This window comes from Loxodonta africana, chromosome 13 (genome assembly GCF_030014295.1).
Source record: "Loxodonta africana isolate mLoxAfr1 chromosome 13, mLoxAfr1.hap2, whole genome shotgun sequence".
Classification (NCBI taxonomy): domain Eukaryota; kingdom Metazoa; phylum Chordata; class Mammalia; order Proboscidea; family Elephantidae; genus Loxodonta; species Loxodonta africana.
Window position 1 is genome coordinate 31156617 of NC_087354.1, and position 144179 is coordinate 31300795.

General features: G+C 39.8%; 1 protein-coding gene across 1 annotated transcript; it reads right to left on the bottom strand.

Annotated features, from left to right (window-relative positions):
• Positions 1-17615: 17615 nt before the first annotated feature.
• On the bottom strand, positions 17616-119534 carry IQGAP1 (IQ motif containing GTPase activating protein 1). The gene is made up of 38 exons (XM_064267169.1): positions 119400-119534; positions 117523-117622; positions 90978-91134; positions 87343-87420; positions 81154-81230; positions 76038-76105; positions 74529-74642; positions 73801-73979; positions 72168-72252; positions 66235-66398; positions 65356-65440; positions 64144-64307; positions 63756-63916; positions 62408-62532; positions 61339-61502; positions 52975-53065; positions 52451-52618; positions 51598-51740; positions 47033-47203; positions 46265-46348; positions 46096-46167; positions 45928-45997; positions 45354-45562; positions 44490-44645; positions 44118-44281; positions 43376-43600; positions 40077-40217; positions 39899-39983; positions 38615-38847; positions 37871-38003; positions 36702-36804; positions 36015-36150; positions 35528-35615; positions 33465-33677; positions 32383-32549; positions 29973-30095; positions 22841-22949; positions 17616-19977 (listed from the first exon to the last, which is right to left on the bottom strand). The coding sequence occupies exons 1-38, from the start codon at positions 119452-119454 to the stop codon at positions 19864-19866; spliced, it is 4974 nt and encodes a 1657-aa protein (XP_064123239.1). The 5' UTR covers positions 119455-119534; the 3' UTR covers positions 17616-19863.
• Positions 119535-144179: the final 24645 nt, after the last annotated feature.

Here is a 144179-nt window from a genome sequence, read left to right on the forward strand (position 1 = left end):
CCCCTGCATACCAGGTTGTCTCCCATCTTCCTGTACATCTTTATTTTGGTAGAGTACATTCTCCAATAGTTTCTTCAGGAGAAGGGCACGTAAAAGGTAAAATCTTTGAGAGAGTGTGTGTGTGAAGATGTCTTTATTTTATTTTACCCTTATACTTGATTGATAGTTTGGCCAAGAATAGTAAGCTTCATTGGCAATCCTTTCACTTAGAACTTTGAAGGCATTGCTTCCTTATTTCTCCCTTCTAGTGTTGCTCTTGGGAAGGCTACTCACATTCTTTCACATTCATTCCTTTCCTTTGTAGGTGACTTGTTCTTTTTTTTTTTTGAGGGTGATTGTTTATTTTTGTTTTTCCCTCCTATGAAGGCTTGGAGCCCTGGTGGTGCAGTGGTTAAGCCTTGGGCTGCTAACCAAAAAGGTTGGCAGTTCGAGTCCACCAGCTGCTTCTGGGAAATCAGTGGGGCAATTCTACTCTGTCCTATAGGGTTGCTAGGAGTCGGAATCAATTCGACGGCAATGGGTTTTCAGGTTTTTCATGAAGGCTTAGTGTTCTGATATTTTATGATGATGTGCCTTGGTGTGGGTCTTTCCTCCCCGTCCCCCCTTTGTTGTGCTGGGCAGTGGGTATGTGTATGGCAACTGGAAACTCATGTTTTTCATTTTTGGGAAATTGTCTTTTATCTTTTTGACAATTTTCTTCTCTTTCTTACTGAAACTTCTGTTAGTAAGTTAATGGGCCTCCTAGATTACTCTTCCAATTTTCTTATCTTTCTTTTTTTCTGTTTCTTTGTCTTTTTAAATATTGTTCCATTTCCTGATACATTTTTTCAACTTTATCTTCCAATCCTTCTTTTGAACTTTTATTTCCGCTATGATATTTTTTATTTCTAAGAGCACTTTCCTGTTCTCTGTTTCTTCTTAAAATAGTATCCTGTGTTCATTTCACAGGTGTACTTTATCTCTCTGAGGATATTAATTATAGATTGTTTCTGTTTTTGTATATTCTTCTACTCCTTGCATCGTATCTGTATTGTCTAAATTCTTTTTTTTGTTGTTTATATGGGCCTCTATCTAGAGGCTTTCAAACCTCTGGTGATCCTTGACTCGCCATACATAATTAAGACAGAGACACTAAATCTTTATAGATTTCTTGTTTCTGGGGGAAAAAACGTATTTAAAAATCTATCTGTATGTATTTTGTAGCAAAGAGTGCTATTGTCTACCAATATTCATTCTCCTGTTTTTCCTTTATTAAAAGAAACCCTGAGCCCAACTGAAGCTGACTACAGACTACATTTCCCATTCTCTCTTGCAAATAGGTATGGCCATATGACTATGTTCCACCTAACAGGATATGAACAGAGGTGATATAGGCAATTTTGGGATCCTACCCTTAGCCAAAAAGTAGAATGACCTTCTCTTCCTTCTTGTCTCCTTTTCACTAGCTGGAATGTGGATGCAGTGACGAAATCTGGAGCAGCCATCTTAGATCATTAGATGAAAACCACGCATTAAGGACGGCAGAACAATGCTAGCAAAGGGGCCTGGGTCCTAAGCCCTGTGAAACCACAATATTAGCTCAGCACTGCTACCTGAGAGAGAGATAACCATCAATTTTGTTATTACTGCTGTCATGGATTGAATTGTGTCTCCACAAAATGTGTGTCAACTTGACTAGGCCATGATTCCCAGTATTGTATGGTTGTCTACCATTTTGTGATCTGATGTGATTATCCTATGTGTTGTAAATCCTCATCTCTACGATGTTAATGAGAGAGGATTAGATGCAGTTATGTTAATGAGGCAGGACACAATCTACAGGATTAGGTTGTATCTTGAGTCAGTCTCTTTTGAGATGTAAAAGAGAGAATCCAGCAAAGAAGAGAGGGACTTTATACCATCAAGAAAGAAGAGCTAGGACAAGAATGTGTCCTTTGGACCCAGGGTTCCTGTGCTGAGAAACTCCTAGACCCAAGGGAAAAATGATGATAAGGACCTTCCCCCAGAACCAACAGAGAAAGAAAGCCTTCTCTACGAGCTAGCACCCTGAATTGGGACTTCTAGTCTCCTAGACTCTGAAAGAATGAATTTCTGTTTGTTAAAGCCATCCACTTGTGGTATTTCTTTTATAGCAGCTCTGGGTAAGTAAGACAATGGCTTTTATTACAGGAACTGAATCAGGAGCTGTTATATTTACACAGCTAAAATGTTATCAGAATATTAACATAGGTTAACAATAGTTGCCTTTGGGGGTGTGGGGATTACTGTGAAACTTTTATCTTTTACTTGTATATTTGTAATTTAATTGCATTTTTTAAATAATTATGTATCAGTGCTTAAAATCAGCGTACAGTCAGAAAAAAAGAATACTGTTTAGTTTTAAACAACTGACTGGAAGCTCTGTGTGCGGGGCTTGACAACTGGTGGGCCTCACTTTAGGGTGATTGAATGAAGACTCAGCTTTTTCAGTGCACGTCCTCCAAATGTCAGTATCTCTAGGGTTTTGTTTGTTTGTTTTACTCTTGGGCAGATGAACTTTTCCTGCCTGAAGATTCCGTCTACTGTCCAGGACTGTAAGTCCGGCCACTGGCATTCTGGGAGTCAAGTGTAGACTTTCTCTTAATCCTTGTTTTCAGATAGTGCCTCACTCCTCATCCTAAGTCCAGAACACCTCTGATGCAATTTCTCCAGAATTAACATCCTGTCCACAGTCAGGGAGGAAAGGGGTAGCCACCTAGCTACTCCTCATACAGACTTTCTACCAATCTTTGTGTTTTCAACCCTGTCCCTTCCCTTCTCTCTTCTGGTGCCTCTGGTCCTCTGTCTACAGTTCTTTGGTATAAATCAGCTTGGTTATTATAGTTTCTTCCTTCCCCCTTCCCCACCCCCACCCCCACCCCCCCACCCCACCCCACCCCACCCCCGCTTCTCAGGCACTTTGATATCAGCTTTCCATTTTGTCTTAGTCATCTAGTGCTGCTCTAACAGAAATACCACAAGTGGATGGCTTTAACAAAGATAAATTTATTTTCTCACAGTCTAGTAGGCTATAAGTCCAAATTCAAGGCATCAGCTTCAGGGGAAGGCTTTCTCTCTCTGTCGGTTCTGGAGGAAGGTTTTGTCATCAATCTTCCAGTGGTCTTGGAGGCTTTCCTCGCAGGAACCTTGGGTCCAAAGGACATGCTCTACTCCTGGCACTGCTTTCTTGGTGGTATAAGGTCCCCCATCCCTCTGCTTGTTTCTTTCTTATGTATCTCAAAAGAGATTGGCTTAAGACATTATCTAATCTTGTAGATTTCATCAATATAACTGCTACTAATCCATTTTTTTAATCCATCTCATTACATCATAGTGATAGGATTTACAACAGATAGGGAAATCACATCACATGACAAAATGGTAGGCAATTATACGATATTGGGAATCATGACCTAGCCAAGTTGGCAGGTATTCTGGGGGGACACAGTTCAATCCATGACATATTTTCTGCTATGTTGATTACCATTGGTCCATGTGTACTGGGCCATGGCTAGGCCTGACACTGGAAAGCCTTTACCTGGACAAAAGTTGAAAGCTGAGACAGGAGAAGGGAGGTTGTATAACTTAGATGCACCAAGAATTTCAAGACCCAGATACCAAGACCCAGGTGATCTGGCTTGCACAGTAGTGAACTTATTTTCCTACATGCTACCATAATATACCATCACGTGTCTGTCAGTTTGTTGTATTGTGGTGGCTTGCATGTTGCTGTGATACTGGAAGCTTTGCCACCGATATTTCAAATACTAGGAGGGTCACCCCTGGTAGACAGGTTTCAGCTGAGCTTCCAGACTAAGATAGACTAGGAGGAATGACCTAGAAGTCTACTTTTGAAAAAACTGGTTAGTGAAAACCTTATGAATAGCAGCAGAACATTGTCTAATACAGTGCCAGAAGATGAGCCTCTCAGGTTGGAAGGCACTCAAAATATGACTGGGAAGAACTGCCTCCTCAAAGTAGAGTTGACCTTCGTGATGTGAATGGAGTCAACTCTTGGGACCTTCATCTGCTTATGTGGCATGACTCAAAATGAGAAAAAACAGCTGCAAACATCCATTAATAATTGGATGTGGAATGTAGGAAGTATGAATCTAGGAAAATTAAAAGTCTTTAGAAATGAGATGGAACACATAAACATCGATATCCTAGGCATCAGTGAGCTGAAATGGGTTGGTATTGGCAATTTTGAATCAATCATATGGTCTACTATGCCAGGAATAACAAATTGAAGAGGAATAGTATCACGTTCATCATCAAAAAGAACATTTCAGGATGTATCCTGAAGTACAACGCTGTCAGTGATAGGATAATATCCATATGTCTACGAGGAAGACCAGTTAATACCAGTTATGCACTAACCGCTAAGGTGAAAGATGAAGAAATTGAAGATTTTTACCAATTTCTGCAGTCTGAAATTGATCCAGCATGCAGTCAAGGTGCATTGATAATTACTGGTTATTGGAAAGCAAAAGTTGGAAACAAAGAAGGATTGGTAGTTGGAAAATATGGCCTTGGTGATAGAAATGACGCTGGAGATTGCATGATAGAATTTTGCAATACCAGTGACTTCTTCTTTACAAATACCTTTTTTCAACAATGTCAATGGCAACTATACACGTGAACCTCACCAGATGGAATACACAGGAGTCAAATCGATTATATCTGTGGAAACGGATGATGGAAAAGCTCAATATCATCAGTCAGAACAAGGCCAGGGGCCAACTGTGAAACAGACCATCAGTTGTTCATATGCAAGTTTGAGTTGAAGTTGAAGAAAATTAGAACAAGCCCACAAGAACCAAAACCCAACCTTGACTATATCCCACCTGAATTTAGAGACCATCTCAAGAATAGATTGGATGCACTGAGCACTAATGACTGAAGACCAGATGAGTTGTGGAATGACATCAAGGACATCATACATGAAAAAAGAAAGAAGTCATTAAAAAGACAGGGAAGAAAGAAAAGACCAAAATGGTTGTCAGAAGAGACTGAAAGTTGCTCTTGAACATAGAGTAGTTAAAGCGAAAGTAAAAAAAACTAAGTAAAAGGGCGGCTCGAGAAGATAAAGTAAAGTATTACGATGACATATACAAAGACCTGGAGATACAAAGCCAAAAAGGAAAGAATACACTCAGCATTTCTCAAGCTCAAAGAACTGAAGAAAAAACTCAGGCCTGGAGTTGCAATACTGAAGGGAAAATATTAAATGACGCAGAAAGCATCAGAAAAAGATGGAAGGAAAACACAGAGTCACTGTACTGAAAAGAACTGGTCGATGTTCAACCATTTCAGGAGGTAGCATATGATCAAGAACCGATGGTACTGAAGGAAGAGGCCCAAGCTGCACTGAAGACATTGGCAAAAAACAAGGCTCTGGGAATTGGTGGAATACCAATGAGATGTTTCAACAAACGGATGCACTCATCTATGCCAAGAAATTTGGAAGACAGCTACCTAGCCAGCCAAATGAAAAAGATCCATATTATACCCATTCCAAAGAAAGGAATGTAGAATTTATCGAACAATACCATTAATATCACACACAAGTAAAATTTTGTTAAAGTTCATTCAAAACCATTTACAGCAGTACGTTGGTCAACAGGAAGGTACGAGAAATTCAAGCCAGATTCAGAAGATGATATGGAACCAGGGATATCACAGCTGATGTTAGACAGGTCCTGGCTGAACGCAGAGAAAACCAGAAAGGTGTTTACTTGTGTTTTATTGACTATGCAAAGGCATTATGGATAATATTGTGAAGAATGGGAATTCTAGAACACTTAATTATGCTCATAAGGAACCTGTGCTTAGACCAAGAGGCAGTCGTTCGAGCGGAACAAGGGGATACTGTGTGGTTTAAAGTCAGGAAATGTGTGAGTCAGGGTTGTATCCTTTTACCATACCTACTCAATCTGTATGCTGAGCAAATAATCTGAGAAGCTGGACTATATGAAGAAGAACAGGGCATCAGGATCGAAGGAAGACCCATTAACAACCTGCCATATGCAGATGACACAACTTTGCTTGCTGAAAGTGAAGAGGACTCGAAGCACTTACTGATGAAGATCAAAGACCACAGCCTTCGGTAGTATGGATTACACCTCAACATAAAGAAAACAAAAATTCTCACAACTGGACTGGTAAGCAACATCATAATAAATGAAGAAAAGATTGAAGTTGTTAAGGATTTCATTTTACTTGGATCCACAGTCAGCGCCCAAGGAAACAGCAGTGGAGAAATCAAAAGATGCATTGCGTTGGGCAAATCTTCTGCAAAAGATCTCTTAGTGTTATAAAGCAAAGATGTCACTTTAAGAATTAAGGTGCCCTGACCCAAGCCATGGCATTTTCAGTCACCTCATATGCATGCGAAAGCTGGACAATGAATAAGGAAGACCAAAGAATTGATGCTTTTGAATTAAGGTTTTGGTGAAGAATAGTGAATATACCATGGACTGCCAGAAGAACAAACAAATCTGTCATGGAAGAAATACAGCCAGAATGAGTATTAGAAGCAAGGATGGCAAGACTTCATCTCACATACCTTGGACATGTTATCAGGAGGGACCAGACCCTGGAGAAGGACATCATGCTCGGTAAAATAGAGGGTCAATGAAAAAGAGGAAGACCCTCAATGAGATGGATTGACACAGTGGCTGCTTCAGCAGGCTCAAGCACAGCGATTGTGAGGATGGCGCAGGACTGGGCAGTGTTTCGTTGTGTTATTACATAGGGTCGCTGTGAGTTGGAATCGACTGTATGGCCCCTAACAACAACGACATCTATAACCTAAGTTGTTTCCAGATGTTGATGTGGCCCTTCTGGCAGAGGGTAGAATTAAAGACCTGGGAGCATTTTTTTGGATCACCTCAGGCCTGCTGACCGTAGCCACCTCTGTCTTGGGCATATGAGGAATAGAACGGAAGCACTGTGAACTCAGTCAGATGTATCCTTTGTCTAAATCAGAATTTGGCAAACTTTTTCTGGAACGGGCCAGATAATAAACATTTTAGATTTTGTGGGCCATATGGTCTCATCTCCTTGTAACTGCTCATCTCTGCCATTGTAACAAGAAAGCATCCATATATAACATGTAAACAAATGGGTGTGGCTGTGTTTCAATAAAATTTTATTTGCTAAAGGAGACAGTATTCTGTCAGTTCCTGGAGCCGTGTTTTTTGCCAATGTCTTCAGTGCAGCTTGGACTTCTTCCTTCTGTACCATTGGCTTTTGATCATATGCTACCTCCTGAAATGGTTGAATGTCGACCAATTTTTTTGGTACAGTGACTTCCATCTTCTCTTTATGCTTCCTGCATTGTTCAGTTTTTCCCATAGAAACCTTCAGTATTGCACCTTGAGGCTTGAATTTTTTCTTCAATTCTTTCAGCTTGAGAAATGCAGAGTTTGTACTTCCCTTTTGGTTTTCTATCTCCAGGTCTTTGCACATTTCATTATAATACTTTGCCTTCTCGAGGTGCCCTTTGAAATCTTCTGTTCAGCTCTTTTACGTATTGCGTTGGGCAAATCTGCTGCTGCAAAGGACTCTTTAAAGTGTTAAAAAGCAAAAATGTCACCTTGAGGACGAAGGTGAGCCTGACAGAAGCCATGATATTTTCAGTTGCCTCATATCCGTGCAAAAGCTGGACAATGAATAAGGAAGACCAAAGAAGAATTGATGCCTTTGAATTATAATGTTGGGAAAGAATATTGAATATACCATATTTGTCTTAGAAGAAGTACAGCCAGAATGCTCCTTAGAAGTGAGGATAGTGAGACTTTGTCTTGCTTAATTGGACATACGATCAGGAGGGACCAGTCCCTGGAGAAGGACATCAGGCTTGGGAAAGTAGAGGGTCAGTAAAAAAGAGGAAGACCCTCGACAAGATAGATTGACACAGTGGCTGCAACAGTGGGCTTAAACAGCAATGATTGTGAGGTTGTGCGTGGGGTCGCTATGAGTCAGAATCGACTTGACAGCACCAAACAACAACAACAAATGAGACAGCGAACTGGATTTGGCCCATGGAACATATAGTTTGCTGACTCTTAGCCTAAGTTTTTCTCATATCGTTTTCATGATTGATAAAGCTTGTAAGAGAACTGCTTAGTATCTATGAGTGTCAGTTATTTTCAAATTGAACTCATGACTTTGAAGATATTTTTTCTCATCTGGCTTCTTTTGTTGCTGTTAGTTTAATTGTTGCTCCTTTATAGATAATCTGTCTCTTCTCTTTGGTTACTTTGCAGTTTCATTACGATGTGCCCTCAACTTTATGGTATCAAATGGTGGCATCTACATTCAAGGCGGCAAGATAAAGGAAGGTGTGAAGAAGAAAGGGAAAAAGACACAAGCACACTGTCTTTTAAGGAAGGCTCTCTGAAGTTGCCACACAGATTTCCCTTACGTCCCAATCACCAAATTGGTCACATGGCTAACTCCATCTGTGAGGGAGGCCTCCAACTTTCCGGTTTCTTCAGTGGAAGACTGGAGGGAGTGTTTGCCATACTAAGAAGTTGATTGCTTTCTATTTGGAAACTACGGACCATATTCATTCTTTGACAAATTCTATGACTCCATTTTTAGGAAAACTTCTGGTTTTCAGACAACATGTCCAGCTGCAGGTAGCCACTTTCTCCTTTATATTTTGAATACAGATGTGATGCCTGGAGCTGCAAGAGCCATCTCATAACCATGAAAAGAGGAAGCATAAAAACCAATTCAGTATTCAGGAAGGTAGGAAACAACTGTGATCAGTGTGATCATTGTTGAGTAGCTAAACCAACACTTGCAACTGTTTTCCTCTGGACTTATTATGTGAACTAAAGATAATCCTATTCGTTTAAAATGCCAGAAGTCAGTTTTCTGTTTCTTACAGCCACAGTTATTCCTGATGCACTTAGGTAAAGATCTTTCTCATTTCTTTTAACTTTTTCTTTTTACACAAGTTCCGACTTACAGAAAAGTTGCAATGGTATAAAGAATTCCCCAAATGTCAACATTTTACCACATTTACTTTTTGTTTCTTTCTCTATATCTATGTTCATTTCTTCTAAACCATTTAAGTTGATGTGATGCCACTTTACCCCTAAATATTTCAGGTTTATTTCATAAAAACAAGGATATTTTCTTTCATAATTACACTATAATTATTAAAATCAGGAAATTAACATTGTTATAATATTATTATCTAATCTACTATTGTTGTTAGTTGCTTTCAGGTCGGTTCTGACCCAGGTCCACCTCACGTGTTACAGAGTAGAACCGCTCCGTAGGGTTTTCCTAGCTACAATCTTAACAAAAGCAGATCCCTAGGCCTTTTCTCCTACGATGCCGTTGAATGAGTTTGAACCACCAACATTTAGGTTAGCAGTCAGACGCGAACTGTTTGCAGCACCGAGGGGCCTTATCTAAAGGTATTCTTCAGAAGTTTTCCAGCTCTCTCAATAGTATTTTCCGTGTTAAAAGAAAATCCAAGATCAGTCATTATATTCAGTTGTCGTGTCTCTTTTGCTGATGTTGTTGTTAGTTGCCGTCCAGTCTGTTCCAACTTATGGTGACCCCATGTGTGCAGAGTAGAACTTTGCTCCATAGGGTTTTCAATGCTGTGAACTTTTAGAAGTAGATCACCTTTTTAATCTGAATAGTGGCTCAGTCTTTGTCTTTCATGACTTTGAAAATGTTTGAAGTGACAGGACAGTTATTTTGTAGAATGTTCCTTGATTGGGGTTTGTCTCATGTTTCCTCATGAGTAGTTTCAGATTATGCATTTTTGGTAGGAATAGCCAAAAGTGATATTGTGTTCTTCTCAGTTTTTCTTACCAGAAGGTTCAGGATGTTAGTCTTTTCTATTATTTGGTTAAGATGATGTCTGCCAGGTTTCTCCAATATAAAGTTTCAATTTTTTTCCCTTTGTAATCACTAAGAATCTTGAAGGGAGATACTTCAAGACTATATAAATATCCTGTTACTCAATAAACTTGCAACCACTAGTGTTAGCATCCATTGATGCTTCTTGCCCTTTACACATTTATTTTATATCATAATGAGTTCATGGGGATTCTTGTTTCATCCAGTGGGCTACAATCCATTACTGTCATTATTTGGGTGCTTAAATTATCCTAGATTTGACCTTAAAATGGCTCCCATGTCCTTTTGACATGCCCTATCCATTTATTAGTATTTCTTCCTTTCTGGGCACAAGATATTCCCGGCTTATCTTTTACTTTTTCTGCCCAGCCTGGAATCAGCCATTTCTCCACGGAGCCCTGGTTCCTTTGAGTGGAGAAAGGGATCTGGGTATTAGTTCTCTTTATTTCTGGGTACTAGTTCCTTATTTTGTAGTTGACTTTTTATGAGAGGAGTTATGTTTTCATTTCTATCATATCGTTCTTTCTATCAGGTGCATATTCAACCCTTACCTCCAGATTTTACATTCACCACCCAGATCTCTGTGCCACTATACCTATAGAAATTGGGAATGTGTTTCTCCAGAGAGAAAGGCCAGTGGCTATGAGCATGTACAATAAGTTTATCAGGTATATATTCTTACGTATTTATATAAAAATAATTGTCTAGATAAGTAGAGGGGGAATTTAGACAGAACAACTATCTGCAATGTAAGACCAAAAGTTTTTAACAGATAATTTTACCATACTAGAATTGTAGAATGAAGTCCAATTTTTTTGGCAAATATAAGATACAAATGCACATTGTTTTGCTTTTTGTTTCCTAAGTAATATTTAAGGATCCCTGGTGGTGCAGTGGTTAAGTGCTTGGCTGCTAGCCGAAAGGTTGGCAGTTCAAACCTACCAGATCCTCCGAGGAAGAAAGATATGGCAGTCTGTTTCCATGAAGATTATAGCCTTGGAAACCCTAGCGGGCAGTTCTACTCAGTCCTATAGGAACTTTAAGTGAAAGCTTATAAATCAAGTCAGTCTCTCACACAAAAATTTAAATATACCTTGCTACATACTCCCAATTGCTCTCCCCCTAATGAGACAGCCCACTCCCTCCCTCCACTCTCTTTTTGTGTCCATTTCGCCAGCTTCTAACCCCCTCTACCCTCTCATCTCCCCTCCAGGCAGGAGATGCCAACATTGTCTCAAGTGTCCACCTGATCCAAGAAGCACACTCCTCACCAGCATCCCTCTCTAACCCATTGTCCAGTCCAATCCTTGTCTGAAGAGTTGGCTTTGGGAATGGTTTCTGTCCTGGGCCAACAGAAGATCTGGGGGGTCATGACCACCAGGGTCCTTCTAGTCTTAGCCAGACCATTAAGTCTGGTCTTTTTACGAGAATTTGGGGCCTGCATCCCACTGCTCTCTTGCTCCCTCAGGGGTTCTCTGTTGTGTTCCCTGTCAGGGCAGTCATGGGTTGTAGCCAGGCACCATCTAACTCCTCTGGTCTCAGGCTGATGTAGTCTCTGGTTTATGTGGCCCTTTCTGTTTCTTGGGCTCATAATTACCTTGTGTCCCTGGTGTTCTTCATTCTCCTTTGATCCAGGTGGGTTGAGACCAATTGATGCATCTTAGATGGCCGCTTGCTAGCGTTTAAGACCCCAGACACCACTCTTCAAAGTGGGATGCAGAATGTTTTCTTAATAGATTTTATTATGCCAATTGACTTATATGTCCCCTGAAACCATGGTCCCCAAACCCCCACCTCTGCTACACTGGCCTTTGAAGCATTCAGTTTATTCAATATTTACCATTTATTAAAAGCTTAAAGTCAGGTTCTGTTCTAGCATCCTCCTTCTCCAGCGTTTCACAGAGTGTGTTCCATGGAACATGAGTTTCCATAGATGGCTAACAGGAGCTTCCTGAAAAGTAAAAGGTGTGGGATTGCATGACCAAATAAATTTAGGAAAAGCTAGTTTACACGAAATTGAACAGGTTTCTTGACTAGAGGACTGCTCAGTTTTTTAATATGCTGATGTGTGTTGTGACTCCCACAAAATGATGGAGTACAGTATCTCCCAAACTTTATATATCATAGAGTACTTCCTGAGGAGCACTTGCTGGCCCAGTGTTCCACAGCATTCTACTGTTCTTCCCCCAACATTCAGTAAATCAATTCTACTGCTTAAATAGCCCTAGAATCCACCCACTTCTTTTCTTCCTACCAACCATTATCCAATTCAGGCCACCAAATCTCTCACTAATTAAGACCTTAATCGGTCCACTTGTGTATCAGCCAGGGTCCCAGCAGGAAACAGATGGTACACTCAAACCAAGTAATTTGAAGAGAAGTTAATAAAGAGACAGGGCAGGGTTTAGGGATAACTGATGGGGCTAGTTACTGCAGGAATCATTAGCACTCTAGGCCTGAAGGGGCATGGGAGGGATCAATTATTCAAACTGGGAGGGTGTGGTCTAGACAGCATGGTTATACAGGCAGAATTGTCTGATAGGAGCTCTGGGCTTTGGTAAGGAGAGGGAGCCGCTCTCAGTGACCTGGAGGAATAAACCTTAACCTCACTTTTTTCCAGACCCCTAGTATTGGTTTTCTTTGAGGAAACCCAACCAGAAGCTGGAGGGAGACAATGATGCAGTTTATGTGGCAGCTTGTCAGAGCAGAGCTGGGTGAAGAGTGGATCTGGAGGAAGACATCCAGCACAACGTATCTTGAGTCTTGGCCCCACCTCATTCCTCCTCTGCATTGGAACAAGTGCTTTTTCTAAAGCCCAAATCTGATCATTCACATGCTTCTACTCAAAATCCATCAATGTTCCCCATTGTTCTTAGAATAAAATCAGTCCTTTAGTACTAGTTCATGAGAACTGATTGGTAACTTCCCTTCCCAACTCTACATTCAGTCACTAGTTAGGTCAAGTCAGTAGCTCGAAATCAGCTGTGGGGAGTATTTACATCAGAGTTGGCATATGCAACTAATTAGGGCATTTTTTTTTCTTCCAGAGAGCTATATATGTGTGTATATATATATAGGATTGCTCTGAGTCGGAATTGACTTGATGGCAGTGGTTTTTTTTTTTTTTTTTTTTTTGTATAAAGATAAAATGCATTTTATAAAAAATTTTTTTAATTTTGTTATAGATTCAGGAAGCATTAAAAAAATATATATCTCCTAGATCTTTTCACTGAAAAATCTTAGAAACAATAACCAACCTATTGGCAATAAGCACCCTTAGCACCCAGACTGTATTTTCTAAATACCGTTTCTCACTACAAGTGAGAAGTGGCTCATTGCAAGGTGTGGGGTGAGGAATGTAACAAAATAAGGCTGAAACATTTTATGCCAGAAAGCAAGGAAGCTATCAAAGACAACTGAGGTCCTATCAAAGGGACTCAGGAGCCACCGTGAAAGTACTATTACTGGCCAAAGAGGGAAAAATTTGAGCATTTAAAAAAATCACTGTGGACTGAAACACATCAAATATATTAAAAATCTAGGAGTTCATAATGACTTAAAAAAAAAAATCATTGTCATCTTAGAAGATGCTGGGCACGCTAGGGAGCCAGCTCATTCTGAAACTGGTAAATAAGGGGAGAATATCAGGCATTCATCATCTTTTCCTGTATGAATGTTCAAGATAACCAAAGAGTTTATAAGACGAAATTTGTTTTTGAATTCTAAACGATAAATGAAAAAGAATTATCACTAGTTTGCAACTTCTAATAGGAAACCTAGGTAGTTGTCATCAATGACTCCTGCATCCATGTGATATGTGATGAGAAGCTGATAGATAACATTATAATGAATGGGTCAAGCTGGCAACATCCGAACCCACTGATCAGTCTTCACAGAAAGAGAAACCCCTGGTGTGATGCAATAGAAAGTAATGCCTCCCTTCTGAGATACGCTTGCCAAAAAACGGAAACTGAATCTCAGCCTCAAGGATGCAATAAGAAACCTAGATTGTAGAAATTCTCCTGGAACAACATCAAATAAATGGCAAGGAAAACAAATCAAAACCAAGAGCAGGGGGAGGAGGAATTTGTCTTTATTTATTGTGCTTTAAGTGAAAGTTTACAAATCAAGTCAGTCTCTCATACAAAAACTTATACACACCTTGCTATGTACTCCTAGCTGCTCTCCCCCTAATGAGACAGCACACTCCTTCTCTCCACCCTGTATTTCCCACGTCCATTCAACCAGCTTGTCCCCCTCTGCCTTCTCTTCTCACCTCCATTCAGGAGTTGCCCACATAGTCTCATGTGTCTACTTGAGCCAAGAAGCTCACTCCTCACCAGTGTCATTTTCTGTCTTATAGTCAAGTCTAATCCCTGCCTGGAGAGTTGGCTTCGGGAATGTTTACAGTCTTGGGCTAACAGAGGGTCCAAGGACCATAACCTCCAGGGTCCCTCTTGTCTCAGACCATTGAGTCTAGTCCTTTTACGAGAATTTGAGATCTGCATGCCACTGTTCTGCTCCATCCATCAGGGATTCTCTGTTGTGCTCCGTCAGGGCAGTCATCGGTGGTAGCCGGGCACCATCTAGTTCTTCTGGTCTCAGGCTGATGTAGTCTCTGGTTTATGTGCCCTTTCTGTCTCTCGAGCTCATCTTTACCATATATCTTTGGTGTTCTTTGGCCCGGAGGAGGAATTTATAGATTAAGAGATTTAAGAGACCTATCAATTAAATGTAATATGTGGACCTTGTTTGGCACCAGATTTAAACAAACTATTTAAAAAATTAGAAGGTGGTTGTAGAAATGTTTGGTATTCCGAAATTATTTTCTACGTGCAATAATGGTATGGGAGCTCTTTTTTAAGTCTTTATCTGAAAAGCATGGTTCCTCATTCTGGACACTATTAACATTTTAAGCTGGATAATTCTTTGTTGTGGGAGGCTGTTCTGTGCATTGTAAGGTGTTTAGCAGCATCCTTGGCCTCTATCCACTAGATGCACACCCGCTTCCCAGTAGTGACAATAAAAAATATCCCCAGATATTGCCAAATGTCCCCAGGGGGAGGGGGAACTACTTATTTCCTGTTGAGACCACTACGTTAAAGATACATACGGAAGTAATTATGGTTGAAATACTATATCTGAGATTTGTGTCAAAAGAACCCAAGGGGGGTGTGGGTGGAGGTATCAAACAAGTTTGACCTTATATGTATAGTCATTGAGGCTGGCCAAATAGGAGTTCATTATACTGTTCCCTCTGTATGTCAAAAATTTTCATAATAAAGAACTTTTTAAAATTGTAATGCCAAAGAAGTATTAAAAGTAATATTTCTATTTTTCCAAAGCATTCTTGGCATATTGGATTAACCAAGTTGTCTGTGAGTCAAAGGGTTACAAGTATAATTGATCTACTTCTTAGGTCCTGAGAAAGTGGATCATTTAATGACTGGATAGCAAGTTATTTTACAAAATCAGGTGATTTCCATGTTTTTGCTTTCAGTAAAATTGAAGGAGGACCTAATCATGTTATACTTTATTATAAATCATTGAGATATTTTGGATATAGCTAAGGAGTCCTAGGAAATGGGTGACATTGCTATAACAAAACATCTTCCATTTCCATATACTTTTTATGACAGCAGTGTTTCTCAGAGCTTACATCTATGAAAATGAAAAATAAGAGAACTGGTGTTGAGCCCTCTTTATTCTATCAAGTAGTAGTATTCATCCATACATTCTGTTAACCTTCATTTAAAATTAAAAATCCTTCATTTATCTTGCTAAGAAATGCATTTCAAATTTTACTTTTAGAATTGTCATGACAGTATATTGTTACTTTGATCAGACATGCAGTAATAACTGTAATAATAAAAAAAAATTCTGGATTAACAGCCTTATGGTCACAGGAAAAACACCAAACCACAGCTATTGAGTCAATCCCGATTCATAGCTACCCCATAGGGTTTCTGAGGCTGTAAGCCTCTGTGGGAGCAGACTGCCACATCTTTCTCCCGTGGAGCTGCTGGTGGTTTCAAACCACTGACCTTTTGGTTAGCAGTTGACCACTTAAACCACTGCGCCACGAGGGCTACATATATATATATATCGGGAATTGACAGCAATGGGTTTGTTTATATTTATATATACACACACTTATTTTTGTTAGATAATTATGACAGGCTGACCAAAAATAAGACTTATGCTTTAAAATATTACATTAGGGTAAAATTCCATGAGGGAAGTGGAATAGAAATACTAAAGAGAAAAAATATGTAAAATTTCCAGTTGACGGAGTTTTCTTTATGTACCTTTTAAAATGGATAATAGAGGGTTCCACTGGATACCTTTATAAAACCAAAAACCAAACCCATTGCCATTGAGTCGATTCCGACTCACAGCGACCCTATAGGGCAGAGCAGAACTGCCCCATAGTTTCCAAGGAGCGCCTGGTGGATTCGAACGGCTGACTTTTTAGGTTAGCAGCCGTAGCACTTAACTGCTATGCTACCAGGGTTTCCATTTGGATACCTTTATAAGTGATATAATTATCTTGAAATCACAATATGTTGGTAGTTAGACACTTTACAACTTAAGCATAAAAAATTTTAGATGTCAAATTTAAAATGTGTGAAAGGATGCATAATTTCCCCCAACTCCTTTCAAGGGTGTGTAAAGAGCCCCAGGATGGATTTCTGTAGGATGGCAGTGCCCTGGCAGGCCCTGTTGTCTACTAGTACCATCTTACCTTCCTACTCCAATTTTCCCTTTGCCTTGTCTTCCTTATTTAACATTATTACACTTTGATAAGCATCTTTCTAATTCTCTTGATTTCTTTGCAAGACAATGTAGAGCATTAATAAAATATATTTTAGCTTTGAAGAACAAACTTACCAGATAGTATCATCTCCACTTCTGAAGGAGAAAACTGAGGCTCAGAGAGGCACCTTTCACAAGGCCCTACTGCCTGGGCCAGGTTTGACCCCAAAGCCGTTGTTCTTATCACATCACTCCTCTGCAGAAGTTTCTGGGGACATCCTCAGCTGCTCACACAAACATCGCCTCCAGTTTTTTACTTCTGTTTACTGTGGAGTTATTTTGTTTTCTTCCTTATTTCATGCTGTCACTAATTTTCCAGTAGAGACCAGCCACAGTTTACAAACACAACAGGATGCTTACATACATGTTTGTATTTTTCAGTAAAGCTGCCCTCTGATAAGGAAGCCACTCTTCTTTTGTTGTTGTTTACCTTGTCCATATCTAAATTCCTCTAGTTTCTTCTGGCAACTTGCATGTAACATAAAACATAAACCCACTAAGGGGCAGACTGTGACTGTATGTACATTCTGCTCAGCACCTGGTGTGCTGCTGCTCATAAAATACTGTGAACTGCTGGCACAATTTCAAACTTTCAGCCATTGGCTACTCAGAATTGAGTGACATTATGTCTTGCCTTCCCTCCTTCCCCCCTTCTTTTTTAGTTGAGACTACTTTAAATACATTAAATTAAAAAAAAAGCTAAACTCACATCTTAAAAATTGCTTTGAGATACACAGTGATTTGATAGTTGATCTGTGTTTGCTCTGTCAAAAGGCTATAAAGGAAGGGACTGTTTTCTGTTGCGGTTTTTAATTATTAAATCTCACTCTAGTCAACAGTCTGTTTAGCAGGAACTGTTAACAATGAAACTGAGAAAAACGCAAACATGAACAAATGACCTTTTATTTCTTAGGGATACAAAGGCAATTGTGTGCAGCAACCATCTGATGGGCAGTCCAAATTCTTGGGAGGAAGTAAATTCATGATAAATGTCATGATGGCTGGTCGAAGAGAAGGTCAAAGAAGGAGAGATGAGACAGAAGAATGATATGGCTAATAAATAAAAATAATACAAGCTAACTGGTTTCAATGCCACGACTTGAGAGTTTGTCAGGGCAATATCTATGCTATTAAAACCACAATTCTATATATTTATCATAAAAATTCTTGAAGTGCATTTTGCGCTATTTTGCATTAGAAGTTGTGCGAAGGAAACTTTAATCCTTACAAATAACTGACACATTTATTTATGAAGGAGTTGTAAACTCTGCTCATTATCATCTGTCTTGGATGTGGCCTTGAGGCCTGACAAGCATTTGGGAAGGGTATTTGCTTTTAGGGAGAAAGGAATGACACTTTGGTTGCTCCCACTTTTTGAGGTGATGCTAACTGTAATAGCATTTTTTTTTCATCTGAGAAAAATGTTTACTAAAAATTGTCTTCCAAAATACAGCATAAAGCCAGGTCAGGGTAGTGGGACATTCTGACATGGCACCCCATGCTCACCTCTTCCTCATCTTCTGGGGCTCTCCTGAGTGTCTCAGGTGCCACCATGTGGACAGCCTGGAGTGGGGAAAGTGCCCCCCATCTGCACGCACAGGCCTGATGCAGTGAACAGTCCATTGAGAAAAACACTTCTCCACTATTCACACTTGTAATAGGGACACACCACTTAATTTGCTATTAATTAAAACAAGTTATTGGTTTTAAATATGTATCTGTGAATTTAAAAAAGTTTATTATGTTATGCTTACACTTTATGATAATAAGAGATTTTATACTGAACCAAAACATCAAAGAAAGTGGAGGCTCAGTAGCATGATTTCAATGTTTTCCTGGATAAACAAAATTTTTTTAAAAGTACATGACTTTTCATCTAAGAACAAAAGCTTCTTCCTCAATTCAATGTTTAGTATTGAATTTTTTTTTCCAACGAAACCCAGAAAACTGGGGATTATAACATAAAGGTACAAGGTGGGCAGCGAGGGAAAAGAGGAGAAAGAGATGAGAAAAAAAAGACTTGACTATCAGGTGTAACATGGGTTGGCTGGCTTTGTTTCAGACTACTCAATGCAGGATTAGCTCTGCAACTCTGCAGATAAATCCTAGTGTTTTAGCTATAAGAAAGTTCAGATATACAAATAAGCCAATTTATAAAAAATCCTTTTCTTACAGTGTTCTAAAGGCTTTTGAAGCATTATATAAATCTTTAAATTCCTATCACCCACATTTTAAGAAATAAATCTACAATTTAATAAGGTACTCTTAAGATAAAATCATTTAAGACAGTTACATTCTATGCTAGATCTAATCCATTCCATTGCAGTAGGGATGGAGTGGACTGTCTCCCTGAACCCAGTCAGCCTCTGTGCACCAACATAAACAAGCAGGTCACCAAGACGGGTACCTCAGATCATTCTGAATTGACCCAAACACCTGAATGTTATCAGTGGGATTCTCCCCTCCACTGGCCAGGGAGTTACACTAACAGAATTGCCCAAAATTGATGGTAACATTTAAAAACTGTATCTCCTTTTTTCTAGAAATGCTTCCTCTGGATACAGAACAGTGACTTCTGTTAGCTCCTGCCCAAAAAGATAGAGAATGGAAGAGAACCAATGATCCCGCTATCCTTCAACTGTGCTGATGGGATAGAATTTCACAACCTACTAACTGTAGCTAATCTGACATTTTAATTGCATCTTATATGTCTGCATGTTACTGGTGCTAACAGATTCCACTTCTAAATAACAAGAATTCAAATCCCTCCATCCTTATTGCTAATTAAAACAAACACCAAAGCTCACGATACAGTAATGCAACCTCTAAGACAGTAACAATATAGACAGAAAGGTTTTCTAGGGGTTTCCACTTTTTTCTTAAGGGAGAGAAGAAAACGGAGGAACCAGAAGGGTCTAGGTAGGCCTGAGATACAATTTCACTATAGTAAAAAAAGGGCAGCAAACGCCCATCAGAGCAGGAGGAGTTAAAATGTGGCATTGGGAATGGATCAGATTGACGCATGGTCCTCGGCTGGGTCTTTGCTTCCAATGGGTAAAGAAGGATCCTAGAAGAGCCTAGAAGCGTAGAGGCACTTCCTCCCTTCATCTTTCCAGGCTGGCAGCAAACGATCAATTACTTCCCGTAGAACTTTTTGTTGAGAAGGAAGATCAGGAGGTTGACATTTACTTTAGCTCTATCGAATAATTTCATGACTGCGACTCCTTCATATTGTAGCTGCAGCAGGTCCTGTTTGAAAAAACATTTTGACAGTTAATCAAGTCTGTGGAACAAGAAAGAAAGGACACAAGGTAGGGAAGGATCCAGGAGGAATAAGGCACGCCTTGTATGTCAGAAGGTCCCTGGGTGGTCCAAACAGTGTGCACCTGGCTACTAACTGAAAGGTTGGTGACTCAAACCCACCCAGTAGTGCCATCAAAGAAAGGCCTGATGATCTGCTTCTATAAAGATTATAGTTAAGAAAACCTTATGGAGCTCAGTTCTACTCTGCAACACATGAGGTCTCTATGAGTGGGAATTGACTTGACAGCAATGGGTGTGGGTTTTTTGCAGGGTATGCGAGATGTGAAATGGGGTGAGGAAAAAAGAGAGCTTGAAGAATAGGGTACATTGGTCACTTGAGTTTTCTGGTTAATTTGAAGTTAAGAAGTCATGTTGTTTATATTAAAATGTACCAAACATGGAAAGAAAAAGAAGGATGTTGTTATACACATCCAAGCTTTGTATTTCAGAAGTTACAATAATATTTTCCCATTTTACCTAAGTAATGGATCACCAGTTTTCACTGGTCTGGAGAAGGTGAAGGCATTTCAATCCATGATGAAATATATTAATGACTGAAAATAAGATAAAGCCAGTAATCTTATCTCAACAGTATTACCTAGATTCCTAATTTCTATTTCATATGAGGAAGCTTTTATATTCTGAAGTAAAAAAGAGAGGACTACACTTCTTTTGGTGCCTTCTATGTGCTTGACAGACCGCTGGTGGTGCAGTGGTTAAGAGCTTGGCTGCTAACCAAAAGGTCGGCAGTTTGAATCTACCAGCCACTCCTTGGAAACCCTAGGAGGCAGTTCTATTTTGTCCTATAGGGTCACTATGAGTCGGAATCGACTCAGTGGCAATGGGTTTAGTTCTTTTAATGTGCTTGACATTGTGTGAGCACATTATAAAGTATCCTTTTAAGTCCTTACAAAAATCCTGTAAGGTATGACTGTCCTATTTTAAGATGAGGCTATGGAGGCTCAGAGCTGTTGGCTGACTCACCCAAGGACACAGAGCTGGGTGTGGTGAATCCAGATCTGACTCAAAGCCACCACTTTTCCCACTACCTTCCACTGCCCAGAGCAAGTTCAGAAAATCTGAGTGGTCTCACCCTACACTTTAGAAGAGTGATAGTGAGAAAGCAGGAATCAAAAGGCTTCAAGCGTTCCTAAAAAGTTCAATCAGTTAATCTTTTGGAAAAATCATCGCAGCTCTATGAGGGTGGGAACCCTGGTGTTTCACCTATGCCTAATATAATACCTCACACCTGGCAGTCTCTCCATATTTCATGAGTTGGTGTGTGAAAGAATACCTTAGGCAGGCTGGTTAGCCTGTAAGAATTTGGTGAAACTGAGAGATTCATAGATCTTTATTGTATAAGTACTTTAGCTAGCTATGTGCATCACAAAATCATTTCTTATTTATTCAGCTAACACTAGTCACTGAGAAGGAAACAAAGATGACTAAAAAATACTAAGGAGTTCACAGTTTTGCCAGGTGGGGAAGGGGAGAAGTCAAGATAGAATTTCACTATAATGTGAGGCCTGCTGTAAACAGAAGACAGCTCCAAAGGTTACAGAAGCAAAGGGGGAACCACCAACTGTGGCTTAGCTGGTAAGGGCGGCTGTAGGGGTGGTAACACACATGCAAAGGAATCTGGGTGGCACGAGAGGTCTGCAACTGACTCCTAACCCAAAGGTTGGCAGTTTGAACCCACCCAGCAACTCCACAGAAGAAAGGCCTGGCAAACTGCTTCTGTAAAGATAACAGCCAAGAAAGCCCTATGGAACAGTTCAACTCCATAACACATGGGGTTGTCGTGAGTCAGGGGCCGACTCGACAGAAGCTAACAACTAGAGACACGCAAGTACTCAATAAATGACAGAATAATAAAGAGGTGGGGGAGGAGGAAGCACACGCAATTCAGAGGGAACAGCATGTGCAAAAAGCCCAAATCCACGTTCAGAGAAATGAACATACTATGAAATGCTATATACCCAAAGCTCAAGGGGTCTAGACGTTACCCAGGGATCCTCTCAATGTCCTGAAATATTTAAATGTGCAAAAATCAGAGATATTTCAAAATAAAAACAACAGATAATTATAATTATTTATGCTACAAAATGATTCACTGCAGAGTTCTTTTTTAATTGAAAGTGGGTTTCAGTTTACAAAGATGTAATTGATACCTTGTCAGGAACACATCTAACCTTGAAGTACTTACCTCAAATCAAAATGAGGAAAAAACAGAATTTTAAGCTACTTAGGTACAATAAGCATTTTGTACTTAAGCATTTTAAGTCCGATGTATCAGCTCAACTTAGTGGCAACACTAAGTGGAAACTTCAGCTACATGCTTTCAGAAGATTACCCAGAACCCAGAGCTGTCGAGTACACACCTGCAGAAGTTCTCCAGAGTACACAGAGCAAATCAGACACACCAAAACCCTCAGCTTCTTTTCCCCGCAGTGTGGAGCCTAAATGTGAGCAGCTTTCCCAAATGGGTCTCCTTTTTAGCTATTTCTCCTACCTATACGTACGCACACACAGTAAAACCTGTGAAAACCAGAACCTCTGTAAGGCAGACATCTGTCAGAGAAGGAAAACGCAAGTATTTGCCACTGACAGCGATATAAAAGTGGTAAGCTAAACCCTGTCAAAGGTGGAAAACTTGTGAGACCCTGAAAAACAAGGCAATCCCATCGAGTTCCAGCTCTCACAGGTTTCCCTATGTGTTTATGTACATGTGCATACACACACACACACACACACACACACGGAGAGAGCAAGCATGCATGGCCTTGAATTTCACCTGGTGCACACTCACCTGATAATGTAACATAAAAGTCTCCATTTGAACTCCCATGAATTTGGCTTTTACTTCAAAGTCTCCAACTTCTTCTGTTGGACTGATTTCAAAGATAACATTTTTAAACCTGTTGAAACATAACACATAATCATAAAGGCATGGTTTTTATGTTCTCAAATAAAAATAGTCTGTGATATGGGGACGGGAGAGAAACAAATTTTCAAGGATGAAAAGGGGTAGAAAATATAGGTCCATAGTAACTTCTGCAGGTGAAGCAGTGTGGGATTGCTATTCCTAAGTACCATCTGCTTTGGGACTTGGACAGAAGAACGACCACCTCTCCCTGTAGTGCCTGCATTCAACTAAAAAGGAACCATTGAGAAATGCCACAAAGGGCTTCTGAAGGGATGATGTCAGAGGAATCTGGTTGGCCTTCCAAGTGACTACTGCTGGAACCTAATGAAAAAAAATGAGAATCAGGGGAAAGTGGGCTGGATAGAGAGGCTACAGAGAGAGAGAAAGTGAATGTTTGCAAGCATGCATGTTTGAGGATTGGGAGAAGTGAACAAAATATATAAAACACACACAAGAAAGAGAGAAAGAAACAATAAGGTCCCTAATTGAAAAATGAACAGAAGACAAAATGGACAAGTGAAAACAGAGACAATAAATTATGTCCAAAAACACACACACACCCAAAATCCAACCATATATATACCTCAACCAGAATTCAAAGAAACACAAGTTTTAAAAGTGACGTACTATTTTTTTAACAATGGAAATAAAAAACATCAAAAATTATTTTTTCTTATTCTACTTTAGATGAAGGTTTACAGAGCAAACTAGTTTCTCAATAAACAATTAATACACATATTGTTTTGTGACACTGGCAGCCAACCCGATGACATCAATATTCCCCTTCTCGACCTTGAGCTCCCCATTACCAGCTTTCCTGTCCCCTCCTGCCTTCTAGTCCTTACCCCTGGGTTGGTGTGCCCATTTAGTCTCATTTTGTTTTATGAGCCTAATCTTTGGCTGAAGGGTGAACCTCAGGAGTGACTTCATTACTGAGTTATATAAGGGTGTACAGGGGCCATACTCTCAGGGTTTCTCTAGTTTGTCAGACCAGTAAGTCTGGTCTCTTTTTTCGTGTGTGTGGGAGTTAAATTTTTGTTCTACATTTTTCTCCAGCTCAGTCTGGGACCCTCTACTGTGATCCCCGTCAGAGCAGTCAGTGGTGGTAGCCAGACACCATCTTGTTGTGCTGGACTCAGTCTGGTGGGGGCTGTGGTACTTGTGATCCATTAGTCCTTTGGACTAATCTTTTCCTTGTGTCTTTGGTTTTCTTCATTCTCCCTTGCTCCAGATGAGGTGATAGCCGTGGAGTAGCTTAGATGGCCACTCACAAGCTTTTAAGACCCCAGTCGCTACTCACCAAAGTAGAACGTAGAACATTTTCTTTATAGACTGTTACGCCAGTTGAGCTAGATAGTGCCTGAGACCATGGCCCCACAGTCCTCAGCCCAGTAATTTGGTCTCTCAGGGGAGTATGTCTATGGAGCTTCCATGACCTTGCCTTGTACAACTTGTGCTGGCTTCCCCAGTATTGTGTATTGTCTTACTCTTTACTAAAGTTACCACTTCTCTATGGTCTATTTAGTGTTTTTCCTCCCACTCCTCCCCTCCCTTGTAACCATCAAAGATTTCTTTTTGTGTGCAAAACTTTTCATGAGTTTTCATAGTAGTGGTCTCATATATCTGTCCTTCTGTGATTGACTTATTTCACTCAGCATAATGCCCTTCAGATTCATCCATGTTATGAGATGCTTCGCAGATTCATCATTGTTTTTTATTGTTGCATAGTATTCCACTGTGTGTATGACCATAGTTTGTTTATCCACTCTTCTGTTGATGGGCACCTAGGTTGTTTCCATCTTTTTGCTATTGTGAATAATGCTGCAGTGAACATGGGTGTGCATACGTCTATTTGTATGACAGCTCTTATTTCTCTAGAATATATTCCTAGGAGTGATTTTGCTGGATCATATGGTATTTCTATTTCTAGCTTTTTTTTATTATCTTTTTTTTTATTGTGCTTTAAGTGAAAGTTTACAGTTCAAGTTAGTTTCTCATACAAAAATTTATACACGTATTGTTATGTGACTCTAGTTGCTTTCCCTATAATGTGACAGTGCACTCTTCCTCTCCACCATGTATTTCCCGTGTCCATTCAACCAGCTCCTGTCCCTTTCTGCCTTCTCATCTCACCTCTGGACAGGAGCTGCCCATTTAGTCTCACGTATCTACTTGAGCTAATATGCACACTCTTCACAAGTATCATTTAATGTCTCATAGTCCAGTCTAATCTTTGTCTGAAGAGTTGGCTTTGGGAATGGTTTTAATTTTGGGCTAACAGAGAGTCTGGGGGCCATGTCTCCTGGGGTCCCTCCAGTCCTAGTGAGACCATTAAGTCTGGTCTTTTTACTAGAATTTAAGTTCTGCATACCACTTTTCTCCTGCTCCATCAGGGACTCTCTGTTGTGTTCCCTGTCAGAGCAGACATTGGTGGTAGCCAGGCACCATCTAGTTCTGTTGGTCTCAGGCTGATGAGGTCTCTGGTTTATGTGGCCTATTCTGTCTCTTGGGCTCATATTTTCCTTGTGTCTTTGGTGTTCTTCATTCTCTGTTGCTCCAGGTGGGTTGGGACCAATTGATGTATCTTAGATGCCGCTTGCTAGCTTTTAAGACCCCATATGCCACTCACCAAAATGGGATGCAGAACATTTTCTTAATAAACTTTGTTATGCCAGTTGACCTAGATGTCCCCTGAAACCATGGTCCCCAGACCTCTGCCCCTGCTGCCCTGTGTCTCAAAGTGTTTGGTTGTATTCAGGAAACTTTTTAGCTTTTGGTTTAGTCCAGTTGTGCTGACTTCCCCTGTATTGTGTGTTATTCTTCCCTTCACCTAAGATAATTCTTGTTTACTCTCTAGTTAGTATATTTCTAGCTTTTTAAGGAAGCGCCATATCATCTTGCAAAATGTTTGTACCATTTTGCATTTTGACCAGCAGTACATAAGAATTCCAATTTCCCTGCAGCCTCTCCAACATTTGTTATTTTGTTTTTTTCATTTGTGCCAGTAATGTCAGGGTGAGATGGTATCTCATTGTGGTTTTGATTTACATTTCCCTAATGGCTAGTAATCTCAAGCATTTCCCACGTATCTGTTAGCCGACTGAACGTCTTCTTTGGTGTCCTGTAGATTTTTGAGATTAGACCTTTGTCAGATTTGTCATAGTCAAAATTTTTCTTCCCAGTCTGTAAGCTCTTTTTTTACTCTTTTGGTGAGTGTGTTTAATTTTTAGAAGATCCCAGTTATCTACCTTCTGGTGTTTGAGTATTGTTAGTTATGGTTTGTATCCTGCTAATGCCATGATTTAGGGCCTCTAGCCCCTATTTTTTCTATGATCTTTATAGTTTTTGTTTTTTTATTTAGGTCTCTGATCCATTTTGAATTAGTTTTTGTGTATGGTGTGAGGTCTGGGTCTTGTTTCATTTTTTTGCAGATGCACATCCAGTTTTGCTAGTACCATTTGTTAAAAAAACTGTCTTTTCCCCGTTTGATGGACTTTGGGCCTTTGTCCACAATCAGGTGACTGTAGGTGGATGGATTTACATCTGGGTTCCCAATTCTGTTCCTTTGGGTAATTTGTCATTTTACCAGTACAAGGCTGTTTTGACTAATGTAGCTACATCGCAGGTTCTGAGGTCAGGTAGTGCATGTCCTCCTACTTTATTTTCCTTCAATAGTAATTTACTTATCCAGGGCCTCTTCCTTTTCCACATAAAGTTAATGATTAGTTTTTTCCATCACTTTAAAGAATGCTGTTGGTATCTGGATCAAATTGCACTGTATTTGTAGATTGTTGCATCGTATTTGTAAGTTGTTTTGGGTAGAACTGACATTTTCACAATGTTGAGTCTACCTATCCATGAGCACGGTATGTTTTTCCATTTATGTAGGTCTCTTTAGGTTTCCTGCAAGTAGTGTTTTATAGTTTTCATTGTCTTTTACATCCCTGGTTAGATTTATTCCTAAGTATTTTATTATTTTAGGGGCTATTATAAATGGTATTGTTTTCTTGATTTCCTTTTCGTAGTTCTCTTTTCTGGTGTATAAGAATTCAACTTATTTTTATACGTTTATTTTGTATCCTGCTACTGTGCTGAACCTATTAGTTCCAGCAGATTTCTTGTGGAGTCTTTTGAGTATTCTACGTATAGTATCATATCATCCATAAATAAGGAAAGATTTACTTCTTCCTTACCAATTTGGATGCCCTTTATTTCTTTTTCTTGCCTTACTGCTCTAGCTAGGACTTCCAGCACAATGTTAAATACGAGTGGTGATAAAGGGCATCCTTGTCTTGTTCCTGTTCTCAAGGGGAATGTTTTTAGCCTCTCTCCATTAAGAACAATGTTGTTGGCTGTTGGTTTTGTATAGATGCCCTTTATTATGCTGAGGAATTTCCCTTCTATACCTATTTTATTGAGAGTTTTTATCATAAATGGGTGTTGGACTTTGTCAAATGCCTTTTCTGCATCAATTGAGAAGATCATGTGGTTCTTTTATTTATGTGGTGGATTATGTTGATCGATTTTCTAATATTGACTCATCCTTGCATACCTGGTATGAATCCCGCTTGGTCACGGTGTATTATTTTTTGGTATGACACTGAAGCTACTGGCTAAAATTTTGTTGAGAATTTTTCCATCTATATTCATGAGAGATATTAGTTTGTAATTTTCTTTTTTAGTGGCATCTTTGCTTGGTTTTGGTATCAGGGTTATGCTGGCTTAATAGAATGAATTTGGAAGTATCCCTTCCTTTTCTATGTTCTGAAATAGTTCCAGCAGTACTGGTCAAAGCTCTTCTCGGAATGTTTGGTAGAATTCTCCAGTAAAGCCATCTGGGTTAGGCTTTTTTTGTTGGGAGCTTTTTAAATTACCTTTTCAATCTCTTATTATGGGTTTGTTCAGACTTTCAACTTCAGTTTGTGTTAGTTTGGGAAAAATTAATATTCAGCGATGGCAAGGAAATAGTGAGATTGCTCTTGTTGTTGTTGTTAGATGCTGTTGAGTCAGTTCAGTCAGGCCACTCATAATGACCCTACGTACAACAGAACAAAACAATGCCCAGTCCTGCAACAGCCTGACAATCATTGCTGTGTTTGAGCCCACTGTTGCAGCTACTGGGTCAATCCATCTCGTTGAGGGTCTTCCTCTTTTTCACTGACCCTCTACCTTACCAAACATGATGTCATTTTCCAGGGACTGGTCCCTCCTGATAACATGTCCAAAGTACATGAGACAAAGTCATACCATCCTCACTTCCAAGGAGCAAGGTTGTGTCATCTGCATATCAAAAGTTGTTAATGAGCCTTACTCCAATCCTGATGACCCATTCTTCTTCATGTAGTCCAGCTTCTCAGATTATTTGTTCAACATACAGATTGAATAAATATAGTGAAACAATACATACCAATGCACACCTTTCCTGTTTCAAACCACAAAGTATTCCCCAGCTCTGTTCGAATGACTGCCTCTTGGGCAAAGCACAGGTTCTGCGTGAGCACAATTACATGTTCTAGAATTCCCATTCTTGGTAATGTTATCCATAATTTGTTAGGATCCACACAGTTGAATGCCTTTGCATAGTCAATAAAACAGATAAACATCTTTCCGGTATTCTCTGTTTTCATCCAAGATCCATCTAACATCAGCAATGATATCCCTTGTTCCATGTCCTCTTCTGACTCCGGCTTGAATTTCTGGTAGTTCCCTATCAATGTACTGCTGCAACCGTTATTGAATGATCTTCAGCAAAATTCTACTCGCATGTGATAACAATGGTATTGTTTGACAATTTCCACCATGGATGACTGTGCTGGTATTTGAACTACTAGTGGAATTGCTTACAGTGTTATAGCAACATGCAAGCCACCACAGTATGACAGACTGACAGATGTGTGGGAGACAGTGAGGCTAGCAGGTATTATACACGTGCAGACGCTACTGGAACATGTTTTGGCAATATGTATATATGAGTATAAAAGCTTTTTTAAACTTTTATCATTAAAAAAAAATCAAGGATAAGATCAAAGATTTATATGTAAAAATGTGTCATCATATATTAGTATAATAATATAAAAAGTAAAATCCACTTAAGTGTTTACAACAGGTAAATGGTTAAATAAACTTTCACTACAATATGGAATATAATGTAGTCATTAAAAAGAATGCTTTCAAAGAATGAAAAAAGCTCACAATATGTTTTAAGAAAAAAGTTGGACATATGTCTATATATAGTACAATCCCAATTTATGTTAAAAAATAGTAAATAGGCAGACAAGTGGGCAAGTGAGTGGGGTGGCGATCTTTATATGAATAAAGACAGAGAGGAAAATACACAAAAACAATTTCACTGCTTATCAATGTCTTATGGGACTATAGGTGCTTTTTTGCCTTTATGCTTAAATATATTTCAAAGTTCAATAATAAATATTATTTTAGAATCAGAAAAATATAAAAGTTTCTTCTTAAAGATTTTCTTTTTTTAACAGACGTGAGAAGAGAAGCTCGGCTGCCTGAGGTCACAAGGCTGACTGAGCAGGAGCCCAGTGAGTGCTGGCTAATGACAGCTGGGCCCAGGACCTGCGGGAGGACAGTAGGGTCAGACCCACGGACCATGTGCCAAGCAAGCTGGCTCCTCCCAGAACAGATAAATAAGGGCAACTCCCTGGTTCCTAGACTGAAGTGGAATAAAGTAAACATCCTGTTATTGTTACTCTTATTTATTCTTGGTTCATGCAGAGAAGAAATGGAAGGAACGACTTCCAGCTTTAAAGAGCAAATATTCAGATGGGACCCACACAAGCAGGTGTGGACACACCCTGTGACAAATTTTCCACAAACAAGGAAACGCAAGAAATACTTTTCATAAAAGTATTTTATGAAATTAGCTTTGAGTATGAGCCCTAAATCTGTACATAAAAATATAAAAGGAAAATGCAGACAATACAATGAAGGTGTGACAAATGAAGAAATTAAAAAAAAAAAAAATCAAATTTATAAAACAGAAAATACTCACTGATTCTCTTGCAGGTCCTCAATTTCCAGAAGAACTCCCTTTTCATGGAGTCTTGCTGCTGTATATTTCAGGGAAATCTTTTTGCTTTTCTTTCCTTTCATTTCCCTTGGCTTTTTGGAAACCCTGTGAAAATCACATCGTATCACTTACTATAACTATCTACTCTGAATCTTTGTTAGCTCGGATATGAGGTCAGGAAACAAGCTTCCCATATACAACCATAAGTAATAAGCCAATCCCAAAACAAAAGTTAGGATTCACCTAAGCAGTATCTCTGCAAAACAGTGGAAACATTACCAAATTGCCTTTAAGTGATATTTAAGAATACTCCATGAATCTGACAGTGTCTTAATCCTATGACCCCGTCAGAACCTAAGCACATAGCAAGTAAGTGTGAGGACTTCTAATGCCAGCCTGAGAGAATTCTACTGAAACCAAGGGGTAAAGGAGACACTCTAATCCCCTCAACAGTGAAGGGAAAAAATAAAAAAAACTTAAATAATTTTTAAAAGAATTTAATCTAGCTTAGAAATTACAGAGGAATGGGAGCAAGGAAAAAGAAACAGATGTTAGGAGGTGTTACACACTGAATTGTGTCCCCTAAAAATATATGTTGTAAATTCTAACCTCTATGCCTGTGGTTATAATCCCATTTGGGAATGGGCTGTCTTTATTATGTTAATGAGAGGGATTAGTACACAGTATGTCTTAAATCAATCTCTTTTGAGATATAAAAGAGATTAAACAAGCAAGAGAAAGTAGAGATGGGGGAAGAGCGATGCCAAGCCACATGAAGATCGCCCAAGAGCAGAAGCTCAAAAGAGACCAAGGACCTTTCTCTAGAGCCAACAGAGACAGAAAGGCCTCCCCTAGAGCTGACACCCTGGATTTGAAGGTCTAGCCTCCTAAATTGAGAATATGAATTTCTGTTTGTTAAAGCCACCTAACTGTGGTATTTCTGTTATAGCAGCATTAGATAACTAAGACAGGAGGCTACTGAGATAATCAAGGCAAGAAGTGGTAAGAAAAGGAAGGAATAAAAAGAAAATAGATGAATTAGAACCAGTGATTTAGGACTTCCAAGGGGAGGGTCTCAAGAAACGGGGCACTAATGCTCATCACTGCTGGTAGGGGTACAAATGGGAGTCCCTATGGAAGGCAACTGAAAATATCTATCAAAATTACAAATGCAAAAAACTTTTGACCCAACAATTCCACTTCTAGGAATTTATCTTTAAAAATATGTGCACATGTACAAAAGGTTATTTGTTACAGATTTTAATAATAACAAACACTTGTAAACAACTTAGAAGTCCATCAGTGGAGAACGGATTATATAAACTGTTTATCTATCTACACAATGCAATACTATGCAGCCATTTAACAAAATGAGGACCTAGCTCTGTCTGTTTAGAAGGTTGAGAAGTAATGATGACTGTATAGCAGTAAGCACAGCTACTGCCTAGATCTTGGTTTCTAAATACCATCCCTCACTAAAAGGAACCAGGGAGCCTTGGAGAAACAGTGAATTCCAGGAATGTATAAACTGAAACATCTTATACCAGTAAGGAAATTCTCAAAGAATGACGGGGACATGTCAAAAGGACACAGGAGCCAACTCTGGGAGCTGGGTTAGGAGGAGCTGCTTTCCATCTCTTCACATCAACCATGCCTCACTCCCTTCTTCCAGGGAGGGAGGGAGAGTGAGAGAGAGAGTGTGTGCATGAGAGAATGAGTGAGCCAGAGAGAGAGGAAGCAGATGTGGCAAAATATCAGAAATTGGTGAATCTAGATGAAGGGCATATGGGTGTTTGTTTTATTCATTCAACCTTTCCTGAGATTTGAAAATTTTGTAAATTAAAAGTTAGGAGTAAAAAATAAAATAACCCTACAATAGAACCTACACTTATCGTTTTTCACCTCTTGTGGGTTTTCAGTTTCCATCTCTGGGAAGTGGACATGCTGGCTGGCCTGTGGCCCGAGCCAGGGAGGCTGTAACAGACTTCCCTCGGTACCCAGAAAAAAGTCAGAGTCTGGGTCCTATCCTCAGAAGGTATAGAGAAGGGCCTGGGAATCTAAATTTTGTATAATATTCCTTAAGCGACTTTAAGGCACATCCAGTTTTAGGACCACAACACAATCTCCTTCCAGAGTTCTATCATTTCTAGTGTCCTGACAGATACTTTGGAATAAGGGATGCTTAGAAATAAGCATCCTTGAAATCCTCCACACGCTGTTTATACCACACACAAACAAATGGAACTAGGCAATTATAAAAACTATTAGAAGCAAAATGAGAGACTAATGCAATAAACAGATCCAGTGTTTTTGAGGTAAAAATTCCCAATATCACTTCAGTTACAGCTACCTTTTTCCCCCTCCCAAATTCTTTCCTTAAAAAAATACTCACTTGCCCTTGCTGGCTAAGTTATCCAGGCAGGTTTTGATATAGCTCTTATAGTAATCCACCTGCTCCCCATAGAAGGTGGCCTTGGAGTTCAAGGCAGCATAAGTTTGTTGCAATTTCACCAGTTCAGCCTTTCTCCTCTGTCGGTATCTCCGCTGATTCCGAATATCCTGAAACATAATTATTAAAATTAGGAAAATAATGATAGCTATCATGTGCTTTTTGACTCATTAGCATTTAACATTAGAACCCAGCAATGCTTCACTTGAACATGACTACACATTCATTATAGGTAACAATTTATGTTCAGAAATTAATAAATTCAAATCTCATCCTTTTTTTTTTTTTTTTTTGCCACTTGTGTCTTCTAGAGGTAGGGAAATGTGTTACAAGACTGCCACATTCTTAGAACTTACTTGCAAAGCTACTTTAAAAAAACCAAACCAAACCCATTGCCGTTCAGTTGATTCTGACTCATAGCGACCCTACAGGACAGAGTAGAACTGCCCCATACAGTTTCCAAGGAGCACTTGGTGGATTTGAACTGCCGACATTTTGGTTAACAGCCGGAGCACTTTCCAAGCTAGTTTAGAGCTCTTATATTTCATCAGGAGAAACAGGAAAAGTGAATTCTCCTGCATCAAAGATCAAGCGCGCAGATGTACGAGGCATTATCTTAGTGCAGCAGTAGAGAACGCCTAAATGACCAGCCCTACCACACCAGGGCACCAGGGTGCCTCACTTGTGAAGACTCAACATATATCAAGGCTTTGGTGATCAACTTGATGTGAACTAAATTTCACAGTAATCATTAAATGACCTGGAAAAATAAGGGTGAAGATAAATTTAAAGACAGGAAGATTTAATTAGGGCCTTCTCCCTATTAATCTAGGGGGTAGGATAAGCCATTTCAGGGTGGGCAAGGTCCTCATGATAGAAGAGTCAGGAACCGTTCCCCAGGAGAAAAGACTAAGCCTCCCATGAACTGAAGGTATGTTGTTATCTGAACAGTTACTGTCACCTGTACAAGCCTCTAAAACAGATTTTAACCAAGCCAGGCCAGCACTGTCCCCCCAAATGAGTACCCTGGCAATGTCATTGATCAGTTCCTGGTATCTGTTCTTTGGGTCCACGGTCCCAAGCTCTGTTAGCTTCTTTAAGCCTGACTGGATCTTCTCCTTCTTCTCCTGAAGAGTGAGGTTGCTGTCTTCTTTTACAAATTGTGACTTTTTCATCTTGTCTGGAGTCTTGGCATCACGAATAGCACGTCTCTGCATTGCCCTCTGATGTTCTGCTTCCTACAAATGAGAAAAAGAAGCTCCTGACAAGTCCACCATACTAGTCCTAAACCTATACAGCATATCTACACCTGAATTTACTCTCAAACTTGTAGCTTGTAGTTCAAATTTGTAATTTCTCCCAAACTGGGGCAATCCTCTTTCTCAATATTCCCTTTTCTTTTAATGTCAAGATGACTCTGCTAGCATATGTAAAGAACATAAGCTTTGGAGTCAGAAAAAACTGGATCCAAGTTAGTTCTAACACTACAAGCTGATGATCTTGAGCAAGTTATTTATCCTCTAAGGCGCTTAAGTTCCTCATCAGTAAAATGAGGATGCAAATACCTCATGAGGATACAACAAGGATTACGTGAAATAACACAGGTGAGGGCACCAAACATATATATAGTAGTTGCTCAATAAAGACTGGTTCTTCTTTCCCTACTTCAAACTTCCCGTCTAGGTTAAGTAAGTTGTAGTTGGTGATGCCTCTTCTATTGCCTCTCAATCACATCTAATCAGTAATCAATCAAGGCATCTAAAAGCTGAGAATTCATTTGAAACTGGTTTTCAAACAGCCCTCTGCACAGCCTTAGAGCTTTCCAGAGGACCAGAGTCCTAAAGGGCTGGGTTTCAGGTACTTGGTGCTTCCAGAGTAGCTCCGATTTCACCTGCTTCATATGTTGGCCTTCCAAGCAAGTTGTCATTTAATGAAAAGGATTTCCCACGCTCAAAACTTGAAAACAAATGATTTGATCTAATTTTCCCGTTTTATAAATGAGAAATAGGGTCTTATACATGAATTGACTCATCCATCCTTTCCCACTGCCATGCCACCCACCCCCACCTAGCCAGGTCTGGGACCTTACCACACATCTAGATGACTCACCTACACCATCCGCCCTAACAGCACTGCTGAATTAACAAAGGCGTACAGAGGCTCTTTACTCCTTATCTCTTGGGTTCCAAACTGCTGTCTAGCTTTTAGATATTAAATAATCTGGTTTCATCTTTTACTTCTCACTACTCACCTCCACCTATACCTTCACTCTGGACAGGTAGGTCTGGTCACATCATGCTCTTCCCCTTCTTTGTACCTTTGTTCACATGTACCCTCCTGCCTAGAATGCCCTCTCTGGCCTTATATGCCCACCAAATCCTATCCATCCTTTAGCTAAGCCTGGATCAAGTTCTACTTCCTTTATAATTCCTTCCTGATGACATTGCTCCTCACTGGTCTTTTTCCTGAACGTCTATTGTTTTTTTGTTTTTTAATGGTGTAGGTCAAAGTTTACAGAGCAATTTAGTTTCTCATTCAAAAATTTATACACAAATTGTTCTGTGGACATTGGTTGCAATCTCGCATTGTGTCAGCAATCTCCCCCTTTCACTGAACTTGTATTGTTTTTAACGTCAGTGCCACAGTTAATTTTTAATGGTCTTCTAATTGTTTCAGGCTTATGTGTCATATCTCCCCAAGCAGATCATGAGTTCACTGAGTTTAGGAACCACATTCTGTACTTTTTTTCTAACCATCAAGGCACTTAACAAAATTCTAACTATGTAATATTTAATAAATACCAGATGGACTCACCAATTTTGCCCACACACTTCATTGTATGTGTATGGGTATGCACGTTCTCCCTCTCTCTCACACACACACTGCATGTAAGTACCAATGAGCTGAATTAGAAATCAACTACTTTCTGAGACAAGCCCTAGCCACCACCGTACTCCAGTTGTAGCCACACCCACCCCTAGCTTACCACCTCTTGTTAGCTGTGTCCCCCCTCTTCAAGCCTGGCACGCGCCTCTCATGGAAGTGCCTATCCCCCTTACTAAGGTATACGTTAAACTCTAAATTTTACCTGTTCACTGGTGGCTGGTGTTTCTAGGATTTCAGTCAAGGTCTCTCCCGGCTGGAACCGGATGACATCCACAATTAAACGTTTTGTGCTGAAAACGAGAGGGAGAAAGTATTTAAACACTTCCGGTTGTTCTACTTCTCAAATGGACGTACACAGTGGCAGTACAACCACCACTTCACAGAGGTTCCGCTGGGCAGTTGCTTAGGTACTCAAGCCAAGGTACTCAAGGCCCCAGGCTTACGTATGCAGCTTACAACAGAATGGGTACCAAGGTTAGGTTTCCAAGGTTTACGTTTCATTTTAGCATCTTATGAACAAAACAAGGCAGACAAGTCCTGCACCAAGAATAGTATACGAAGTGGCCAGAATTATGACAGGCTCGAAAGGCCAAGGCGACGACTTCAGCTATGACCAAGCGATGGGCTTGTTCACCAAGCCAAGGGATCCTCTGATTATTTACATCACTCTTCCTACTTTGAACACTCACTTCAGCAAGATGGTCCGAGCATCCATTTCTGCATTCTCATCTCCAGGCACATCAAACTTGTTGGTCAGTGTGAGAGAGACTTCGGTCTTAGCCAGTGCCTCCTTATTTGGGTCATTTATATTGCCAGAGCTTTCCCCTGAAGTTTTGGGAAAGTAGAAAAAGTCAGTATAATAAAGAAAGGAGATACTGGAGAAAAAAGAATACAAATAAAAAATGATACAAATCTAGGATACTTGAATAAACCAACACATACACCATAGCAAGGACAGCATTTACTGAGAAATAATAAGGACTGTAAACATTACACCAATGAGAAAGGCAAAGGATCTAAAATGGAATAATTTCCTATGTTTGACAAATCATTCTAACACTGTAATATTACAATTCTCTCTTAAAATACTGTGTTCATTTCCTTTATAGGACTTACCATAATTTCTAATTATACGATTATTTGTGAATATTCATCTAAAATTGTATCTTCCACTGGACTTAAGCTCCTCATAGACAGGACTCACATCTGTGTTGTTCCCCAGTGTGTACCCAGCACTTCGTATAGCGTGGAAGCAGAGAAGGTGACGATTGCAACACTCCTCTGTTGTGCTCCTCTCCCCCAGCTTTAGAGCTGCTAAGCCCACTCCTCCGTTGTGCCCCCCCCCCCCAGCATTAGAGCCGCTAAGCCAATGTTACCTATCAAGGACTCAATGGTGGGCACCTCCCCAAGGTCATCCAGCAGCTCATGGATCGGATCATTGTGCTCTGGAGCAATGGCGTCCTGGTGATCTAGCAGGAGCTGAATCAAGAAGCCAATCATCAATTCCATTACACACTCAACCTTCTAGCCCCCACCCTGGCCCGTGATGCCTGACAGTGATCTGCACAAGAGGTTACATAACAAAGCTCCTACATTCAAAGAACTGACAATCCAATCCTTCGCAAACTAACCTAAGTAAAGGATTATAAATATATAAAGCACTGCCACAATGGTCTCTATCGGATGACGTAAGTTATGAGAGTGGAAAGGAAACACACTCTCTTAACCTCAAGGTCATAAGGAAATTCATATATATAAATTTCTTACATACAAACGTACCCTATTTAAGAAAGAACAATGAAACCCACAGACTTCAATATCAAAAGTTGTCCATTACATTACTCTCAGTTCAAGTAACTGCCATTCAAACTTTCGTTTAATGCCTTCAGTGTATATCTTTTAACTCAGAGAAAAGTACACCGGATCAATGTTACCACCTTTGGGGCACGCAACAAAGCCTTCAGGATGCTATTATCTCAGGCAATGCCCTAAGAAATGATAATACCTGAAATTTCATTTATATTTTACATATGTCCTTTCCTGTTTTTTATGCCCCCAAAGGGGAAAGGAATGAATTAAAAGGATTTGAGGAAAAAGAAACACCCAAGGGAACAATCACTCTAAGGCAACACAGAGAAGAAGCTGGTACTATAGACCATGTATTAAAAAAAAAAAGAAAAAAGGCAGAGGGCTGGGGTAAAAAGAAGGAACAGTAAAAACAGTGTGTTATCAAGCCACTAGATCAGTGCTTGCAATGTAGATTCTAGATTTTGATTCAGTAGGCCTGTGGTGGTTCTAGGAAACTTCGTTTTAATAATCAGCTCAGATGATTCTGATGTAGGTGGCCTGGGGATCACTTTGGGAAAAACTTAGCAGTAAATACTGTTAAAAATAATAAGCAAAGGAAGAGACATAACATGGCAGATATAGTGTCAGTAAGATCAAAGGAAGGTAAGATACCTGGCTTCCAGAAATGGTAAGCAGTAGCCAAGGAAGGCAACTAAGGGCAGAGCAATGCATTAAGTAGTTAAAGAAAAATACTTACAGTGTGGGTGTTAATGATTTCACCAATGGAAATGTAGATAACTGGTTTGGTGAGGGTCACTAAATCAGAGTACTCATCCACATTAAATTTATCCTGAAGCTCTGGGACATCACAAGCAGTTTGGAAAAATCGTCTGAAAATAAGCACAGGGTTCACCCCCAACAAATGATACATACAAGAGAAATTGGTTAGAAGACATGCCACAAACCTCTCAAGCAATGAGTTCATGTAAAAACCTACTCAAGTCCGTTAATTCTAGTGAAACTGCTTCATGTTCACTATGCTTGACAGCCTTGGGCTCGCTCCACCTATTTTTTAGTTCTACCCACAAGAGCTATTCAACTGTAATTTAAAACAGTTCCCAGACACCTGTACAGTAAGGAGAATCAACTTTTTATCTCTAAGACAATGGTCTGAGGTACTGAACCGACTGTTAATTTATAAACATGAAAAGCACCTTCAATTCTCTGACTACAAAATATGAAATGCCTAACACATAACCATAGATTCTATGGCAAGTAATGTATATATAATGTGAATACATTTAATAGCTCAAAAATCTTCTTCAAAAGGAATTCATCACCTCCTGGAGCTGAGTACATCGAACACATATCTTACAACATGGCAGTCCAGGAAAAGCTACGTGTGGTATTTAATCTTTTATCTTTCCACCATCTGTCTTTTCCCTCAGAGATAGAAACAAATCCACAGAATCTTTCAGGTACCTTATACCCTTCCCCTTACCTGAATTTCTGGTAGGACTGGGAAAGATACTCATTAATGATGCTTAAGTGAGCATTATCTCCCAGAAACATCTTATTGGAAGCTGCATGCTGGAGCATCTTTGCAATGGAGCCAAGATTTCGGCGTTGGTCTGTGGTAAGCTGGCCTCCAGCTGACAGGTCAATGATGTCAAAGGCATCAGGGGCAACAATGGCTGGATTCATGTATCGATAGTAAAGCAAGTTACCAATAATCTGGGAACAAATGAAGCAGAAAGATGGTGTCAAAAACCACACTCACTACCAAGTAAGCCACAGATGACTTTGTTAGCAAAGAAAAACAGAAAATTCAGTTCTGTGAGAAAAAAAAAACCTACACACACACACACACACACACACACGCCACAAAGTTTCTCTCAAGGGCTGGAACTAAAATCATCAAACATCCCTTTGTTAGAGGCAGAAAAAAAGAACAGAATTGAAAGTCACTAGCAATAACTTAATGAAAGAGCAGATCCAGAAGGTGTTTTAGGGCATCTTTTGTTCGTGTATCACGGCAGCAAAATAACACTGCTGTCATCCACATGCAATTTTTCTTTTCCTGTAGGTGGGCTTTCATTGTAAGAGGCTGACGAATACAGCTGAAGTAAGTCCTTAAACGTGACCTAATGAGCATAACGTAATCTGCCCAACCCCTACCATCCTCATGCCGCAGATGTCAAAGGCCAGATTTATGCCTCTGAAATTAAAGTCACTCAACACACATCGTTTTCACAGAAGAATTTATGGACAGTCACAGCATTTCCCCTAGGGATTCATTCAGAAAAAAAAAATTAATTCACCTGAACAGAAAGTCTAGAATCGAGGCCTCACTGTAGGAAAGCACAGAACTAGGAGAGAGAAGAAAAAAGCATTCAGATTAAAAAAAAAAAAAAAAAAGGGAGGAGCACAGCAAAGTTAAGAAAGAGTTGCCAGAACAGCCTTAGCAGAAACAATTGTGTTTCCTGCTAATCATCTGGCCACCAGCAGAGGGAGCAATTCTTCAGTGAAAAGATAGGAAAAAACCATCTTCTTGTTTGATGCCACTCAAACTACATACTCAGAGAGACATCATTTACTATTTACAATTGCTTTCAAAAGCTCACAATCAATGGCTATCTCCTGCCAGAATCTATGCTTAGGTACTTACTAATAATGGTCTACAAGTCAAGCCTATGTTGTATTTTTTTCTTCAGCCCTAGATTCCTAACTTTCTCCTCAAAGGGTTGATTACTTGAAGGGCAGGTACCTGCTTTCAGATTCTTACCTTCAGCAGCTCATCCTCACCAGCATCAGGGAATTTTTCATGTAATGAGTCCTTCAGCACTTTGGCAATGAAACGCATCCCATAACTGTGGAATGGACAACACTTAGTGAGAAGGGCTAGGGAGCAGAAGGGCACTGATGGCAGGCTCTATTTAGGGTCAGGAGGACTGAGCACTCACGGGATTTTGTCCACAGAGCTGATGATGGCGGAGAGGAACTTGTCGGTCACGGCCCGCATATTCCTGATGGAGGTGTCTAGCCGTGTCCTGACCTCCTCATGAGCCAGAGCCTGCTCAGGAGTCACATCATAGGGCAGTTTGCTGGGAAAGCAGAAATTATTCCCAACTATGTTAGACCAATGGCCAGGAACAGCTTAAGGCAGAGACATCTCTTTCAAAAACAGAAAAACTTAGAGAGAGCCATTAACTTGCTCATGACCACAGAGCTCGTAAATGGAGAGGCCAGAATTTGAACTCAGGTTTTCAGCTGTGTATTGAACTAGATGCCAGGCACTATGATTGACACCTGGATATAACACATGGTATCTTGAGGAGCTTACAGTCTGGTAGGAGAGACATACAAACATACCTATCAACATATTGTGCTATAAATAAGTTGATCCGTTTCCTAAGAAGTCACAGGGAAGGGGATTCTACCCAGACTAGAGGAATCAAGGAAGGTTTCCAGAAGGAAGGGAAACCTGAACGTAGGAAAAAGGGAGAGGAAGGATCTTCTAGGCATGAAGAAGATCAAATGCAAAGAAAGGGAAATGAGAGGAGAGATGAGGCTGGAAACGTAAACAGGGCCAGGCCATGGAGAGCTCTGTAAACAATGCCAAGACACCTGGACTTTCCTAGAGGCTGGGATAGGATCATTAAAGGATTAGCGTTTTGAGGAAGACTGCTCTGGCCCACGACAGGGAATGCACTAAAGGCGCACAGTTACAGACGAAAGAGATAAGAGGTTAGTGCCGCAGCCCGATCAAGAAATGATGAGGACGTGAACAAGGATGCAGTGGTGGAGACCAAGAAGAGGAGATATGTCTGCTAGATATTAAGGAGATGCAATCAATGGGACTTGGTGACCCTTTAGATATTGGTGAGGAGGGTGACAGTTACATATAGGAAATGAAGGCATAAGGGCTGACAGGATCACTCAAGGGGAGGGCACTGAGCTAGTCAGGGGGTCCAAAGAGCACAAGAAAATCTCAAGGGGAAAGCAGAGAAGAGGCCCTAGGTGAAGTCTGAAAGAAAGGGCCAGCCACATGGCTCTGGGGATGGAGGAAATGACAGGCACTTGACTGATCTAAGGAGTTGTGCTAAGTGGACAAGGAAGTTGAAGAAACTTGCAAGGTAAGAGTAGATGTGCTAGAATATGGGGAATTAGAGTTAATGGGGAAGGAAATGAGGATAGATGGGAGCTGAAAGACAAACATGAAACATAGGGGTCAAGGTTTTGGTACTTGCTGCTACATCAAAAAGTAGCAATGAGGAAAGGGAATGAGTATACTAAAAACAGTGGTTATAGTCAGAGAACAGAATATTAAATGTCTAAGATTTTCAAGGTGAACACTCCCAAGAGGTGACAAAGTCCCAGTTTGCTATGTGATTGGTGGCTGAAGTAGGATAAAGGAAAGCTCTTGGGAATTCACAAGCCAAGGATAATCAAGTTTTACATGTTGGAAGGGTTCCCACCACACCACAAGATTACATCTCACTTTATCAGTAACAACATAACGTGTTACAATGAATTTCCACCTTATGAAAAGCAAAATAAGACACCAGTTTCTTACAGGTTCCCACAAGAAAAAAATTCTGAAATGCCCAGTGGAATTTTGATCTAAAAATTACTGACTCATGGATCATATAATAAGACACAGAGAGGGCACAGTTACAGATACTACTTAGACATAACCAAACACCTTGCAAGATTTGTCTTCTGGATTTGAAGGTTTAGGACCATAATTCCATGGGACAATTCAGTCAATTGACATAATATAGTTCATAAAGTTTATGTTCAACATCCTACTCTGATGAGGAGTGTCTGGGGTCTTAAAAGCTTGCAAGTGACCATGTAGGTGCAACTATTGGTCTCTACTTGTTCAGAACAAAAGAGATGGAAGGAAACCTAAGGTACAGAGAAGAAACCGGTCTACAGGACTACCTACATGAATCACAGCCTGAGACTAGAAGAACTAGATAATGTCCAGCTACCACTACCGATCATTCTGATCAGGGCCACTATTGTGGACGCTGCACACGTCTCTTGACGCTTCCAGAAGTGAATTTCAGTCTCATTCACTCATCTACCCATATTACAGGTAAATCATATCCTATTTCTTTCTTCTGTTCATTTTCTTTAATCTCCTGCTTATGTATATAAAAATAGTTTGAAAATGTTACTTTTCATCATAATTGTATAATAAAGGTATAAGCCATGGTCAACAAGTCACAGATCAAGTTTGATATAGTCCCCTGGTAACTGAAAAATAATCAAAACTGTGCTTTTCTTTCTTTAAGTTGATAATCATAGCACATTAGCTCACTAGTTGTATGCGAAAATCTTATCAGATCCTTTTAAGTGAACCATTAGGTTATGTTGGGGCTGCTTATTTCATAGTTTAATTCTGTTTTCTTAGTGTCAATTCAAAGAAGCCCTGGTGGTGGAGTGGTTAAGCACTTGGCTGCTAACCAAAAGGTCAGCAGTTCGAACCCATCAGCCGCTCCAAAGGAGAAAGATGTGGCAGTTTGTTTCCGTAAAGATTACAGCCTTGGCAACCCTACGGGGCAGTTCTACTCTGTCCTATAGGGTGGCTAAGAGTCGAATCAACTCAATGGCAATGGAATAATGTGGTAGTGTCAACTAACATCAGCAACATGTAAAAAAAAAAATTTTTAGCATAGTGTGCTTACGGAAATAATGTGTATGTGAGGGGTTGTGCAGCTAGCAAAAAGCCATTTAAGGTGCGCATTATTTGAGAAAAAATATACTACTGAAAAAGGAACATCCAGAACAGAAATGACAATGCTCATGCATCGTGAAGAACGTAACCAGTCACTCAACAATCTGTGCAGGAATTGCTGAACGGGAACCTAATCTGTTGTGTAAACTTTCGTTGAAAACACAATAAAATATTATCTTAAAAAAAATTCTTCAAACTTTGCTCAACTTGTAATTATACTGTTATTTTTATGTACCTGTTGTTGTCTCTCCCAGCCAATAAACTATGAGCACAGGGCAGGGACCGTGTCTGGGTCATTCGTCATTATGTTCCAGCACCTAGCACAGTACCTGGCACATAATAAGTACTCAACAAATATTCACTGAATAAGTGAATACATTACTAGGTTAACATTTAAAAAACAGTTTTCTAAGGAAAAACTATTTGAACCATTATTAGTGTATAAATCAAAGATGAACTGCATAAAAAAAAGAAAATAATAAAAACACAAAAGAAAAAGGTGTTATGTTTTCATACCTTGCCTCTCCTGTCTGAGATTCCATCTGATTAACCCAAGATTTGTAAATATCCACAGGATCAGTTTTGATGTTGAGAGACTTGTCATCCATAATCTCCTTCACGACCGGGGCCAAGATCTGTCTCAGGGCATTCTGGCCCCGGGCACCACGGTTGAAACTTACAACCATCTTAATAACTGTAGGATTTCCTGTCACAATTTCTTGAATCTGATCTACTTTTGACCTATAAAACATCAGATACAAATTCAATTTAAACTAATCTTAGAATTTATCAACCCAAAGATTGTTCCTACTTAAAGATCTTGTCTCCTAAAAACAGATGTAAGTGGAAGGAGGTGGGGTGTGTGTGCTTTCTCTAAGAACACTTTTAACACTCATCTGAACACAGGACCTTCCTGCTGCTGCAAACTTAATCGCAGGAGTCACTATTAGGTCCTTTGTGAGATAAAAATCTGGTTCCTGTGTTTGGGCCGGCTTTTTAAAACTTGTAATACAGCATGTCCCTAAAATTAAATTAGCAAACTCCTTATTCTACCTTCTCCCTGGAAGCAGCAACACTTTCTATCAGTAATAATTAAAGAGGCTGCTTCTTTAGAGTAAGTATTTCACACAAACCACAGTATGAACTGAGATTATGAGAAGGTACAGGCAGGCCGGAACCTCAAACTCTGAGCACCTATAACAGTGTTAAGGACTGACAATACTCAATGAGACCCCACGCCCTGCGGAAACGTTCATACTTAATTTCCTCCTGGAGCGCTGTCTTAAAGAGCCGTAGGAGCAGGTACTCCTCTCGCTGGTTGGACGCATAGTTGTAAAGTGTGAAGATGACAGAGTCCATGAACTTGGTGGACTTGTTCTGGGGCATCTGAAAAATCAGCTTGGCCAGATAGGTGGGGTTGGTCTGAAATGAAACCACAGGATAAGAAATTTCTAGGTAATATAAAGGCTGGTAAAACTATTCAAGTTTCTTAAATTTGGAGGACTAAAAAAATACATAAGAAAAATAAGATAGTCCTTCACTCATCCCTCAGTGGAAATCAGAAATTACTTCCAAATTACTTCCAAATCTATAGCTAAATTTTACTGTATTAATTCCAGGAGCCACTCACCTGCAATAAATAAAACAGATGCTGATAAGCTTCCAATTTCTCTCTCTTCTCCTTGCTCAAAGCCTTGAGACCTCCCTTCTGTTTATTTAGCATCATCATGTCAGACAACTGTTCCTTATTTTTCTTGGTAAGTTTTTTACTGTGGGAAACCACATCCTATAAATGAACACCAGTATATAAATTACAAACCCTTCAAGTGAAACTCTGGGCATTGTAGAAAGGTCCTTAATCACTTGTAAACTCGCACGAAGGTCTACTGCACTCTGGCAAATCCCTACTAAATAATTTAAAATCACTCTATTGTACCCTAACTTTAGGGCACCAATCAAATCCACTCCTACGTTCATCTTCTTATAAAGAAAGAACCTGAGTCATAAAAGCATCCACTGACCCAGGAAATCAACTTCTAGGAATCTAACTTAAAAGTCTTAAGTACAATAAAAGCTAAATATACACTGCGACATTAATTGCAATGTTACTTGAAATAAGGAAAACCTGGAAAACCACCTAAATGACAAATAGTAGGAAAAAAGAGGTAAATCATAGTATACCTTCTAATGGATTACGCTGCCATTAAAAATAACATTTATGACTATTTGATTAAAGCATCTTCTCTCCCAACATTAAAATACAGGATGCAAAATGACTGTGGGGTGATGGAATTAGGGCAGAATTTTTATCTTCTTTTCTCATTTCAAAATTTTGTCTATTATATATCGTTTTATTTTTTACATAAATTTTAAAAATATACAGCATTAGCTAAGAAGAAATTCTGCCTCCAGCTTCCCAGAGAGTCAGCAAGTGTAAGGTAGAGTAACAAAGCAGGATGAGGTGCTCTGAGGCCTCACCTGGGCTGGACCATACCTGCAGTGTAATCTTATTTTTCACTAGCAGTCCAATTTTGATATCCATGAGATTGAGGTCATTCTCCAGCTGCTGGTTAGAACGAATGAGGGTGATAACCTCTTCCCGCATCTTCATAAGGTCAAGTTCCTCTTGAAAATCCTGGTCACTTTGATCCAGCAGGTGGACAAATTTTCGCACCACAATCATAGGAGGATCCTCAGCATTGACTGACAGAAAGAAAGTATGCGTCAGACAAAGAACGGAGTTACCAAGAAAGTCTGAAGTCTCAGAAGATACCAGCATTAACTTGAATGTGTAGCTCTATTCACACATAAGGTATTCGTCTCTTTTGAGATCAGCCAAGACAAGCACCAAGTGCAGTCTTCTTGATCATGCTATCGGCTACAACAAAGGCTAATATGGCAAGTAACAAGACATCTAGCCACAGGTGAGCAAAGGGCTTAAATCACAAGTAACACCCCACACCCCAAGCCTCGCCTTCAGGACAACAAAAGAGATCCGTGAGAATACCAGAACCTGGTGGATCTCCACCAGTGCCTCAACTCTTCACTGCTGAGCCAAAGTTACTCACTGAGAGTCTTGTAGTCATCACGAGCTTTGTTTGCCCGAATGAAAGCCTGGATTTTGATAATGTCATTTATCTAAGGAACAAAGAAAAAGAAGGAATTCTTTTAATCATTTGTCCATCAAAAATACAGCAAAGTTCATTCCAACAGCCCTAAAATCCCCAGGTGCTTACATGATCTCGGAAATACTGTAGACGATCTCTGTAGCGCTTTCTAGCTTGATGCATCCTGGCCAGTGACTGAATCTGTGGAAAAGGGATCCTGGAAATTAGAAGAGTCCTTCAACTCAACACACATCATACTTGCGCCCCACACTAAGAAACCCAGCTCAGGCTACCATACCTTTACAACTTCATCTTTATGGGAGCGCAGGTAAGCTAAACGATCTTGATATGCCTTCTTCTGCTTGTATCCCCTCCATTGAGACTGAAATCATCAAACGTTGCAGATGACGGGTTATTCCCCAACGATCAGAGAAAGTTTAAAAAATTTCATCTTGATATATTATGCTAGCATGATTCATGAAGAAGCTTTTAAAAAGACCACTGCCAACAGTGACAGAGGAATTGTGGGTGGGCTGTGCCTCCACCAGGAGAATATAAGCTAAAGTCTACTTCCCTGCTGTTGGCACAGCACCTCACACCTTTAAAAGGTTCTCTTATTTGCTCTTTACAACAGTCAAATGAGGAAGATAAGATAAATGCTAGTATCTCCATTTTACAGATGAGGAAACAGACTTAGAGAGGTTTGCCACTATCTGACAGCATGGGGCCATCATTCCCAACTCAGAAGTCTTTCTATGACACCATGTTACCCTGTCATTGAAGCAAATCCAACACTGTTTTCCCTCCAGGTTCAAATCTTACACACAGAAATAGTCTTCGAAACTAATGAAGTCTCCAAGAACAGCCACTGACAGTTTACTATGAAATACCACTAAACATGCTATCATTACAATAGTAGAAAAGAGGAGGTACTTGTCAAAAGAAGGATGAGACAAAGAGATCCGAAGTCAAAAAACACACTCAGACAGTAGATTTTAAGAGCTGACTGTTTATTACCCCTGTTCTAGAAGCCCACTTGCTGTCTGAATAACTGGCTCTGAAATACCTGAATGCAGGTGATGGCAGGGATTTGCTTCTTCAGGAAATTCATCCTGGATCGGAATTCCTGTCGAACTAAGTATCCACGGCAGCAAGCCTGCAGCTTGGTGATCAAACCTTCGTTGGCCAGCCAAAGCTGTTCACGGTTATATGCAGCAGTCACTCCAGAGATAGAACTCTGAACAAAGCATGTGGGGACGTTAGAAGACATACACAGGTGCAAACAGACACACATTTTAACCCTCGCTGCTTTCTATGTCTATACTAGATCTTTAGCTAAGCAGTGAGAATTAAGTCTTTAGGTCTGTTTTCCAGGGCCAGGCTGTTCTTTTCACATAAAAAAAAAAAAAGAACATTCATTAATAAAAACTTGATCTTCTTTTATCTCATATGTTATCTCACTTACTGACCCGCCTATTCAAAACTGAGTATGCCACGAACTGTGCTAGGTGATATGGGGTTACTGTGGACAAGAATCACCAAGGGATGTGTAGAAGCAAGTACCAGGGAGCCCCTAGAATGCACAGCATAGGACACCTGCAGGGGAGTGGCCAGAAGCAAGGCTTGAAAGCTACATCTCCAGGCAGACTGCAAATGGTCTTCAAATGTAGCCTTAAGGGCTACTATAGGCACTGGAGAGCCAGCAAACTTCTATGCAGAGGAACAAAACAATCAGGTTGATTTTTAGAAAAATAGTACTGTTAGGAGAGTAGCTGACAGACTAACGTGAGAAGGGACTTGAAGCAAGTGGGTGAATAAGAATGTTATCATAATCCAAGTAAAAGATGACCTCGGCTTGAATGAGGGCAGCGGGGTGAGAATGGTTAGGTGAGAACATCTGGTTACTTCCCCAATATTTATGTTCCCCTTTTCCTTGTTATCAGAGCCTTGATTTTTTTCTGGACAATACTGTGCCCAGTTAAAAGACACCATTAGCTAGGGATAGCTCATGAGATGTGAGCAGAAGCAGTTTGGTAAGACCTACAGGAAAGTTCCTTAAGAAAGAGATAGATAGTTGGCACTGTGCCTTTTTTGCTTTTCCTTCCTTTCTTCCTACTTCCTGCCTAGGCCGCTAACTCGATGGTTAGGCCTCCAAGTTGTTATTTAGGCTCACAAGATGACCTTAGGAATGGAAGCCACATGCTAAGAATAGCAGAGTAAAAAGACAGAAGGACCTTGGGATGAACAATATTATGGAGCCACCACACCTTCCTTGGATCACTGCTACAGAATTAGTTTACATGAGAAAAAAAGAAATACAGCCTTATATTTTAGTCTCTATTTTTTCTATCAGAGAGTCTGGGGTGCCTGCAGAACTTCTAGCCTGTACATGGACAGGCAAGCCTGGTGGTCAGGAGAAAGGCTACAGTATGGAGGTACAGGCTTGGGAGTCACAAGCACAAAGTTGACAGCTAGAACCAAAGGCTAGAATAAGATCATTCAAATGAACGTGCAGAGGAAAAGAGGGTCAACAATGGAATCCTGAAACAGTTCAGGCAGAGGTAGAGAAAAGCAGTTGGAAGATAGATTAGGAAGAGACACTCAGAGAAGTAAGAGAACCAGAGAGAGCTGCACTAGAGAAGTCAAAAGAGTTGAGGGCTTAAGAAAGGTACTTCAGAGAGGTCAGATACGATGAGACCTCCTAACTGAATCTGGCCATTAAAAGGGTATTGATAAAGTCTAAAATAAGAGTTTTACTAAAGGGAAAGCTGGACAGGAAATCATACTGTATGCTACTGTGAGCTAAGAAGTGAATGGTAGTGGAGAAATGAGATAGGGAGGGGCAAATTAATCTTTCAAGACATTTAGCAAGGACAAAGAAAGAAGATGAACTTGTATGCAAGGCCAAATTAGGGAAATTCTATGGGTTAAAAAAAAAAAAAAACTTCTAAAAGATGAGAGAGACATGATTATACATATAGGCTGCTATCTACAAGCAAAGTCCTCGGACCGGCAGCATCAGCATCACCTGGGGGCTTGTCAGGACTGTAGACTCTCAAGCCCTACTGCAGACCCACTGAATCAAAATCTTCATTTTAATAAGACCCCCAGGTAATTCACATACACATTAAATTCTGAAAGTCACTAATCTAGGTCATATAGTACAAAAATCAAAAAAATGAGGAGAAGACAAGGTCTGCAAGGAACTGGGAGAGCATGGAACCAAGAGATAAGGTAAATCTCTTTCACCTTCGCTTTGCAAGCTTTGGACAGGAGATATTTCCTGTGGGAAAGAAAATGATGAAGGATTTGGTGAAAATTCAGATAAACTGAAAGAGCAGAGAGTGGGAGGATACACACTTGATTGCCACTCTTTTTAATTAGGTAGGAGGCTGAACGGTGCTAAAGGCAAGGTAACATTGCTTAAAATCTACTTAGGTCCACATGTAAAACAAGTATGAGTGTTTCTGTAGAGCTTAGTAAGATACTCGAAGGTGTACATGACTCAAAAAGAGTTGCAGCCTGGCTTCCTTACCTAGCATGTTAGGCCCTTCATGATTTGACCTGAGACTATCTTATTTGCCTCCTCTTCTGCCACACCCTCCACATTACAGTCAACAGGACCGCTTGTCTTTCCTTAAATGGTTCCTGTTCTTTCCATCCTGTGAGCCTGTCCCCATACTGCCCTTTCTATCTAGAACAGACATTCCTCTTTTTCCCATCTGCTAAAATCATCATTATCTACGCTATCTTCCTCCAGGACAAAAATTGGTGGTGGTGTTGCCAGTTGCCACAGAGTTGATTCTGACTCATGATGATCCCATGTGTAGAGATTAGATCTGTGCTCCACAGGGTTTTCAGGGCTGTGACCTTTTGGAAGCAGATCACCAGGCCTGTCTTCCTAGGCACCTCTGAGTGCGTTCAAACCACCAACCTTTCGGCTAGGAGTCAAGTACTTAACCGTCTGCACTGCCCAGGGACTCCAAAGGACAAAATTTATTGCTCCCTTAACCTTTCCTACGGAAACCCTGGTGGCACAGTGGTTAAGTGCTACGGCTGCTAACCAAAAGGTCAGCAGTTCAAATCCGCCAGGTGCTCCTTGGAAACTGTACAGGGCAGTTCTACTCTGTCCTATAAGGTCGCTATGAGCTGGAACTGACTCGACGGCAGTGGGTTTGGTTTGGTTTTGGTAACATTTCCTTTATTTTACTGCTATTAGAGCATCTAGTTTTCTCTTGCCCTATATCACAGTATTCAGTTCTATGTCTGTTGCTTTTGCCACATCATTATGAACAACTGCAAGGTAGAGACTCTATGACACATCTTTATACCCTCAATGCCCAACACAGAGTTCAATGAGTCTGGTTAAATTTAATCATCTGCGAAATCATTAGCAATGAAGTTAAAACACTGGCAAGGTGAGAGACTACAACTTTCCCTAAGTAGGAAACTTTAAACACAAAATAGATATTCACCTCTCTGATAGTTAAATTCTGAATAAATGGCTATTTCACTTCGTATGTATGTGTATATTTCACTTGTTCTACACAGATTTAGGGAATACTGCCCAATGGAAGTAGATGATCTTTTAAAAGTCCTTTACTGTTCTTTCTCTCTAGAATTCTTTGTTGTCTATTAATTATGCATCTAATCGTGACCTAAAACAGCTTACTCAACATCTGCCCTCAATATATTTTCCTCTCCTTCAATGTTCATTAGACAATTCCATTTTAATGAACATGAGCTCAGCACCAGTAATGTTAGGGTTGCTCAACAGCCCATCGATGACAACAGAAGTGCCTGTTACGTACAAGCACTGCAAGGAAAGTTAGTGGCTCACCTTCAAATCTAACAGGGGGCATAAGACAAGTACATACGTGACTCAGATTCAAATGTGAACAGATTATGTCCTGAACCGAGTTCAAAGTTCTATGGGGGCTTCAAAGGAAGATGGAGGGGGGAAGTAAAACAAAGGAAAGGTTCACAGAGGAAATGACACTTGAGATGTATGTGCCCAAAAGAATAGAACTTTGACACATGTACATGGCAGGTTGGGACAGCTCATGACACAAGGAACTTTGTTTTGTTCATGGCTATATCTCCATTGCTTACGAGAGTGCCTGCTACATTTAAGGAAGTGCTCAATAAGTAACAGTGGAGTGAAAGCATAAATTCCAGTAAGAATGAACAGCATAAGCAAAGATGGAGGAGGGAAAAAAGCACTTTAAAAGCTGCTACAAATATGTTAACTTTATTTGAAAATGCAGGTTACAGTCTAACACAGTACAGTCTGACTGCAATTTGTGAAAGAGTCATAAAAGAGACTAAAAATGTAAACTGGGAGATGAACAGTAGTTGCATTTAACGGGGAATCGGAGCAACTTTTCATTCTTCTTTTCCGGATCATCCAAATTTTCTTTAATAAGTACACAAATAAAGTGACTTAATTCTACAACTCAAACATTGCTCTCCCCCTTCCCACATATTCCAAAATAGTTCATTTTAGTTCATTTCATTACACAGTCTAAATTTTAGCCTAGGTCTTGTGACCAAATGCCCTGTTCCTCCTAGTATGAGCTCTAAAACATTTTTCTCTCTCAGCTTCTTCTTACGTGAGGAAAGGTGGCCTACCTGGATCTCCTCCCGAGAAAGATGCGTGGAATTTTGCACGAAGTCTGGGGGTTCATCCCATCCTCCTTCCTGGGTCTCCAGATTGTGGTAATAGTGATAGCCACCTTTCACCCAGTGCTTCACCCACTTGCTGTTATTATCTCCTAGTAAAAAAAAGAAAATAAAGGAAAGATAAAAGAAACCCAGAGCCATAGTCCCCACATTTACCTGTCTAATACTACAGAGTTATTACAGTCAAGTTTAATAACCTCAATGAAGAACCTCCAAAAGCCTATTCCTTGGATCTGTGCAAGTAAAGGGCATGCTAAGTTTCCCTTTAGCTATGGCTCTGCAATATCTAATTCAGCTCATCTATATCTAGTAATAAAAATACCTATGAAGTCTAACTGTGGAATTAACCATGACTTTGTTCCTTCCTAAGCCTATGTCTAAGAACTTACATGCTAGAAAACTGCTCTGATAAAAGATCTTGTGACCATTCAGCCTCCATTTAATAATAATAATACAATGAGATGAGAACTCTTATTTTTATTCCCCTTTTTGTAGGTAAACTACATTCAACTGTGTATAGGCTTAGACAATCAGAGAGACTGATACTGTATACAGAGAAAAACATGTATTTTTATCCATCCCCCATTCTCTGAAAGTTGGCCTCATTAACATACCTGTCCACAAAGGGAAAAAAACCCAGTAACAGGGATATTATTGCCTTAGAGCCTTTGAAATGTGCCTAAACGCTGCATTTCTACCCTAAAGTGTCTTTCCCTACAGCTTGCCCCTTTCTTCTGTATCTTTCCCCTCATACACTCAAGTTCTTAGCTTCAGAGCACATATTTATGTTCCCACGACTTACCCGCTGCCAGTTTCTTCTTCTTGGCTTCAGCAAGGTCACTTAGGTAAGTTTTACCACACTCAGGGATGACTCCATACAATCCAACATCAGGGGAACGGAGGGCGCTCAGTGTTTTGCCAACATCACCACTGTCCACTGCCTCATTAATTGCAAACACTCCTAAGGCAACTATACCATTAGAAGAGAATTGTTACAAGAACAGTTTAGAAAGCATCTAAATTCACACACTATTTCACCTAAGTATGACCAGGCCAGACCCATTGCCATCAAGTCAATTCTGACTCATAGTGACCACAGGACAGAGTAGAATTGCCCCACAGGGTTTCCAAGGAGTGCCTGGTGGATTCGAACTGCCAACCTTTCGGTTAGCAGCTGTACCTCTTAACTACTATGGCACCTAAGTATATGTATTGGCAAACTATTCCCCTCAGTCTCGCTATCCTGGTTAAGCTGAATACTGAGATACGGAACACGTCGCCTTCCTCACCCTCCACCAAAATAGAAATGAAACAGCTGATACGTACACTTTTGTGCTTCTTGGGTATCTTTGTTGGATTGCCAGATTCCACCCTGAATTTCATCCAACCAAAGCACAGCTGACTCATCCTGGGTTTCCTACACACCAAGCAAAGCAGAATAGTATCAGAGGCAGGAATTCCAGGTACACGTGATGCACATGGGTGAAGAGGACTTCTGAGACTCAACTAGATATGCAGTAAGAAGTTTCAAATACATGAGACAAACAGAATAGTCAAATGGGAGAAGCCAGGTATCAACAAACTTGGAAAAGGTTACAAGGGAGATGCCTCAATGTAAGTGAAAAATATGTTCAAGATGAATTCAAATTGTTCAAGACATCAAGAGCAACCAAAAGTGGCAAAAGGACCAGATAAACTGGGAAGGGGCCAGCGGCTTTAAAAGTGTGACAAGGGCGGTTGGTTGTTGTTAGTTGCCAAAGAGTAGGTTCTGACTCGTGGTGACCCCATGTGTGCAGGGTAGAACTGCTCCATAGGGTTTCTGAGGCTGTGACCTTTCAGAAGCAGGTCACCAGGCCAGTCTTCTGAGGCACCTCTGGGTGGATCTGAACTGCCAAACTTTTGGCTTGTAGTCGAGCACTCAACTGTCTGCACCACCCTTGGAAACCTGGACAAGGGCTAGGGTATGTATATGAATCCACAGTACTTATTCTAGAAAGCCTCCTTTGCCAGTGATATTTAAAGGAGGTTTATATTCTCTATAACTATTATTGTTACTAAGACTACCAAGCCCTGCTCTTAACCAGAACTTTTTAAATTATCATATTTAAAGCCAGTTGTCACTAAAGGCAACCTAAACTTATCACCAGCTTATATTCTAAAACTTGATTTTTAAATCAGTTGTTGGGAACTTAAAAACAAATTTTTACATGGAAATATTACAGTAAATAGTGGCTACTTTCCTCAGAAGAAGCCCTGATAGTGCAGGGGTTAAGTGCTTGGCTGCCAACTGAAAGGTCAGCAGTTTGAACCCATCAGCCGCTCCACAGGAGAAAGATGTGCAGTCTGCTTCTGTAAAGATTACAGCCTTGGAAACCCTACGCCGCAGGCCTACTCTGTCCAATAGGGTCACTATGAATCAGAATCGACTCGATGGCAATGAGTTTGGCCAACAAAGGCCTCGCTAGCCCATAGTGTAATCTGCACTGAATACTGTGGGCAGAGGTAAAATAGTAGAAAGAGCAGTAGCTTACTTCCCTCTTCCTAAATGTGGTTTTAGACAATTAAAAACATATAGAGTTTATTATTAGTGATCATTTCCTCTGAAAGTAATCTTGAATAGAACTGGATTAGCAAAAGGATCTTCATCCTCTGGTCTTCTGATTTTCAAGAATGTGGCTGCCATCCTCCGATTCAGGATTTTTCTCTAGTTGGTCAGCTGTTCTACTGTCCACCTACTCTCAGTGTCAGAGTGGGAAACGGAAACCACTGCCTGATGCCCAGTTAGATTTCAGTGGTTGTACTAAGGTTACAACAGCAGGTAAACCTCAACTGTCTCAAAGGGTGAGGTCCCTTTGTTTGCTAAGATGTCTCTAAGATCTGCATAGACAACATCATGCTCTTTAATTCAGCAGATTAGTAGGGAAGTCTTCTCCAGAAAGGGCAGGGCACCTCAGGTTTAAAAGTGGCCAGGTTGAGAGAAGTCATTTTTGAAGTGTTCTTGGCTGACCCAACTGTTCTGAGGCTCGAGCTAACAGCAATTGCCATAAACAGCAGTTTAAATATCCATTTAGACTGCCTGATGTGTTTTTTTTGATGTGAATATAACCTGACAAGGCACCAATGAGGCAGAATAAAGAATTGGCGCCGGCAACCATAACTGTGTTACGAGGCAGGCTCTGGGCTTTGGGATAAAGTGGGAAGTTTCAATGATTTCAGTAGGCCCAGCAGTTGAAGCCACAAAGCCTTCGAGGAGCCTTGGCTTTCTTCCAGGCCTATTGTAGTGAGAGATGCATTTCACTCAGTGAAGCCAAGGAGCCACAAACCCCTGCAATTTATAAAGCGCCTTGGTGATGGCATAAGGGCAAAGGAAAGCATCTGACATTGAGAGCAGTGATTTCTCTCAAATGCAGCTTTTTTTTTAAAAAAAAAAAGATCATTTCACCAAATTATGCTAGGTGTTGGGTTTACATAAGAGGCCTGTTTTCAATTTTAAAGCTCATAGTCTTGAGAAAGGAAAAGAGTAAACGGAAAGCTAGAACACAAGAATAAATAACATAATAGTACCTTCCCACAACGAGTCACTTTCTATTATTGAAAATAGAAAATGGCCACACACAAGCCCCTGGAGTCATATGAATAAATACTGGAAATACTAAGCAATAGCTTCAATGTGAGACAACACAGTGAGTCACCTATAGGCTTGTGTCAACTTAAACTGAGAAGTCATAAGCAAGGAGGCTGCAGGTCTCATCGCCAAGAGAGGTAGCATAGAAAAAGTTCCTACATCATCAAAACAGAAGCATTTTCCACAGAATCAGGCTATTTTTGGTTCACTTTTAGGCTAAGCACATATCGGGTATTTCTGAGCAGAATCTATTCTAAATAAATCTGGGACGTTTAGCACAACTTCCTTCACTGAGAGAATGGCATAGCTTATCAATAATTCTGACCATTCAAAGTTCTGTCTTCCCCACACCATAAGAAATAAAATAAAAGGATTAAAGCAAAACCTTTCAGATACTCTCCTATAAAATGTAAGTACCGGAGCTGTAGTATGAAAGGCAAGAAAAAGAATGAGCCAGGGTCTCATGCGTGTTAGGGAAACGTGATCTAGAAATACGCCTCACCTTACCGAAGGAGGGAAAAAAGATGGCGTATGCTAGTGGAAGGAAAGAACGTGTTCTCTCTGGTTCATTGAGATCAAACAGGGAAACAAAATCCAAATCCTATTAAAGTTTGTTCTAAAGAGATCACCTAAGGTTAACCCAAATCCCTGAGCAGAGAGTTAAAACTCTAGGCTAGATATGTTGGAGAATACATAGATCAAACAGATTTAACAATGTGGAAGTGTTATACAAAATATATTAAAGTACTGCCCCCAACAACTCTGACTGACACTTAGAAACATACAGACTGCACTGCCGAAGAGGCAAGGAGTTAGGGACCAGAAACAAAAATTAAAACCTGGAGGTAAAAGTGATAAAGGAGCCATAAAATACAGAAAAAGGGAGTGGAACAGAAGAACGGCTATTTTACATACATATTACATTGAAAACACAAACACATATACCTCTAAAGGCCACTTCTTTCCCCTTAAAAGTTCCTTTAAAGACTATGTTTTTATATGTGGCACAGTTTGCATGTGGTGACAGATAAAACATTTTATATATATCTACACACACACACCCACCACCACCTCCCCCCCGCTCCCGTGGTGTAATGGTTGAGAGCTCAGCTGCTAACCAAAAAGTCAGCAGTTCAAGTCTACCAGCTGCTCCTTGGAAACCCTACAGTACAGTTTTACTCTGTCCTATAGGGTCACTATGAGTCGGAACTGACTCAATAGTACCTAACCGCCATAACAACATACACACATAAAACTATATATATATACATACCATAACCGTTGCCGTCGAGTCGATTCCGACTCATAACAACCCTACAGGACAGAGTAGAACTGCCCCATAGAGTTTCCAAGGAGAGCCTGGTGGATTCGAACTGCTGACCTTTTGGTTAGCAGCTGTAGCTCTTAACCACTACACCACCAGGGTTTCCATATATATTTACACACACACACACATATATATATTGTTGGTTGCCGTCGAGTCAGCTCTGACTCATGGCAACCTTATATATAACATTTTATATGTGTGTGTGTGTGTGTGTGTGTGTGTGTGTGTGTGTGTGTGTATAAAACCACATACACACCATATACACATGTAAACCCACAAATATACACATTTTTCAGCTGTATAACACGAGCACTAACTGATCAGAATGGAGCAGAGTTCTTACGGCCCCAGCTGGTCTAGGTACTAACCTTTAGTTTCTGCTTTATGGAAGTTCAGGGAAAGAGCTGGAAACGGGAGGCAGCAGCACAGACGTGGAAGGGTTGGAATAGCAGCAATATACCAAACAACTGGTACAGTTTTCTAACAACTGGTACAGCTGTGTTGGTGCATAACGGCTGATTAGCTACATGCATGTATGCACACCTGCAGGTATGTATACACACACACATACGCACAGTGGGGTGGGAGATGAGGGAGATTTAGTCCACTCACATTTTAAACTATAAAACAAGTTTCTTAAGAATCCCTGATATTCATGTCTTGGCATTCACACTTTACTACTCAATGACTAGTAATTCACTTAATTCAGCAAGTATTCCAAAAACACTAAATTTAAAGTAAGAGAAGTTACATCAGTGAAAATGGCAGAACAAGGACTTCTGAAAATGTTCTCTTCCATAAAAACAACAACAAAAAAACTGACAAAAATAGTCACAATCAACTTTTTCAAAACTCTGCAAATTTAACCAAAGACTTGCAGCAATCTGGGGAGCATTTATTCAAGAAAAATAGCCAAATATCTCAGTAAGAAGAGTGAGTTTTGTGGCATTTCAGATTGTCCTATTCCTATCCCTGCCCTCTCCAGTTCCTTCAAAGCCTCAGAAAGCTGTCGTTATTTGACCTGTTTGGTGGTTCCCTGGAAGACCCCTCTCTCAAAACTGACTTCAAGTGACCTGACTTGCAGCTTGGTCAGCACAAACAGCTTTTTTCTCCAGGGGCATTTGTCAAAAACATTACGAGGTGATTTTCTAATATTGGGGATACCCAAGATGGTGGATAACAGCTAGGGCAAACGATAGGCTAACCAAAAGCTTAAAAAGACGTGAGAAAGCCCTAAGCTCTCACCTCTAGGTGGAAGCAGGAAGTAAAGACTAAGGCAGAGTTGTAAACTGCCTGGCTGAGTGTTGAAAGGGAGGAACGATTTGGAAAAGGATGATGAGAATGGTAGCACAACTCAAAGAATGTAATCAATGTCACTGAACTCTATACGCAGAGATTGTTGAATTGGTGTAATTCTGCTGTGTGTGTTTTCAACAATAACAAAAAATAAAATAAATTATTTTAAAAAACTGTCCCTCAGGAAGCCCAAACACTGAACTTATTAGACAAAGACTAAATTAGCTATTTTAAATATGTTCAACAAGTGAAAGGAAGCCATGTCAGGACTAAAGAAATATATGAAAATGCTATCTCACCAAACAAAGAGTATTAATAAAAAGTAACTATAAACAAAGAATCAAATAGAAATTCTGAAGTTGAAAAGTATAATAACTGAAATGAAAAATTATCTAGAGGGAATAACAGAAAATTTGAACAGGGAAAAGAAAAAATCAGTGAACTTGAAGACAAGCCAATTGAAATTATCTGGTTTGAGGCACAGTAAGAAAAAAGAATGAAGAAAATTAACAAAGCCTCAGAGACCTATGGGGCACCATCGAGGGTACTAATATACAATAATCGAAGTCCTAGAAGGCAAGGAGAGAAAGGGACAAAAAGAATACTTAAAGAAAATCTAAATTGGACCTATAACAAGTATAGACATTAAATTAGTAATTTAAAAACTTCCCACAAAGAAAAGCCCAGGACCAGACCACTTCATCAGTTAATTGTACCAAACATTTAAAGAAAAAATAATACCAATCCTTCCTTCACAAACTCTACTGAAAAACAGAAGAGAAGGGAATATTTCTCAACTCGTTCTATAAGGCCAATATTATCCTGATGTCAAAACCAGACACAAAGGCATCACAAGAAATGTAAACTACAGGCCAAATTGAATTTAAAATCTTTTGCCTGCTAAACTTGGAATGCAGATAATTATTTTTAAAACTATTCCCAAGATGGCTCAGAGGAACTTAGAAGCTAAGCTGATGCCTAAAAAAAGGCAATTCTACCTAATATGTAGTCCACTCCGCTGGGCCTGCCAGTGTCCAGCAAGCTTTCTTCTAGTGTCTCCACCCTCTTCCTCCGCCTTTGGTGAACTCTGAAAATTCATTCCACTGCAAAAGGAAATGCTTCAAACTCTAGTCACATCCTCTAAAAATTTAAACAACTCCCCACACACACCCACAAAGAAAGGGGCAAACAGCCTTATAGCTTGAGTGAGAGCAGGTACAAGTTATATCCTCAATCTACTTTCCTTTTTAAACACAGAACCTGACCCTAGCTTATTCTCCCAAGCCCCACTCCTCTGTCAGTCATATATAGACTCCCTCTGGACTTCCTTGGCAACAAAAACAAACCCTATCGCCAATGGCTTACGCACAACCACTGCAGCCAGGCCCTACCACAGGGGAATCAGCAGAATCAGAGATAAAGCTTAGGAATCGGTATTTTAAAAATGGCTCTCTCAGTGTCCTAATAATCAGTCAAGTTTGAGAAGCTCTGATCTGACAAAATGAATCAAAGATACAGATCTCCACTTACAGCTTCGCTGACACTCAATTGCTTCTCACCTGAGTAACTGTAATCAGTTGATCCATTGGTCTCAATTCCTGGTTACAAAATAGGAGTTGTGATTCAACCCTCCCCACGGATCAAGTGACATTCTGCATGGTAATATGCCTCTTAAATGAGACACCACATTTACATGCTTAGGACATGTTAATGACAACCACTCTCACGGTGATGGAATCAAAGCAGATCTATCATTATATTACCCAGAACTCCTCCACCCCAACCCAAACTTAGCCCATATGGTGTCAGTGTACAAAAACCTCCAAAACACTAAAGCCCTGATCTCTTTTTCTTCCCTTGGCTTCCCAGAAAGCATCTGAACCCTTGAGTTAAGAATTTCTTTTAGCTCTTGCACTTGCTACAAGAACCTCACTTTAGGGATTTTCTAAGGCAGAAAAGAAAGCTATGGTCCTCTCTATATAATTGTTGCAACTTAGAAAGAATCCGAAGGAGATAAATCACAATTAAAAAACAGATGAAATTATGCTTTAATCATGCAACTAATATTTGAGGGCCTACTATGTACAAGGCAACTTCCTAGACAGCAACAGGATAACAAGAAGTATAAATCTTGTCAATTTCCTCATCTGGGAAGGCAAGGTGAATAAGCTTTTAAAAAGACAGGTGGTGTTACAATCACTTTGGAAAATTTTATGTTCATAGGATCATTATTCCTAATAGCCAAAAAGTGGAAAAACCCAAATGTCCATCAATGAATGAATGGAAAACAAAGGAATTTTATTCAGCCAGAAAAAAAGGAATGAAATGTTACAACATAGATGAACCTTGAAAACGTTGTACCAAGTCAAAGTACCCAGTTACAAAAAAACACATATTGTATGACTGCATTTATATGAAATCACCAGAAGCAAATCCAAAGAGGCAGAAAAGAGATTTGTGGTTGCCTAGGGCTGGGGGTACTAGGGGAAAATGAGAAGTAACTGCTCTTTTCTTTTGGGGGTAAAAAAAATATTCTAAAATTGAATGTGGTTATGGCTGTATAATTCTGAGAACATATGAGAAACCACTGAATTGTGTATTTTAAAATGGTGAATTGTATGATATGTGAATGATATCTCAATAAAGCTGTTACAAATAAAACTTCACGGCAGTGTCTACTGAAGTTGAACACATACGAGTTCCCTATGACCCAGTAATGCCACTCCTAGGTGTGTATCTAATAGAAACGCACAGATATAGTCACCAAAAGACATGTACTAGAATATTCATAGGAGCACTATTTGTAATAGCCCAGAAGTGAGAAACAACCAAAAATCTACCAACAGTAGACTATACAACCACACTATGGAATAATATCCAGCAATGAGAACAGAGAAACCATGGCTAAATATTGCTAACATTATATCGGGCAAAAGAAGCCAGACACAAAAAGAGTACATAATGTATGCTCCCACTTAAACATAGTTCAAAAAACTGGCAACTATCAACTGTAGTGTTAGAAATGAGTCTAGTGCTACCAGAGATGGGGCATGGATAAGGATGCAGGATAAGGGACACGAGAAGGCTTCAGAGGTGTTGGAAATGCTTTTTTAAAGTCTGAGTACCAATTACATAAGTATGCTCACTTTTGAAAATTTACACAACTGTATACTTACATAATTTGTACACTTTTCTGGATCTTATAGTTCAATAAGAGACATGTCTACAACAATAAAAATAAAACAAAAAACTACAAAAGAATCAAACGTGTAAAATAGCATGAGCTCTTTGGAAAGTGGCATCTATGTCTCATACCTCTGTATCCCTCCAGTGCTCTGAATCTAGGGATGCCCAGGACACACTCATTGAGTGACTCAAGAGAGACATCCCCACAACTATCTTTGTTCTCTGAAGAGAAAGAAACAATTCTGATGCTGCTCACCTGGGCCTTTTCTCTCTTTGCTCTGATCAATGTGTCTTGGTAGTGTTGGGCCACTTCTGCACGGACACCCTCAAGTTTGGCTGCAGGAATCTGTAAGGCCTGCAGGGTCTTCTGGGCATCACCTTCATCTAGGGCTTCATTAATTAAACCAATGGCTAAAATCCCTAAGTATGAAGGGACAAAAGTATTTTTTAATTAAGAAATTGTATAAATAAATCTTTAAACACACTAACTAATCAAAAATCTACCTGAAGAGTTACCAGGATTCAAACTACAATTTGTCATCTATAATATTAAGTAGCACTGACTGCTATTTTGTTTTTTAGTTTTTGTTTCATCTAAAGTAAGCCCTTTTGTACATAAAAAAGGGTTACTCTTCAAAGCTTATGTCCTTTTGATTTTATTGCTTTAACTTAAAAAGGAGGAGAATTTTGATGAAACTGTCTTTACAGTATACATTCCAATGTACAATCAAAGCCATTCTCAATCACAGAAGAGTCAGAGTTCAGGAATCTTAAAAAGTCACCCAATTCAACATTTTTTATAGAAGATGAGGCTTAAGGACCTCCTGTTCAAGAGCACAGAGCAAACAAATGGCAGACCCAGGATCTAAGCCCAGGGCTCTCTAGTCCAAGCCAGTACTTCTTGCACGACATATAATGAAGGCTAGAAAAGCTCACTCCATAGATGTCTTGATGCTGTGCTACTTCATAAGAATTCCCTTGAATTTACCTGCAGGAATCTGGCCTGGGGACCAAGCAGTAAAGTCATTCTTGTTTTCTTATACCACAAACTACCAGTTATAACAATAAGGGCAGCATTTAAAAATAACAAATGATGTTCAATTCACCTCAAGGAAAATTTAGTTCTTCTTAGATATATACTTAGTCACAGTAACTACCTGGTGTTTTAAAAACAATATCCAACCTTAGCTTTTCGACTTATACTTTTTCAGTCTCTCACCCAAAAATCTTACCAGAAATGGTATTTGGAATCAGTTCATGGAATTGCGCCATCTTTAATTCTGACATTATGGGGCAGGGGTGGTCACGGGAAACAGAATACTCACTCTCATGCTCCTCTTGCACCACCAGATTCACATGGTCCACGCAAGCCTGGATGTCATTCCATGTAATGAATTCGTTATTCTCTGCACGGGCCTGAGCTTTCAGTTTCATCAATTCATCGAGATACCTGCCCCATTACCCCCAACAAAAAAGACAATGAAGCCCAGCATAAAAAAGGGCCTTCAGGATGAATATAGAAGACAGGAATGAGAAAACTAAGGAGCAAAGTATTCGAGGAACAAAGCCAGCTAAGGCACTCCAACAATTTGATACATTCTAGAGGCTAGCTTTGAGATTGGGGAGTTACTCTAAACAATGTGTGAAAATCCAAGGAAAAATACTTATTGTCAACAGCCTGTTACACACTCTGAACTCCAGGTGAGACCAACTCTGGAATCAGAGGCAGCAGCTTAAGCAATTCCAGTAAAGACAAGAAAAGAAGGCCATAACACTAGCTAATAAAGGTAGAAGGAATGATAGATCAACAAGTCATCATTCTGCAACTCATACCTAAAGTACTGATCTAAGTAAGAATTATCAATTGGAGTTAAAAATACTAGGTAAATGGTTGATGGGAAATTGGACATTCTGATAGTGCAAAAAGGGATTATTTCCCGGTGATAACGGAAAAACAAAACTGTACATTGGAAGGACAGGCTCTCTCTCTAATCCAGGGATCAATCTTAGTGTCTCTAATGGTAGGACAACTAGATTTTATATGCCTCTTGATATGAGGCAATATGAAATACACTACACATCACCAAAAATACTGAAATGAATATTGACAAGTCTTTAGATCTAATTTCCAATTTATAAAAATAAACCAAATACGAAGAAGAAACCGGAACTATCCAGAAGATGGAACATTTTGTAGGACAATTGACCCTGTCTCTTTAACAAGTGAATGTCATGAGGAAAGGGCCTATTTAGATTAAAAGACACCTAAGGGACACAACCACCAGACGTAATGCATGGTCCTGAACTGGATCCTGGTTTGAAAAAATGAGCTGTAAAGAACAATTCTAGAACAACTGAGGACATATGAAAAGGGACTACATATTCGATGATATTAAAGAATTATTATTACATTAGGATATGAAATGGTGTTATTTTGCCCATATAACAAATGTTCTCTTTTTTTTAAGAGATGCATACTTATGCATATATTTTAGAATATAATGTCTGCAATTTACTTTAAATGCCCCAATTTAATAAACAATAATGAGTCAAAGTAGGGGGGGAAAAAGGATGACCAAACTAAAGTCACAATGTCAGTGAGGAAAACAGCAGTGCTGATATATGAAAGAGGTGACAGCTAGCTGATGGACTCCACCCACTCTGGGTACCCACCTCTGACAGTTTTCTTCCTCGATGTTGGTAAGGCCTGTGACTGAACTGCTCAACTGTTTCCACACTGTATTCATGTCTCCGGATTCCAACGCCCTATTGATTAGGGCCACCGATGACAACATCTCCACTGCAACAGAGAGCTCAGGATGGGTGAGGCTATGCTGTACAGACAGGGAAAGGGGAGACAGTGAGGAAAGACATTCTCAGATACCAAGGGAGGCCAGAAGATCAATATACCCAAAAGGAGTCTAAGTTTCTGGTAAGAAATTCCACCTAGTCACCCTAAGAAGTGGGTATACTCAACAACGACAACAAAATAAAAAATAGTGGATATTAAATTCACTTCCACCCCATTTTGCTCACCAACAGGACAAGTGCCCTAACTTACTTCAGGACTCTGTTGCTGCAGGGTAGCCAGTTCTTTCTGATAAAGATCGGCAGCAAAGGGATACACCTGGGGCAGCTGGGCTTCAGGATTCATTAGCTCCAAAACAGTCTTCTCAGCAACACCGTTTTGGATGGCAGCATTAATCGCAGCCACTGCTGCCAATCCTAGGTAGACAACAGGAGGTTAGATATGCAGTAGGCTTAGTCCTGAGCAGGGCTTCAAACTGGTTTGTTCTGGTTCAAACCCCTGCTGAGAGTGTGCGTTTCCACCCCAGATATATTGAATCAGCATCTACATTTTAACAAGATCCCCAGGTAACTGTCTAAAACCAAAAAACCAAGCCTACTGCTGAATTGATTTCCGACTCATAGTGACCCTGTAAGACAGAGTGATTCTTAAGTATAATAAATTCTGAGAACTACTGCTCTACTAGTGGTTCTCAGAACTGGTCCCTCACCAGCAGCATTGGCATTGCCTAGGAACTTGTCAGAAATGCATATTCCTCAGCAGGGTTTGGATAGGAACAAACCAGTTCAAAGCCCTGGTCCTGAAGGGAAGGAGATGCCAAGTTTTGCAGAAGAAAATTATATTCTGTGGATAAACTAACAGCCATAAAGTTTGAGGAAGAACTTTTGTCTTTAATAAGAAGCCTCCTAACTGTTCTCATCCATATTTTCTGTCCACTCCAGCTCACCCTGTGTGCCAACACTACTCTCGACCTAAAACACTCTTCCTTCCCCTGGAGCCTAGCATCCCAGCTTCTTAGGCTATAATGACAGGCAATGCATTTCTTTCCAACTTCTGTCTTACATAACTCAGCCCAAAACATCTACAAAATTTTTACCCTAACGACTGTTCCTTAAACATGGCTTTCCCCTTCTGTACTTCTTTCCCCCTTACTGCCTCTCATTAGGAACATCCTTCTCTCCTCTTTCACCGTTCAAATCCACCAGTCCCTACATCTCACCTCTTCCACATGTGGATACCACCCTAACTGAGCATACACTCAATACTCCAGTTCTACTGTTAAAACCATAGGAAGTCTCAAGAACCCTACTGCCACCAAAGGTACCTAAGCAGTTGATTATGGTTTTTTGTTTTGTTTTGGGGAGAAGGTGACAGAAGCTAACATCAGACCCTGTGTTGACATCAGCCACAACTCTTCTCCCCTGCTGAATATGTAACTGAACACCCAGCTGAGAGGACTCTTACTTCTCTGATATTGCTGGGCAGCATTGTTTGCATCGTCCACTCCAGACTGTAGCTCCTCCTTCTGCAGGGGACCAACCTGGCCACTCTGAGAAAAACAAAGAACACTTTGTAAAGCTTCCTCATGCCTATGCCTCCAGACCTTATAGCTCCATATCTCAACAGCAGTCACAAGGGACAGAGAGCCACGGACATAAATGACAGCTCCAGGCTGCATGTAGCCAAAGCGGCGGTCAGAGCTAGAGCCAAAAGTCCTTGCCAAATCTGGAATAGAGTAACTTTCCAGATATCAGTACATTTAAAAGAGTATTTCCTTGAAAAACGCCAAAATTCTGATATAAAATGTTTATACAACCAGTACCAAATTAATACTGCTTACTCTGGCCAACATATGCTGGAAATTTATAAAATGTATATTTGCCCTTATTTAGACAAAAAAGAAAGTCCCTCATATTTGTTCTAAAAAAAACCACGAAGGACAATCCCAGTCTACTCTTACTGCACATAAAGTACTTCCCACAGGAAACTGGCAAGGTGTGGGTTTTTTTGAAGAGGAAATTCCTAAACAAGGAATATAAAAAAATTAAAGTTTTCTCCATTGCCTTTTAGTGAGGGGGTGGGGGTGGGTGGGTGGTTGGAGTGAACGGATGGCTAGGTGAGGCCAAGGGTGCTTTTAAAGAGGATTCACAACTTTGTAACTAAATCAAGCTTAAGACGATGAACACTTTACCTGAGGATTTTTTAAAATCTGATTTATATGCAAAAGAAAGTTATACGAGGTTAAAAAAAAAAATGTCTCATTAATCTCTTCAAAATAACAACATGGGATTCATCAGACGGATGCATACAAACTCTGGCAGGTTCACCTCAGAGTATTTGTACCTGTCTCTTCTGCTGTTTATCACTCAGGAGCTGCTTTAAGTACCAGTCACTGTTCTGTTGCTGCAGTCCTCGAAGCCCCAGAGCTGGTGACTGCAGAGCCTTGAACAACACCAGTGCGTCTCCCTGCTCTAAAGCCAGGTCGATATTTGCTAATGCAGAATATGCTAAGGAGGAAAAAGACAAAAGCTTAAAAAAAAAAAAAAACTATGTTAACATAATAGCCTGGAATATCTTTCCCTCCCTAGAGCCAGTTCCAGGTTAGAGGAACATAATCCAGACAGTCTTTCTTCTGTAGTACCTCAGAAGCATAAAATCTTGGGAATGGAAGAGAATGTTAAAGTCATCAAGTCCAGTGGTACCCAACCAAGCTGTTCATCAGATTTAAAATGCACATGACTGGGTCACGCCCTAGGCCTATGTAAAAGCTTCCAGATGCAAATAGCTTGGCACCAGTATGAGCAACAATAGAAGAAAACCACCAATTTCGACCCATACATGCTTAAATTCCCTCTAAGATGCAAGTAGTTGCCCAGACTATGTTTAAAAAAAAGAAAAAAAAAATTTTTTCCAGAGTACTAAATAAGAGAACCTATCTCACAGGCAATTTGCTATATCTGGACAACTTTGTTTCAAACATTTTTTTTTTTAAGTTCCCACCCCAGTGTTCACACTAAATACATTCAACCTCCTGCCTCTGTGACAGTCAGTTGTTGAGATGCCATAGAGTCAATTTCAACTCATAGCGGCCCCATGTGTTACAGAGTAGAACTGTCCCTGAGGGTTTTCTTGGCTGTAATCTTTACAGGAGCAATCACCAGGCCTTTCTCCCAAGGAACTGCTGGGTGAATTCAAGCTGCCAACTTTTCGGTTAGCAGCCTAGTGCTTAACCATTGTGGCACTAGAGCTTCTTGCTAAATGGCCTTAGCTCCTTCAACCACTTCTTACATAGCAGCATTTCGAATCCCTTCATTATCCTTGTATCTCCTCAATATACTCCTCCCACTGTGGTCAGTGTCCATAAGTCAAGGGCAGTCTGACCCATGCTGAGCAGAACAGGGGGGCAGCCTCCCCCTCTGGAGATTCTCTACTTCTAATCATAGAACCTGGGATCACAAGTGCACTTTAATATCATATCTGACAGTGAGAACCCAGAAATTGCTTCATCTGTAAATGATAATAAACACACTTTCCCTACAGGGTTATTTTTAAGATTAACTGAAATCATATAAACGAAAACCCCTTGCATATTGTAAAATAAATAAGGTATTATTAGGTTGAAAGTCAGAATAAGGTCATTTCTTGTTTCAGATATGATAGCCTCTGTTGTTATTATTGTTACCTGAGTCAGTCCCCAACTCACGGCAACCCCATGCACAAAAGAATGAAGGGCTTCCCGGTTCTGCGCCATCCCCACGATCGGTTATAGACCATGTCATTGTAATCTAAAAGGTTTTCACTGGCTGATTTTTGGAAATAGACAGCCAGGGCTTTCTTCCTAGTCTGTCTTAGTCTGGCAGCTCCGCTGAAACCTGTTCAGTATCACAGCAACAAGTAAGCCTCCGCTGACGCTGGCCAGGAATCAAACCCAGGTCTCCGGCATGAAAGGTGAGAAATTCTATGGAGACACCACTGCCTCATCATGATAGTCTTGATTTTCAGCTTCCTTTTGTTAGGAGAGGAAATAGGGTTTCCCCTCCCTCAGGGACGAATATCTGAGTCTACCACCAAAGTACCAAAATATCAACAGTAAAACACACACACACACAAAAATCAAAATATTTGGGGCATGGGTGTACTTACCTATTTTAAATGTTTTTATTAGTAAAAATCAAAAAGAAAATTACTATATACTGTTAGAAAGAAAAAACAGCCCAAGGGAAAATAAAGTCTCAAACTATAAAGTTGGAGACGGGGTTAGTGGAGAAGAGCACAACTAATAAATAAAACTAAGAGGTGAAAGGAAAAAGAGGTCTAAAAAACTGCTGTGGATGTGTGGTCTATAAAACCAAACCATACCCACTGCCCTTGAGTCGATTCCAACTCACAGTGACCCTATCAGACAGAGTAGAACTGTCCCATTGGGTTTCCAAGGCTGTAAATCTTTATGCGAGCAGACTGCCACATCTTTCTCCCATGGAGTGGCTGGTGGGTTTCAACAACCAACCTTTTAGTTAGCAGCCAAGCACTTAACCACTGCACCACCAGGGCTCCTTGTGTGGTCTATAGACTACTAGTAATGATGCCTTCAATTCAACTGATAACCATACCCACCATAGGGTTCCCTGAGTCATTGCTGCAGGTCTAAGTATCTATTAGCCACATTAACCATCTACATTTTCAACCATAGGAGCCTTGGTGCTGCAGTGGTTAAAGAGCTCAGCTGGCTAACCGAAAGGTCAGTGGTTTGAACCTACTAGCCGCTCCATGGGAGAAAGATGTGGGCCTGCTTCCATAAAGATTTATAGCCTTGGAAACGCTATGCGGCAGTTCTACTCTGTCTATAGGGTCGCAATGAGTCGGAATCGACCTGATGGCAGTGGGTTTGGTTTGGTTTGGTTTTGGTCCTTCAACAATACTTACTGAGCACCTGCTATACGCTGCGAATATAGCAGAAAACAAAACAGACATACGGTGCTTTCTTAGTAAAGGAGAGACAGAGAATGAACAAATACAGCTAACAACCAGGCTTTCTCAAGGTATGCAAAGCAGAATCAGAGTATCTACAAAAGCACCCTGTCAACCGTGCTTTTTCTAGAAGCATAAACTTACACTTAAACAAAGGAAAAAAAAAACAACCAAACCAAACTCAGCATCGTCGAGTCGATTCTGACTCATAGCAATCCTATATGACAGAGTAGAACTGCCCCATAAGGTTTCCAAGGCTGTAATCTTTACAGAGGCAGACTGGTACATCTTCGCCCGTGGAGTGGCTTGTGGGCTCAAACTGCCGATCTTTTGGTTAGGAGCCGACCACTTAACCATTGAGCCACCAGGGCTCCTTTCACTAGTTCAAGTATATAAATATTTAAATAAGCATTTATTAGCATTTATGCTATGCAGATGACAAAGTTTAAAACATGATGTAAATATTCTCACTAAATTTTAATCATTTAACTCTAATTTTCCTTATTCTATTTAACAACAATAAAAAAGCTTTTCTCATTTTTAACTAATTGGCCTGCAGCTTTCTTCTGGGGCAGTGTTAATGGCTTAACTGCTGGTTCCCCTGCCCTGGAGAAAGAATCTTATCTATAATTACATTAAGATAATTCCTGGGACCTCAAGTCCCCATATCTTCCTAGCATACAACTTCCCCTTGCCTCAGACTTTCTCCACAATGAGGAAAAGACTGCCCCTCTACAGGGAATTCGGCCTTGTCCTCACCCTCTTGTCCAACTGAGAACACCGGTGAAAGTTCACATACTCTCAAACATACCTAAAAGCTTCAAGAAGTCAGCATTATTTACTTTATTCTTCGACTGCACCTCATACACCTTGGCTACCTTGTTCTAACCACGCTGCCCTGAAATCCATCTGAATTATCTACCTTCCCACTTCATTTATTTTATTACTTTGCTCCTCTGACCACATGAGAACAACATGAAAGAACACTTCCAAAGCATGTACATATGGTCCTTTCCTCATGTGTTTATAATGGACTCACATATAATTAGCCAGGTAAAGCTACCACGGTTATAAAATCCCAAGTAACATAGTAGGAAAAATCCCTAAGCAAAACCAAAGGAGTATTTCATGCATTCTGTACAGAGGAAATGTGCTTGACTCTTCTCACACAGAGAACCAAATATCAGCACACTCTGGTTTATACTTGCTGACTTATATATCCACCCAGGTACAGCACTCCAAATCACCCATATCTGAAGGGAACTAGTATTATTGCTCTAACCAGAAGGCCATTGCTATAACCTAAATGAAACAGAACATAACGAAATATAAAGGATCCTGGTCAGGATGCAGAACTTCACTTCATATGCAGTCGGTAAAATCTTGTAAGAGGAGCCCTAGGGGTGCAGTGGTTAAAGCGCTCCACTGCAAACTGAAAGGTCAGCAGTTCAGACCCACCAGACCACCATGGGAGAAAAGACCTGGCAATCTGCTCCAATAAAGATTACAGCCTAGGAACCCTACGGGGCAGTTCTGTCATACAGGGTCACTATGAGTTGGAATCGACTCAATGAAACCTAACAACAACAACAGCTCTCTTGTATTCCAAGTATTAGTTCAGTTCAGAAGTTAAGAGCTTCAAATGAACAATGAAGGATACTGATTACTATTATTAACTTGAGCAAAACAAGAGCAAGCCTGGCCCAACTGGTTAAAATCAAATAAGCTTTTCAGTGAGTCTAATCCTATGCTAGGAATTATGAAGATTTCAAAAGAAGCAGAAGGAATAAATAATCTCTAAGGAATTTATAATGAAATCAGAAACAGAGCAAGCAACACAAGACAATGCACAATTAGGCGCAAATTGTGTGGCTTCACCTATAAATGCTGTGGGAGATTTTAAAGAGAAGTATGTTGTAAGCTAGGACAGGCAATGAGGTGAGAACTGAGCTGGAACTTGAGTGATGGGTACCACCTCACTAGGTAAGAGAGGGCCCTGTAGCCAGGGCATCACTGTGTGGAGATTATATGGTAACACAGAGATAATAAGATAATAATACCAGTTATTGAGTACTTACTAAATACTAGGCAACTTACACACATGACCTCATAACCTCCTCATAATTCTATGGTGGAGATGTCCAATGTCATACAGCTCTTCATAGCAGGACAAGAGATTAAAACTCAAGTCTGTACCACTCCAGAGCCAGACTTTTCATGAGTCATGAAATGAATAGAATGAATATGGGAGATAATAAGGCTAATGAGTTTTAATGGAGGGTTGTATACTAAAATATTGCACAAAGAACTCCAATAGGCTATTGTTGCTGTTGTTGTGCACCATCAAGTCGATTCCAACTCACAGTGACCCTACAGGACGGCGTAGAACTGGCCCAGAGTTTCCTAGGCTGTAATCTTCACGGAAGCAGAGTACCACATCTTTCTACCACGGAGCAGTTGGTGGGTTTGAACTGCCTACCTTTTGGTTAACAGCCAAGTACTTAACCACTGCGCCACCAGGGCTCCTTTCCACTAGGCTAGGAATCTACCTTTGATAGATGCAACCGACTATTCTAACAGGGATCATGAGAGAGGGTCCTGGAGAGAGTCAGAGAAAAATGTCAGACTTACTCGTCTGACTGAGACTGGAGTAACCCCTGAGACTATAGCCCCCAGACACCCTGCTAACTCAGAACTGAAGCCACTCCCAACATTTACCTTTCAGCCATAGATTAGACAGGCCTATAAAACAATAACATACATAATGAACATGTTCCTTAGGTCAATCAAGTATATGAGACCAAATGAGCAACACCTGCCCAAAAGCAAAGATAAGGCAGGAAGGGACAGGAAAACCGGACAAATGGAAATGGGGAGAATGTTGACACACCAATGTCACGAAACCATTTGTGTATAAATTTTTGAATGAGAGACTAATTTGCTCTGTAAACTTTCACCTAAAGCACAACTAAAAAAAAAAGAGCCAATGCAGGTTCTTTAGCAGAGGAGTGACAAGATGAAAATTTCTCAGAAGCATGTGACACAGGGTGAAAGAGTGAAACCGTAGCCAAAAAGACCAGTCAGGAATCTACTGCAAGATTCAGGAGTGAGGTGAGGGTCTGTGGAGGACAGGGCAGCTGAAACAGGACATATGAGCACAACACACTGTAAGAAGAAACAGCTCCTAAACAAACCCACTAATGACAAAAAATAAATAAACTTAAACCATGTAATTAGTCTAAGAATAGATCAACACTCATGTTATCCTGCAATATCCCCTGAGGAGCCTGACTCAGGAGTATACTTACCATTGACTTTGTTTATATTGCCTTGAATTTCAGCCTGAGTGAGCAACTCCTCATAAACATCCCTTTCTCTCTCTGAGTTCTCCGTCTGAGGATGAGTAAAAAGAGTAATTAGCTCAGGTGCCTAAGAAGATCACAGAAACCATTTATGCTCCTCCCTCACCCTAACGGAACCAAAAGCAAATACAAGTGTGCCTTAAACACCTTTATAAAGAACAAAAAAGGAAAACTAAAAAAAAAAAACTATCACTTTAATTAAAAAATGAGAAGCAGATCCGCTTGTTCAAGCACAGGGATTCTCACAGAGCTGGGCAAGAGACGCTGTGTTAGATGGGCACTGGCCTGCTCACCTGTGAGGCAGCAGGCACCAAGGGCCTACATCCTGGCCTCACACTGAGCAGGAAAGGGCACCAGATCACCACTCTCACAGCCTCCCACTGGTGGTGCGGGCAGGGGCATGGCGGCAGCTCCTTGCCTGCAGGCGAGTTTGGCACCTATCTTAGGGTTTGTAATGCCTGCTCTATAATAAGAGATATGAAGAATATTCTGAGTGGGGCTGTCTTTGTTTTGTCAGAATCTAGACGTGTACTCAAAGAATTGAGATATTTTAATCACTAGTTTCAACAAGGGATGAGTAAGTTCATATGAAGTCTTAAATGGGACCCTTGGCTCCGGTTTTTTTCAAGTCAGAACCATTCAACTAACTTCCACATAAGCAAATGATAATAAGAGTACACAAGAACATCTCAGCCAGAGAAGCTAGGAACGGAGACGGGCTATAATAATATTTACAGACCATCCTCCAAAAGGTTCATCTTAATTTTTTTAATAATTTATTTTTGTTGTTGCTGTTGAAAATATACACAGCAGAACATACACCAATTCAGTAATTTCTGCCTATACGATTCAGCGACATTGATTACGTTCTTTGAGCTGTACAACCGTTCTTGCCCTCCTCTTCTGAATGTTCCCGCTCCATTAACATAAACTTACTGGCCCCTCCCCAAGCTCCCTATCTACCCTTTTGATTTTCTGTTGTCAGTTTGATCCCATATAGTTCTTTAAAAGAGCACAATGCTAAAGGCAGATGTTCTTTACTAATTAAGCTAAACTATTATTTGGTTTAAAGAAGATTTCAGGGGATATTTTTGGTTTAAGGTTTAAAGATTATCTCAGCAATAGTTTCAGGGGTTCATCCATCCTCAATGGCTCCAGAAAGTTGTCCGTCTTAATTTTTAATGTCATTATCTAGAGTTTTATTTGCACAAAATTCAAGAAGAAAGTGAAGTCAAAACGGAGTCTAATACCAAAAGACTTCATACTGTCTAATTCCATTTATGTGAAATTTTAGAAAAAGTAAACAATACTGACAGAAAGTGGAATGGTAGATGCTTGGGGCCAGGGACAGGGGGTTAGTAGGAGGCAAAGCTAAATCACCCAAGGGCACCAGGGAACTTTTTGGGGTGATGGTTATACGACTACATCCATTTGTCAAAACTCATCAAGCTGTACACTTAAAATGGGTGATTTTATTGCATGTAAATTATACATCAATAAAACTGATTTGTAAAATGGAGACATATCAAATGACGAAAGAATATAATTCAGTCAGAAAACACAAATATCTCGTCTTTACCCTGTTTTTGGCATTTGTCATTTTGTCCTGCTTGGCCTGGTAAAGTATATCCTGGTAAGTGGAAGCCAAGGGTTCTTCAAGATTTACAAGCATGGCATTGGGGTTCTTCAAAGCTGTAAAGGTGTCCGCTGGAATTCTATGGTCAATAGCTTCATTAATAGCAATAACGGCAGCATGTACTAAAAAAAGGCAAAGTAGAGAACATCGAGGTTATACAGAGGATGCATGTTACACGTACGAGCCAACACTGTAGCGTCTCTATTATGGAGCAACGCTCCTTTTCAAGACAGAGAAATAAAGATTGAGGTTGGAGGACTGGCTCCCTGGTTCCTACTGAGCCTAGTCTATTCTTTATGATGCACAAAGCCACAGCTCTACCTGTGATCCATGTTTGGGATGCTGAATTTAGAATCTCACAGGGATATATTCAAAAGAAACTCTTGCAAGGAGCATCTGCTATGGAAATTTACATAATTATCAATCAACATAAAATATCAACTCAAAAAGGCACTGAAGTAATACAGGACTCTCCCGATACTTTTATTTTAATAAAGTCAATCATTTCCAAATAACAATAGCATAGAAGACTACAGCAATGTCTGAAACTACATCTACTGACTTAAACGTGCTGGCAAAATTCCTAATGTCCAAGAACATCATTATAGTATTAATTACTGGAAGTAGAAGCAACAATCCCATTTGAACCCACAAAATTTTTCTTTCCTTACATGCAGCTTCATCCACTGACAGTTCGTTAGCCAGAATGCCTCCAATCTTGCTGAAGGCAGGCATCTGGATCCCATACTTCTCCAGCTCAATCTTCATGTTGTTAATTTCTTCTTCTACAAGAAAGAATTATGACCTAGTTAAGCAAGTTAAGCATCTTTCCATAACTCAGAGAAGGAAACAGTTCCTCAACCATAAAATGGGATAAAATGGCATCTACTTCCTGGGTTGTTATAAGGATTTAATGAGGTAATATATGATAAGCACCTACCCCAGTACCTGGTATATAAAAAAAAAACCACGTACTAAATTAACTATTATTACTATTATCAAAAAAATTATCAAGGACACCAAAAATCACTATAACATGAGAATGGCCCCAAAGGAAACAGTTTTTCAAAACCACTACTTATGGCATTTCCTACAAAGAGTTGATGAATAGAACAGCTTTAAAGGGAGCTCAACAGCAAGCAAATCACAAACTAGTCAGCTATCTTAGTCTTTACAATCAAATCGCTAGCTGCTATGAAACAATTCATTTCTAAGGCAGAATGCCAAATGATAAAGAAAGCAACACATAAGGTTTGGCCCTTGCCCTAAGTCCAGTGGATGACCTCCTTGGGAGGAAAAATATCATAATTAAAAGCTTTACACAGACGAGAGTTTAGTGGGTAGTGAGTAAGTCAATGGTGGTGAAATAATATAGGTAGAGATAGCAATGATGCTGACACAACGTGAAAAATGTAACCAATGTTACTGAATTGTACATGTAAAAACTGATGAATGGGTGTGTGTTCTGCTGTGTATATTTTCCCCAAAAAATAAAAAAAAATAAAAGCTTCATTACCAATATCTAAAACTCCCAGCCTTACAAAACACCAACAAGCTCAAAAGATTTTAATCTATCTTACCCCTAACTAGTATTACCACAGCCCTTTATCTCCCCAAGCCCCTGTGTCTCTTCCTCCTTTAACATTATAAGATCAGAGAAACATAAGCATCCAACTAGAGCAAATACACACAGAAACACCAACTCAAATAAACTAAACTTTTAAAATTGTCATCTTTGCATCTCAGTGCCCCACTCTTGCTCTCCCCTTTGCTTTGTCCACAATAGGGGCTCATCAACTGTTCGGTGGAAGCAAGAAGGAAAGGCTGCTCATTAAGTGTTTTCACTGTATTTGTTGTTGTTCTCAGCTGCCATCGAGTCGATTCTGACTGACAGCAACCCCTATGCACAACAGAACAAAACACTGCCCAGTCCTGCACCACCCTCGCTATATGAACATTTAATGTTAGATGTTAATATTACAGCCAATTTACATATGAGAAAACTGAGCCTGAGATTCTAAGTTCAGTGTTCTTTCCACCACATTAGGAGAAGCAAGGTATTTCATACTTCTTTCATCTCTGTTCCAGAGTATTTTTAAGATCTTTAAATTGGTACTGTTGCTTCTCCAGGCTATTTCCACATAAATCGAGCGTTTCCTGCCAAGTTTATAACTCCTTACCTGTGAAGTCAACCTTTCCATATAGGTCTTGGATCTGAGGAGCCAGGCCTAGTTTGAACAGGTACAAACTAGAAGACACAACATGCAAAACAGTCAGGCTTCCCAGCTGTACCTAGCTAGTGCTCTTAGATTAAAAGGAGAAATTACTATAAAAAAGAACAGAAACATTCTAAACACGGAAAATGCCAGCATCCTACATTATTTCCCTTTACAGTTATAATACTTTACCTCAGACGCTTTTTTAGTTTTACATAATAACATTGTCCTAAAAAATCATAAAATGTAATGCAAAAAGCACTGGACTGGGATTAGACACAGATCCAAATCACAGTTCCGGCACAAATCCAACGTGTAATTAGATGTTAATAATTAATATTAATATAATATTGGTGCAGTCTCTTCATTTCTCTGTTTGCCTTGCCACGATCAGTAAGTTTTAAATAACAAGACATTTTAGAAAAGTCTCATGAAAATGATTCAGATAGCAAATCTTATTTAAACTGAATTCACATAACTCATAGAAAAGTTTAATCCAGGTAATTTAGGAGTTTTAAATAAAGTACAAATTATGTATTTTTACTCTTTAAATAAAAAAAGAAAACTGCTAAGCTCTAAAGTTTCCTTAAGGCAGGGGCAACATAGGTCTTGGTGATCAATGTCTACCCAGAGCCTAGCATATATTAATCAATATTTCAAGGAACCCTGGTGGCACAATGGTTAAGTGCTTAGCTGCTAACTGAAAGTTCGGCAGTTCGAACCCACCAGCCATTCCATGAGGGAAAGACCTGGCAATCTGGTCGCATAAAGATGACAGCCTAGGAAACCCTATGGGGCGGTTTTACTCTGTCTTATAGAGTTTCTCTGAGTCGGAACTGACTCAGTTGCTCAAAACACCAACAATCTGTATTTCACAGATGAATGGAGAGACAAACAAATGTTTGTAAGTCTGAGTTAGGTTAACGGGATTCTAAGGTCCTTCGCAGATTAGAATCAACATAAATTAGAAAGGATCACAAGGGCACTTTACAGTCACCGACATTAGCAAGACGCTGATGGCCTAATAACAAGAAAGGAGATAAAAAATTTATATTAGAAAGAAATGACAGAAACTCAGTAAATGGTCTACAGTCTTTACAAATAACCTATAAACCTCACTATCATCTAAATACGAATATGCACCAGATGTATTACATTCACAGAACTGAAATGAACTTAAATTTCATACAATAAACCCCAAAATTTATACATCCATGGCAGCTACTTAACTACTTGCCAAGAGAAATACAGATATAAATCCTAAGTATATGACTATGTGCTTCTCTTTAGAGTAAAACACTCAAGACAGAGCTACATCAAGTTCTCCTCTCAGAAGATTTTAAACCTACTCAATAAATATTCCAAAGCAAAATAGCTAATAACCTCCTATAAATGTAATGGGTCCCCTTATATATTTATTTTCACTAATACACCTAACTTGCATTCTCATCAATAAGAATATTCTTCTTCCAGACTTTCCTCCTCTTTTATCCTTATTTTTACATAGGAAAGTGGATGCTATACTTTCAGACAGTCCCAGAATGTGAGTTTCACAGCCCCAAGAAAAGTGAGTTAGCTTTTAATTTCTTTCGATGGTAAATTAAAGGTGATATAAGGATATCACTGTCTGCTGAAAAAGGTAGAGGAAGGTAATACACGGGCACTGTCTTTTCTCTCTCTTTAATTATTAGATAGTTATTAGGAGTATTTTAAGGAAATAATGGAGCTATGTATGGAATCATAATGGCTACTTAGATCCTTTTACCCCAAATCAAAAGTACTTAATCTCAAACCTGAGACTTGAAAATCCTGATATCACTTTCCAATCTTTTTGCTCCTGCTCTCCCGTGCCTACTTAAATGCTGTTACGTGCCTATACTGAGCTCAGATTTCTTTTTATTTTCTTTTCTCCTGTTTAAGCTGTACTCTGTAGCAATGAGAGGAAGGAAGCTGGTTTAGCCTATTTGGATTCCAGTGATCTTTGCTGATTGCTGAGTAACATAGAGGAAGTCATAGGCTAATCTCAAAGATTAGTAGTAAAAGTTCTTAAACACAGCAGTTAATTAGAATGCAGAACCTAGCACTGGTCCATAGTCCCCTATTTAAATTCTTTAGACCAGACAGGTTTGAATTCAGAATTCTCAGATTTTACAAAGGTTTTATAGTATATACAGTATTATAAAACAACCCCAGCAAACCCTGGGGCAGCACCTCTAATCAAATACTTTACTTTTCTCCAGAGAAACATAAATAATCACACTAAGTAGATAAATAAAGATTACAATAACCTCATTAATTCTAATCAGATTTTGCCAGCAAATGAGTTTACGCCAAACTTAAACTCAATTTTCAGAGCTTTTAGGCTTTCTGAATTAAGGATAAGGGATTATGGACCTATTAATCCCAAAATCTATTCTCAGGAAGATAAAACATCAAGGGAAATGAAAAGAGTATGTAAATACATTCAGACTAATGGAGAATTGGTGTCTTATCTGTGGGATGCAATCCACAAGAGCAATTCAGTATGACTGAAGTACAGTGACAATCTTTGGAATAATGCCAGTCAAGACTTAAAAAAGGGAAGAAGGGGCAGGGAGGGAGAAAACAGGGAGATAATGCTTTTCTGTCACTGTTGAACTAAAAGGGTGATGGTGCTTCATCTTACAAAGAGAAGAACCTGCCTTGAACACTGCTGTGCTTCTTAGTAAAAGAAGAGGTTCTGAGAACAGTTATAAGCACTTTGTACATATTATCAGGTGTTGCTAACCCATTCTTTAGGAAATACACTACATCCGAATAAAAAACCCTAAATCCCCAAACAGAACACACTGTTCTGTATAATATTTTCTAAGCATAGACTGTGTACTTAAAAGAAATGGACAACAATAGCAGACTTCCTCCCTTTCTCTTCTAACTCCATCATTACACAGGCACAGTTAATTCTTCACCTCTGTTTTAGAGAATTTGAGGGCCTGGGACCCAGCTTACATTTTAGAAAGTGGTGGCTACAGAACTAGTAGAGGAATTCTGCCAGCTTAGCCACTGTACCTACCAAGTTGAGATATCCATTGCAGGTACAGTCTTCACAGGTTATCAACATAGGCAGACCTCATGTAACACTAAGCCAATCACAATAACCAGAATCAATCTATTTGGCTCACATACATATACTTGAAATTGCTACATTCTGAAAATTTCCCTAGATTATCAGCCATTCCTAATATTTATTTTTAATTTCTCATGTTACCATTGTTTGTCCAATTGGAGAGGAAAGATTAAATGCATAAAAGAAACAATATATAACTAAAAGATAAAAAGGAGTTTAGACAAGGGAATGAGCTAGAGTCACTGGAGAAAATTTCACCAAGAAGGTGCGAAATGAGCTAACATGAAGAGTCCTTTGATACAGAGAAAAAAACTTTTTTTTTTTTTCCACTTATAGGACAGACAAACATACCCATGACCTGGGAGGAGGAGGGTGTCACAATAATTTTAACAAAAACATTTACTGATTCTCTACTACATGCTAGGCATCTAAGAACTAAGATACAAAGAAAGTATTAAAAAAATAGTTCTTGCCCCTAAGAAATCCAGGTTAAGAACCGTGTACAAAACTGCTAGGGAAGTACAAAGACTAAATTCTGCCCGACTAGAAAAGAGAAAGAGAAGCTATCAGTGAACAGAACGCATTCTGAGATGTCACCCAAAGAAGAGCATGAGTTAAACTAGGAAGAAAAGAGCATTTCAGGCAAAGGAAACAGCAAACTGAAGACCAACAGCACAAGAATATTTGGCATGTTTGGTGAAAATAGCGGAGTATAAGTACTTAGGCTGGAGATGAGACTGGAAACTGAAAGGAGCAGGAAAGGAGCCATCAAAATATTTTACGGAGGGTCTGATATGATCAAGGCTGTTTTGGAAAGTAGCTCTGGCAGCAGCATGGCAGGAAGCTTCTTAGGAGGTTAACAGACAAGAAGTCCATTAATCCTCAGCTAGTCCTTATTCTTTAGTATGCTTCACACTGATTCCAGTGACGCCAAGGATCTGGCACATGTTTGATAAAGAAATTGGAGACAATAGGTTTTTTACAGGTTGATACACAACATTATGTTAATATGTAACATTTATTAAACACACATACAGGAAAAAAAACAAAAATTTCTTTTTTTTTACAGAATGTTACATAAAAAGGGCGGCCCAAGCAAAGAAATCTCATATTCATATCTCCTTTACCGTCTGCTATCATTACTCACGTCTACCGTCTTCTTCTCTGGTCCTATGGTCATCAAGTAAACTTGTACCATTCTGGAACACTACACTACCATACTATACGATAGGCACCTACTCCTATCCTCCCTCCAAACGTATCACCTCTTCTTTCCAATTTAGTACCTTGTTGATTATAAGAGCCAAAGACGTGGACTGAGTCATCTTTCAGATTTATTATGAAATTGTGAATGAATTACACTGTTTCTGTGCCTATCATATTTGTGTTGATATAAAAATTATGTAATGAATAAATGAATGGCTTAAAAACAGCAAGGACCTAGATGATTAAATAAACTGTAAAGATCAACCTTTTGGTATTTGCTGGTATTATTTGAAGACAATGACAAAATTTGGTTGAACTATTAAAGAATATCAAGAAATGACTTAAGTTTATTTTGTAATTCAGCTTCTCAGCTTGAAACAAAATGGTAAATAATAAAAGTTTTCAAATATATATAGTTTTATCACTTTTAAGAGATTTCAATTAAAGAGACGAAACTTCTCTTTCATTCACTGCCCTCAGTGAAATGCATAACTCCAAGTAACACTAGATCAATAATGAAAGATTACATTATATTTTTATAAACAAAATTATCTGTTATTACCGGAATAAATAAATTTCTCCTCCCTCCTTCCTAGAAAGACACAGCTATTTCTCATCATTTTGTTAATATAACAATATCTTATCCTATTTGAAAATTCTGAAGCTAGGAGAAAAACTTTTTCATTCTTATACTCATGAATAAAAAGCCATACACTCAATTTAAATGCTATTTCTAAGCTGCTTATTTTACCAAGAAAATCTGGTTACCTGAGTGCATGGATACAGTAGATACATCTTGGCATGTTCTTTCGATCATAAATATCTGTAGTTTCTGGATAAAAAATCTAGAGAGAAATAAGGGATGCAGAATAAGTTATCTATCCTTGGGGTTCATTTGATCATTCACCAATCATCAATAACACAAAAAAAGCTTTGGAGAATTAAAAAATATTATTGGCATTCACCAAATAACTTCATTAGGTGAACAGACATTTTATGATAAGTACTTGAAGGAATAAAATGTTACAGACTGAAAAGCAGTACTCGGAAAAGCACTATTTGGTCAACCCACTGGCTTTCATTAGGTGTGTGAAGGTGATTTAGTTACTTCAGACCCAGACACAGACAAATGAAAACCAAGCCAACAGTCCAGTTTAAATCACTGGCAAGTGTATAAGACCTTGAAGAACTACAATTTTCCTAGCTACTATCTATCACGTTTAGGTTGAGTAGTAACTCAACAACAAACATTTACTAAGTACTTTATGCAAATCACTTGATCTATACACTTAAAAAAGTATAAAGTATTAAAATGTATTCTACTGCTTAGAGGAAACAGGAAGATACATGGATGAAGTAGCTAGAACAGAGCAAGTATGAGGCAAGTGGGAGACAGGTACTTTTCCTTGGTAGCACTCCCATAATTAATTACTTGCATTATTATGGGTGACTACTCCATTAGACTATAAGCCACATGAAGGCAGAGACCAGGTCTATCTTGTTCATTGCTGTATCCTCAATGCCAAGACCAGAGCATGGAAGGAGCTCTATAATTGATGAATGAGATAGGATAGGAACAGAGTAGATTTAGATTGCAAATAGCCTTGAATTTCAAAACCTAGTCTCACAGTAACATGGCACCATACAACTCAATCCGTAATTTAGGGAAATAAGGGGTAATAGTGGACTACAGAAGTGGAACACTGAATTGCCAGGTGATTAGAAGAATCGGGATGAACAATAAAGGCCATGAGAAGAGTCTTGCCTTGCTCTGTATCTAACTCTACTAAAGCACTTATCCCACTGTGTTTAATTGTTTATATGCTTGTTTTTCCTACAATATCTATTGCTCTCTACTAGGAAGAATTGTCTTGCCCCTCCCCCACCCCCGGAATGGAATGCATCAGAATCATCTTTTTCTGATACTTTTTCAAACTCTGTATGCCCATCACCAGAGATTAAAATGTCTTCTGCTAAAAGATAAAAATCCTGGTTACAGCAAGCCACCCTTCTCCAAAAAGAGTATCAGATTTTAAGGTCTACTGGGTTTAAAGAAGAAGAAAAAAAAAAAGCTGGGAACCTAGGCTGTGAAATCCTAAATAAAAGAAATGAGAAAGCCATGATAAAGAGCAAGAAAAAAGGTCTCCCAAACCAGAGAAATAGCAAGAATAAATAAAGCTGGAATAATCATGATGCATTTGTAACATACTAGGGAGACAAGCCTTATAAAAGTATAGAATATATTTTAGGAAAGTAATTAAAAAAAAAGGTAGGAAACAGGACCCATACCTCACACCATGCACAAAAACTAACTCCAAGTGGATCAAAGACCTAAACATAAAGACTAAAACGATAAAGATCATGGAAGAAAAAATAGGGACAACCCTAGGAGCCCTAATACAAGGCATAAACAGAATACAAAACATTACCAAAAATGATGAAGAGAAACCCGATAACTGGGAGCTCCTAAAAATCAAACACCTATGCTCATCTAAAGACTTCACCAAAAGAGTAAAAAGACCACCTACAGACTGGGAAAGAATTTTCAGCTATGACATCTCAGGCCAGCGCCTGATCTCTAAAATCTACATGATTCTGTCAAAACTCAACCACAAAAAGACAAACAACCCAATCAAGAAGTGGGCAAAGGATATGAACACACATTTCACTAAAGAAGATATTCAGGCAACCAACAGATACATGAGAAAATGCTCTCGATCATTAGCCATTAGAGAAATGCAAATTAAAACTACTACGATGAGACTCCATCTCACACCAACAAGGCTGGCATTAATCCAAAAAACACAAAATAATAAATGTTGGAGAGGCTGCGGAGAGATTGGAACTCTTATACACTGCTGGTGGGAATGTAAAATGGTACAACCACTTTTGGAAATCTATCTGGCGTTATCTTAAACAGTTAGAAATAGAACTACCATACAACCCAGAAATCCCACTCCTCGGAATATACCCTAGAGATACAAGAGCCTTCACACAAACAGATATATGCACACCCATGTTTACTGCAGCTCTGTTTACAATAGCAAAAAGCTGGAAGCAACCAAGGTGTCCATCAACGGATGAATGGGTAAATAAATTGTAGTATATTCACACAATGGAATACTATGCATCGATAAAGAACAGTGACGAATTTGTGAAACATTTCATAACATGGAGGAACCTGGAAGGCATTATGCTGAGCGAAATGAGTCAGAGGCAAAAGGACAAATATTGTATAAGACCACTATTATAAGATCTTGAGAAATAGTAAAAACTGAGAAGAACACATACTTTTGTGGTTACGAAGGGGGGAGGGAGGGAGGGAGGGAGAGAGGGAGGGAGGGAGGGAGGGAGGGAGGGAGGGAGGGAGGGAGGGAGGGAGGGAGGGAGGGAGGGAGGGAGGGAGGGAGGGAGGGAGGGAGGGAGAGGGTTTTTTATTGATTAATCAGTAGATAAGAACTGCTTTGGGTGAAGGGAAAGACAACACTCAATACATGGAAGGTCAGCTCAATTGGACTGGACCGAAAGCAAAGAAGTTTCCGGGATAAAATGAATGCTTCAAAGGTCAGCGGAGCAGGGGCGGGGGTCTGGGGAACATGGTTTGAGGGGACTTCTAAGTCAATGGGCAAAATAATTCTATTATGAAAATATTCTGCATCCCACTTTGAAATGTGGCGCCTGGGGTCTTAAAGGCTGACAAGCGGCCATCTAAGATGCATCAATTGGTCTCAACCCACCTGGAGCAAAGGAAAATGAAGAACACCAAGGTCACACGACAACTAAGAGCCCAAGAGACAGAAAGGGCCACATGAACCAGAGACCTACATCATCCTGAGACCAGAAGAACTAGTTGGTGCCCGGCCACAACCGATGACTGCCCTGACAGGGAGCACAACAGACAACTCCTGAGGGAGCAGGAGATCAGTGGGATGCAGACCCCAAATTCTCATAAAAAGACTAGACTTAATGGTCTGACTGAGACTAGAGGAATCCCGGCGGCCATGCTCCCCAGACCTTCTGTTGGCACAGGACGGGAACCATCCCTGAAGACAACTCATCAGACATCAAAGGGACTGGTCAGCGGGTGGGAGAGAGATGCTGATGAAGAGTGAGCTAATTATATCAGGTGGTCACTTGAGAGTGTGTTGGCAACTCTTGTCTGGAGGGGGGATGGGAGGATAGAGAGAGAGGGAAGCCGGCAAAATTGTCACGAAAGGAGAGACTGAAAGGGCTGACTCAATAGGGGGAGAGCAAGTGGGAGTATGGAGTAAGATGTATGTAAACTTATATGTGACAGACTGACTGGATTTGTAAATGTTCACTTGAAGCTTAATAAAAGTTAATAAAATAAAATAAAAAACAAGGTAGGGTAAGTAAGATAGAATCAGATCATGCCAACTGTGACAGTCAAACAAGTTTGAGCTTGATATGCAGGCCACAGAGAAGTATCCTAGCTTTAGAGCCAAGCATAAAAACAGCATTAGGAATATCTGACTGAGGCAGGACACAGGGTATATTGGATAATGAAGAAATTGGAACTGGGAAGGCAGGCTGGACGGCTGTTTCAGCAGTGGAAGGATAAGAGAGACATTTCAAATAAATGGAGAAGGCTTGGGAATGACTCCACTTAGCAGTCCAAGGTAACTCCAAGTTTTGAGACCAGATGACTGGGGAAATGGCAACATGGTACCATTTATTACAGAAGAGGGCAAGTTCACTTAGGGGAAAAGGTAGGTCTAGTTTTATATATGAAAAATTGTAGATGATAACAAGCTATCCAAAAAGAAATGTCCAGCAGCCAAATGAAGGTACTGTGTTTATCTTATAACAGAACATCTTCAGAATAGCTGAATGAGAATGGGGAGAAGCAGTTAAAACGAGGGATTACATTTTAGGAAATGCCCACCACACAGGGTAGCTATGAGTTGGAACCCACTCCACGGCCCCTAACAATAACAGGGTATGAAAAGCAGAACAGTTGAAGAAAACAAAGAACTAGTTGAACAGGTTAAAATCAATTAAAAAAAAGAAAATATGTCAAGGAAGAGGTGGCCCAAGAGAACCAATTATTATAGGCAAAAAAAGATAAGAACCAAAAAAATTATTGCATTAAGTTTCTACAATTAGCCTATATGTACCATATAAAGAGATTAGGGAGACAACGCAATAAACAGCACATAAGTATTGTCAATTACATATCTTATATCATAGGGCAACAATCTTAGGCTAAGTGTCTTTAGTCCACATAACTCAGAAGTTTTCTAGACCTAAATCATGTAGGGTGGCCATTTCGAGGTTGATATCCACATTGTCCCTCCCTGAAAGTTGTCGAGGAATTTTATGTATGCTGCAATTGTGGTTCAGCTCAATGAACTACTGTTAGTAAACAAAAAAAGGTAATAAAATTAAATCATTTAAAAAAGCATTTTGTAGTAATAACACTACTAGCAATGACAAAGATTAGCAAAGCTCTTAGTATTCAAAAGAGGTTAAACTGTCATTGCCCACTGGGCATACTGTATAAAAAAAACAGGTACAGGAAATCGCAGGTACACAGAAAGGCCAAGTAGCTGTAAGAACTTGATGTACTGCATTTCAGGACGTTTGTAGGGCCTGATTCTCAAACAAACCAGGACAAAGAAGAGAACTTCAGCACTTTGCTCTGAAAAAAAGAGGACATGAGCCAGTCTTCTGCCAAGACTTGGCTTTGGATTCAACTCAGTTCAACATATATTTATGAAAGAATGAGTTCAGCACTATGCTCAACACCAAATAAATTCATTTCCAAGTAGTTTTAGCCTCTTTCTGATAATCCACACTTTTTTTTTTTATATAGATCTTTCTTTGGTTATAAAAATTTAGTATAAATTTATACAGGAAAGTATAAAGAAAATAAAAATCACCTCTTAATCCCATCGCACAGAAATGAAAACTTTATCTCCTTACAGATTTTCCCAAGAACACTCATTTTATTTTTAGTGATCTCACCTTAGTCAGATCACAAACTCTTATAATCTTAATCTGCTTTTTTCATTTAATACCTCACAACTGCCTTTGTCAATATACATTGTCATCATCCTTTTTAATGGCTGCTTTTGTGTTTATAATACAATTACTGGCCCTACTGAAGAATAAACTAGCTGGCTATCAATTTTCTCCATCATAAGCAATGCTGAAAAATCTTTACCTATGTATCTTTTTATGTTTGTCTTAATATTTCTTTTGGACAAATTCCTAAAAGTAGAATTCCTAGGTCAAAGGAAATGACTTTAAAAAAAAAAAAAAAGATGTCCATGTCTCTAAGAGTGACAATAAAGTACGGCCTTTATAGAGTCCAGGCAGGGATGGGCAGCTAGAGAGCAATTTCACTAAAAGCAGCTAAATTCCTGAGCAAAACTCTCAGAGATGCACATCCCCATATTAAAACTATAGCCATCACCAAAACCATACATAGGAAGCAAGTGTCATTACATTGCTCCTATAATCTGAAATATGAAATGAATGATCCTCGGTACTCCCTATAGGTTTGCTATTCTGAAGCTGGGAGAGGGTATTTCTGAAAGAGTTCCTTACATTTTCTAAAGCCAAACTTCAATGTAACAACTTTGTGAATAAATAAAAAACACCAAATTATATTCTTTAAAAGTGTGAATTTTGTGGCATGTGAATTGTATCTAAAAGAGAAAAAAAACTTCAATGTAAGTCTATCATTTGATGTAGTAAAAGTAAATGATATCACAGAGAAATTATCTAGGGTGAGGTGAAGCAGGGATAAGGACTATAAAAGAAAAAGAACAAAATGATTTCTTAAATCATGCAGAAGAAAGAGATCATTTAGTATTTAAGAAAAAAAAAATCACCAAAGATTCCAACTGAAAATAATTTTACAAGTAGAATGGGGTTATTTTGCCAAAACAGCAAGAATTAAGCCAGAACTATGAATATCGCATAAATTACCTTCGGCAATCCAATCTCACCCATGGCATTCAGCCACTGAATCACGTTATCAGTGTGTCTAAAGTGGAGGCCAGTTGCCTAAAACAAACAAAAGGACATTAGGCATTTTTGGCTACAGTACAGCAAATAACTAAATAAAAACTCTCTCTAAAAGTTCCCTAGACCTTAAATTTAAGGTCGCTCTATATGATTTTATGTTCACCTTCCAATCCCAAGAAGCCAAACTCACATCTCAGCTCCTTAGGAACCATCTGGTGAAATCTTCCTGTGTGTGATATGCTTGAGAGAGCATGGTCTTTGGAATTAAATTGACTTGGACACAGCTCCTGGCTCAGCCATTCACTGGTAACACTGGGAAAGTCACTTCACTCTTCTGAGTTTCCTCACCTGTAACACCTGTTGTGTTAAGTGCCGTCAAGTAGGTTCCAACTCAAAGCAACCCTTTGTACAACAGAACAAAACACTGCCCAGTCCTTGCAATCATTGCTATGCTTGAGCCCATTTGTTGCAGCCACTGCATCACTCCATCTCACTGAGGGCCTTCCTCTTTTTCACTGATCCTTTACCAAGCATGATGTCCTTCTCCAGGGACTAGTCCCTCCTGATAACATGTCCAAAGTATATGAGACAAAGTCTCCCCATCCTCGCTTCTAACAAGACAAATTTGTTCATTCTTTTGACAGTCCATCGCGTAGTCAATATTCTTCACTAACAACACAATTCAAATGCATCAATTCTTCTTCGGTTTTCCTTATTCATTGTTCAGCTTTCACATGCATATGAGGCAACTGAAAATACCATGGTTTGGGGCATCTCTGAAGAAGCCCTGATGGTGCAGTGGTTAAAGTGCTCAGCTGCCAACCTAAAGGTCAGCAGTTCAAACCCACCAGCTGCTCCTTGGGAGAAAGATGTGGCAGTCTGCTTCCATAAAGATTTACAGCCTTGGAAACCCTATGGAGCAGTTCTCTATGTCTAATAGAGTCACTATGAGTCGAAATCAAATTGACAGCAGTAGTTTTTGGTTCTGGGTCAGGCATACTTTAGTCCTCGAGGTGACATCTTTGCCTTTTAACAGTTTAAAGAGGTCTTTTGCAGCACATCTGCCCAATGCATTACATCATTTAATTTCTTGACTGCTGCCTCCATGGGGGTTGATTGTGGATCCATGTAAAATGAAACCCTTGACAACGTCAACCTTTTCTCCATTTATCACGACGTTGCTTATCGGTCCAGTTGTGAGGTTTTTGTTTTCTTTATGTTGAGGTATAATCCATACTGAAGGCTATAGTCTTTGATCTTCATCAGTAAATGATTAAGTCCTCTTCACTTTCAGCAATCAAGGTTGCATCATCTGCGTATCACAGGTTGTTAATGAGTCTTCCTCTAATCCTAATGCCCCGTTCTTCCTCATATAGTCCAGCTTCTCAAGTTACTTGCTCAGCATACAGATTGCATAAGCACAAAGGATACAACCCTGACACACCTTTTCTGATTTTAAACCACGCAGTATCCCTTTGTTCTGTTTGAATGACTCCCTATTTGTCCTGGTACAGGTTCCTCAAGAGCATAATTGAATAGTAACACCTACTTCGTACATTTGTTGTGAGGATTAAATAAACTAATATACATAAAGTTCTCAGTGTAGTACCTGGCAGGTAGAAGATGCTCACGACGATAGATATTATTAAATACATGCCTCAGGGCTCTCATACATCACACACTGAGTCAGAATCAACTTGAAGACAAAAGGGGTTTTTTAAACTTCTATGTCTACTATTTTTGAGCAAGATTTATTCTCAAGAGGGTTAGAATTTCTTTTTTCTTTGTTGTTCACAGCAAAGTCTCTATTCTAGATTGTCACACATTTTGTAAACTCTCCACAGAAAAACTCAAAAGTTGTCTTCAGAATAATCTCTAAGAGCTGAAGAAAAATGTAGAACAAAATTCTAACTCACACAAAAAAAAAAAAGACAAGACTTACTGGTCTGACAGAGACTGGAGAAACCCTGAGGGTATGGCCCCCAGACATCATTTTAACTCAGTACTGGTCACTCCTGAGATTCACCCTTCAGTCTAAGATTAGACAGACCCATAAAACAAAATGAGACTAAACAGGCACACCAGCCCAGGGGCAAGGACAAGAAGGCAGAAGAGGACAGGAAAGCTGGTGATGGGAAACTCGAGGTCGAGAAGGGGAGAGTATTGGCATGTTATGGAGTTGGCAACCAATGTCACAAAACAACATGTGTATTAATTGTTTAATAAGAAACTAATTTGCTCTGTAAACCTTCATCTAAAGCACAATAAAAAATATACATAAATTAAAAAAAAAAAAAAAAAGGAATAGCTCTTAGTCATCTAGTGCTGCTGTTAACAGAAAAGCCACAAGCAGATGGCTTTAACAAAGAAAAATTTGTTCTCTCGCAGTCCAGTAGGCTAGAAGTCCAAATACAGGGTGTCAGCTCCAGAAGACTTTCTGTCAGCCCTGGAGGAAGGTCCTTGACATCAATCTTGCCCTGATCCAGGAGCTTCCCAGGGCAGGAACCCAGCATCCAAAGGATGTGCTCTTCTCCTAGCTCTCATTTCTTGGTGGCATGAGGTCCCCATGTCTCTCTGGCTTAAAACCAACCTGATTTTGTAGATTGAGTCCTGCCTCATAACATAACTCCCACTAATTCCATTACGGAGATAAGATTTACAACATACAGGAAAATCACATTAGATAACAAAATGGTGAACAATCATACAATCATGGACTAGCCAAGTTAACACACATTTTTGGAGAGCACAATTCAATCCATACCAACCTCTTATTTAAAACTCGACATATAAGTCTTTGCTTCTTAATTATAAAATTATTCTATTTAGAATGTTAATTTTGGCTTAGGATCTTCCATGTTCTTCCCCGAATTTAAACAGAAAGCGTAAAAATTTCTTTTGACCCTGACTTCAGCCTTAACTCATTCCGAGCTTTGGCCCGATTCTTACAGGTGACCACTCTTCCATTTGCTCTTGGTTACAGAGTCCTCTATTATCTTTTATACTCATCTTTTTTCAAATCAGAGTTCATTGAAAAAAAAAGCTCTCTAGGGGGGCTCTGTAGACAACAGAATTTAGTCATTGTCAACATCCCAATCAGTTAAGTGGCCTTCTTTTCAAGGGCCTTGGGCCACAAGAATCAAACTCTTTCACTTATCTCAATTTTCTGAAATTGGATAGCTTTCCCCATTTTACCTTGAATTCTAATCTCACAGAGTGGTCTTTTCTCCAAAAGTTTCTACTGCCTCCAATTTGCCAACAAATCTCGGTTCTTGGTTAAAATTAGATATAAAGTAGTAATTCCTCTGGTTACCTCCTCTGCCTTCGAAGAAATTCATCAAAAACCATAAAAATTTCTAGATACATTGTCATAAGAATTCTACCAGAAATACAGACAGCTGAAGTTCTTTTCCTGCTATATCTTGTCTTTACACTATTTTCTCCACTCTATCTTTTTTATCAGGCATTATAAAGGCTATTGTTTGGTTAGAATAAACACACCTCACAAGTGTTTCTCAATAGCTGTTATACAGAATAAAGTATGCCAACCTCTCTCAAGTTTACAGAAATCTCAGCATAAGAAAGAAAGGGCTCACCTTGTATCTGGTCTGCTCTCGGTCGTAGATTTTTTTCAGGGACACCACTTTGGGAGAAAAGAAGTTTCCTAGTTTGGCAAGGTAGACCCCATTCCTAAGCCCCTCCTCCAGTTCTGTGGTGGGAGGCAGGTCTTCCCCTAGGCACGCTTCCATCCACCTGCACAAAAGGAGATCAGACTTGAGAAAAGACGGGGGAAATCTGAACTCTTTCTTAGAGATTTTAAGCTTAACTGCCATATTCCTTGGGGAAGTTTAAGTTGAACATAAGCAACATTCTTTCAGGATCCAACTGTACACGTGTCCTTGCTCTGGCCCAGTCAGCTCTCAGACTGGGAAGGTTACTAAGCATGTATTATTCTACATTCTTCTCTACCCCACTTTCCTCTGTGCAGCCACAGGGCCAGCTGGCTCCACAGATCCTGGCTGTCCCAGGAATCTCAGAATCTTCTCCTCAGTCCTTAAGCTGCTCCTTAAGAACTCAAAGAAAACCCTTTTGTAACTGAACCCACCATTTCGACTGCTCAGAAGTTTCAATCTTTTGTGAAGTTATCTTCCACTTTCAGACTTGAGAACACACACTAAATTTCTAGGCTCAGGTTTTAAGATTGTTTGGGGCAAAAAAAAAAAAAGACTGTCTTGGGTTACTAAAACAAAGTCAATTATCCCAGGCAAAATAGTGAAGTCAATGCCGATGGAAGCAGTAAATGAGTTAAGTGTTTTGGGTTTTCTTTTTTTTTAGAAGTGGGAAAGGCGGTTGTAAAGGGGTAAGAAAGTAAAAACTGTATTTCTTCCCTCAAGTACTGCTCATGAGATTTCAGAGATGTCTAAGATAAAACAAAGAAAAGTTTAGTTGCATATCTTTTCCACCAACAGAAATGTAGATTACTAAAAATCATTTAAGCCAATGGTTTTTAACCATTTTTTGAGACATAAAAACGTCCGAAAATCTGAGGAAAGCTATAGGCCCTTCCCTAGAAAAATGTACATATTCTTAAATTTTACATATAATTTCAGAGATTTCATTCTTTCCTGATTTAAACTCAGGTTATGAATCCCTGAATTAAAATTATCCTGTTCAAATTTTAAAGGCTGATGTAATTCCCACATTCTTTACCTTAACGGAAAAAAAATTCCCAAAACACTAAATGTTGCCTAAACACTATGTTTCCCCAAAGTGATCAATCTTTGAAAGGCCAAACGAAAAAACTTTAAAGATGCAACAGACTAAAGTAAAAACTGGGTCTACTGGCCAAACAGATCCACGTAAGAATGAAACATTTATAATGCTTACTGATACAAAGGAGGCACCAGAGTAGCACCTCCCACAATCCCTTATCGTTGCCTTCCCTTGTCCAATTATTATAAAACATTCCTGATTAATTACTAGACTTAGAAGCTTCTATACCTGTTGCCATCGAATCAATTCCTACTCACAGCTACCTATAAGACAGAGTAGAACCGCCTGTTTTTTCAAGTTCTATAGATTGGTCACTCAATCTCATCTTCAAATCTATTCCATGTTTAAAGCAGTTAGCACACTCTCTGACACATAATAGGTACTTAAATAAATGCTGGATGGATGTATGGAAGGGCCAGATAACTTCCTGGTTGTTTCCTATACGCAGTAATAACAAGCTTTTCCTCTGGCTTTTCTTTCAGGCAGTAGAACTTACATGTCAGAGAAGGAAAAAAGAGAGAGAAACAAATAGTTTTCCAGAAGAGTTGCTATAGTAACCGAATTAGACACTAATTTATGACAGACACAAAATTCAAACTGTAAGCTCTGCAAGAGCCCAAAGACCAGAAGGGCATCGTGGAAAAGAAAGGTGGTGGTTCTTATGGAATATAAGCTGTAGTCCAGGAACACAGCTCATATCATCATCCCTCCACTACTTTACTGATAAAAAGGGATATGGATAAACTCTTTCAGGCAAACAACTCCTGGCAACCCAAAGTCTCAGGAGACAGTCTGACTTGGGTTCTCATTAACAGGGACAAACCTAGAGCAACTCTAGCCTAAGTCAAAAACAGCCCTCCAGCGATGGCAGTGGTTTGGGGTAGCAGGTAACAGTATGAAGAAAAAAAATTTCTTCTCAAAACAAAGTGAACACAAAGGGGAACACTACATAGGTAAAGAACACAGTGGATGCTTCTGCCTTGAATCAGAGCCAGTAACAAGGTGTTTGGGCCCTCCTCTTTTCTGAGATTACAATATCAAAATCAAAGGAGTGACCAGAGTGGCACCTCCCACAATCCCTTATTTTTGCCTTCCCTTGTCCAATTATTATAAAACATTCCTGATTAATGACTAGACTTAGAAGTTTCTATACCTGTTGCCATTGAGTCGATTCCAACTCATAGTGACCCCCTATAGGACAGAGCAGAACTACCCCATAGGGTTTCCAAGGAGCGGCTGGTGGATTCCAACAGCCAACTGTTTGGTTTGCAGCCCAGCTCTTAATCAGTGCGCCACCAGGGCTCCAAGTTTCTACAGTGGGGTAAAATCCTTTGCACATCACACAAGTGTCAGCCCAGAAGAAATGCCAACTGTGATATGGTGAAGGCAAAACACAGAACTGTGTTTCTAAACAACTGCCCAAAACCCAAAGCTGCCCTTCCATTCTAAGCTCTGTTACACAATAGAGTATCACCTGGTTCGTTGGTAAGAACAAATAAATTAAATAAAGACTTTGAAACTTTAGGCGAGTTAAGGAGGGTGGTATGTTACTATAATTTTTAATGTTAGAAGTTTAGACTTTAATTCCAAGAAGACGTAACAAACCCTCCTTTCTGCCCTCTTCTTCTACAGTCCATCTGAGATTCCCTCCCACCACTAAATCACAGAATCACAAATGCAAAAGTCAAGAACCCAATGATCTTTTAGGAAAATTCCCTTTGTTTTTGTTTGTTTGTTTTTTAATATAACACATATCCATTAAAGCAAATTTAAACTAAAACTAAAGAGAAAGAAAAGTTATTTAACCCTCCCCCCACTATTATCTCATAGTTTAAATTAATTAACAAGTTCATTCCTTTTCTTTTCATCCTGTTTCTATGCATGGTTGGTCTTATACCGACTTTCCATAATTATTACGTATATATACACACACACAGTTTTGCATCTTGTAACTACCTTTTTCCCAACATTTTATGAATATTTTCCATGTGATTATATTGTTTCAGAAAACTTCAAGTTACATAAAAATCCTATCAAATGATTAATCAGTCATCTGTGTTTGACATTTGTGTCATTTCTGTTTTCAACCATTAAACAATACTGCAAGAAACATCTTTGTATACAATGTTCATCTGTGTTTAAATTTATTTTCTAAGGAGAGGTCCTTAGAAGTACAATTTCAAAATTAAAAGTCCTAAGCATTTTAGGGTTTTGTTTTTTTTTTTAACTGCCCAGTAGCTTCCTTAAAGGCTGTACCTATTTGCACAATCCCCTCATTTTGCAAATGAAAAATGAGGCTTAGTCAAGGTCACCTGCTAGCTAGCAGCAAAGGGTGACTAATAGGACCCTGAATCCTAGTTTAGGATCTTCTCTCCCACTGCTCCCCACCTTGCCCTCTCACCACTATACCACTGTGGTTGCTTCTTACCACCCCACCCCAGTCTATCAGGACTGAACTCCTCAAGGCTATCTAAACAAGGCAAAACTTCATATATTCATTGCAGGGAGAAGGCTACTATCTTTCCATGTTGTGTCCATTTAATAGGGTTTTAAGTACTTCACGTTAACTGTAGGTCCACCACTGATTCTCAGCTCACACACAAAGCTTTCTTATAAAACTTAATCTTTAATTTAGCTTTAAAAATACCTTTTACAATAAATCTATGCCCAAAAGAAAAATTACTGGCCAACACAATTTTTACCAATTCTTTTCATGTTTAACAACGTTATAGCAATATTCACAGAATGTCAAGGTTGGAAGGTTCATTAAAGATCTAGTTCACTCCAACTCCTCCACTCCCCTTCCACCTCATACTCACTCGCTACTTAAATGCCTGAATGCTCCCAAAACATCTAAGTCACATCATGACACAGGCTGAGCTTGAACACTGCCACCTACAAGGAATCAAACATTCGAGGTAACCCGTCTTAGTCATCTAGTGCTGCTGTAACAGAAATACCACAAGTGAACGGCTTTAGCAAACAGAAGTTTATTCTCTCACAGACTAGTAGACTAGAAGTCAGGGCATCAACTCCAGGGAAAGGTTTTCTCTGTCAGTTCTGAAGGAAGGTCCCTGTCATCAATCTTCCCCTGGACTAGGAACTTCTCCGCACAAGAACCCCAGGTCCAAAAGACACATTCTGCTTCCGTTACTGCTTTCTTGGTAGTATGTGGTCCCCCTGTCCCTCTGCTCCCTTCTATCTTTTATATCTCAAAAGAAATTGGCTCCTGTAGATTGAGTCCTGCCTCATTAACACAACTGCTGCCCATTCCACCTCATTAACTTCATAGAGGTAGGATTTACAACACACAGGAAAATCACATCAGATGACAAAATGGTGGACAATCACACAATACTGGGAATCATGGCCTCGCCAAATTGATACACATGAATTTTGGGGGGACACAATTCAATCCATGACATAACCCATTTCATTTCTGGATTCTACTGGCCAGAAAGTTTTTACTGGGCCGGCATCAGTTCCCCATTAGCACTCTGAGGAGACTTGTGGAGCAAGAGAACAGCATTGTTTAAAGTATTAATTATGCGGGAAAAAAAAACGTATAATGTGAACAGCACTGGCTATGGACCTGAATTTATATCCTGTCTCTGGCACTTATTGTGACAGCAAATCACTTAACCAGTTTTTCATTTGTTAAAAGGGGGTAATAATACCTTGAGAATAAGACTGTAGGTGAAGTACCTAGCACTGTGCTTGGCTGGCTGGTTATTCAAAAAATATTTGTGCCTTTCTGCCTCTCACCTCATCTGATAAGTCACACGCTGATACTTCTATAGGTAAAATGATTCCAGTTCCTTCAAGTACTCTTCATAAAATGAAAGAACAGAAGCTACCTCACAGGATGGTTGCGAGGATTAAAAGAGGTAATACACGTGATGTTCGAAGAAGAGTGCCTGGCACAGAGGAAGCACTCAAATGTGAACTAGTATTACTGGTAGCTCAGACGTGATTCCCAGCCCCTCACATTTTGGCTGTTCATGTCTGGTCATTCTCCAACCGAACACTATGTTCCAGGTATGGTCTGACTAACCTGAAATAGAACAGGACTAGCACTTTTTTCCTTCTGAACACTCCGTAACCACAAAGCCCTTATTACATATTTTATAAGACATATTACACTTTCCAATCAACAGAAACCCTTAATATTTTCCAAATATGCAGCTGCTAGACCATATCTCTAGGAGCCCTGCTGGTGCAGTGGTTAAAGCACTTGGCTGCTAACCAAAAGGATAGCAGTTCAAATCCACCAGCTGCTCCGTGGGAGAAAGATGTGGCAGTCAGCTTCCGTAAAGATTTACAGCCTTAGGAACCTTATGGGACAGTTCTACTCTGTCCTACAGATGAGTCGGAATCCACTTGACAGCAGTAGGTTTGGGTTTGGTTTAGGCCATATCTCTACAATCCCACATTAAAACCATTATTTGCATGCATTCCTATTACATTTCTGAATGTTAGATTCAGCCTACTGTTCCTAAAGTCCACATCTTTTGGGATCCTAATTCTGTTTACCCAAAATATTAACATCTCTTCCAGCTTCACATCATCTACATATACTAACGGGTTTTGAAGAATGAAAAGCAGTTTACCAAATGACTAAGGCAGGGGTCTCCCAGAAGAAACGTCATGTAAAAAGGCAGGGAGGCATGAGAAAACAGGCGTGTTAGGGAGTAGCTCAGTGATGCCACTGCTGGAAGGTAAAGTACAAGGGGAACATTGGGAGGTGAAGATGGAAAAGTCAGGCTGGATCAAGCAAGGCCTTGTTTGTCACGCTAAGAAATCTTTATCCTAGTTATGAGGAACACTAAGGAGCCCTATTGGAACCTGTAAATCCTTAACCCGGGTTAATCCTTGCCCTCGAGTGGGTTCCAACTCATAGCAACCCTAGAGAACTACCCAGGTACTTCTACTCTGCCCTATAGGGTAACCATGAGTCAGAATCAAATCCACGGCAAGGGATAATCTTTAGGGAAGAAGACTGCCAGGTCTTTCCTCCTGGGGAGCAAATGGTGGATTTGAATCAATGACCTTTTGGTTAGCGGCCAAGCATTTAACCACTGCTCTCCCAGGGCTCCTTGACACAACAGAAGGGTTGGCAGTTTAAACTCACCCAGCCACTCTGTGTGAGAAAGACCTGGAAATCTGCTACTGTAAAAATTACAGCCTAGGAAACCCTATGGGGGCAGTTCTACTCTGTCACATGGGATAACTAAGAGTCAAAAATCCACTCAACAGCATACGACAACAACATGAAGAACACCGAAGGATTTTAAGAGGGGGTGACCTGGTCAGGTCTATGCTTCAGAAAATCACGTGGTAACAATATGGTTTTTTTCTTCATTAGCAAACAAATACAAATGTTTAACTTGCAACATTTTTTTAAAAGTTCTAAGAACATCACATCAAGTGGTGACATCAGCACGCCTTGCATGTGATCAGGACTCCCAGCCCCAACCACAAACCGCATAGTAGCGAAGCTTTGTCTTATATTTCTTACGAGAGCTGAAGAAAGCAGAGAGTGGACTTCTTAGTCCTACCTCTCACAAGAAGGGATGTTAACTTTTAAGTTCCTCCTCCCCAATTAACCCCAGAAAAGCTTGAGCAAACCTAACTCAAAAATAATACCTAACACCAGGTGGGAAATACTAAGCTAAATATTTTACATACATTATCTCTCTAGATGCTTGTAACAAACCCATAAGGTAAGTACTGTAATTGTTTCTATTTTACAGATGAGGAAACCATGGGCCCAAAAAGCAAAGTAACCTGCCCAAGATTACACAGCTAGTAAGTGGATAAGCTAAGTCTTCACCCAAGTTGATGTGATTCTAAAGCCCATACTCTTAATTGCTACATTATGCTGCCTCCTTCAAAAAGAACTACCACCTACTGAACACTCACTCACAAAAGCTGGACTTCGAAACCATCCCACACCACAGTACCTCACTATCAACCCTTATTCTATCAAGCACCAAGAGAGGGGGTGTATTAAGTATTAAACACTAGTAAAGTCAACCCTTTCAAATAGTGTGAAAAAAGAGTGCTTATACAAAAGCCTGTCTGTTATATAATTTTATAATAATTTTTATAATATTATGTAAATAACTCTTACATACCTTTCAGATTTAGTCTACTTTTTAACATAAAGTTTTGTACATATTTCAAATCAATTTTCAAAAACTTACATATTCACCCTAACAGCCACATTCTCATTCCAGAAACATTTCTGACTGACTACTCTCTGTAACACTTTCAACAGCACAATATCTGCTGAATAGCAGTCCCTGCCTTCAAGGAAATAACTCCCTAGAAACAGATGCTTAAACAACTAGCTCCAGTTGGAGATGATATTTGAACTAGGCTTTGTTACATGTACTGTATTTGGAAGGGTGAAAAATGGCGAAACAGCATAAAGGGCAAAAAAGCATGAAAACAAACAACAAATTCAGAGAATGACATAATACTGTGGTGGAGGGGTAGCTGGAGATGTATCTAGAAAAAGGCCAGGCTACAAAAGGCCATATATGTCCTGCTAAAGGTGTTGGCGTTTTAGTCTGCAGGCAATGGGAATCACGGGGGGCTTTCAAATACTAGAATGGCCTGGTCAGATCTGAGACTTAGAAGGGGAACGAAGACTGCAGCATGGGGGACGGATTCAAGGAAGAAATATTAGGCAACTATTTCCAAAATCCAGGGGAGAGATAACAATGTCTTTAACTAGGACAATGGCACGGAATGGAAGGAGAAATGATGAGAGATTAGGAAGGTGAAATTGACTGGATTTGACAATCTATTAGATGGGTGGGAGACAGGAGTCAAAGCACTGGGAGGGAAATGAAGGTTCCACAGACAACTGAGGGCAGGGGAGAGAGGACAAAGCTGGCTCCTGATCTCACATTTTATAACTAACATTAGCCACCAAATGGATTAGAGATTTTTTTTTTTAAGATGGGAAAAATATAGATGAATAGCTGTATAATCTTGGAATGGAAAAGGCCTCTCCGAACATGACTACAGACACAGAAACCACAAGAGAAAAGATAAACTGGCTACATAAAAAGTATTTAATATTTTATGTATTTTATACATGTGTGTATATATGTTTCCCCTGCTGTCCGAAAGTAGAGCATTCCTGTGAAAGCTCAATCAAACTTTCTAAAAGCCAAAGTGGCATAAAGTGAAAAACTAATTACCATTAATTTGTAAAGAAAAATTGCTTTGAGCATTCCCAGACCAAAAGAATAACCTAGCAAACAACACATAAAACCTGGGTGAGAGCTGTGGAGGATGGTCCCGGCAGGGTGGGACACCCAAACCAGTGGAATGTACCCAGGGCCATAGGGCAAGGAGGCAGCAGCCACTGCCACCTTCCCCTTGGAGGATGAGGAGCCAAATAAGAGGAGAAGGGGATGGCAATAAGGAAGGCAAGGGGGAGAGAGTGGTGTTGAGGGAGGAGCTCCTTGGGTTTCTGACCAGGCTTCCCTTAGCCCCGCTGGCTGGACTGCAGCGCCCTGGACCTTGACCCAGACCTGCCACCCCCTTCGGGCACTTCACACTTCTAGTTCCTGGACAACTGCACCTCTGGGGTTACCAAGATGATTACGGGGGACTGGCTCTCACCTAGCATCACCAATCTGGTTTTCGCCTACTGAGTCCACCGTCAGCTGGGCACACATGCCCCCAAACCAGCTGTTTACATACAGGAATGCTATTTTCGCAAAAGCAAAAATCTCTTCAGGTTTCTTTCAGTTAGCAAAACAGGCACTAATGTAGGTCTTTCATAAAAGCAAACTGGCAGAAGGCAAACGTTTGAAGAGCAGGGGGAACCTGTATATATTCAACAAAATGACAAACACCCCAAGAGAAAAATGGGCTAGAAACAAATAATTCACAAATGAATATAAATGGCCAGTAATTACATGAAAAATTCTTAGCCTCATTGCTAATCAAAGAAATGCAAATTAAAGTAACAATATCATCCCATTTTTATCTATTAGACAGGCAAAGATCAAAAAGAACGATAGCAACTTCTTACTGCCCAGTGTCGGGGAGAATGGCACGTTCTCACACACTGCTGCTACAGAAGAATATAGCAACATGGACCATCTACAGTAAACTTACAGAAACTTCTACAACATGAAAAAGGAAAAACTTTTGTTTTATTTTTTGAAAGATGATTTGGTGAGTACTGGCACGGATGGCTGAATATAAAAGATGATGCCATAAATAAGACTGGGGACACCAGGAGGAGAAGCAGGAGAGGATGATAAATTCATGCTTGAAACATGTTCTGCTTGAAATGTCAGTGAGACATCCAGGTAGTGAAATCCTGCAGGCAGTTGGAAATTCAAGTCTGAAACTCATGAGAAAGGTTCAGGTTAGAGACGCAGATTTGAAAAATGGCACCATGGGATTGAATGAACTCACCAGAGAAACAGATTATGGAGAAAAACACAAAGAAGTCGACTGTGCCTCAGAGGACACCAACATTTTTAGGAGGTGAATATTACAGAGAAAGACAGTCACTGGCAGAATGAGAACCGGCAGAGACTCACATAATGGCTATTAAGGAGAGAAACAATTTCAGGAAGCTGGCCACCAACTTTAGTGCTGTAAAGAGATGGGTGGAAACGAAAAGGATGTGGCAAATAATGAAGGTGGGCACCTGCAACCCCTACAAGAGAAGTCTCAGTGGAGTGGTGAGGCAGGGGTCACGTTACAATAACTAGAAAAGTAACTGACATGGGGAAGTAGAGACCGCAAATGTAGATTTGTTTTTCAAGAAGTTTAAGAAGGGAAGAGGAGAAATTGGGAGACTAGGACAAAGAGTTAGCCTGAGATAGTGGCAGGTTGGGGGAAGGTGTCTTTTTTTTTTTAAGATTGAGGAAGAAACTCGTTTGCAATCTGCAAGAAAAGAATGAGCAAAGGTGGAACTAAAGATGTAAGAAAGAAAGAACAAAAGAAAGCAAGGTTCTGAAGAGTATTGGTGGCAGCGAGCCATGGAAAGGAACATACCCACTTCTTCCTTGAGAAGAGGGAAGGAAGTAAGAATGAGCAAGAATGACATGCTATTTAACCTCCCTGAACTTCTGTTTCCTGTCTGTAAAACAGGATTAAGAACAGTATCTATCCTCGTAAGGTTCTGTGAGGATTAACTGAGACAATGTATACCAAGCACTAACCAGTAACCAGTTGCCATGGAGCCAATTCCAACTCACGGTGACCCCACGTACATCAAGGTAGAACTATCAGAGTAGAACTGTGCTCCATAGAGTTTTCAACAGCCAATTTATCAGAAGTAGATCTCCAGGCCTTTCTTCCAAGGACTCCCAAAAACCCAGTGCCGTCGATTCCAATTCATAGCGACCCTACAGGACAGAGTAGAACTTCCCCATAGTTTCCAAGGAGCACCTGGCGGATTTGAACTCCTGACCATTTGGTTAGCAGCCGTACCACTTAACCACTACACCACCAGGGTTTCCATTCAAGGACTAGTAGACTGTAAATAATGGTAGCAACATAGCTGTGTATGTATCTATGTAATATGTGTGAGACATATAAAACCAAACCCGTTAACATCGAGTTGATTCCGACTCATAGTGACCCTATAGGATACAGTAGAACTGCCTCATAGGGTTTCCAAGGAGCAGCTCATGGATTCGAACTGCAGACCTTTTGATTAGAGCCAAGTTCTTAACCATTGTACCACCCGGGCTCCTACCAGGGCCAGGGCATATAGATTCCCAGAAATAAACCTACTTCTAGAGTCTGACGCTCAGTACTTGCTTAGTAACTTGCATAACACCAGTCTACCTTGTTCCTACTGATAACATTTTTCAAAGGGAGTAAATACTTGGCCCTACACACTCCACCACTCAGCAAGACAAAGAAATGACTATACCAGAACTCTACTGTGGTAAGCCTTAAAACAAGCCCAGACCAAGAACATATGTAGAAAAAAATCAGGGTTGGAATCTGAATTAGGGGTCTGTGAAGAAGAAACCAGTTGAACAAGTTCTGCAGAGCACATGACTTCAGTGGTTTCCCAGCTCTGTGCAATACAGAAGGGGAACATACCAATGCCGGAACTGACTACTCCAAAGCATTGAGATTCGGTTCCTCCAGGAACAACTCCTCTGGTACCACACCCTCCTTGCACAGCAAAGGGCCCCCGTTAATCAGGAGTGGCTCTTGGTCCTACCTTAAGAAGAATTCTGAGGCTGACAGGAAAGAGTGTCTTGATCTATCAGCAGTGGCTGCTGTGGGTGTGAAAGTTCTTACCACATATCTATCATCCCCATTTTAGACTATCAAGGTTCCTCTGAAAGTATGACCTCCAGAATTGAACACCAACTTCAGCTAGGATCTGATCAGGGCAGAGGATGATGGAACCATCTCTTCCTTTGTACCACAGTTCTATTAATGAACTGGAAATCCCAGGTTTGTACTTAGGCACTCCATTTTTTTGAACCCCAATGCAGGATGTCACCTTTATCACTATTATATTTCATCAGTAGACTAAGGGCATTTTGAAACCAGAATCTGTCACGCAGTATATTAACTATTCTTCTGGCAACAAGTCAAACTCAGATTTGATCAACATGTCACTGATGCCCTCATAAGTCTCACTAAAAATGTTTTACATATAACATGCCCTACAGATCCCTTTTTAAGTTAAAATCTAACAGACATTTTTTTAGATAAAATTCACGTAAGACAAAATTCACCATTTTAACCATTTTAAAGTGCACGGTTCAGTGGTTTTTAGCATATTCATGACGCTGTACAACAATTACCACTACCTAATTCCAGGACATTTTCATCACCCAAAGAGAAACCCCATTCTCATTAAGCAGTCACTCCCTAACTAGCAGCTATTTTTAAAGATGCTTTATTCAACCAGTTACAAATCTTAATTACACTGCCATCTAGTCTACATTTATGTAACCCACCTGCAAAAGTATCACAAAACACACTTTCAAATGTTCTGCAGTAATCTAGACATACTTTTTTTCTCTGCCCCACCAATCTGGTGACCCTGTGCAACAGGAAATGATGTTAACGTGACTGGGCTTTTATTAGGGAGTTCAAGTCAGCTCCTAAGCATCACCTCTTTTCTCCTCTGTTGCTGTTGGAAGGCTATGAGTCGTTTTCACATAACGACCCCATGTGACAGAGTAGAATTGCCCCATATGGTCTTCTTGGCTATAATCTGTACAGAAGCAGATTGCCAGGTCTTTCTCCCTTGGAGCCGCTAGGTGGGTTCAAATCACCAAACTTTTAGTTAGCAACCGAGCACGTAACCATTTAGGCCACCAGGGCTCCTTTCTTTTCTTCCTTTAGTGCTCATAAACTGTCTAACAATCTGCTGTGGAATTTTGCCAGAGTCGAATGTTTTGCCGGGGACTCATTCATTAGATTAGAATATGTGATATCTATCTTCTGTTTCTTTTTAATAATTAGTAGGTCTGCACTCGTCTATTTTAAAAACTACACTCGTTTTCCACAATGCCTTAAAAATCACTAACCACACAGTTCAGCAATTATACCTACCCAATTAGTACAATTCTGGCTTTACTTTAAAGGCTCTATAAGCCAAGAGCTTAAGAACTCAACAGAGAAAAGAAACTATAGATAAACCATAAAATAATTAAGAACTGACCATGAATAAATTTTTATTTAAAATAGTTCCCCAAAGCCATTATTCTGGTAGAGAATAGCATTTCCCAAACTTCTATACCCTAGAACATTAGTTGTAAGAAAGACGATCTGTGAGAAGAGTATAATGGTGAACTGGGCATAAGAATATTGCACATACTATCTCTCCCATTTGGGAGATTCAGAAATTTAAAACCCCATGATAAAGATTCTAAGTAATTATCCACTTAAAAAATCTGTTTAGCTTGGTTAACTCATATTTCTCATTTGACCATTGTCTTAGTTATCTACGGCTGCTGTAACAGAAATACCACAAGTGGATGGCTTTAACAAACAGAAGTTTATTCTCTCAGTCTAGTAAGCTAGAAGCCCAATTTCAGGGGGCATCAGCTCCAGGGGAAGGCCTTTTCTCTCTTTTGGCTCTGGAGGAAGGTTCTTGTCATCAATCTTCCCCTGGTCTAGGAGCTTCTCTGCACAGGGATCCCAGGTCCAAAGGATGCACTCTGCTCCTGGCACTACTTTCTTAGTCGTATGAGATCCTCCTGTCTCTGCTCACTTCTCTATTTCATATCTCAAAAGAGACTGATTTAAGACACAACTTAATCTTGTAGATTGAGTCCTGCCTCATATCATAACTGTCTCTAATCCTACCTCATTAACATCACAGAGATAGGATTTACAACACACAGGAAAATCACATCAGATGACAAAATGGTGGACAATCACACAACACTGGGAATCATGGCCTAGCGAAGTTGACACACATTTTGGGAGGACACAATTGAATCCATAACAACCACTAAACCTTTTCTTCCTTAGTGTTGCAGCACTCATTCAAAGAATACACCTCAAAAAATATTAATATAGGAAGTCAGCCACATAGTTTTCAAATCCCAAATTTATATTCTCCTTTAACACAAATTATGTTACTTTGGCAAGTCTATTCATCTCTTCACTGCATACATGTCAAAAGCCGTTAATCCAAAACCTGTTTGCTTAATGCCAACTGTATTACATGCTATTCATCTGTTTAACATCACAATATAACTTGCTTGAAAGCACCCTGGAAAATTCTAGCCAATTTTCCTAAAAGGATACTTTAAGTCATGTGTTTTAAAAATCTCAACATCTGAGGCAGCCTTGGTTCTGAAGAAAATTAAGATCTCAGTTCACAAACTAGAGAGTACGGCAAACTCCTGAGAACATTTCTAAAAACTGCCATTGCCGAAGTTTGGAACTTAAGATGCTACCCAAATACCACCTGAAGAAAAAGCAGGATTTCTACCTCACTCCTCACACCAAAATTATTTCCAAATGACTCATAGGGTTAAATGTCAAAATTATTTATACCCTAAAAACATTAGAAGAAAACATGGGGGAATGTTTTTGTATAACCCTTTGGGGCAGTTCTACTCTGTCCTATAGGGTCACTACGAGTCAGAATCGATTCGAAGGCACAGAACCACCACCACCATGTATTACCTGTTTTTTAAAAAGTGATTAAGACCAAATCTGCCTAAAAAACATTTCTATGGGGATTCTGAGTCCAATCATTGTCAAACACTAACTATTCAAACTATCAATGATCAACAAGCACCACCCAAACTTAATGATATAGCAATATGCCCTCAGGCCAGAAAAAGCATTTTGTTATACAATAGACTGTAAGTAGAAGGTAATTTTTGTTTCCTTTTAGCAGTCTGAAAAGTCATCTGAAATGTATATGCTATTTATAATAAAATGCCGTGTTAAAGACAATTGCAAAACTGTGAGACTTTTTCTATTTCAATTTTATTTCTTTTTGATATTTTTCTATCTTTAATGGTCATAGGTTTTCTTTCTCTCCTTTTCAATATTTCCTTTTCTAATTTTGTCCCATTCCCTCTTTTTATTCCTCAGTTCCTTCTGCCATTGTAGTTAGGGTAGTTAGGTGCCATCGAGTCCATTCTGACTCATAGACAGAGTAGAACTGCCCCACAGTGTTTCCAAGGAGCCTCTGGTGGATTTAACTTCTGACCTTTTGGTTAGAAGCCAAGCTTTTACTGCGTCACCAGGGCTCCACTTCAGTATTTAAGAACACCAATTAATGGTATTCAAGAAAATATTTTTACTTTCTTATGTTGCTGATTAAAAAGCAACATACTGATACTTTTAACCTCATGGATAAACACCTATCACAACATCTCCTTCTACTACAAAAATCTGACAATGCTGCACAGCCAGCGTTCTCTCAGTCCCCAAACATCTGCCCCAACAGAAGCCAAGCCCTGGCTGGCAGCTGTCTCTCCACTGCTCCTTCTGCTTTTCGTTATGATTTCCAATGAGTCAACAGGAAGGTATTCTGAGAAAAGAAGAAATAGAGGCCTTTGGACAGGCCTGTCCTCCACCCACAGCCCAGCAAAAAAAAAATAGGGATCTTGCCAAACCATCCAAGGCAATTTCCAATCCAATTCGCCACTCCTGTCTGCCTGAGGTCACTATTTAACAAACAAGAAGGTGGCAAGAAGGAACGCCTTTCTCAGTTGAATCCCAAGCAGATACTAGGTTTTGAAGAACAAATGCATTTGGGGAGTCTCTAGCTTCCTTACTAACTACATCACTTTCAGGGAGACCACCTTAGTGAGCAGGAGTTAAGTCAGACAAGAAGTTAAATATAACATTCATCACTGATAAGCTTAAACACCCAGGGAATGACTTCATTTAGATTCTATTTGCTGCAGTGCCTTGTAACTATGTACGCACATGTCTTTCACCAATCAACAAACATTTAACACCTACCTAATTTCTTTATGCCTATCACTGACAACAAGAAGTTTGGGTTTTTTGTTTGTTTTTAATCTTTAGCTCCAACATGAATAAAGAAGTATAATGCAGAAGTTTAGCCCTATTAATAATGCTTACCCGAAGCATAGTGCTCTTATAAAGAATTATCTACATGAATTTAAACAACAGTTAATCTAAAGCACAGGTGAGAACTTTAAGAAGGAGAGAGTCTAAACTAACAGTGATGAAACAACATGGGTGGAGACTGTGAGAATGGTGACACCATGTGAAATACATAGCCAATGTTACTGAACTGTTCATGTAGAAATGACTTTTGTGTGGTTGTATATACTGCCACCAAAAATAAAGAACCTTTGAAACTGCCACAAAAAAAAAGTGTACGACCGAGTCCAACAATCTAGTTAGACACAAACATACATACAACAAATCAGAGAATTGCCCTCATACAGTCAGAGGCAGGTGGAAGAGACTGCAACAACAGGCCAGAAACAGCTTTAATCCCCTCTGCCGTTTAACAGCTAGGCAAATTATTTAATGTCTCTGGGCATCTGCTGACTAACTGGTGGACTTAAATGTCACCCCTTCAGTGCCTGTAGGAGCTCAGAGCACCAGTGCTGGTGTCACACAGACCTCGGCTTGAATTCCACAGATAGTCATATAGTTACAGGATCTTGGGCAAGTGATACTGACTCAGTTTCCCTCTTTAAAGTAAAAATAATGCCTACCTCACAGCAATGTTGTATGCAAAGCTGGTCATCATTATGCTCAATTAATGCCAGTTATTACTGTTATCATTATCTTTAAAGTAGTAGCTGGCAGGCTGGCATAGTGGTCAAGAGCAAGGGCTATGGCATCCTTGGTAAGTCTAAATCCACTTACTAGATAGGGACATTAACCTCTCTGAGCTTTGCTTTCTGAACTGTTCAATGTAAGTAAGAATAAGCACCTCATGAGACTTTGCTAATAGCTAAGTAGATAATGCATAAAAAGTGCTTAGCGTAGTGCCTAGCACATAGTAAGCGCTCAAAAAATAGTACTGATGATGTCAGCGAGAGGACCTTCAGTCAGACAGGAAACATTTTAGATCATAATAGCCTCGTAAATTGCAGAGGTTTTTTGGTTTGTTTTGTTTTACTTCCTTTTAGCTGCCTCAAAAGCTATTTAAAGTATTAATGTTTCTACAATAAAATGCCTTATTGTAAAACAACAGATCAATTTAACCCAATAGACAATCAGAAGAAAAAAATATTTTAAACTTAAGCAAAAAAACCCTTTCACTTCAAAATAAACTATTAACCAAATCTTCCATTAATATGTTTAAGATTTTTTTTATTCACACACTGTCAAACTACAAGGATCAATCAGATTACTAGGACTCCCTCCTCCAAGAGAAATATGAAGCAGCACAGTCCTGATGTGATCAGGCAGGCCGCGGGCCCTCTCCATTCAACTAGCACTTCACTCAGCTTGCTCAAAGATATGGTCTCTAGGCAACCAAGGCCCGATTTAAACAAACAGCCCCAGTCATACGAATCATTTCCGGATGGTCTCACTTTGCCTACCAGCACTTTCTTACACAAATACTTTCTGTCAAGGGGTTTATTTAGCAGCTCCAAATGGAAGCAACCAAGAGTTCATCAAATACCACATGGCTTAAAAATGTTTAAAACCAGTCCTACTACCAACAGGTACCCCCAATTTGCTACACTGTGAAGCAGAAGGAATTATACAATGACATGTCACCATACAAGGTAAGTAAATGAAATTTCTAGAACATGCCAAGTCAGGCCCTCGAATTATTTTTATTATTTTGTCAGTAGGGCATTAAAATATATAAACGTAATTATTGCTCTGGCCTCTAAAGCCAGGAAAAAAAGTTAACTACCATTAATAGCACCACGGAAAAAAATCAAGACTGTAGAAAATCAACTCAGTGAAACAAGACATACATGAGACACATATCTAGACTGAAGAGTTAACATAAACAAAAATGAAGAACAGTCATAAAACCAGGCTGTGTATATACAATCTCTGAATAGGCATCCCCAAAGACAGAGCGAATGAATCAGAACCAGTTATTAAAGGTATAATAGTTAATTTCCTAGAGCTAACATAAATGAACAAAATGGTGTCATATAAATCAAGGAAAACCTTCACATTACAGTCAAAATCAACTCTAATATGAAACTTGGAAAAATGTGGCTTCAAGCAATAAGAATTTTACAAGTTTCAAGTCACAAAATAGTTTTGTTTTTTTTTAATCAAGTTAATTGTCATGGTTAGCTTGTTTCTCTTTAATAATTGCAAGAAAATGTGGCCAAGTACATTTTCTCAAGAAAAATGAAATACAGTTCATTATACCAGAATAACAGGGGCCCTGGAAGGAGCCCTGGTGGCTCAGTGGTTAAGCGCTTGGCTGCTAACCGAAAGGTCGGAAGTTTTAACCCACCAGCCGCTCTGAGGGAGACAGATGTGGCAGTCTGACTCCCTAGAGATTTACAGCCTTGAAAACCTTAAGGGGCAGTTCTACCATGTCATATAGAGTCACTGTGAGTTGGAATCAACTTGACAGTAACATGTTTGTTTTTTTTGTTTATACCAGAATAAAAAGTCCAGCAATAAAACTATATATAATTTAATATTTGACAAGGTAGACATCAATTGATTATAGTGTATAAAAGAACTGCTTTTTAAATGGAATTAAAACTATCCCCCAAAGACAACTTTAAATTAAATTAAGTTTAGCCCAAACAGTAAAGACTGTCACCCTTAAGTATTGTGTTTAAAAAAAAAAATACTGAGTATACACACATACATACACACACACAAACACACATCCAAAGGGTCAACAGCAATTCTGAAGCACAGATGAGAAGGTTGAGGAGCAGGGAGTTTAAGTAAATGGAAGTGAAACACCTAGAGCAGAAATGATGAGAATGTTGACACAATGTGAAGAATGTAACCAAGTCACTGATCATTATGTCTAGAAACTGGAATGGGAACAGGTCTCGCTGTGTGTATTTTCAACAAAAATAGTTTTTTTGTAAAAAATGGAAAATCAAGGAAAGATATTTGTAGCAAATATGACAAAGGTAAATGTTCTTCTATAAAAGAGCTCATGACCATTAAGAACATGACCCTAGAAGACAGACAAAGGTGTCAACAGACAATTCACGTAAGAAAACAAAATTGGTAAACAAATATACGGGAAAATGTTTAACCTCTAGCAATCAAAGCAACGTAACTTTAAACTGGAATAAACCCAAATAAATTAGGAACATTATGTAGCCATTGAAAATGGTAATTAAGAAGACACGCAGCAATGCAAAAATCTAAATTTGTGATCACACCTATCTAAAAATTATGTATGCATACAGCTTTTCCTTTTTTATCATAAAATTCATGACTATCATAAAAAGTATTTTAAGTGTATAAAAAACCAATTACTGTCGAGTTGATTCCGACTCATAGCAACCCTGGAGGACAAAGTAGAACTGCTCCATAGTGTTTCTAAGGAGCGGCCGGGGGATTCAAACTGCTGATCTTTTGGCTAGCAGCCAAGCTCTTAACCATTGTGCCACGAGGGTTCTAGTAAAAATGAGAAGTCTTCTCATATCCTCCGCCCCTATTCCACTCCCTAGAGGTATCCTCTGGTTTCTAGTGTTCCCTTTCAGACAGAACCTTAAAAAAAATTAGGACTACCAACCTTTAGGGCTTTGAAAGTGCCCAGAAAAATCCTCAGAAAAGTTCATCTATTAACACCTTATTATCTTCACACTAAATGTGCTCTTGCCCAAAGATGAGGAAAAAGAATGCATGAGTGCCTACTGTATTTCAGACACTGTGCTCAGGCACTTAACACAGCAACTGTGTCAGATACATAGTATCCTTGTTCTGCACAGTGCAAACTTAGGCTCCCTCCCTGAGCTTAAGCAACTTGCAAAACCAGAATCAGGACTCACACCTGCCAAAACCGAAAGTCTTCATTCTCTTCACTTCACCAAGATACGCCAATAGTCAAGATTTTCAAAGATGTTTTATTTAAAATTATTGAATTTCTGTTTTACTTAATTGTAAGTATTATGAGACCGTAGTCATATGACTTTTCTTAGTACACTAATAACAACAATAGCTACATATTGACTACCTAATATGTATACCAAAAGCTGTACTCTCCACAGTTCGTAGTTGTAAATTTTGCTATGTGTTTCAGCTACATAAAAAGGTTTTGGTGGCCAGAGAACCTAATCTTCCCACTTGTAACACTGTTACCATGCAAAGAGTACTCTTAGTCTCAATCATTTTAACAAATACTTTTAAATGCAACCCACTTCTTAATGTGGAGTTTCTATGTCACCATTTTAAGAGCTAAGAATAAATCCTATTCCATACCTGCCCTTGATAATTACCTGCATAAATTCATCCAGCTCCCAAGGCCATTAAGTAGCTACATGCTGTGGTCCTTTAACCACACACACTGGGTGTCTGCCTGAGGTAATTAAACTAGTTTTCTCATCTGTAAAAGGAGCGCTTGGAACAACTTCCCAAAAATGATCCCCCTCGACCTTTAAGTGATGCAGCTCAGTCTGAGTATTCTAAAAGCTGGTGGGCAAGCTTGTCTTCCTAGTCAGCTATATAAATGTACAGTTAACTTATGCTGAGTTAACTCACTGATCCATTCTATTTTCTTGCATCTCAAATGTCTTAACTCCCGTTTATATGGTCATCACAGTGCACCGGCCTGGACATATCTAGATGTTACTAGAATTTGATCCCATTTAGGGGCCAGGAGATCTTAAGAGCCCACTCCAGAAAATGTTCTACACCGATGATAACGACATATCCACAAAAGAGGATTTGTTCTCATGAAATGATTTCTTTCCAAGATATTCTTTCAATCCCCCTAAATTACAGAAGGTGAAGTGCTTCTACTCAGTACTAAGCTCTTATTAATGCTGTGTAGTTTCTGACTATCTCCAACCAGCCACAGCTCTTCAACAAGGCATGTGCACCCTGCCCCTTGAGCTGGCATCTGGGCACTGAGCAGGAGAAAGGTGGCCCACAACAGGCTCAAAAAGTGTGTAGTAGGTAACCTCTGTAAGAAGAAACTCTAAAACGCCAAACTCAGAGTGTAAAGGAATTTATCTGTCCGTGACCTTTAATCTAACTGAATTTTCTTCCATTTCCACTACTACTCATAAATTCTCACCTGCAGACTTCCCTGTTCCTTTGTTTCCTACCTGATAAATTCTATTCTTGGTTCTTTTCACCTGAACCGACTTCTGATCTTACTTCCTTCTGTCCAAAACGTGGGCACTTACCACACCTCATACACATAAATCTCACCTCCTTCAGTTGAGTAAAAATGGTATTCGTTTCTACTGTGCAATCACTCCTTCACCAGAACAAATGTTAAGCTCAATCAGAACAGAGGGTAAAAATAAACCAACTTTGAGCATAAAAATGGTAATTTAATACACCTACTTCTCTAAAGTCCTTGATCTACTGTGCAGCCCTTGGCAAAAAACTATGAAATCCTTAGATAGTATTTCATTAGAACAATAATTAAATTTCCATATTGAAGCTATTCTCCAAACAATAAAGAAAAGCAGAATCTTGATTATTTTCTATTCCCCAGCTACTCTCGGTACACACTTTTAGGCAATCACCCCTAATTTTTCCACATAACCTTTTGGGGAAGCACCAACCCACACTCAACACATTCCTGTCTCTCTCCACACACTCCCATACACTCCCCTACTTACACTCACTTTCTCACACATTCACATTCACTCTCATACTCACAGACTTCTCCCTTCCTCTCTCCACACACTCCTCTCTTTTCCCAAAACAGAGCTCTGTTACAGGTACAGCAGAAAACAGAGTGCCCCAAGACACACAATGGGGCCACTGTACTATAAGGTGGAGCTCTTCGTGGGAGGAGTAGAAGTATTATAAATAGAATTGGAGAGGGGAACCTTTTCTCCCTTGGATCTCTCTGATCTCTCTTCCTGGCCTTGGAGCCAGTGTAAATCTCAGAAGTTGGGGCTCCTCCAACTTGGGAGGGGCAGGGTTATGAAGGAAATAGGACAGAGCCAACCCAATAAGGCAAAATCAGCCTGGTGCTAGAGGAAAGAGAAGCCCTAGGAGCAAACAAGGTACAGCCCATTCTCCAGGGAAGGAAACAGAAACTGGGAACTGGAGCCCTAGCTGGTAATGAAGAGCATGCAATCGTCTGCAGTGTACCCTGGACATTACTTAAGGGTAGCAGCGGCTAGCAGGGATCCTAGACCACTTTTCTAAGCATGTCATTTCCCAGGCTTCATTTCCTATTCTTGTTGTAAAGTCTAAATAGGTACTTCCAAAGTTGATTTCTTAATCAAAGCTTTAAACAAAAAAACCCACTGCATCCAGACTATATATGATTGCCTTCATAAAATAAACCAGACACATTTCCACAATGTCAGAGCCATATGCCACTATTACGCCCTCCCTCATAACCCAAAGCATAAAAAATAGAGGCTATCACAAATGTTTCACTGCCTTAGTTACTTCCTAAGTATGCTAAAGCATCCAATTAAAAAATACCCCTTTAGTTCATGGTCCCCTAGCTGTTTTTAAAGGAAATGGGTTACTTTTCTATACTGGAAAAAACACCTCACAGAAAAGAACATGCTCTAGAGTAGACGCAAATGAAATGCCTTGCTAGTATGGCACTTTTGGAAGGAAATGTGAGGAAGAGCACTCTTCTATGTGGGCTGTTATATCCTAGCATAAGGCAGAGTTGTAATCTGGGTATCAGGTAACTGAACATTTTAAATCCTGTTTCTCAACTAGGGGGAGCCATCAGAAACACTAATCCATTGCCATCGAGTCATTTCCGATTCATAGCAACCCTACAGGACAGAGCAAAACTGCCCCATAGGGTTTCCAAGGAGCAGCTGGTGGATTTGAACCGCCAACCTTTTGGTTAGCAGCTGAGCTCTTAACCACTATGCCACCAGGGATCCATCAGAAACACTAGAGGCATTTAAAAAATATGTAAGTGTCCAGACCTTCCAGCTCAGACCTACTGAATCAGAATCTCTGTAGTGATGCCCAGATATCCACGGTTTTTTAAAGTTCTCCAGGTGATTCTAATGCGCACTTGGTTAACAACCACAGTACAAAATAATGCAAACTATCCTTCAATTAAGAAAACTACAAGCAGACCAAGAAATCTCAGGTCCTGGTTTCCTCACTGCAATGAGACAGTCTAACCAGACTAATGGTGGCATTGGGGGAAGAGGGGGTTAGCCAAAACACTCTCTGTAAAAAGGAAATCTGACTGTGGAAACCCAATTTGAAAACAAAAGCAGAACTACTTTGGATAGGGGGAAGAAAGGTGTGCTGGGGCTCTTCCCTCTCACCCCAGGTCACCTCAACAGAGCCACCAAGGCTCCTCCACAGAGTACAAGATGGTGTCTCAGACCAGCTGCAGCTTTAAGATTCTCTGACCTTGCAAAACTAGATCTCCACAATTCAAGCGGCAGAGGACTTAGTATTTGTTTGTGAGGCCCTTACAAACTTTGTATGAGAAAAATGTCCCCTCTTCTAATATTGTACTCACCTCCCACTGTCTAAAAGTCCATTTAGAAAAACAATTATCATCCTCCCCACCTAAGTCATCACTAATTTGCCCTCCCATCTGAGTCTACCGGAAGGACCTTAAGCTCAAAAAAGCCTGGGTTCAAGAAGGCACACCAAACACATATTCACATATTCGTAGTTGCCCCGGGAAAAAGAAGGAAATGGGACCAGTGAGGGGTACAAAGCGGACTCCAACTGTGCTGTTAGGCTTTTTTCTTTCTCGAAGAAAGGGAAAACATCTATGGTCAATTGATGCTAAGTCCATTCAATGGGGAAGGAATAGTCTCTTTAATAAATGATGCTGGAACAACTGGATTTCCACATGCAAAAGAATGAAGCTGGACTCACAGAGAACACCTTATGTAAAAATTAACCCAAAACAGATCAACAACCTAGATGTGAGAACTAAAACCATAAAACTCTTAGATGAAAACACAGGTGGAATGCTTCGAGGTCTAGTTTTTGACAATGGATTCTCAGATATGACACCAAAAGCACAAGCAACACAGACAAAATAAATAAACTAGACTTCATCAAAATTAAAAATTCTTCCCTCCTCCACCCTGAGACCAGAAGAACTGCATGGTGTCTGGCCACCACTACTGAACATTCCAATCAGGAACACAAGAGACGAATCCTGAAAAAAAAGGAAGAAAAATGCAGAACAGAAAGAACTTCAAATTCTTAAAGAATCCAGTCACACTGGACCTACTGAGGATGGAGGAGTCCCTGAGGCTATAGCCCTGAGTTGCTCTTCTAACCTGAACTGAAAATATTCCCTGAAGTCATCTTTAAACTAAGTAACAGTTTAGCCCATGAGTAAAGATTGTCACCCATATTGCATTTTTTTTTTTTTTTAATTATCTATCTAAAAGGAGCCCTGGTGGCTCAGTGGTTAATGTGCTGACTGCTAACCGAAAGGCTGCCGGTTAGAAACCACCAGCAACTCCACAGGAGAAAGATAAGGCAGTCTGCTTCTGTAAAGATTTACAGCCTTGGAAACCCTATGGGGTCACTATGAGTCAGAATGGACTCAATGGCAGTAGGTTTGGCTTTTTTTGGTTTTATATAAGACCAAAGGGTCAACAGCTATTTTAAAGCATAGATGAAGAGGCTGGGGCCAGGGAGTTTAATAGAAGTGAAACAACTAAAACAAAAATAAGGAGAATGTTGGCACAATGTGAAGAATGTAACCAATGTCACTGATCATTATGTCTAGAAACTGTGAGATGGGAGCAGGTATTGCTGTATATATTTTCACCAAAAATAAAATTAAATTTAAGGACTTTATCAACAGACTGAAGAGACAACCTACATATTGGGATAAAATTTGGGGGAACAATATATCACATAAAGGTTTAATATCAAGCATACACAAAGAACTACAACTTAGCAACAAAAAGACAAACAACCCAATCAAAAAAATGGGCAAAGTCCTTGAATAGACCTTTCACCAAAGAAGATATACAAATATCCAACAAGTCCACGATGCTCAATGCCATTAGTCATCAGTGAAATAAAAATTAAAACCATAATGAGATACTATTTCACCCCCACTAGGATGGCTACTGGAAACTCTGGTGGCGTAGTGATTAAGAACTATGGCAGCCAACCAAAAGGCTGGCAGTTTGAATCCACCAGGCACTCCTTGGAAACCCTACGGGGCAGTTCTACTCTGTCCCATAGGGTCGCTATGAGTCAGAATCGACTCAACAGGAACGGGTTTGGTTTTTAGTTCAGGATGGCTATGATTGGAAAAACAGAAAATAAGTGTGATGAGGATGTGGAGAAATTGGAACCCTCATCCACTGGTGGTGGGACTGCAAAATGGTGCAGCCACTGTGGAAAACTGTTTGGCGGTTCTTCATATTACCATATGACCTGACAATTCCACTCCTAGGTATATACCCAAAAGACCTGAAAGCAAGGACTCAAACAGATACTTGGTAAATACCATGTTCATTGCAGCACTATTCACAACACCCAAAAGGTGAAAAGATAAACAAATGTTTAAACTCAGTCATAAAGAAAAATGAAGCCCTGATAATATGCTATAATATGAACCTCGAAAACATTAAGCTAAGTGAAATTAAGTCAGTAACAAAATGACAAATACTGTAAAGATTCCACTCATATGAAATATCTAGAATTTGTCAAATGTATTTTATAGAGGCCAAAGTTTACTAGTAGCTACCAAGGATAGCAGGTAGGGGAAAAGAGGGAATCACTGCTTAGGGGTACTGAGTTTCTGCTAAAGGTGATGAAAAAATTTGGAAGCACATACTGGCGATGTTGCATAACACGACGTAATTAACATCAATGAATTATACATGTAAAAAGTGTTGAAATGGCAAATGTTTTGTTTACATACATTTACAATAAAGAAAACCATAATGAAACACCATTTTCCCCTTTAAAAAAAAAAAAGAAGAAAGGGAAATATCTAGAATGTTAACAGTTGTTAGTTCTGGGCAGTGAATACATGGATGTTTGTTGCATTGTTCTCCGAACTTTACTATAGTGTTTTAAAGTTCTCAAAATCAAAGAAGAAGCTCTTTGTTTACTAGACAATTTGAAATATCCTTGATTTTCATTAAATTTTGATTGCAAATACCTTTCTTTATCCCTCTCTAGCCTTTTCCACCTAATCACTGATTTACAGAACATACGACCTGTAATTACATTTATCTGCCCTGGGACTTTACAAAGGAACACAAACACTAGACTGAAAGAAATGGGACCACCGATAGCAAAATAAATCAACACTCTAAGACCACAAGATTCTGAAGCATCTGAAAAAAGGAAAATAGCAGCTATAAATCCACTTCATAAAGAAAGCAAAGGATGCTGTCTCTGGTTAACTGTTTTTGAAAACTGGCAAGTGGATGAATTTATACCCACAGCACTCTGCGCCTCCCAAACCACACACCCACTCCACAAGCCAGTGAAGAATGAATGAGACATTAAAGCCAAGAACTTCAAACCCTAAAAATGCTATTTTGCCCCCATAGCAGAGCATCCAAAACGTGTACCATAACCATATAAATCAGCATCAATCTGGAGATTTTTCAGTATACATAAATACCCATCAGTGTTTCATGATAAACTGCCATCAAGTCTACTTGCTCCCATGAATAAACACCCTACCTATACTTATTCCCTCAACTACCAGCCTCCCACAGTTACACCTACAACACACTCAAAGAGATCTTTATCTGCATCCACAACGTATCAGCTCCCTTCTCCCCATTGTCTCTCCAGCCAGCCAATCTTTACCTCTTTGCTTCTTCCAAATGACAAAGGTACTCATAAGCCACATTCTGGCGTCGCCTTTCATCCATCTCCTCTGCAGTAAGTCTCTCATTATCCAGGACAGCTAAAACATGAAAGACAGAATGTAAACACAGAGATCTGTAACCCTCCTGAGAGATAACAGAACGTCACAGCATCAAATTCCTGCTAGTCACCTAGAAGGCCAGGGCAACCGGCGGATGTGTGGATAATGAGGTACTACAATGACTTTCATAAAACAATAACTTTGGGGTTTCGATTATACCAATCTTACTCTTTCTCACAAAGTACAATAATATCAGCATGTACTAAATTTTACTGTGACCTTGAAAAATACTGGTGCTTGAGATTTGGGCCCAAGTTTGCCCAGATCTGGTTTTCTAAATGCAGATGTGATCATGTTCTTCTATTTCATTAATAACCAAAGGCAGTAGTTATTGAAAACTAAGTGGCAGCGGTATACTAAGCTTTTTACATGCATTTGTTCACTGAAGACACACAATAATCCTATGGTTATCACTCTTATTTTACAGTCGAGGAAACTGGGGCTGGGTGAGTTCAGCTCAGGGCTAATAAGTGGTGGGGCCTGGAATGAAACTCAGAAATTCTGCCTCCAAAGCCTATGAGCATAACCTGGAAGCAATCTGCCTCCTGCATGGGCACCCCGGGTATAGAATGAATTCCTAACTCCTCGGCATGGCATTCAAGGCCTTTCCCAATCTGGCCCAACTACTTCTGGAAACTCATCTCCTTCCTCTCCCTGCCCTTCCTCCCACCACTGTGCACTCCACACCACTGAGTTCTCAACACGGCCTTCTATCTTCAACACCTTAGTTCCCGCTCTTCCTTCTTCATGTCATGTCTCTTGCCCCACTCTATCCTGTCAAACTTCTTTTCTACACAGTATACTTCAAGGCTCTGTTCAAATGTCACCACCTGTGTTCACACAGTTCCTAACCAAGTCTCTTCTCCTCACCCACATTACTGTTTATGCCCAGTTGACCTATCTCTTATCTTTATTACAACTTATCTTCATTAGGTTGTACACCTGTCTGATTAAAATGTTGTTGAAGGAAGGACCTGGTCTTACTCATCTTTAATTTCCATGTTTTAATTAACATGGTACAGTACCTCACACATAACTGATGAGTGAAATTATCCTTAAAAAAGAACATCATCCCCAGAATACAAAATAAAATTGAAAACCTCAAGAGCTCTAAAAGGATCCCTCCTTTGGCCAGGGGTAACTATCCCATCTGCAGTTCAACGATGTCCCAAAAACAGACACAAAAAAGGAGGTTCAGAAAATGAGGAAGTCGGAAGGCTTTTTTTATTTTACTTTTGAAATCCTGACGAGGGAACTAAGCCCGAAGAACTGAAGTGACTCGTCCAAAGCTGCACCTCACAGCGGGCAGGCCTGAACCCCGGGTCTACCCCGCAGCCTCTCGGGGAACGCGTCCAACGGGGAGGCACCTTCCCACGAGGCCCGAGCGGAGCCCGCGTCGCCGGTGCCCGGGACACGCCCTGCATCGTCCTCCTGCCACCTCACCCTAGGCCGTCTCCCCAATCTCGGCCGCGGCGGGCGGCGGAGGCGATGGGTGCGGCCCCTCGGACCGCAGAGCCCGGGCTAAGGAGGGGAGGCCTCCGGGGTCTTCCCTGCCGCCTCCGAGCCCGAGCGGGACCCGGGCCGGGGGCCTCGCCGCCCCGCCCGCCCGCCCGCAGCCCCACCGGACCAGCTCTTCCGGGTCCGCGCGGCCCGCACCGCCCTGCCCCACCCTCCCCGCCGAGCCCCCGGGAACACTGCGCCTCGGAGGCAGCGAGCCCGGTCTTGGTGTTCCCGCACCGCGGAGCCCCACACTCACAGCCATAGTGCGGCCGGGCCACGCCCAGCCCGTCAACTTCGTCCGTGGCGGACATGGCGACCGAGCCCGGGTCTCTGCTGAGGAAGCGGTGAGACCTTCGAGGCGCGGCAGCGGCAGCTGTGAAGCCTGCAGTGCGCGGGCTGCTCGGGCTCTGTAGGCCCCGCCCACGCCGCTGGCCCCGCCCTCAGGCCGCGCCCTAGCGGCCCCGCCCTGCGGCGCGGACCCGAGCGGGAGAAAGAGGGCGGGGCCCGAGCAGCCCAGCCCCAGCCTCGTGCCCCGCCTCGTTCTTCCGGCCCCGCCCCGTGCCTCGCTCAGGCTGGAACCGGCGGAAGGAAGGAGGCGGAGTTGCTGGCCCAGTTCGCTCTCCTCACCCAGTGCCTCGGTCGCCGTTTGCTACGTCCGCAACTCTGACAAAAAGGCCATGTTTGTCGGTGGCTAGAAATCTGGGTTTGTTTTTTTTTTTAGAAATCAAAACGATGGGCTACCTTGCTTCCCCTCCCGGGTGAGCCACGCTCGTCTGCACAAAGGGCTTAATGAAGGCATGCTTTGAGGGGGCCCAAGGGGTTGTTGGAGCCTCTCCGCACAATCTGGCAGTCTGGCCTCAAGCCTCTTCCAGATTCACCAGCGGTCATCGTATTAGAACAGCTCAGCCCTCCAAGTGTTTGAGATGTAGATGCTAAAGCAGAAGAACATATCTGCCCAAACACCTTTCCCCTGTAGTCCCTGGCAGTGTTCTTCCCTATTCTCTTTAATCCAAGGATTCTTTGCCCCTTTTAAGAGTGCCTCTTCCCCTGCCTGTTTCAAAAAGACACCTACTCCTCTTCAACATGGTTGGGTTCCAAAGACCAGGTCAGTATGTGAAAATCAGCATTATGCAAAAATAGAGGATGACTGCGTCATTACATAACTGCCAAATTACATCATTACATAACTTTCAAACCACAGAGAATCATGGCACAGCAAAGTTGACACAACCTTAACCATGAAAGCTAGCATCACTCGCGCCTCTCATCTCAGTTCATTACCACCGGGCTTCCTCTAACTTCAGAGGGACGAGGGGGATCATTATATGCAACAGCCCAAAGCTGATACCTATGAGGCAGAGGTCAAACATACTTTCACTCTCTCCAACCTTTTTACCAATTCTGACACCATCTGTACCTCCCACGGCACTCTACTTCCCTAAAAAATGGGTTCAATAATTAGTTGCAATGGCCACACAGAACTCACAGACCATACACAGTTATGGGGCTTATTAGGGAAGTAACAGGTACAATTCAGAATCAGGAAATAGTCAAGATACAGTTCTTCTACTGGGACAGCAGGTTCTCATTGGCACTCACATTCAGGCCTTTCCCTGGTCCTTGGCCCTTCAGGGCCTCTGCCCTACTCAGGCAAGTGTTACAAAGCTCTTTAGCTTTGTAATAAGTGCCTGGGGGTGGGGGGCAACCCCCTCTGAAAGGAAGCCTCAGCCCCGAAGGCACACAGCTCTGGCACTCCATGGGCATTGATTGTGTACCCAAGTAAAATGAAATCTTTGACAACTTCAAACTTTTCTCCATTTATCATGATGTTGCTTATTGATCCAGTTGTGAGGATTTTTGTTTTCTTTATACTGAAGGCTGTAGTCTTTGATCTTCATCAGCAAGCACTCCACGTTCTTTTCGCCTTCCGCAAGCAATAATGTGTCATCTGTATATTGCAGGTTATTTATGAGTCTTGCTCTAATCCTGAAGCCCAGCGTCTCAGATTATCTGCTCAACGTACAGATTGAATAAGCATGGTGAAAGGATACAACCCTGATGCACATCTTACCTGACTTTTTAAACCACATAGCATCCCCTTGTTCTGTTCTCACTACTGCCTCTTGGTCTATGTAATGGTTTCACATAAACACAATTAAGAGTTCTGGAATTCCTATTCTTCTCAACTTTATCCATAATTTGTTATGATCCACACAGTCAAATGTCTTTGTATGATCAATAAAAACACAGGTAAATATCTTTCTGGTATTCTCCGCTTTCAGCCAAGACTGTCTGACATCAGAATGATATCCCTCATTCCACATCCTCTTCTGAATCCAGTTTGAATTTCTGGCAGTTCTTTGTTTATGTACTGCTACAACTGCTTTTGAATTATCTTCAGCAAAATTTTACTTTCCTATGATATTAGTGACATTGTCCAATAATTTCCACACTCTGTTACATCACCTTTTTTGGAATGGGCACAAATATGGATCTTTTCCAGCCGGTTCACCAGGTAGATGTCTTTCAAATTTTTTGGCATAGACAAATGAGCTCCTCTAGCACTGCCTCTGTTTGTTGAAACATCTCAGTTGGTATTCTGTCAATTCCTACAACCTTGTTTTTCAACAATGCCTTCAGTGCAGCTTGGGCTTCTTTCAATACCATCAGTTCTTAATCTTATGCTACCTCCTGAAAGGGCTGAATGTCGACCAATTCTTTTTGGTACAGTGATTCTGTGTATTCCTTCCATCTTCTTTTGATGCTTCCTGTGTCATTTAATATTTTGCCCATAAAATCCTTCAATACTGTAACTCGAGGCTCAAATTTTTTCTTCAGTTCTTTCAGCTTGAGAAATGCCAAGTGTATTCTTCCCTTTTGCTTTTCAAACTCCAGGTCTTCACATGTTATTACAATACTTTACTTTGTCTTCTCAAGCCGCCCTTTGAAATCTTCTATTCAGCTCTTTAACTTCATCATTTCTTTCATTTGCTTTAGCTGCTCTATGTTCAAGAGCAAATTCAGAGTCTTTTTTGATATCCATTTTGGTCTTTTCTTTCTTATCTTTTTAATGACCTTTTGCTTTCTTCATGTATGATGGCCTTGATGTCATCCCACAACTCGTCTGGTCTTCATTCATTAATTTTCAACGTGCCAAATCTATTCTTGAGATGGTCTCTAAATTCAGCCAGGACATACTCAAAGTCGTATTTTGGTTCTTGTGAACTTGTTTTAATTTTCTTCAGCTTCAACTTGAACTTGCATTTTAGAAATTGATGGTCTGTTCCACAGTCGGCCCCTGGCCTTATTCTGACTGATGATATTGAGCTTCTCCCTTGTCTATTTTCACAGGTATAGTTAATTTGATTCCTGTGTATTCCATCTGGAGAAGTCCATATGTATATCCGCCGTTTATGTTGGTGAAAAAAGTTATTTGCAATGAATAAGCAGTTGGTCTTGCAAAATTCTATCATGGGATCTCTAGTGTCATTTCTATCACCAAGACCATATTTTCCAACTTCTTTGTTTCCAACTTTCACATTCCAATCACCAATAACTATGTATGCATCTTGATTGCAGAAGTTGGTAAAAATCTTCATCTTTGGCCTTAGCGTTTGGTGTGTAAATTTGAATAGTAGTCATATTAACTGATCTTCCTTGTAGGCATATGAATATTATTCTATCACTGTGTTGTACTTCAGGATAGATCTTGAAATGTTCTTTCTGATGATGAATGTGACACCGTTCCTCTTCAAGCTGTCATTCCCAGCATAGTAGGCCATATGCTTGTCCAATTCAAAATGGCCCATACCAGTCCATTTCATTTCACTAATGCCTAAGGTATCTTTAAGCTTTCCATTTCAATTTTGATGATTTCCAATTTTCCTACATCAATAATTTGTACATTCCACGTTCCAATTATTAATGGGTGTTTGCAGTTTTTCTTCTCGTTTTGAGTCGTGCCACATCAGCAAATGAAGGTCCTGAAAGCTTTACTCTATCCGTGTCATTAAGGTCAACTCCACTTTGAGACAGCAACTCTTCCCAAGTTGTATTTTGAGTGTCTTCCAACCTGAAAGGGCTCATCTTCCAGCACTATATTCAGACAATGTTCTGCCACTATTCAAATGGTTTTCAGTGGTCAATTTTTTCAGAAGTAGACCTCCAGGCCCTTCTTCCTAGCCTGTCTTAGTCTGGAAGCTCTGCTGAAACCTGTCCACCTTTGAGGTTCTGGCTTTTGGTCATCAGAGGCTTCTTTAGTCTGTGAAATACCAGTGGCATAGCTTCCAACATTACAGTAATATGCAAGCCACCGCAGTATGACAAACTGAAGACCAGAGGCAGACTTTCATTATTGGAGTGAATATTTAGGGGAATTCCTAAAATCCCTAAAGGACATTGACCCCACATTCTCCAACCAACTAAGCAGAGCAATGTCTGAGCATATAGCTCATCACTAGGGTTAGGCTTTCTCTCATGGTGCTGTAATTGGATCCTCCACATAAAAATACATATCCATGGGGACCACAGATCATCCCATTTTCAGTATAATTATCTGGGAAAGGAATAGTTCTCTTAGCCAGCTCAAATCAACTTTCAGTAAGACAATTTTCACAAATGAATAACTGTCCTAATTTCACTGTGCTCCAGAACTTAATACAAAGAGGGGACAGATTATTAGGATCTGTCTGGCTTCCATTTAGACAATATGGCAACTGATTCACATGCAGAGGCAATGTATTGAAATAACTAGGGAAATTAGCAGTTTGGCAGTACTGTAGTAATCTCCTAAAACTGTGATAGAGACCAGATAAATATTTCTGTCTAGAACAATTCAGTCTCCATCCTACAGCATGGGTTAGATTGAAACATGCTGCCTGAGGTTGAGCCAACAATCCAAGGAGATACCATAATCTGACATGTATGACTCGTTTAAAGGTAACACTAAGATTAATAACTGTTTCAGGTGCAAGACTAAAATTTGATGTTGGAGACACTACTGGATCTGAATTTTCACATCCTGATCATGGATTGGGATGACAGATCCAACATTCAGTCAAATCACTGGGACTTACTACTGATTGGGCCAACTTAACAAAAGTATTTTCATCCCAACCCTCAGATGGAATTACTATGAAGAAAAGAACAAAGCTTAAACAGCAAAGTCCACAAAATTCAGCAACGTGCATGTCATCTTGTTTCGTGATCTTGGGACTAGCTGTCTACATCAGATGTCATCTGCTTCTAGCCATCAGAGCATCTCAAGGTAATCTTGAGTTCTCCAGAGGGCTGGCTAATCCACTGAGGTGTTTTGACTTTCTTTAATTGTGACAAATGGATCCAAAGTTTGACTCTCTCTGGTTTGGCAGCACACAATTTGGTGAGGAGAACCAGATATGGCCCCTTCCAAAGGGGCTCCAAGGAGTCCTTCAGTTGATGTCTCTTCCAATATACATACTCTCCTGGAGCAATATTGCGAAGGTTTTGAGGTTCTGGCTTTTGGTCATCAAAGGCTTCTTTAATCTGTGAAAAATAAAGTATTTGATTAAAGACTGGCAATATTTTAGTAATTTGAGTTCCACAATATTAGGGTCAGTGTGAGCAATATAAGTAAGAGTAACCCAAAATTGGCAGGTCAGATAGCAGGCTGCTGGCTCATGTCATCAGATCACAAAATGGATGGTGATTACATAATATCTGCTAAACTACTGAGAATCAAGGCCTAGCCAAGTTGACACACAACCTTAACCATCACAGGTGTCTCTTTGTGCAGTAGTAAGGATGTTGAGAGCCATTCAGTTTTGAAGAACAACTTCTCTCAGCATAGTCATTTCAGTATTCATTTCTTGGAGTCCATGGCAGAATCATTTAAAGCACCCTGAACACATCCAGTCAGAATTTTGACATGAGCCATAATATCTTCTAATCCTATTTGAAGCACAAAAATAGAAGCCAAATTATTATACCATTGAAATACAGATCTGGACTAACAAGGTCTTAAAAAAGGGAATGTCAGCTGGAAGAGGTAAGCCAGTAAACATTCAACCTTGAGTCCAGGTCACTCCCATAGTACATCTGTTAATGCATCCAGGTGGGCGCCAAGACCAAAGGTTACAGCCACGTAACCAAGATGTGGCATCTGGGCTAGTCAAATAGCAAGAATCAGAAAATGAGGAAAAAACCCTTACCATAGTATATTCTGTAGCCAGCATAGTGTTATTAGTTACCAGAATAGCTGATTCTTACATTAAAAAAGAAAAGAAATAAATGGATTCTTATATCCAAAAAATGTAACATTAAAACATCAGCAACATTCCCATATAAAACCCTTTAGTCTACTCAGTCTTTTGTAGTTAACTTCTGTTCTACATGATTCTGGATCAGCGCAGTCTGTGATCCCATCAGCTTCTCCATAAGAGTGCTGGAAATCTTGATTCAGTCTACTGTATCCATGTTCAAAATATCACTGTTGTTTTTCAAGGTCCAATATAGTCCAATTTTTTCTTGAAATATTTTCCTCAAGCATTTCCAGCACGTCAGCAAAGTAAAAACTTATCTGCAGTTGACAAAACTTAATATGGCACTGATTAATTTATAATACTTCTTAAAAGTGAAAGACCTGAGAGAGTTAATTACAAAAGTAATGTAAAGCCAAATAAAGTCAATTCAAAAAAAAAAACTTTATACAAAAATATCTCTAAACATAATGATTAACTTTATTTTCGAAGAGTTTCAGATATAATAATCTTGAAACATAATATTAAATAGTCAGGACATACCAAAAATTTACTAAGACTATCAAGTCTCTAAGCCTCTGAAGAGTAATAAAAACTCCATGGCTAAATGGTGTGAATATCCCAGTTAAAAATACTGGGTTTGTTGGTGCTAGGAATCAAAGTTGCAACCAAGTTAACAATTGAAATAATAATAAAATTATGACATAATGTTATGTGCTTGTCATTTAATATCAGGCAAACATTACTAACACAAATTTAAAACACAAAGAAAATTTAATACTTCTGATTAGACAACGTGTTTCAAGTAACTCATAACACATTAAATAAACTTTTTTTAGCACTTTTCTTTTTATAAAACAGAAACAAATCTTTTGTGTCTTTCCATGAAGTTTCAAAGTTGTCAGGAGTTTATCATAAGTTACCGAGAAACAATACTTAAGTTATTTAACTGAAGTTGTTAAAGGTAAACACCTTAAATTTTTTCAAAGCCATGATGCTTGCTTTTTGAATCTGGAATTCATTCTAATGAGACGCTGAACCCTTGCCTTTGAGGCAGATAGCACAAAGAATAAATTGACTCTTCAGCCCTGTAATTAAACAAATTTTTGTTATTTGAACAGCAAGAAACCCAGTCTGCTCCCATAAAGATTACAGTGTTGTAAACTGTATGGGGCAGTTCTATGCTGTCCTATAGGGTCACTATGAGTTGGAATCAACTCAACAGCACTGGGTATTGGTTATATGCTGTTTTACACTCAAGCTCTTAAAAATCTTTAATAACCCATCAAACTTTAGCCAAAACAGATAAAAACTTTGAACATATCAAATAAATTCCCTTTCAATAAACATTTTAAACATTGTCTTTGTTGCATGTCTCTTATAGTACAACCCTTTAATTAGCAAAAATGAACACACTCATTAGCAGACTCAAATATATATACATATACCCTTTCTCAGTAACATAAGAAGCAAAAGTATATAAACTTAAATTATAATGAATATCTATTAACTCAATTTAATATCAGTAAGTTACCTTAAGATCGTGGAAATTATTTTAATCCTATATGCCACAAAATATAATTACTGTTGAAATAAAGTTTGTTTAAATAGGCTACATTTTCATTCAAACCTTTACCATTTACTACTTTTTTCAATCTAATTTTAGATTTTTATCAACTGTTCTTTTGGAATCAAAATGTCTCCATTCCACCCTATCATTTCCTTTCAGATCTGTCTAATTGTGATTTCTATCTTTTGGCTTGCGAGAATTCCTCTACAATAGAGAGAACTTTTTTACAGTTGTTTCATGATAGGGATCCACTCAATCTCTGATAACTGAAGTAAGACAGCATTTTTTTTTTTTTTTAATGTTTTCTTGTTTTAAATGGTCTTCATCTAATGGGAAGGGGTCCTTCAGAAGAAGCCCTGGAGATGCACGGCCTCAGAGGCTAAGGTCCAGGGAGGCCTGATCCTATACCACCTTCCTTCTCTTTTGGCTCATGTTCAAAGACAAGAATCTGTCATCCTTATTCATTTACATATGTTTAACTCAGCCTAGGTATTTTGAAAGACAAAAGATAACCAAACTTTTTCCCTTTTACTATTCTCTTGGTAAGCAGTTTTGACTTCTCTTCATCACAATGGTTTATCTATCCAGCGAATACCAAATCTCTTTCACAATTTTATAAATAAACCCATCAATTCGTGGGTAGTCATTTTTTCCCCTAGGTTTGTTTCATGCCTCCTTTTTTCTATTCTGGAACTACTAGTTTTACTTTAAGACAAAATTACCCCTTTCCCTTTAAACACATTTCATATAATATCTATCTATAACATCTATCTTAAGGTTTTGCTTTTAAGATTTTGCTTTCAAGGTTGAATAAACATAAAGAACTCTCAGAACAAATTTATTTTCATTAATTCCTGGGAATATTTAGACTATCTAATTGATATAAATACTTATTTATCATTAAACTAATCAAAGTAAGTTTTTTGAATAAATATACTAATCTAATTTAATAATACAATCCAGAGGCAGGAAATTATTATATTTTCATAACTCCGCCTTTCGTATGCTTTATAGGATTCTTTAGACAAGCAATTTAGAATAATTTGTCCTTTTTAAGGCCTTGTTATACCAATCAAATAAACAATCTATCTTTTTCTGTGGACTTTTCAAATAGACTGATTTATATCAAAGTTTCTCAGAGCAGCTAGTAAACACCCACGTACAAGAAGCAGTTTTTTCTCAGAAGAGAAAAGAACTGAGATTTTAGACAGCCCCATGAAAAACACCAATAATGGCCTTCACCTTGATACAAGACAGAAACTCAGACACAACACTCTAGACTAGAGGCAAGCTCTCAGGCAAAATGAAACAGAAAAACCACATAAACTCACCTGTCTGTGAGGCCAGCTCAAAAACTAGGCTTACATAATACCACACAACACATGCAACCCAGTTTCTTAAAATGTACACAGCAATTCTTTGGTAAGATCAAGCCAATTCAACAGAAAAACATGTTCTATATAAAATTTATTAATTTGCCAGAGTCTCAGATGGAGAGATATCAGACCTTCTGACAAAATCTTAGAATCAGACGAAAACTCCCCAGAGGAAAGAAAAGACAACACAAACAGAAATTCATTTTCCCAAAATGGAAGGAAAAAAGAGCAGATGGAAACTCATTTTCCCAAAGTGATCACTGAAATTCTAAATCTAGTATATTCTGCTATAGCATTTTTTTATAATTTCATTGTGCTTTAAGTGAAAGTTCACAAGTCAGTCTCTCATACAAAAATTTATATACGCATTGCTATATACCCCTAGTTGCTCTCCCCCTAATGAGACAGCACACTCCTTCTCTCCACCCTCTATTTTTTGTGTCCATTTGGCCAGCTTCTGACCCCTTCTGCCCTCTCATCTTCTCTCTAAACAGGAGCTGCCCACATACTCTCATGTGTCTACTTGATCCAAGAAGCTCACTCTTCACCGGTATCATTTTCTATCCCATAGTCCAGTCCAATTCCTGCCTGAAGAGTTGGCTTTGGGGATGTTTCCTGTCTTGGTCTAACAGAAGGTCTGGGGACCATGACCACAGCGTTCCTTCTAATATCAGTCAGACCATTAAGTCTGGTCTTTTTACAAGAATTTGGGGTCTGCACCACACTGCTCTCCTGCTCCCTCAGGGGTTCTCTGTTTTGTTCCCTGTCAGGGCAATTATCAGTTGTAGCCGGGCACCGTCTAGTTCTTCTGGTCTCAGGCTAATGTAGTCTCTGGTTTATATGGCCCTTTCTGTCTCTTGGGCTCATAATTACATTGTGTTTTTGGTGTTCTTCATTCTCCTTTGCTCAAGGTGGGTTGAGACCAATTGATACTCCAGGTGGGTCGAGACCAATTGGCCACCTGCTAGCATTTAAGACCATAGATGACACACTCCAAAGTGGGATGCAGAATGTTTTCTTAATAGACTTTATTATGCCAATTGACTTAGATGTCCCCTGAAGCCGTGGTCCCCAAACCCCTGCCCCTGCTACACTGGCCTTTGAAGCATTCAGTTTATTCAGGAAACTTCTTTGTTTATGCTGACCTCTCCTGTATTGTCTGTTGCCTTTCCCTTCACCTAAAATAGTTCTTATCTACTATCTAATTAGTGAAAACCCCTCTCCCTCTCTCCCTCCCTGCTCTTGTAACCATCAAAGAATATTTTCTTCTCTGCCTTAACTATTTTTTGAGTTCCTATAATGGTGGTCTTATACAATATTCATCCTTTTGCAACTGACTAATTTCACTCAGCATAATACCTTCCAGATTCCTCCATGTTATGAAATGCTTCCTGGATTCGTCATTGTTCTTCATTGAAGCATAGTATTCCATTGTGTGAATATACTGTAATTTATTTATCCATTCATCCATTGATGAGAACCTTGGTTCCTTCCGTCTTTTTGCTATTGTAAACAAGGCTACAGTGAACATGGGTGTGCATATATCTGTTCGTGTAAAGGCTCTTATTTCTCTAGGATATATTCCAAGGAGTGGGGTTGCTGGATCCTATGGTAGTTCTATTTCTAGTTTTTTAAGGAAGCAGCAAATCGATTTCCAAAGTGGTTGTACCATTTTACATTCCCACCAGCAGCATATAAATGTTCCAGTCTCTCCACAACCTCTCCAACATATTTTATTTTGTGTTTTTTGGATTAATGCCAGCCTTGTTGGAGTGAGATGGAATCTCGTTGTAGTTTTGATTTGCATTTCTCTAGTGGCTAATGATCTTGAGCATTTCCTCAAGTATCTGTTAGCTACCTGAATGTCTTCTTCAGTGAAGTGTCTGTTCATATCCTTTTCCCATTTTTTAACTGGGTTATTTGTCTTTTTGTAGTTGAGTTTTTGCAGTATCATGTAGATTTTAGAGATCAGATGCTGATTGGAAATTATAGCATTTTTTTAACATGAACCCCAAAGCAGCATCTCTTTATGGGGGGAAATCCAGGCTTGTTTATTAAGTATGTTAAGAATATTTTGAAACTCTTGAGTCCCAGAGCCAAATAAAATCCTAGCAGGGAATCTGCTGGGAAGTTTGGTCAGTGTTTTGCTTCACAGTGTGCCTTTTTTGCATGAGAGTTTTCTTGTGACTAATGGGCAGCCTAGTGCTCTGGCCCATCTCATGACCCAGCTTATCCTTTCATGGGTGGCTTTCTGTTATGGGGAGGGCTCTAGAGGCTTTTAAAATGCTTGACTCGTGCCCACATATTTTTGTGACTTAACGGCTGTGGGATTCCTTCTCGACAACTATACAAAGTCTGGTTTCATTTCTTCTGAACCTAATTCATTCTAAGAGACCTAGTCTTTTATTTTAGACCTTAAACATACTAGTCTCTCCAATTGGAAATATCTATCTTAGGCTGGATTCTCTAGACAAGCAAAACCAGTAAAGCATTTAAATATATACTGAGAGAGATTTATATTAAGGAAATTGTCCATGAGGTTGTAGAGGCTGAAAAGTTCCAAATCCATGGGTCAGGCTAGAAGCTTCTCCTGGTTCATGTAGCTGCAGGGGTCAGCAAACCCAAGGTAGGAGGTCAGACAGCAGGACTCCGGCTCACAGGCTGCAGAGACCAATGAATCCCAAGACTGGCAGGCAAGTTGGCAGGCAAGCTGCTAGCTCAGGTTCCAAGAGCTGGGGATCAGATGGACAGGACCTAACTGCAGGATCCAGAATGAGCAAAAGCCTATGAGCCTTCCTAGAAAGTCCACCTGTACTGGATGTAGGCCACACCCCCAAGGAAACTCCCTTTCAACTGATTGGACTACTCACAGCAGATCCCATCATCAAGGTGATCACATTATATCACATCTCTTCATAAAAGTGATTACATCATTATGTAACTGCCAAACTACATCATAACTGCCAAACCACTGAGAGTCATAGCCCAGCCATGTTGACAAACAACCTTAAAGATCACAGTACTCAGAAGTGGCCACTGATTTTCCAAACTGTCCCAAATGAGATTATGCCAGCCAAACAAGAACAGCATGTTAAGAAATTAAAATCCTTGTTTACATTGTAAACAGGAGTCCCAGAAGATGGCTCCTAATCTCCTTTAGATATGGCATTCCCCATTTTATAACGACAATAAACCAAACTTTTTCTTGTAAGAACCAAGTTAAATTCACAATAAAATTCGAAGAGCTATCAACGCGAGACAGCAGAGCTCAGATTCTAGAGGTTTTTTTACTTTACATGATTCCCAAGAATTCACAGGGGCAGAGAGCCCAAAGAGGCTCAATAGTACCATGCCCACATCCAAACAATGCCTCAGGAATGTCAAAGTGTCGATTAAGCACGAACTCTGTAAATAGAGAACAACAGAGTTTTATTGAGGAACAGAACAGTTTGAATCGGGCAGCACAAAGCATTAAGTGCAAAGTGCTCCAAAAGGGTTAGGTAGAGAGGGATTTTTATATTCAGTTTAGAGGAACAAACCTTTCTTCACGTTAGCTTATTTTAACATTTTTTCTGAGAACAATCTACCCAAGAATCTTTCAATGTTGAGTCACAAGACCCCCTCCTTAGGTAACATTTTGTCATATGTTTAACCGCATTCTTGCCCCCTCCTTGGTGGGTCAAGGGGAGTAGTTAAAACTTTACTAGAATGGAAAATTCCATGTACAGTCTAAAAGCAGAAGTGGAGGTTAGGAGTAAAATGGAGCCTGATTCAAACAAGTGTCAGCCAACTTAGTTACGCCAAGTGCCTCAGTTTTTAGGGTGCTCTCATACAGTACCAAGACCTTACTGTACTAAGTGCTTTGTATTTATTTTCTCATCTGATCCTCATGATAATCCTGTGGTAAGGACTATTATTATCTCCATTTTACAGATGAGAAAACGGAGGCTTAGAAAACTAAGTAATTTGCCTGAATCCACGTGGGAAAAGGCAGAGCTGGAACTCAAATCCAGGTCTGTCTAATGACAAGGACCATGTTCCTGGTCAATAAACACAAGATTCAGAAAAATATAAATTAAAATAATAACAGGCCACTGACCACTTTTTGCCTATAGAGTAGTAAAGTTTTGTTCTGTTAATTGATGCTACTGACAAAGTGGTGAAAAAGCAACTACTCTCGTGCATTGCTGTTTGGTCTGTAAATGGATACAATATTTCTAAAGAGCAATTTGAGATTACGTATCCATCCTTCAACCAAAAAGTTCTACTTCTTGGAATTTATCCTAAGGAAATTGTTTAAAAAATGTGCAAAAATTAGCAACAAAGACACTCATTGGAAATGACTAGTGATTAAATCAGTGATGGTACCGCCACACAATGGAGTGGTGTGCAACCGTTAACAGTGATGATTTATGGTACTGATCAAGCTTGTTTGGATATGGAGAATACAGACCCACCCATTTTACCTCAAGGGAAGAGAGGCATTTATTATAAAGATCTATCTGGGCTGGAACTGGAACAAGAAAAAGCAGGACTAATGGAAGCTTGGAGGGATGGCTCTGGTCCTCTGGGCATCGTTGCCTCTCCTCAGGTCTGCTCCATCCTCTCTCTGTGATAACCAGCTTCCTCCACTCTAATGCTTTCTGCTCCACATTTTTTGTTCAGTCAGCTGTGGTCAAGAGATATACCCAGCTAAGGAGACCCTGGTGGAGTAGTGGTTAGGTGCTATGGCTGCTGACCAAAGGCTTGGCAGCTTGAATCCGCCAGGCAGTCCTTGGAAACTCTGTGCGGCAGTTCTACTTTGTCCTATAGGGAAGCGATGAGTTGGAATTGACTTGATGGCAAGGGTTTGGTTTGGCTTAAGGAGCTAGAGCTATGGGCTGGGGTGGTTAACAGAAAAGAGCAAATTATGAACCAATAAATATAATGATACCATTTCTGCTTAAAAAGTAGGCAGATATATTCAAATGAATTTTTTAAAACCTTGAATCGTATACATCAAAATGTTAAGTTGTTTCTCTAGGCAGTGAAATTACAGTGAATTTGTGTGGAGTTTTTTCTTTGTTTCCTTGCTTCTCTGCATTTGCCAAGCTTTCTACAATGAGCTGCTAGGAACACTATTTTGTCACTAAATATAAATATGAGTAAAATTAGAAGATATGAAGTGAACAAATAAAAATAAACTGGTAAAATAATGAGCTAAATGGTCATTTTGGGAGATAGAATTGTTTCAGGATCTCAGGGAACTTACGGGCTAGTGGGAACAGATCAACACAGGATAGCTTGATGTAAAGCACCATAATAGAGGTTTCCCTTTGCCTGGAAGGCATTTTAGCCCCTTACCTGCCTGGAAAACTCCCACTCAACTTTCCAGACCCAGTTCAAACATCACCTCCTCCCCCAGGCAAAATTAATCATTTCCTCCTTTGTTTTCCAGCCAGCAAGAGAAAAAACCTGACTATCTGCTCCCTTAAAGGTTGCAGCCTAGGAAACCCTATGGGGCAGTTCTGCTCTGTCATACAGGGTCAATATGAGTCAGAATCATGGATTCAGTGGCACCTAATGACAACAGCAATAGCACTTTAGAAACCATGTTTTCAAAAATGAGTCCCAAGTGTTTCATATTTTAGAGCTTCTGAAATCAGGAGAGGTCTTATATCAATACTAAAAGTGAGAAACAGAGCTTTCAATTCTCATGGAATCCAAATTCCTGGGCTCCAACGTAGATTGGGGTGACCCACCCAGGCCATTGCCCTCAGATGATCTTTTGAACTTTGAGCCTTGAAAAAACTGGCCTCGTAAAAGTCACCTTTAAATCAAACAATAAATTGTAAAGAGTGTTTGCCTTAGGGATCACGCTATTTTTTTAATATTATTTTTATTGTGCTTTAAGTGAAAGTTTACAAATCAAGTCAGTCTGTCACATATAAGCTTATATACACCTTACTCCATACTCCCACTTACTCTCCCCCTAATGAGTCAGCCTTCCAGTCTATCCTTTCGTGACAATTTTGCCACTTTCTAACCCTCTCTACCCTCCCATCTCCCCTCCAGACAGGAGATGCCAACACAGTCTCAAGTGTCCACCTGATACAAGTAGCTCACTCTTCATCAGAATCTCTCTCCAACCCATTGTCCAGTCCCTTCCATGTCTGATGAGTTGTCTTCCGGAATGGTTCCTGTCCTGGGTCAACAGAAGGTTTGGGGACCATGACTGCCGGGATTCCTCTAGTCTCTGTCAGACCATTAAGTCTGGTCTTTTTATGAGAAATTTGGGGTCTGCATCCCACTGATCTTCTGCTCCCTCAGGGGTTCTCAGCATCATGCTATTTTGAAGAATTATCTATGTGCAATCAGTTTTAAGAAAGGGACACTCCAAGGTCAGACTAAAAGCTGTATTTAGGGTAATTGTTATGTTCCCTGGCTCTTTTCCATGGCATTGTCCGTAAGATGGGATATAGGCTCTTTGGAAGTTCTTTTCTCTTTGGGCCACTTTGACTCTTTAGTTAGAAGTGTTGCCTGATTTTCAAATTATGTATTAAATAAACCTCAAATCAATTTCTATTATTGGTTTAATATAATTTTTGTTTTAACAAAAGAAACTAGCCAGCTACCAGTTAGAGAAATTGATCGTAACATAATTGCTATTGCTTACATATGTGTGAACTTAATACTTTTTCAAAAAAGATCAGAGTTTTTTTTTTTTTTTTTACATATGTGTGAACTTAATACTTTTTCAAAAAAGATCAGAGAACTTTCACAGCTAGAACTGATAACAGATTCACACTTCTGGAATGATTTGGTGGGTCCATATAAAGTCAGATCTTCACAAAAAGCTTAGCTCCAACTTTGATTTAGAGAAGAAGCTGGTTAGAAATTCCAGGGGTAAATGTATGCTATTGTCAATCAGGTTTTTCAGACAAATACATTTGATAGGATGTTTCTTATTGAAATTTGATGGTGCATCCTAAAATCAAAGGTATCTTTGATTCCAGAAAGTGTAGAGCTTTACATGGCTCTATTATACTACCTAGCCCATTTAATTGTTTGCCTGTTCATCTTACCAGACAAACTATTAATTCCTGAAAGACAGAAATTTGGGTAAATAAAGCTCAGTATTAATAATTACATGACACATGAGTAGGAATCAACAGCAAAAGGTGTGTTTTTATTTGTTTGTTTTTGGATTTGTTTTGTTTTGTATTAATAGTTAACAAATGTAGCAGTCTTAATGTTGAAATTTTAAGATATGATTTTTATATAGCTTATATAGAAATTTCCTGAAAGGATGAATTCCCTTGGACGGATAGTAACACCATCAACTGATTTGGTCCCACGTCTTGTATGAAAACATATTAGGCTTTGGAAACCAGCTTCTTGTGAAGAGACTGGAAAATCTTAGCCTACAGCTTCTCAACACTTTTAAAGATCAAGTGTCAAAGATCACGAGGGCTAGCTTTTCAGGGCATTGTAGCTATGCTGTGGAAATGAAGGCAGAATTCTAAGAGTCCCAGGACTTCCAGTCTGTGGTTATTCAATCAAACGCTAATCTAGGTACAGTTCTGAAGGGATTTTACAGACGTAATTAAAGTTCCTAATTAGTTGATCTTAAAATTATTCTAGAAAGGCTAATGTAATCATCCGAACCCTTTCAAAGTAGAGTTTTCTCCACCTGGTAACAGAAAAAGAAGCCAGAGAGAAAGCACAAGAAGGATTTTACAGGTTTTGAAGATGGAGGAAGCCATGTGGAAAGGATCTGAGAGCACCCTAAAGGAGATAAGAGCAACCCTTAGTTGACAGCCAGCAAGGAAACAGGGTTCTCAGAACTACAACAGCAAGGAACTTGATTCCATCAATAATCTGAGTGAGCTTGAAAGAAGATCCTTCCCCATAGCCTCAAGACAAGAGCCCAGCATGGTAGATATTTTGATTGTGACCTTGTGAGAGAGACCCTGAGCAAAGAACCCAGTCGAAGCTGGCAGGACTTCAATAGAAAATTAATAATATCCCTAAGGGCATTTGGGTGTGTGGGGAAGGGAGCAGGGTAGGACGCAAATTGTTATCATTGTTGCTATCAGGTGACCTGGAGTAGACTACCACTCCTAGCCACCTTACCTATAACAGAATGAAATGCCAGATCCTGTACCAGCCTCACAATCATTACGTTTCAGCCCATTTTTGAAGCCACCGTGTCAATCCAACCCATCAAGGGTCTCCCTCTTTTTCACTGATCCTCTGCTTTACCAAGGATAATGTCTTTCTCCAGCAATTGGTCCCCTTTCGATAATGTGTCCAAAGTAAGCAGAATGAACTCTCGCCATCCTTGCTTCTAAGGAGTGTGCTGGCTGTACTTCCTCGAACACAGATTTGTTCATCCTCCTGGTGTCCATGGTATATTCAATATTCTTCGCCAACACCACAATTTGAACGTGCCAATTTTTTTCAGTCTTCCTTTTTCATTGTCCAGCTTTTGCATGCATATGAGGCAATTGAAAATACCATGGCTTGGGTCAGGCACACCTTAGTCATCAAAGTGATGTCTTTGTTTTTGAACGCTTTAAAAAAGTCTTTTGCAGATTTGCCCCATGCAATTCGTTGTTTGATTTCTTAATGACTGCTTCCATGAGCATTGATTGTTGAGCCAAGAAGGATGAACAAGTAGTACACAAGTAGTGTTGCTAAACATGCTGGTGATATAATATTGTATAAAAGGACTATGAGCTAGCCAGGCACCCTGCTCCTCTCTGACAGGACTCAGTATAGTCATTGAGCTTTTTGAGCAAATGTAGCCAGTAATAACCTGGATCCTCTGATTTATATAATCTCTGATCTTCTGATCTTATTTCTTTGGCTTCATATAGACTGAATACCTTAGGTAAACCAAGGCTAGAGATAGAGCAAAGGTGGCAACCTATGGCAAATTAACAAATACCATCAAGTGGTTGGAAACTCTGGTGATATAGTGGTTAAGAGCTACAGCTGCTAACCAAAAGGTCAGCAGTTTGAATCCACAAGATAGTACTTGGAAACCCTATGGGGTAGGTCTACTGTGTCCTATAGGGTCACTATGAGTCGGAATCGACTCGACGGCAATGGGTTTTTTTTTTTTTTTTGGTTTATCAAGTGAGTCTCTGTTAAGTGCCAGTTTCATCCTTATTAACCTTTCTTATCCATCACTGCTTAACTCTCCTTTTCCTCTTCATTTGAAGAAAATCTATTTTGCTCTGTACTTCAGGTATGAAGATATTTTGAACCCATTTCTGAGTACAGCTCCTGTCAGATAGCCCTACTTTAGACCCTTCTTCAACCTCTTGGTTACTCAGGGAAAAGCAAAAATCTTATATCTACTTGTTTATAATTGCAGTCATTACTGACCACTTACCATATTCTAGACTGTGCTATGTGCTTTATATGTCTCATTTAATCCTCACAATAACCTCATGAGTAAGGTGTAATTATCCCCATCTTACAAATGAAGAAACAGATACAGAGAGGCCATAGGATTTAGAAGTAGGAATCAAGCCTGGGTCTTTCTGATTCTAATCTCTGATAAATCACCATTCAACATTGCCTCCCAGTTTATAGACAGCATATCAATGAGAAGGTGTTCATTCACTTCCTGTACATGCCTAACTGCCTCTGTAAACCTTTCAACAAATATTTATGAACATCCATGTCCTGATTTAGGGACAATTTATAACAACAAAGACGTGGAAGTCGTGCAAAGAAGCCAAGAAGTCAGCCCAGAATGGAGTTGGCGTATTGATTTCTGGGCTGGGGTTAGAATAGACTATAAGGCACTACTGGCAGTCTAAATGCTAAAGACAAGGGACAAATCTAAAGATCCATCAAGAGCCATGAGCTCAGGGGCATAGCCAGACCAAAGTATAGGAAAAAGTAAGATGGAAAGGGCGAGAAATATTGGATTCCTTCACAGGATTGGATATTGAGACAAAGCTTGCATGGGCAGGGTTCCCCACAGCATGCCTTTCAAACATCTACTAGGAATGACAAACGAGTTATAGTAATAATAGCTAACTTGTAACAAGTGCCCACCAGGACACTTCTAAGTGTTTGATATGTATCATCTCATTTGGCTTTCACAACAACCCTGTGAGCTAGGAACTAAAAAAAAAAAAAAAAACCTGTTGCCTTCAAGATGATTTTGACTCACAGCGACCTTATAGGACAGAGTAGAACTGCCCCATAGTGTTTCCAAGGAGTGGCTGGTAGATTCAAACTGCTGACCTTTTGATTAGCAACCAAGCTCTTCACCACTGCACCACCAGGGCTAGTAGGAATTACTAGAAGTCTCCAATTTAAGTATGAGGAAACTGAGACTCAAAGAGGTTAACTAACTTTCCACAGCTTACACAACTAGTTAGTGGCACAGTCAGGGTTCAGTTGACCCAAAGTTTATGTATTTCAACACTATTCCCCACTGATATGCGAACCCTTTGTTCAGGATGAAAACAAACACAAAAAAAACCATTGCTGTTGAGTCAATTCCAACTCATAGTGCACGATAGTGACTGCCTAAGGAGATGAGTTGAAAAATTTATGCAGCCATATCCACCAAGGAATGTGATGGGCACAGACATGACAAAGCACTGTTAAGGAGCTTTCAGGCATGAAGTCAGAGATGTGGGAACACAAATAAGGGACTTTTACTAAATGATATAAGAAGGTTCCCTAGAAGTGGTGTTATTTGAGCAAGGGTTTCCAGGAAGACCAGAGGGAAACATGAGAAAGGACACATGTAGGAGAAACAGCGTAAGTAAAGCCAGGCAGTTGTGAAGACGTACGGTGTGTGTGTTTGTGTACATGCACACGTGTGTATGTGCTCCACTTACTTCCTAGCTCACTCTAGCCTTCTGAAAGAGCAGGAGCCACATGATTTTTCAAGAGATTCAAGTGGAATTTCTTTGGAAAGACACCCCACCCTTAGCAGAGGGTGTGACCTCCTCTTTCCTCAGGTGCCATGGATATCAGGATGGAGGGTAACCCAAAACCAAAGCCATTGCTGAGGAGTCGATTTCAACTCATAGCAAACCTCTGTGTTACACAGTAAAACTGCTCCATAGGGTTTTCTTGGCTATAATCTTTACAAAATCAGGTTGCTAGTCCTTTCTACTGTAGTACCACCGTGTGGGTTCGAATGGCAAACCTCTAGGTAAAGAGTTCAGTGTAAACTGTTTGTTTTACCCAGGGACATTTAGGATGGAGGGTAGGTGGAGACTTTTGGAAAGAAGGGTTATAAATGCCCTCTGTCTTTGTCACTTCTCCTTCCATTTAAGACTTATATTTGGGTGGCAGATAGCTCACTTTCTTTGTGGAATGCCACTCTCCTAAGGGCTCCTCCAGGAGAGGAGTGCAGGAAATCTTACTGGGCCTCTCATGAAATTACAGGCAAAATGGGGACAAATTCCAGCACTTGTATTGCCAGAACAGTCTGAGGGAGCAATATAGAATACTGCGAGACTTTAATCTCCATTAAGTTATGTATAAAGACTAAAACAGAAAAAAGGCAGCAGTGTTCCTAAGACTTCAATCAGTTTATTGACCCATGTCCAGTCTGGTGGGAAAAAGGCCAGCTCTAACTACCTCCTCATAGTACAGAGATGGGATCTCTGGACAATAAGGATCAAGCATGTTGTTCAGTGCAGTGGAGAAACTGGCAACATGCCCATGTATCGTAGTGCCTTATGTCTTCTGTGGCAGAGTTCACATATCAACTTCAGCAATCCTTTATTTAAAGATCATGCCTTGCATTCATCCATTCATTCATACACCAACTGCCCTAAGTGACACCTCCTCCAGGGAGTCTTCCTTGACCCTTAAGATAGCCGTTTGCTGGCTCCCACATACTACTCTGTATTGAAACTATGTGTCTATGTGTCTGTCTCCCTTAACTACCCTATGTGCTACTCAAGAGAATTATCATATTTATAACTGCATCCCCAGCACCTTGGTCTTTATTGAATTAAATTGAATACATTGGAGAGATACGATGTGGGACTGGGCATATACTCAAATACTCTGTTTGTGATATGCCTCAGACTCTGAAAGGATAGGACAGGCTATACCGGGGCCTAAACTCGAGGCTTAAGTGCTATGGTTTAAGTGCTTCAGGTTTCTTTCAGTTGAGCCCAAGTCACCAAGGTAGAGAAATTCAGGTACTCTACTACACAAATGGGAGTCCCTGGGTTGTATGAATGGTTTGTTAATGCACTTGGCTGCTAACCAAAAGGTTGGAGATTTGAGTCCACCAGAGGTGCATTGGAAGAAAGGCCTGGAGATCTACTTCCAAAAAACTATCCATTGAAAACCCTGTGGAGCGCTGTTGTACTCTGACACACATGGGTCACATGAGTCATAGTCAATTCAGTGGCAACTTTTTTTTTTTTTTTTAATACGCAAATGACATTCGGGGCAAAGGCCCAAGCATCTGGCTTCATATTCCCTAGATTGTCTCTTAAAGAATCTAATATGCAACTAAAATGGGCGAGACTGACCAACCACCCTGGCCACAGAAAGAGGGGCCAAACATTGGAGGACTGGGGCCTCACTGTGCTTGAAGAATCCAGTACCTAGGGCAGAGTGCAGGGTCACACCAGGAGAAGAGACAGAAAAGGAAGGTTAATGCCAGAGCCCATGAGAGGGTCTTAAATTCTATAGCAAAGGAGATTCAAGTATTTTCTGTGGACAATAAGAAACCAATTAAGATTTTATAAGCAGGGGAGGAGCATGATTTGATTCAACAAAGATTTATGAAATGTTTACTTTGTACTAGGTACTAACAAGGGCGTAAAGTTGAATTAAACATAATTCCTGCCCTTTAGACAAGTACACAAATGGCTGTAATACAAGATGAAATAAAAAAGTAAGTGAAACACAAAGAAAGTGTTAGAGAAATCCAAAGGAGATCCCACCTGCTTGAGGGAGGAGATTTGGAAATATTTCACGGGAAGGGAGGTATTTTAAAGGAGCCTTGAAGAATGGGTACTTTATGAACACAAAATTCACTGAAAAGGAAACATGATCAGTGGGTAAAATTATAAAAGTTTTTCAACTTCACTACTAATCAAGAACATGCATATTAAAATAACAATAAGATGCCATTTCATATCTATCAGACTGGAAAAATTTAAAAGTCTGACAAAACTAAGAGTTGACAAGGAAGAATAGAGATGGGAATATTTATATACTGCTGTTAAGTAAGAAAGTTTTTTCTTACTTTGTTAAGAATAGAAATTGGTACAATCACTTTGGAGGACAATTTGGGAATATTTTAGTTAAAGAAATACTTATCCTATGACCTTAAAGTTCCACTCCTAGGTATACATTCCCAGAGAAACTCCTACACATGTACACAAGGAGATGTAACAAAATGTTCGTAGCAGAAATGTCCGTGATAGCAAAAACACCAGAAATGATCTACATGACCATCAACAGGAAAATAGATTGTGGTGTGATTACATACTAAATATTACAGCAAGGAAATGAATGAAGTACAACAGCATATACCAACATGGATGAATCTCACAAACATAATATTGAGGGAAAAAAGCAGGTTACAGAATACTTACCTTCATACCCATTCGTACAAATTTTAAACAAGTTTAGGCAAATCAATATTTTTAGGGATATATAGAGAGAGTGAGAGCCCTGGTGGTGCAGCAGTTAGGTGCTCTCCTGCTACTTGAAAGGTTGGTGGTTTGAACCCACTCAGAGGGTCTGCAAGAAAAAGGCCTGGCGATCTGCTCCTGTAAAGACTAAAAAAACAAAAACAAACAAACCCACTGCCATCTAGTTGATTTTGATACACAACAACCCTATAAGACAGAGTAGAGCTGCCCCCCAGGGTTTCCAAGGAGTGGCTGGTGGATTTGAACTGATGATCTTTTGACTAGCAACCAAGCTTTTAACCACTGCACCACCAGGGCTACCCCACAAAGATTATAGCTTAGAAAATCTTATGGGGACAGTCAAGGGCAGTTCTACTCTGTTATCTAGGGTCGCTATGAGTCAAAATCAACTTGACAGTACCTAACAACAACATGGGCTCAAATATAGCATTGATTATGAGGATGGTGCAGGACCAGGTCATGTTTTGTTCTGTTGCATACTGGGTAGGTAGGAGTTGGAACTGACTCAATGGCACCTAACAACAACAAATATATATACATAATACACACACACACATATATATACATACATGTGTGTGGGATGTCCCTGGGTAGTGCAAATGGTTAAGCGCTCAACTAGTAGCTGAAAGATGGGCATCTCAAACCCTCCCAGAGGCATTCAAGAAAGCAAGCTTGGCCATCTACTTCTGAAAGTCCAAAAGGTCACAGCCTTGAAAACCCTGTGGAGAAATTTTACTCTGCACACCATGGGGTCACCATGAGTTGGCATTGACTTGATAACAACAACATACATATATATGCATAGGAATGAGAAATATCAAATAAATTTAGGAAAGTGGGATCTGGGTTGCAGATGGGGCTGTGATTAGGAAGGGATTCACAAAAAGCTTTAGTGTATCAGTAAAATTGTATTTCTTAAGCTGAGTGGTAGGTATATGGCTGTTTTTAGCATTATTCTTTACATTTTTTGTGTATCTTACATATGGGATTTAAAAAAAAAAAAAAAGAGTAGATACTAGTTAGTACCAGGAATTGAGGCAGGAGGGCATTCTAGAGAGAATAAACTGTACCAAGGTGAGAGAAGGCAGGCTGTGTTCAGGGAATAAATTGTCATCATTCTGTTTGGTAGAATAAAGGGTATTTTTTGTCATAACAGCAGCATCTTGCATTTGTATATCATTCTGCACTATGCACTTTTTTAAAGTTCCTTCACATACGCTATCTCATTTCATTATCATCTTGACAGACAAATATTTTATAAATGACGAAACAGGCTCAGAAAAGTTATGCGATGTATTTGTGAATATTTTTGGCAAGGAAAAAGTTTAAAAGAATATACAACAAATGGTAGTGGTTGTCTCTGGAAGATGGGATAGCTTGTGATTTCATCCTTTTTTGTTTGTTTAATTGTACTTTCTGATATTTCTACAAGCAAACATGTAAAACTTATGAAATAACAATAAAGGAGGCCGGGTAACAAGAGGGAGCAGGAAGAAAAGTGACTTCCTCAAAATCTAATGGTTACATTTTTTGATTCTCAGTCCTACACTCTAAGCATACAAGTGCCTAACAATAGAAGAAATAAGAAAAAATAAAAAGAAGCTAACATAAAAAAATGTTCAAGCTCAATGGTAATCAAAGAAATTAAAACTGAAGTAGTATCTAAGACTTGTATCTACTAAATTAGCAAAACTCTTTTTCAAAGATGAGGGAGGGTGTGGTGAAATTTGTAGTGATTTATTGCTGGGAGCATTGTAAACTGGTACAGTTCACTAGAAAACGATTTGGCAGCAAGTAACAAGAGCTGTAAAAATGTCCACACCCTGTGGAAATAATCTAAAATGTGGAAACATTTTTTCTGGGGAAAAAAAAGACATTCGCAAGGGCATTATGGGGGGGTCAGAGCATGGCTGTTTACAGAAAGATGGGCCTGTAATCTTCTGGACATTCATTTGCATTAATTGATATGCATAAGGAATTTATTTAACTTATGTAAAAAGGAGAAAATGTGTGTGTGCGTGCACGTGTGAGACTGAGAGACAGAATGGAGGGAATTGCCCTGGGGGTCTGTTTCCAACCCAGGTACTTGAACTGTCTTTTTTTTTTCTTTTAGTATAAGTCAACTTTATGAAACTTACATGGAAAAGGTCAGTCACTAGAAGAGTATTCTGTTTTCCTTTTTTTTTTTCTGTCCTGTCTTGTGAA

Excerpts from the sequence above, each read along its gene's own strand:
- IQGAP1 (XM_064267169.1), bottom strand. The coding sequence starts at position 119,454 with ATGTCCGCCACGGACGAAGTTGACGGGCTGGGCGTGGCCCGGCCGCAC. Across the intron at positions 72,253-73,800 it reads TGACAAATGCCAAAAACAGG|ACGGAGAACTCAGAGAGAGA; the intron begins GTAAAGACGAGA and ends ACTCATCCTCAG. Across the intron at positions 44,646-45,353 it reads AAAATAAGATTACACTGCAG|GATGTGGTTTCCCACAGTAA; the intron begins GTATGGTCCAGC and ends GTTCATTTATAG.